Source organism: Dermacentor silvarum, chromosome 3, assembly GCF_013339745.2.
Source record: "Dermacentor silvarum isolate Dsil-2018 chromosome 3, BIME_Dsil_1.4, whole genome shotgun sequence".
In the NCBI taxonomy this organism is placed as follows: Eukaryota; Metazoa; Arthropoda; class Arachnida; order Ixodida; family Ixodidae; genus Dermacentor; species Dermacentor silvarum.
This window is the reverse complement of record NC_051156.1, coordinates 175,725,177-175,869,355: the sequence shown is the minus strand read 5'-3', so window position 1 is coordinate 175,869,355 and position 144,179 is coordinate 175,725,177. Positions and strand designations below refer to the sequence as shown.

Here is a 144,179-nt window from a genome sequence, read left to right as displayed (position 1 = left end):
ACGGCGGCGATGACGACGGGAATGCCCTTCGAAAGTCTGTATAATCGCTATCAAAATAAAACTATATCGCCAAAGTGGAATATCATTCTGCAATGTTGTTGAGAAAAGGAGGCAATTAGGCACTATAAAGGACGTTTATCAAATTAATACAGTGATTTGTAGACGTTGTCAGAGGATAGCAAAAACAAATTAGTATTTCCTGCGAGCTTCTCGGTGTTTAAGCACATGATGACAATGTCGGGAAATTATTGGTGCGTTTGCTGGGAAGCCGTGCGCACTCAGACCTTCTGAAGCGCTCACCTTGAAGCTGGGAAATAATCTGTATTGTTGCCCTAGCGAAATATATTGCGGATATCTACTCATCTCGCAGTCCAGCAGAGACCAAATGCACCTCTTTCGTATTGCCCTAAGGATGCCCTTTCACATTTTGGCAGCTGGAGCCAGCGCAAGCAGCTTGCTATGACAGTGCGATGTTCTACCCATGCCGCGAAGGCAAGAGCTCCTTGCCTTCTTCAATGGCGCATTGATATACCATATTTGTGCAAAGTGTCCTGGGCGTTGCCCGCTTTGAAACATGGGGAATGCCGCTAGTCTAGCCTCGTATCACCGTGTCTCTCTTCACATTTGTCGTGGCGAAGGTAATGAATAATTAGTACACAGCAGATTGAATTCGTTTTCGGAACAGGAAAGGAAGCTCCCAGTGTGCATGGCTGGTTTTAGACAACGGCAATAGGCTCAGACAGTGTATTAGATCCCATACGTCGTAGGCATACGGGTTACCAGCGGCGCTACACTTAGGCACACAGCGCTCTGCGGTTTGCGCACACCTGTTCGACAACCGCAGCACGGTTCTCTTTTGAGGAAACAATGACGACAACTACGCGTACAGTCCGACAGCGTTTACGCTTTCAACTAACACGTCGGGCATGCCAGTTAGCTATAGTTTAAATCACCGAGGTTTCCCTCGAAGACAATACGCTAAGTAAAGAAGCGTTTCCGACTTACCGGCAGTGGTACGGGCGAGCGCAGCGTCTGCCACAGGCAGAAGCGGAGTTGGCTAAAGACGTGCGGGAAAGGAAAAGCGATGGCGAAGCCTTCTGCTCTTGCCTCGTGCTGGGGACCAAAGAGACTTGGCGATCTCGACGGGAACTTACGTGTTGGCGCTAATAGCGCTTGCGCTTCCGTGCGCAGCCCACGTAAGGGAGGTTCCCCCTCTCCCCAACCTGCCGGCGCGCGCCCGCCTGACGTTTGCCACGTGGGCGGCCGCCTTAGAATCACGGATTCCCATAAAGTCCCATTTAACATTATAGATAAAATGGTCTGTCAGCGCTTGTTTCTTTCATCGAATCTAAGGCATACGACTGCGTGCTATACAGATCTCTACATAGTCAATCAAATGGAATCTAAAGGTACTACAGGCAACGTCTTGCATTTTATACGCATCTTCGTCAGTGTCTCGTTTTCCACGTCGTCTTGCAAGCGCCGTTACCAAGGAGAAAGCATGTCTCGCAGTGCTTATCCCACCTGCTGTTCCTGGTATATTTGACTACACTCCCAATGGCAGCTGTTTATGGCCGCGTGCTGCTCTAAATGTCAATATATGCCGACGAAGTCGGCGTTTGGGTCTCAGGATACAGTCACACGCGTCTGGCGTACTGTTGAATGAGCAACTGTATAAATTCAGAAATTCTTGGAGGAAAACATGGGGAACGTCAGTACACGCGATGTTACAACTCTACAGGCCGCTGTTTCTCGGATATCTGAGGTACAGCTTACCTGCACTTAGCAATACCTGCAGAAGCAACAACCGCACAATCGAGAGGGCTCAGGCACAGGCACTCAGGGTTTGTCTTGGATTGCCGCGCTGCACGTCGACAGCGGAAACAATCGCGATAGCTCATGATTACCCAGTCACAACTCATATGGCATTGGAAGTACTCAGAGCACACATCAGGCACATTGACCGCGCCCCTTTCCATCACCTCGCCACGCTGCCGAAAGACCAACCAAATGCCTCCTTTTGCCAGGTGATACCGACGTACCGTGACTGCCACCCTCGAGATTACACGCCTGCCGAGAGGCTGCTATCACCTCCTTGGTGTTTGGCTCGCCCACAAGTTCGACTCTCGGTACCAGGGATTCGAACTAAGCAGGACTCTCGTCACCAGCTCTCTAGCAGCTATCTCTACTCATGCTGCACGAGACATGCAAGGACCACCTTCACATTTACACTGATGGCTCGACAACCCTTGACGGACCTACAGGAGCTGTGATCTTCCCCTAAAAAGCCGTGACCTTTCAGTTTAAAACTTGTCACCGGACAACATCGACTGTTGCGGACTTTGCTGCACTTCGCCGCGCCCTTCACATGCTTCATGAAGATTTACCACGAAAAGGGAGTATATTTCATAATTCAAAGGCAGCCCCACAGTGTCTGCTATCCGCTCTGTGTCGTGGACCACAAGACCAACTTATGCTTGAAATAAGGCAGATATATGACCAACTAGTAGAAAAAGGACATGATATTACTTTTCAGTGGCTCCCAGGCCACTGGGCATCAGGGGCAACGAACAAGCCGATGAAGCTGCTAGGAGGGCTCACGAAAATGTTGTGAAGGAACCCATTTCACTTTCAAGAACCGATGCAGCAACAAAGCTTCGTATAGTCGCGCGTGATGCCACTTGATCCACGTGGAACACGCCAGGTTTCCGGTATACTCGACTGCACCGCTTGGACCCATCCCTCAGACTACATATTCTATCTGGACTTTGGCGAATCGAGACAACTGCTCTCTGCCGACTGTGGCTTGGAGTACTTTTACGAATGCTTTTGCTTGCCGCATCGGAATGGCTGACAGTGCTACCTGTAATAGTTGCGACAGCGAGGAAACAATCGAACATATCTTGTCTCATTGTCCCCACTACAGCTCCCAGAGACCGACGCTCGTGACGACGTTGGCGCGCTCTGACGACCGGCCGCTTTCTGAGCAGACGATCTTGGAGTGCCGGCTGATGCGGTCTTCACACCAGAAGGCGGTGAGCACGCTGCTGAGGTTCCTCCGGACAAGCGACCTGCTTGAACGACTCTGACACTCATGAGTTCCTGTGTGTGTGTGTGTGTGTGTGTGTGTGTGTGTGTGTGTGTGTGTGTGTGTGTGTGCGTGCGTGCGTGCGTGCGTGCGTGTGTGTGTGTGTGTGTGTGTGTGTGTGTGTGTGTGTGTGTGTGTGTGTGTGTGTGTGTGTGTGTGTGTGTGCGTGCGTGCGTGCGTGCGTGCGTGCGTGTGTGTGTGTGTGTGTGTGTGTGTGTGTGCGTTCGTGCGTGCGTGCGTGCATGCGTGCGTGCGTGCGTGCGTGCGTGCGTGTGTGCGTGTGTGTGTGTGTGTGTGTGTGTGTGTGTGTGTGTGTGTGTGTGTGTGTGCGCGCGTGTGTGCGTGCGTGTGTGCGTGCGTGTGTGCGCGTGTGTGTGCGTGTGTGTGCGTGTGTGTGCGTGTGTGTGCGTGTGTGTGCGTGTGTTTCTGTCTCCCCTTACCTCTTCCCCAGTACAGGGTAGCAAACTCGATATATACCTTCCGGTCAACCTCCCTGCCTTTCCCATCCCATTTATCTCTCTCTCTTTATAAATTCAGACCATTTTCCATACATGGTTTGTCAATAGAAGCAGAGTCGTCTGTTGTATTTTTGCCTGGGTTAATACGGAAGGCTACGAAGGTGTTACTGAACGTGGGAAGTCATTCGATCTCCCGTGCTACAAGTCATAACTTCCTGGGTAACATTCTGGGCAGCATACTCTTATGGTGACGAGCTGAGGACTAAGTATAGGCCACAATAATGATATGCGTTCGCGCACTTTAGTACTTTTTTTATTAAATGTACTTAAGGAGAGGTTGGTGCCTATATGTGGCCTTGGCTACTCCTCTTCTCTTGCATGATAGTTGTCCTCGGAATGTTGTCAAAAATCACAAAACTGGACTAATGACCGCATGTACGAACATTCACGTACTAAGTTTTAACTGCAATATAAATAAATGTTCGCGCAGCAGAAGAGTTCACATAACATAAGTACTCGCAAAACTGAAGTGTTCACACACATGAGTTCACAAAGCATAAATGTTCACAAAACCAAGTTCAGAAAGAGCATGTTGGGCACTTGCGAATTTGGTCCCTCTTGAATGCCGCGCTCTAAATACAACAGTCTTGTGCGCAGAAACAAATGCTACATGAACACGAAGACACCATGAACATGTAATCAAGAGTGCCTGTTAATAATAACAATGCCAGCAATAACTAATGTCTCACTTAGTATTCTTGTGATATTTTTTATTCCTCCAAAAATTGTACTAAGGCGAGCGCAGCGATGTTTTGTAGTTTTTCTGTCGGCCATGGACCCAAAAGTTTTCCTATGGATAGTGGTCGTCTATCCAAGCCATGTAGTTTCTCTGAAAGCTTCTTACGGGGAGTATCATGTTTTTTTACAGTGTAGAAGAAAGTGTTCTATGTCTTGCTCAGCCTCTTCATATGAGCATGTAGCACTATATTAGTTTTTCTTATCCTGTACAGGAAGCGTTTAGTATATAGGCACTGCCTAGCCGAAGCCTATGTACTGTTGTTTCAACCAATCGGTTAATTTTAAGCGGAATATTGAATTCTATTCCAGGATCAATGTTATATAATTGAGAGTTTTGCGTATCATTTATGAAGCAAGTTTCCTTGGACAATTTACCGCATAGTCTGTTCCATAAACAACGCGCATCACACGTTGCTAGAGGAACTAGTCATAATTCATTCTTTTGATGAGCTGCACGGGCCATGTGATCAGCCATTACATTTCCTATGATTTCACAGTGACTTGGAATCCACTGGAAAGTTATGTCGTGTTGTAAATCTTTTGCTATGGCGTATGTCTTCTGTATTTCGTATGCCAATGGGCTGGTTGTTTTTCTTAAGCTGATTTCATTTAAGCTCAGCAATGAGGCTTGCGAATCACTCAGAACTACCCAGCGAAGAGGTCCTGAATGCTGACATATGTAACGTAACGCAGAAAGCATTGCGTAAAGTTCTGCCGTTGTGGACGTTGTAAATTGGCAAAGCTTATAAGCCTTTTTCTTTTGGTATGCAGGTATATAAAACGCTGATGTAGAGCTTTGTTTCCCGCATGATCTATCAGTATATATATACGCGAATGCGATCTACGTAGCGTAAGGATGTGATAAAGTTTATTGCGTTATCGCAACTACGGGCATATCACATTTACGACCTACTCCAGGAATTGAAGTGACTATTTCTGGAATTGCAAGTCGCCATGAGGGATGAGTTCTGTATGCAGACCAGTATTCGTAAGCAGGTAGTAGGTTTTGCACCGCCGTATTTCATCATGTATGCGTGCAGTGGTTCTACCTTGAAGGTCTAGGCATAGTGGATTATTAGCGTGTTGTGTTGCCAAACGAAAAAAGTGACGACAAGTTTCCGTAAATCTTAGTGCATGAAAAGTTGGTTGGCGGGACTGAGCAATTACCAAAGCGCTGGCAGATGCACGGGGAACGCCAAGACATATGCGAAGGCTTCTGGCCATTAATCTTCGAATTGTTTCTTCTAGATTACGGGATATTCGATGTAGTACAGGGGCAGAGTATGCTATTCTTTGTCTAATGATCGCCGAGTGAATGCGTAATAAAGAAGTGGTTTGACTACCTCATTTCACTTCAACAAATCCACGAAGAATGTTGATTAGGGTGTTGACTTTCTCCTGTAATGTTTTAATTTGGGGAGCCCATGATTGCCATCTGTCTATAATAATACCCAAGAATTTATGTTGTCGCACAAGTTGCAAACGCTGAGAGTCTAGCACGAGCAGGAATCTTTTGAGGCATTTCCTTGTAAAAGGAAGTACAGCAGTTTTCCCAAGTGAAATAATCATACCTCTACTTTTCAAAAAATCCTTAATCACTGTTAAGCCAGCTTGTAACTTTTGCTGAACGGCTTGAGTACTCGTGTCAGATGCCCATATGCACAAGTCGTCTGCATATAATAAATCATTCAAGGTAGCAGGCAAGATATGGGGTTAACACAGTTAAATAAAAATGGACTGAGTACACTACCTTGTGGAACGCCTTGATTCACTTTATGCTCTCTGATTTTGCCATCAGCAGTTTCAATATAAATTTTCCTGTCTCTTAAGAATTCCGCAATCCATCTCAGTGTTCGGCCAACTATGCCCAACTGAATTACCCATGCAGTACATGAGTGCGGCGGGCTATGTCAAATGCACGCTTTATGTCTAGAAACACTGCAATGGTGGTTCTTCCACAGCTCCTCCCATGATCTACTTATGTAACAAGATCCCAAATAGCATCCATCGTACACCGGCGCCTGCAGAAGCCCGCTAAATTTTCGGGCAGTGCGTTGGTGCATTCTGTCCACCACTGAAGCCTAGCATCAATCATCTTTTCCATAAATTTACATACGAAACTTGTCAGGCTGACAGGGGGGAAAGAATTTAACTATAAAGGAGTTTTACCCGGTTTTAGTATCGGAACCACTCGCGCAATTTTCCAGGAAGGAGGAAGAAATTCTGATATCCACGCATCATTCAGTAATTTTAATAAAGTATTTGTGGCTTCAGAACCCAGGTTTTTCAGGTCAGCATATGTGACCCCGTCAGGTCCAGCTGCTGCCCTCTGGTGGCATAATAAAAGTGCGTTCTTTCATTCTTCTAGTGAAAACCGTTGATCTAGGACATGATGATCGCTTCTGATAGAAAAATTGATCGATGCTTTGACTTCGCCGACAGAACTACTGTATTCAGATGTGTTTACTGCTGCACTTGGGCGTGTAATAAGCTGACAAAACTCGTTTGCAACAGTTTTTTCTGGTACTTTCTGGACTAAAGCTAGAGCTCTGAATGGCTGTTGGTGCGTTGCTGGTCCACTTAAAGAGCGCAGAACATTCCATAATTTTGATTCAGGTGTAAAGGGAGTGAGTGAAGTGCAGAATTCCTGCCAGCGCTCTGTACCTAGTCGCTCCAGCTGCCGACCCATACGATCATACACCTTTTGGCATTCTCGGTAATCTTCAAGAAGGCCTGTGCGTCGATATTTTCTCTCAGCTCTGCGGCGTATAGCTCTGAGCCTCTCGTATTCAGAGTCTACACCAGCGTAACTATCAGAAATCTTAACAAATTTTGAACAAAGGTTTAATTTGTCTTCGATAAGTGGTAATAGACTGTCTGTATCACGGACAGCATCAGCTTGAGTTGTAATGTGATATCGAAATGCCTGTCAATTTGTTATTTTTGTAGAGCGCCGATAAGTCGAAAATCGTAGTCTAGGATGCTGTATTAGGATAGTAAAGTGATCACTACGCCTTGTTTCAATGTCTGTTCACCATGTTGCTCCACATGCAATATCAATTGAGCAGAGCGTGAGGTCGAGGCAGCGGGAGTAATTAAAACCCTGTAGGAAGGTCACTGAGCCGTCATTAAACAAACACAGACCACTCTTCTGAATTGTCTTTCCTAGCTCATTTCCACGACGGTCGCAGTAGGCGCTTCCCCACATGACATGGTGTGCATTGAAATCTCCGCAAAATATTGATACGAGAGAGACATTCTGTCTGGGGCAGGCGACAAAGAAGACGGTTCTGTCGGGTGCTGGTGACTGTCCACCATCTTGGCTACTGTGTCTTCCACGTTGTGTAAATACAGTGTAAATAGTCCCGCCTTGTGTTGTTTTACGTAACATCTTTGTGGTGGAGGATTTACGTAACAATATTACATCTTTTGTGTATTTCTGAAAGAGGCCCGTCAATGTGGAAAATGAAATATTTGTGGAAGGCTGTAGATAAACACTGACAATTTTTAGTGATATTTACTCGGCCAAACCGAACTTCGCAGGCTACGTATTCTGGGATGTCTGACGCTGTAGCACGTAATAGCGCTGACGGCAGGTCTCTTCGAACACAGATCATCGCTCTGCTCAATCCTGAAGATCGAGAGGATGTATAATCAACGTAGTTATCTAGCCGAAAAGCGTTGTCTATACCGGCCTCTGTAATACATAACACTGGAAAGGAGAACTGAGCCACCAGTTTTCTAAAATCCGCACACTTAGAGCGAAGACTATTCGCATTTCACTGGAATATGGCGACATTTTGATAACAATTATTCATGCCCCGTCTGCGCAGAGGCTGACGTAGCGTTTTGTAATGTCACTTGTTCCATCGACAATACGGCCTTGACCTCCGGTAGGTTATTAGCCTGTGTAATCGGGACAAGTATGGCTTTTAAAGCAGAAAACAACATTGGAATGACAAATTCAGCAGTAGACGCTGAGAGGGTCCCCTGTTTCGTTACAATTACTGGTTTCGGTGTGCTTGTATTCTGTCGTATGTTAGTCACGTGGTTGCTCTTCTGACGAGATCCCTCCTGAGGTTCTTGTCGAGCTTGATGTTGGCTTGGTGATGTCCCAAAACTTTGTCCTCGGTTTTGTGGTATCTTGCGACTTTCGCGTATGTCATAGAGGTGTCCTGATGCTTATGCACTTGTGTCCGAGGTGGTTGCACTGGCTTCATCGTATTCTTGTTTGGTTCCGGTGCACCACGCTGTTGGGTGCGATCATAGATAATGTCTTGTTGTTGTTGAAGAGCTGCTGCTTTGTTCTACGGGTAGCCAGAAAACGATGTAGTGTGAGGTCCGTTGCAATTCGCACACTTAGGCTGTCTTATAGACTTGCAGTCTTTGTGATCGTGGTCTTCTGCACATATTTTGCAGCGCCTTGTTCCTCGGCAGTTTTTCGCTAAATGACCAAATCTCTGGCAGTTACAGCAGTGCCTGGCTGGTCCCAGATATTCCTCGACTGGATGACAAGTGAAGCCAAGATACACTCGCTCTGGGATTGCTCAGTCATAGCGGAATTGCAAAATCACACTTCTCACTGGGCGCGATTCCACAGTGCCATCTTCTTGGCATATGTAACGGGTCTGGCGGATGTTACTCCTGCCTCTCTTAAATATTATGTTAATTGTTCTTCCATGCATTCTAGAGGTACATGTCTAATTTTGCCAACATTTCGTATGTATGACTCCGGAATAAATGGCTTCACTAGTAAGCCAGCTACTTGCACACATGACAACAAACTCTTGGTTGAGGCGAGAGAACTCACAGTCACTTAGAAACTTCCGTTTTTGTTCACTCGGGAAGAACTTACTTTCTATTTTGCTAGCGTAACGATTTCTGAGGCGACAACATTTGGGTTTACTTTCCAGAACGTTTTCGTTTCTTCAATTGGTTGAAATACCACATGAATACCCTCGAACCTTCTTTTCTTATATGTCACAAGAGTGAGCGGATCTGCCTCCTCCTCACATTCAATCTCAATATATTCTTCTTCTTCGTCGCGAAGGGAGTACGTCGATGTTTTCTCATTCATGTACTCGCTCTGATCTTCGACTCACCTTTTTCGCACTGCTTACTTCGTCCGACATGCTCTCGTCTTTACTCGTCGCATCCAAGACGAGTGTCGGGGGTCGAATGTAGGAGACCCTGGCGGCTCCAGGCTGGCTCACAGGCTCGTCGGTTCCAAAGCCATGCTGCGGTAATGGCGGCCCTTGCCACGCTTGCACATCTCTGTTGCTGCCTTGCCCCTCCGCCACGGTGGCAGCGATGGAACGTCAGCGCTTGGTGTCGTCGCGCCGCTCACCGGTATCATTGATCGCAGCTGCTGATGTCCTCGAAGCCGTAAGAAGTTTACACGGCTGGCTAATATTGATTTGCAGGAGCACAGAAGGCAGAACAGCGTTCTCCTATCACTATTCTGTCGTATGTTAGTCACGGGGTTGCTCTACTGACGAGATCCCTTCTGAGGTTCTTGTCGAGCTTGATGTTGGCTTCGTGATGTCCCTAAACTTTGTCCTCGGTTTTGTTGTCCCCTTGCGACTTTCGCGTATGTCATAGAGGTGCCCTGATGCTTAGGCACTTGTGGCCGAGTTGGTTGCGCTGGCTTCATCGTATTCTTGTTTGGTTCCAGTGCACCACGCTGTTGGGTGTTGTTGTTGGGTTAGTGCTTTGTTGGCTAACGCTTGGGCAAGCACAAGCGTTCCATGCCAAAGTTGCACAGCGCTCTAGTGACCAGACGCAAAAGTTACCAAATGCCCTTGGCGTGTTCACCAGACAACCAATATGAACACCTAGAGATTCTATATTGGAAATGTCATCGAGTGTTTTTGGGTGTCCCTCAGGTAGCCTCAAACGAGAAAGCCGTGCACGAGGCCCAATGTATACCACTGCGTCTCATGGCCTGCCGAATGCTGTTGACACAGCTTCTTCAGCTGGGTAGTCCTTCAATGGTAAAGCCCTTTTCAATAAGGTAAGCACTGTAGGCCTTGATCCTGCTTCTCTGCAGCACTAAATACATTAGTTATCCTCGGTCTCAAATGTACGAAACGAAGGCACCAAACTGCTCTTGTTGAAGACGTTATTTGTGACCTAACGATTAATGTTTGCAGTCCAACCAACTGACACCATCCTCTGAGACCCCCGGTTGAGCGCTCGAGTACCTGTATACATATTGTCCGTACAAATGGGAGGATTGGTTGGCATTCGAATGTCTCCAGGACAAACCGCCAAAAGTGGGAGGTAGGCCATTCCGTGCGTTAGCCATACATCTAATCGCAAGGACATGAACATATCTGAAGGTTTCTCCCGGAATTTTACAGAATGCACGTCGGTGGCTACAGCACCAAAGCACCGGTGTGTGCTACATAGTGCGGATGATCGCCATGACATGCAGTTTAACCTTGATAAACGTAATGCGGTGACCTATGTCTCCAAGCACTCAAGTTCACCTGCATCTGACGTCATCACTCACACGCCTCTTTCCCATCTTGAACTAAAGAGTTATGCTACGAAGTTTATGCAAATCACACTGGGAATATGCACTGTTGCTGCAGACTGGAGTAGGAGTCACCTTGCGATGTTCAGTCCTATAAGCCTGTGGCACTATAGGGATCTATGTATAGGTAAAGTTATGGCATGATACTGTTTCGTATAGAATGGCTCGCGGCGGCAATGGTATGTCCTTGCAAGGGACGCTCGTCAATATATAGAGTCACTAATCTTGCTTCTACCGGTATATATGAGAAATGACACCTAAGACTCCATACTGCTGCGTTTTTAGGCATTAAAGGGATACGGACACATATTGTGAAAATTTTAAGAAAATGCTGAAAATGAATCCTCAGTGTGTGATTACACCGAAAAGAAGTAGTCACTTAGCTCATTTTTGAGCCGATGGCTTTATTTTTGGCGTTCTTGCGATCGCGCGCCTCGCCGCCCTACCCGCGGAAGTTGGCGTGACGTCACGACACCCTCGTGGGATAGCCAGTCGGCCGGCCGCTGTCATTCGAAGCGCGCCGACGTCGCCATTGCGAGCATGGATTCGAGCTCTGGTGACTCTACCAGCGATGAGTACATGTCTGAAGACGAGGACCATTCCAACTTGGCAAGAAATATTACCGCTTACGGTTGCGAGTCTTACGCTTCAAGCGACGAAGAGGAGTAGGCGGCCGTGGAAGTGCCGGTAAGGTTTTCGCGAACCGTAGCGCGAAGATTTCGCTCTGCACCAGATACTTGTGCAAGAATTATTTGTCATTTCCTAAGTAAACTTGCTTTTTTTCAAGAGCGCACGCAGGCGAGGCAGCTGCGGGGTACTTCAGCACTGCGTGGATGACTGAATAGTAGTTTATGCTGTAGCGTGAGCAGCTACCGTGAGGTTTCAGTACCTCCGACACTCTCACGTCCACTTCGCCAGCCGCCCGACAGATGGCAGCACGCTGTCTGGCGTTCTCCCCAGTTTTTCCTGCTTTTAGCCTGTGGAGAAGCAGAGCTGTGTGTGTGTCTGCCCCGCTGCCATGTAGAATGGATCTGGTGAGTCGCGCTCGCACTCGCTAGCTTTGTATTGTTTTACTATGCTTTGCCAACATTTTTAAAGACATTACTGCCTTCGTGACCAGCCTCCGGCATCTCGCCCCAGCTTCGCCCTCACACTGCTCAAGAAGCCTGCAAGTGAACGAAAACAGTACCGACATATTTTCGCCTCCTCTTTTCAAACGCGCGGCTGATCATCTCTGCCTTGCGTTTTCGTGAGAAGACCGACGGCACAGCGTCAGTCTTTAGGCGTTCCCTTTTGAGCGGCATGCCGAGGCGTTTCAGCACAGCCGGGCTGGTTCACATAATCATCGTCGACGAAGTGGTCCGCGCAAATGAAGTCATTTTTAGAGGTCTCCAGGCTGGGCGTGATGGCTGCAAGGCAGGTATTCAAAGTTTACGCACCTTCTCGTCTCTGGGAAACGTGTGCGACGGCGTGTCACGACCGACGATGCTGTTATAACAGCAATGTCTGGGCATTTCCTTCCGCCGCGACGAACGTGTCAATACCGAGCGACGACTGCGGGAAGGCGCATGTAAGACGCACCACCTGCGTGGAGCGTCGACGCGGATAATGTTTCAGACGGACCATGTGCGAAGATCACCGAAAGGTGTTAAACAAACGCTGCAAGGAACCGACACCCCCGGAAACACTGCGACGGCTGTTGCCGACCTTGGCCGCGCGCGAGCGCGCACGGGGGGGGGGGGGGGGGGGGGGGTTATAACGTCCAATGCAAGTTTCTGCCGGATGCCGCTTGGAGGCAAGGTGCAACAGAAAATCGCAAAAAAAGATGTTTCTCGTTCTTTCTTTCATAGCAGCTTGCACTATTCGTCATTTTCAACAGTTCAACTTTTTGCCGACACAAAAACCGCCCGCCAACTTTTGTGTCCGTATCCCTTTAAAGAATAATTCGACAGTTTCTTACATGAAATTGTTTTGGATACCCGTCAGAAGTACTGGTAGTGGAGGATGGCTTGGTCTCTCAAACCGGTGGATAGCTCCTTACCTGAGGAGCAGGAAAACCTTCCTGGGTACTCTGTGCGAATATATAGTAGACAACTATGTCTCGTAGTGTTCCGCAAGAAGGAGTTCTTAGCCAAACAGTTTTCAATCTCGCCAATATCGGCATGATTCGTGAGCCTCGATATTGATGTACACCAATGATATATGAAACAGTATGTCAGATGTGACGCGAGCACCTAAATGTGACGCTCCAGCGCTCTATGCCTTCCGCATCCCCTTATTTGCGAAGTAAGGACTCCTGCAGGCCGCGACTAAGTAATCACTTTTATAGTTCACTCGTAAAATGATTTCACGGTACCAGACCTGTACACGTTACAGAAAAAAGTAACCAATTACAATTACAATAACTTCATTAAAATGTAATTGATTACAGCGACAAATTACAGCCCCATGAAAGTAACTGAGCAATTTATAAAATGTAAAGGACTACTCTTACTTTACTTTTCTACCAACTTTCATTAGCATAGCACAACTACAACAAATAGGAAGAGCTCGTGTAGTTTTTCAGTGCGCCATCTGCAACGATTCCCACGTCGCTGACCTTCATTAACAATAGTTTTTCAAAATTTTTCTTTTTATTCTGTTTTTCTCCTGAAGACGTCAGCAGCAACGTTGAAAACTGTTGCCCTACGTTTTATAGGTGGGAAATCATGGGGAGTACCTGAAACATCTCGTACAGCTCTGCCGGTCAGCCTTTGTTAGCTATCGTCGGTATATACAGCGCATCGATTGTGTAGCCGGGGAGCAGCAATCAAAGTGTCAGGTACGTGAGCGTTAATGACATTTTCACGTAACCTGGCTATTTCTCCGGGCTCTAACTCACTGCCTGACAGGTACTTGCGCATTGTTGGGTGATGAGCTTCGAATAAATGCGCACATCGCACTTGTACATAGTTCACTGTGCGCTATCAATGTCATCCGCAGTTCCTTTGCAATTCCTTCTCCTTTCTTTCTTCCCCTATATGAAGAGTAGCAGGCCACAGACAAAGTTCCGCTTGCTGACCTGGCCGCTTTTCTCACAATAAAAAGTTTATCCGTCTCTTATATCGTGCTTAGACTACCTTATGCGGACCAAGCGCATCTATATTAGACTTGGACCATCTATCTCACGTAACGACATTTATTTCGAATATGCACTGTTTTACAATGGACGCCACTTTATTATATAGGAAATAGGCCGACTGTGTTGGTTTGTTTGTTTTTCACCTTTCTATTCGAGTACGGGGACTCTTAAATTGAAAGTAACCTAGCAGGTAAAAATAGGATCAAACAAACATTGCGCTTTCAAGCTCGTCACTGCTAACCCACAACGCCATTGCGCAAACATGGAAATATTACTTGTTTTGGTCGCTCAAAAATTACCATGGTTTTCACTTGAGCTCACCTAGAAGGTAAAACGGGCTCCTAGCTAGAAATGATGTCTTGATTACCACATTTACTGCCACCTCCAAGGCATAAACAGCTTGGTCTCTCAAATAAAGTTTATTAATTCACATATGTCACTTTATAGCTTTCACTTGGGGGAGTTGAATGACTTTTAAAGCGACCTGCACCCTTTCCGCACCTGTAACTTCTGCGAATATCTAGTCACCTCTGTCGATTCTGTCGTTGGACTAATAGTTGTGTGCTACCTTATCACTTTGGCAGCAGTGGTTAGCGGCATAGGATTCGTTCCTAACGATTCTCTGCATATTTGTGCAGATTTCGTGTGCATCTGATTCCCGGAGCCATCTGTGTGAACAACGATACTATATCAAGACGCACACGTGTAAAGCCAGCGACCCCAGCACCGTCATCACTGCATCGCGTGCAGCGCCGCCTACAGAGGGATCCTGCCTTTATAAGCGACTGCCCTGGAACGTCGATCATCACTTTTGCAGCAGTGGTTAGCAGCATAGGATTCGTTCCTAACGATTCTCTGCATATTTGTGCAGGTTAGTGCTTCTGAAATTTTCCCTTTATCCCATAAGTTTTCGCCGCCACCACTGCTGCCGTTCTTTGCTTTTTGTATTGATCTGCATATTCTACAAGATGTCCACTAATTCCGAGTTGGCGAAAGAACTTGAGCATCTACGTTCTGAAGTCGCAGAAATGCGTCAAAGTCTTAGTGTGTTTAATGAATTGTACGAATCTGTGAAAGCAAGAAACGACAACCTTCTCCAAGAAGACAAATCCTTGAGAGACGATAATAAGTCTTTGATTGAGAGTAACAAAAGCCTTTCACAACGAGTAGCTGACCTTGAGCAGTATTCCAGGCAAAACAACGTAGAAATTAAAGGTATTCCACAGACTGAAGGAGAAAGCTGCCTAACAATTGTCCAGGCTTTAGGCGACAAGATTGGGTGCCCTGTCACTGCTGGTGACATTGACATTGTTCACCGCGTGCCTGCCAAACAAAGAACTAACATTATCGCACGGTTCTGCTCGCGAACAAAAAAGGCTGACTTTGCTTCCAAAGCGCGAAAAGCAAGACTCACAACAACTGCAATAGGGCTGTCACATAAACCACCCACTTCTATTTATGTTAATCATCACCTCACACCCGATAATAAGCGGCTTTTTGCGCAGGCACTAGAGCTCAAGAAGTCTAAAGGATGGAAATTTCTGTGGACCGATAACTGTGCCATTAAGGCCAGAAAGTCGGAAAACAGCCCTGTTCATCGCATATGCAGTGCGAATGACTTGTCAGTCTTCAAATAATTTCTTCCTTGCTTGCACTAACGTATAATTCATCATGGCTGGACTCAGTTTTTACTCTTGATGAAGCGAAAGCTCTATTTAAGGAAAAACAACCCACTTTATCCTTAATACATTGGAATATCCGCAGTGTTCGTAAGCATCATGATGATTTCATCGCTCTTCTTTGTAGTCTTGATCGTGCCTTCTCTTTCGTATGCCTATCTGAAACGTGGTTATCGTCTCATGACGGGAATCTATACGGTCTTTCTGGCTACACTTCTGAATATTGTGATCGTGAAGGTTATCGTAGTGGCGGTTCGGCCATTTTAGTAAAATCTTCATTATCATATAAGCGTCGCCATGATCTTTTCTTTTCGTCATTGTCTCTGTGAATCAGTGTGGTTAGAAGTAGCGAGTAATACTCTGCAGCTGCCTACCAAACATAACATCATAATTGCATGCATTTATCGTTCACCTTCTTCCTCCTACATCGAGTTTTGTAAAGAATTTGAGCAGTTACTAAACACAGTCACTGAAGAAAACAAGGATATTGTGATATGTGGCGACATTAACATCAACATTATCAACCCTGACAGTCAATGTTGCTCTGAGTACTCACGTACTTATCTTAGCTGTGGACTCTCCTCTCTAATTACAGCTCCAACCAGGTGTGAAATAGGCGGACCTAATACTTTAATTGACCATGTACTGTCTATCATACTTACTGATTTTAGCACAGCTGGAATAGTGGACTATGCCGTAACAGACCATTACCTATATTTTTTTTGCTTAGGTTCCGTAATGCCTTCTCCAGCAGCAAAATATGTCAGGACTTTCTTTTATTCTAATAAATTCACTCGTATGATTCGTGCGATTGACTGGGCTGACGTGCTTGAAGAGAAATGTGGCGAAAGGGCTTTTGAATCTTTTTTTGCAAAAATATCCGAATGCTCTCACTTATGTACAAGTAACACTACTGTGACGCGATGGTTTAGCTCGCCAAGAAAGCCTTGGATTAGTGATTCTTTATTACGGTCCATTAAAAAAAGAGATAATCTTCGTAAGAAACTTAAAGTCCAGCCATTCAATAATGCGTTGCGATTGCGCTTCCACATATATTCAAATGTTCTAACAGCCACTTTAAAAAATGCCAAGCGTAATTACTACGAAAATAAAATAAGGAAAAATGGAAGTGACACCAGACGAAACTGGCAGGTTATTAAAGAATACTTGAACATTCGTACAACCAAAAATCCCATATCGTGTGTGAACCACGGTTCTGCTAATATTACTGACTCTCAAGACATAGTTAATGTTTTCAGTGACCATTTTAGTATTACAGACGGTAGTCAGCCTGATTCAACGTTACTTAGTTTTCCGCGCTGTTCTCATTCCTTTTACCTGTTCCCCACAACATCGCTAGAAGTATGTAATACTATCAATTCTCATAAAACAACCTGCCCAGGCCTCGACTTGATACGCCCCTCTAGCATTAAGCTTGCATCTAACGAAATCTCACCTGCGTTAGCACATATAGCAAACAGATTATTTATAGATGGCATCTTTCCTGATCGCCTGAAGACAGGTAAAGTAATCCCAGTATTTAAAAAAGGTGACCATAAGTGCATGAGTAATTATCGTCCTATCTGCATTTTGTCTTTCTTCAATAAGGTGATCGAAAAACCAATACACAATCGCTTAACTAAATACTTATCTAAATTTATTCTTTTAACTCCTGATTAATTTGGTTTTCTTGAGAATTTTTCAACTGAACTAGCACTTATTACTTTTACTGAGAGGGTTAAGTTAGCCATCGATCAAGGCCTCTTAGTGGGTGCTCTCTTTATTGATTTCACTAAGGCGTTTGATACAATTAACCATCGTATTCTTTTAAGTAAACTTGAATCTTATGGCATTTCTGGGCGGCCTTTACAATTAATTCGCAACTACCGAGTAGACCGACCATATATAGTAGAAGTTAATGGTGTCTTCTCCTCATCAAAAATTGTAAATACAGGCGTGCCTCAGGGATCAATACTTGGGCCACTTTTATTTCTCATATTCAATAATGACTTGCCAGAAATATTAACACATGCACTCTGCCTTCTTTATGTCGATGACACCACTATTTTCGCATCTGATAAAAATTTACTCGCATTGCAGGATAAACTTAACGCTGACCTAGCGAATGTTCATTCATGGTGTGTAAAAAACGAGCTATCCATTAACCCATCTAAGACAACACTTATGGTATTCCATTCATCAAGAACTTTGCACATTGACTCTATTGTAGTGTCTCTAAATAATAACGTACTTGGAAGATCCGCGTCTACTAAATTTCTTGGTGTAGTTCTAGATGAGAACCCAAAGTTCCAGTGCCATATTCAATCACTTATTCAAACATCTCATTTGGTATTCACATCATGATAAAAAGGCGCTCTTTTTTCAGCAAACCATTCTCATGTCTTTATATTACGCATACATACACAGTCATCTCTCATATTGCCTGTCATCTTGCGGTAATACATATGCCATACATCTTCAGCAGCCAGAATTTTTGCAAAAGCAGGCACTACGTTTAATTGCATTCCAATCGCATACATCTCCCTCTGCTCCCATATTCCGTTCCCTAAATGTTTTACCTTTACGCATGTTATTTAATCATAAGCTGTCACTGCTTATGTTTCGTCTTATAAATACCGAGCTTAATATTCCAGGTTTTACTCGCTCTAGCCTAATAAATTATAACAACACAAGATTTTCAGCACAACTAAATCTTCTTCCAAAAGCAAGAACTAATTATGGGAAATTTACCGTCGCGTTTTTAGGCATTTCTGTTTGGAATTCAATACCATCTGATATGAAGTCATCTACATTATTATCATTCAAGCGTAGAACGAAGGAGCATTTCATGAACACTTTATCTGACACATAGTATAATTTAACGAACATAGAAATAATTACATGTTGTTCTGATTTACTATTATGCAATGTACTGTTCAAATTACCGAGTCCCTGAATTTTGCCTATAAATTGATACTTCTCGTTGTTAGTTTTACGTGCCATTTGTCCTCGTTTGAATTTCTGCGAGTTATCTTTAATGATTTATGCAATTTTTTCTGTCTTTTTAATTGTGTGATTATACTTGTGATGTCTTTAAAATATTTTTTCTCTCTTACCGTTCATTTCTGATGATATAGAAATTGTATATATATATATATATATATATATATATATATATATATATATATATACATATGACATGACTCACTGTTTGCCACGATCCTACTAACCCCCTTTTCATGTCTTGTTAGGAGGTTCCCCTGACAGTTGTTACTTCGGGACCTCCGAATGTGTACTTACACCCACCCTGTATTTGATTTTGTCGTTAAAGTAAATATTGATTGATTGATTGATTGATTGATTGATTGATTTATGACGTATGCGCATAGTAGCAAGTGATTTCATCATCATCAGCCTATTTTTATGTTCACTGCAGGACGAAAGCGAATATCGTTTTTGCGATCTCCAATTACCCCTGTCTCAATTGCGCTAGCTGATTCCAACTTGCGCCTGCAACTGTCCTAATTTCATCACCCCACCTAGTTTTCTGCCGTCCTCGACTGCGCTTCTCTTCCCTTGGCGTCCCTTCTGTAACTCTAATGGTCCACCGGTTATTTATTTATTCATTTATTCCATACTGCTAGCCTGGGTACCAGGCCTTAAGCAGGAGTGGGCATACATAATTTTTGATGACAAAAAGTTGCAACATAAAACAACACAAAGACATAGCGAAAAAAAATTTAAGAGTAACTGCACACAGAGAAAAACCTTGCATTTTCTACAATGAAATGCATCATTATACAATTTTTACTACAGGAACAAAAATCAGGATCAGTTCCTCAGTGCATTTATAAATAAATGAACTGTTTCACATCCTACAACGTCAGCTGGTAAACAATTCCATTCACGGGTTGTTCTTGGAAAAAAAGAATTTTTGAACGTATCAGTGCGATTTATAAAATCTATGGCCTTTCTTAGAGTGACAAAAGCGCACTGTACTTTCATATGCGGGTTTTATATATATATCTTGTCAAGTCCAATCTTTCCATGAAAAACCAAATAAAAGAATTTCAACCTTTCCGTATTTCTTCTTTTTTATAGTTGTTCAAGCTCCGTCCTTTGCAAGAGGAGTGAGGGTGACATCTGCCAGCTATAACTATTAAATACATATCGGATAGATTTTCTTTGAACCCTTTCTAGTTTTTTTATGTTGAACGCAGTAAATGGATCCCATACTACTGCTGCGAATTCTAACGATGGTCTAATAAATGTCTTGTATGCTAGAAGTTTTATGTCCGGCGTGGCATTTCCAAGCCCCCTCCTCATACCTTACGCATTACCTTACGCATCATACCTTGTATACGCATTACATTGCCTGCCCAGCTTCATTTTTTTCTCTTAATGTCAATTAGAATACCATGGTTTATTTTAACTGCGCTAACCCACACGGACAAGGACGAGGCAGGCAAGATGTGCGCAGACTCACAAATGAATGTTTAATGGGTGAAAATGGCATATATACCGAGGAAAAATGAATACATCTGATTGGCGATCCAACCACGGATTTGTTGACGTCACACAGTAGCATCTAAAAACCCCATCTCGCAATCAGCTAGTGACACCGAAGGTTCACTTGCACGCCCACGTGTAGTTTTTATCTTAAATGCCTCAAACAGCTCCCTAGTACTGCGGTCCCTATGACGGTACAAAATTCTAGTTTGTTTAAGAAGTGGGAGGCAAGTTTCCTTGTTCAGTTTTTTACAGTCATTACAATGCTTAGCCACGTGGGAATAACCATGTAAAGTGCTATGTCTTTATGTTCTTTCAGCCGAACATTAATACACCTAGCCGTCTGACCAATGTATACACACCCACAAGAAAAAGGTGCATAGATGCAGCACTACAGAAGTCATGCCCCCACGTAGTAACGGAAAGTGTTAGTTTCCAAGTGATTAGGCTGACGAATGCTGGATACCCGAAATCTGTAATTGGAGCAACATGTGATAAACTAGTAAGGAAAGTTAAAGTAGTGGTGTGCACACACCCCGCACTAATAAAGAAAAGAGAGCGTTTGCTGTGATTCCGTACCAGCACAAAGTTGCACACAATTTGAAGAATGTAGCGCAGCGGTATGGGGTCAGCGTAGTATTCTCAGCCGCTCAGAAAATGTCACGTTTGTGTGCTAGAGTAATGAATGTGATTGACAGGGCATCTAACCACAGCCCTTTTGTCTGCAAGATGGAGCATAAGCAAGGGTCAACCATTGTCCCCTGCACCTGCGCAGTAGTGTATGAATTTTCTTTTTCTTGTGGGTGTGTATACATCGGTCAGACGGCTAGGTGTATTAATGTTCGGCTGAAAGAACATAAAAAATAGCACTTCAGATGGTTATTCCCCACGTGGTTAAGTATTGTAATGACTGTAAAAAACTAAACAACGAAACTTGCCTCCCACTTCTTAAACAAACTAGAATTTTGTACCGTCATAGGGACCGTAGTACTAGGGAGCTGTTTGAGGAATTTAAGATAAAAACTTTACGTGGGTGTGTAAGCGAACCTTCGGTGTCACAGCTGATTGCGAGATGGGGTTTTTAGATGCTACTTTGTGACGTCAACAAATCCATGGTTGGATCGCCAATCAGATGTGTTCATTTTTCTTATGTATATATGCCATTTTCACCCATTAAACATTCAGTTGCGAGTCTGCGCACGTCCTGTTTGCCTCGTCCTTGTCCGTGTGGGTTAGCGCAATTAAAATAAACCATGCATGTCAACCAACTAGCCCGACTTGGAACTCTACTTCAATTAGAATACCAGCTTACCCCTTTTGCTCTGTGATCCGCAGGGCTCTATTCCTGTCACTTGACGTCACTCCTAACATTTTTCATCGCTCTATCGTTCCATCGCTGTTTGTGCCCTGCTTAACTTGTTTTCGAGCTTCTTTAGTAACCTCCAAGTTTTTGCCCCATATGCTAGCACCGGTAGAACGCAATGATACTGTAACAAATGACCTAATAAAGAAGCGACTAAGGATGAAAATGATTCAAAAGATCAGATAGAATTCGCTGAACTGTCAAAACTAATAACAACAACAAAGTAAGAGCTTTCCGGAATTATAACGTGGGAATGGTTGAAAAAGCTGTAAAAAATGGCCTCAGCATGAAATCAGCCAAAAGAAAACTTGGCATAGGACATGGCAAGATGTATGTACTAAATATACGCACGGTAATCCCCTCAGCAATTTCGATGATATAGTAAGAGCAGCAGAAGAATTCTATACTGACCTGCACAGTACCCAGAGCAGCAAGTGATTTGGGCACGTGGAAATCTCAGTACGGGGTCTTTTGTCAGAAGCAACAGCAGCTGCCTTTTCAAAAACGCTGCAAAGAATGAATCTGAAACCATTAAGAAAGAGGAGATTGACGTCATAAGAAAAAATGAACTTGCCTGGAAGCGCTATCATCGCATTCCTTGTTAATGTCAAGTACAAATGCCAATTTATACCCGTCCGTTTTATTGCGATAGCAATTATATGGACACTCTAAAGCAGACTTCTGCCGTCGCCGTCGTCGTCACCGTCGCCGTCGCCGTGAGATTCCATGTGATGTCAACGGCGATGAAATCGTCGCCGCGTTCCGGACGCTGTATGTGCGAGTGAAAGGGCGCGAGGGACGCACACTTTCACGGGGAGCGAACGGACGTCGGAGAGCAAACGCGCGTTCTGCGCCGTGCTCCCTGAAGGGCTGCAGAATTAAGGCTCATTCACACCGGCGACTGACAGTGGTCGCGCGACCAAGTTGGTCGCAAAGCGACCAGTCGCAAATGGTCGCAAATGGTCGCTTTTATTGCGATAGCAATTATATGGACACTCTAAAGCAGATTTATGCCGTCGGCGTCGCCGTCGCCGTTGCCGTCGCCGTCGCCGTCGGCGTCGCCGTGAGGTTCCATATGACGTCAATGGAGATGAAATCGTCGCCGCGCGCCGCCGAACGCTGTATGTGCGAGTGAAAGGGCGCGAGGGACGCGCGCTTTCACGGGGAGTGAACGCATGGCGGAGAACAAATGCGCGTTCTGTGCCGTGCTCCCTTAAGGGCTGCAGAAGTAGGCGTCTCTTTCCTCCTTTACAATCACCATATATGTAGAGCAAACGCGCCTTCTTCTGACGCACGAAAGGCCGTGGGGGGGAGGGGGAGGGAAGGGAGGCGACGTTTAGCTGCGGCACCAAGTGCCTATTTATATCAGAGGCTCCGGCAACAGTCACCAACGCCGCACGCATTTTGTGCGAACGCGGGCAAAACGCCGACGGCGTCGACAACAGTTGTGCGTGTTGCCGGTGCTGCTGCATGTCCAAGTTTACACAGCTGATAAAGCTACTATCATTACTCCGTATAGCGCTCTACAAATTTGCTATCGCAATTGATGCTTCGCCTTTCAGGTGAAACTGCGACAACTTTTTCTCGAAAAGCGACCATTTTGGGTCAGTCGCTCACTGCTCAATTTTTCAGTCGCGCGACCGTGGTCGCAAAGCTGCTCAACTAATCAGCGCGGTGCCGAAAGTGATGTGTGTCGTCATCCACGCCAAATGTAAGGTCCGCGTCACGATATGCAGGCTACAGGCCGGTAATTGGTGTCTTGTCTTGTGATTTTGGGACGCAGCAGTTGCAGCAGCGTCTCCGCATCAGAGCGAAATTACTCAATTAGCGAACGTCAGTGCCTCGCTCTTGTGTGGGCTTATGTAAATTTCGCCCTTATCGATTCGTCCGACCGTTCACTATAGTTTCCGACCACCATGCCCTATGTTGGCTCGCCTGCTTGAATAACACATTCCCAAACCTACACAGGTACAGCAAAATATACCCACAGACATATCGCGGCATCTGCCCCTGGTGCGGCGACGCACGCCCTACACTCTTTCACTTCTCGTGGGGGTGCGGGGGCAAACCTGAACATTTAAAGACACCTAACACGTCATTTGAGCGGTGGGAGGTACAGCTGACCGGCGATACCCTGGCGGAACAAGAAGCTCTCGTCCAGCAAGTACGTCGAGCAGCCATGCCCAGTGGAGTCCTGGAATGAGGACACCACCCACTCGTCCTCATGATCAACGTTCTCGATGGTCTAAATAAATGTTTCTCTCTCTCTCTCTCTCTCTCTCTCTACAGGCAGGCACGCACGATGGGCACTGCGCCTGCAAGAGTATACCTACATGGTCGTATACAAGACGATAGCCTGCACAAAGATGAGATTGTTTGTCCTGCTACCCTGAGACCAACTGTGACTGTTCGCGCACTGATTCCCTCGATTACGTTTTTTCCGTAAGCCAGTTGCTTAACATCGCCGGCGAACAGCGTCAAGATGCCTAGTTAGGAGAAATAATCGAGCACCTGGAATCCTCTCTCAGCGACGCCTCTGTGCGCATGTTCACCCTGCAGAATAGTACATTATATCGGCTAACGTGTACCCTGACGGTCCTGACCTTCTCCTAGTTATACCATCACGCCTGCGCTCCACAGTTCTTCGTGAGCTCCACGACGCCCCAACCACTGGCCACCTTGGTATTACTTGCACACATGACCACGTGTGCCGTCGCTTCTATCGGCCTGACCTAGTCAGCTCAGTGCGGCGTTATGTCAGCACGTGTGAGCTCTGTCATCGCCGACCAAAACCCTCTACGCTTCCTGCTGGATATCTTCAACCCATCGACGTTCCACCTGAGCCCTTCTTCCGCGTCGGTTTGGGCCTTCTCGGACCGACAAGTATGAAAGAGGACAGCTTATAGCAAACAAAATCCAATGCAAATTCACACCACACATCCGAGGCTATCATTTCTGCAGCTTGTGCGTAAGTCGCACTTTGCGAACTTTCTGACGTTCAAATAGGTAATAACTAATAATTAACTAAAAAGCGAATTCAATTAGTTAAATAACGTGCTTGGCGGAGGGCCTTGGAGAATGACGATGTGTATACTGCTCTTCCGCACATGTGCGCGCGCTCGTGACTTACGTGTGCGCACAGCTGTCCTTGATGCGTGGGCGCTCTGCCTGTTGCACCTGTCGCACAGTGTGTGCTTCGACGGTAATTGACATTCTGGCAAACACTTTCCGAAAACCGTACCTCCACCTAGCGGCCACAGCCCCTCGGACAGACCTCAAACGGCATGCAGGTGGAAACGGGCATCGTCTTCGAGTTTCCGCGTAACAGAAATGTGTTGTCTCGTATATTCGAGCTACAGTCTGACGCGCTATCCTGTGTGCAGCTTGTGTGTAAGTCGGACTTTACGAATTCTCTGGCGTAATTTACCTTGACAAATTTACTTAGTTCAATAAGGCAATTGCGCTTGGCGGAGGGCCTAAAAGAATGAGCATGCATGCTGCACCTCGACGCACACGCGCGTGCACGCTTGGCGTACGTCGCTGGTGGCGGTGAGGCTTGTCTAACGTCGGCAACAGGTTCGCTGTACATCCACTCTCGCAGGGTGGGATGGAGGCGGATTTTTCACAGCGGAGCTGTTTATGCCGAGCGTAATCTGTCTGTCGTCAACAGGAAATGCGGGCCCATCCTGGTGGCAGTGCAGAAAGGGTCCAAGCGCAATGGCACATACCCCTTTGCTGAGCCTGGCAAAGTCCAGATAAATAGCATGGTTGGGACTACTTAAGCTTAGTCAGTCATCGATAGCCAATCGATAGCCAATCAGCAGCTAATCAATTATCGATCAATAATCTATAAATTCCGAAAAATGCTGGGGATGACTTGGTAGTGCTTAACCTAGCCCAAATGCGTGTCCAATACCTTGCGATAGCCAATGGATAGTCAATCAATAGCTAATCGTTAATCGATAAATAATCAATAAATTTTGGGAAATGCTGAGAATGACTTAGCAGTGCTTAGCCTATCCCAAATACGTGGTGAATACCTTGCGATAGAAAATCGATAGCCTATCAATAGCTAATCGATAATCGATTAATTATCAATAAATTCCGGAAAATGCTGGAGATGACTTGGTAGTGCTTAGCCTATGGCCCAAAAGCCAGGACTAGCTAGGTGCCGATCAGCTCCGCTGTCTCTTTAGCATTGCGCCTCCAGTGTAAGCTACGCCAACTTTTTTTATGATTATTATTACTTCCCGAAAACATGAACATCACACAGAAGAGGAAGCGCTAGAGCTATATTGAACACAAGAACTACAAAAAAGCAAAGAAATAAAACATCAAGTAGAGCTAATTGTAAAAAGTGAACACAGGAAGGACCAAAATGCCGCTTAATTAGCTCATAATATAAGGGACGACGTACACGTCTTTCACCTCGGCGGGTTTTGGCTAAGCCGTATACGCATGCGTCTCAGAGTATGGCTTCTAAAATGCTTTAAATCCGACGAAACTACTCAGCTTGATGGCTTCAAGGAAGCTTACCAGAATTTCTTGGAGCCGTCGGGGAGTCAAATGCGGCATTTCACTCGCGAAACAAACGAAGCATTCGCTTGCCACTCGCTGCAGGAAGTTTAGCAACCTCATGAGCAACGTACGCGCGAATGCAAGTGTGTTTAACGCACAGAAGAATTTCTTTGATGAACGTCATCGGCCGCTGCTGAAGTCTCTCCGCTGTCGCAGCTGTGCACAAAAATTCCATGTATCGTCTGTTAAGTGTGACCTTTAAAGCACTACTGCTACAATACTGACTACGCCTAAAGAATAGGTGCTGAAGTGCCAACAACTGCGTTTGAGCAGGATTTGTTATAGCGAATAGCTTTCATTGGCTCTTTCGCCCCTTTTCGTGGTTGGAAGTGGTAGGTCGGTGGTTGCTTGTCGGTTGTTAGTGACCGCTGGAGGTCGGATGTTCACCGCCAACACGAAGGCACCGATGCAAAAGACGCACGCTATCGTGCAACTGAGTTGCGAGGCGCTTTAGTCGCTGGACACCAACTAATATAGCACTACTATACAGCGTTACTTATAGCACGAGCTGTCTTGTGAGTGCTTTGGGGCGTCTGATTGTTCTCATGCTGGAGCGGAGCGCTAGAAAAGGATAGCCCGCGTCTTCTCCCGCCGCCCTCCGCCCCTGTGGAGGCTGCGAGAGAGGAGGGTGGCAGTGCGAGTCGTCTCTATAGCATAGCTAGAGACAGTACACGTATGAACAATCGACATGTATGTTTAGCCAGCTAAACCAGCTGTATGTGACGCAGCCCACACCATCTTTCAAGCACTTAAAGACCTCCATAGAAAGCTCCCCTGCCAGTTTAACCTCCAGGTGCGGATTCATCGTGCACAATTCCGTGACTCGCAAAAATGACGATCCACATCAATGATTTTTGCACCACCGGCTGACAGGTGGAGTACCTGATCAAACCTAATCCTTTATTTCGGGGACACACTCATGTGTCATTAAAAGTCCACACATGCATGCTTGAAGTCCAGCCGTTGCGTGGCTGCGCATGCTGTCTTGGTCAGCGATCAGCAAGTTTTTGTGGACATTAAATGGGTGTGAACTATGTTTTTCTTTTTTTTTCCTGGACAAGTGGGCGCTGCTATCGCTTGCCACGCAGTGAATACTAGCGTGCCCGGACGTAATAACGTCATTGACGACCGACAACGATCGAAGGGTCTAGTTTTGGTTTACGAAAAGGCGGCTTGTGTGCGATGTCTCCTTTACGGGCCATTCCGCCTCTTGCTGGTGAACAGAAATGTTTTGTTTGCACGACCAACCTCCTAATCGTTTGTGGACGCTTCATCCGAACGAGTCTGTGGTGATTCGGACTGCTCCACATACTGGTGCGCGTGGTTTGTAAGTGTGAAGGAGTCTTTGTTGTGTCGACTCAATTGATCGAGTGCTGATAACAGAATAGTAGCAGAATAGTAGAGTTTTCCGTAGTAGAGTGAAATTTTATTCACCATTTGTCGCTTGTAGCTCCGCTTCGTCCCCGTTGCGCAGCCCACTGTTTCTTAGCGTATAGCTGCGTCCATGACTGTAAGTCATCTTTAAAAAATAATAAAAATAACGTTGCCGCGCATACTCTCTTCTGAATCATCGTGAACTGTCGCAAGCGCACACATTCTTTAGCGCCAGCCGCAAGCTTGTAACGATAACCACAGAGAACAAACAGCCAAGCCAATCGCTGGCGCAATAAAAAAAAAATAATTGTTAGTTCTGTTTAGTGTTATCAGTCCAGTTGGGCCAAGCAAGCAGTGTAGCAAATCACATCGTTATTCATTCCAACCATTACAAGCGTGTCATGCACGCTTAGAACGGCAAATTTTTATCCGAACATCGATACATTGGCTTAACTAGGTGAGCACATTAAAATTCATTTTCACGTGTATTACAGAACAGCCCAAAGCAGTATCGCTATACTACTACTTCGGCAGACACGCTTATTCAACCATTCCTGCACCTCTTCAAGTGTGTTACTGCATTGGTATGTTGATAAATTTAGATATAGTGATTTTGATTATAGGAAAAGGGGAAAAGTCGGCCTGAGCTGTTGGCCTACGGCCTGCTGTAATCTTCAGTTGATAAGAGATAAGGAAAGTGAAAGTATAAGGATGAATGACGATGAGAAGGGAAACAGTGATGGCGTGTAATATAAGTTGCACGGCGGCCCCAGCTGCTAGAGCCGCTCGTCCAGTCCAGTGTCCAGTATATAGATATGACATAATAATATTGCCTATTATTAATACTCCTACGTAAACCTTCCTTCTGGAGTATTACTTGCGTCTCTATAGGTCATGTAAAGTGCATGGTATATTGCAGGGCAGTCGCTTAGCGCAGTCATTGACTCGGGGCTGCCGAGTTTGTGTGAATTTATTTCTTTTTCTTCACCCCGGGCGCAGGAAAGATTTAGCTTTCTAAAGCCCGGGGTAAATTGACTTCTGACAGAGAAGTCACTCGTCCCTCGGTGGTTTTCGTTGAGCCTACTCTCCTGCTTAATGAAGACGCTGTTTCCGAGGACGGTTGATTTCATCACGGGTCTGTAGTTGTTCTCTAGAGCTCTGAACGAGTGGTCCACCTTGGTGTACCACGTTGGCGACTCGTTCAGATGTCGCTTGTCACTGTAGTAGGTGTACAGGCTCGACTTAAATTTCGAGCCCACGCTGGAACGAGGCTGACTGGGGTCGTCGACGTTTTGGTTTAGGCGGTAGGAGGCCGGCTTCTGCTGCGACTATGTGAGTGTCGATAGAAGTTGAGTCAGCAACGGAGGAGAGGTAAAGCTGCGCGACTCCCTTGGTGAGTTCGCAAGCGTCGTTGGCGTCCTCTTGGTGTTGGTGATGCCTATTGCACCAAGTCGCCACATCTCCGTCGATTCAGTTTCGCGTGCGTATTGCCTCTGTTCACACGCAAGGAATAGGGCAGACGTGCTGGTGTTCGAAGCAGGTAAACCAGCGGCGGGCCTTAATAGGTAAACGCCTCGCACCATGATCACGCAAGAGCGTCCTTGTCCGAAGAGAAACAGGTCATTTAAAAATATATTTAAATGTATCACCTGAGGCGTGATGAATGGGCGCATGCTATACTCTCATCCTGCTCTCTCTCTCTCTCTCTCTTAAGCATGAAATGCTTTTAGGTCCCCCTGTCGGCGACCTTCAAGTGACCTTGAGGCGAAAACCAGAGCCGTTATCCGGGCATCGTTACGAAAACAAAACGAGATCATTTGTATAGCCAGTCAACTGTTAAGAAAGTGCGGTCTCTGGCCCCCAACCCTTTGTACAGGACCGCATTACATGCGCTAGTTACTGCCCAACAAGTTACAAAAAATATTGCTTCTGAGTTCTTCCTAATGCTTGTTCACGATGTCACTCAAGCTGTAACTTCTAGTACGCTTAAATTTTATTTGTCATTCCCGAACGCGACGTTCAAAAGGTAGATACAGGGCACCATACACTTGATTGTCATCATTTGGCGCTGAGACAAGGTTGCCTGGGCTCTTTTGAACGCCAGCGCTTCGTAAGTTCCGCAGCGCGGGTTTTGCATCGCCTCGAAAGATGGCGCCACGCTGCATGGCGCCTTAGGGAGCCTACATTCAAGCGCTTTTGTAGGCTCCCTATGGCGCCTCCTTCAGGCGCTTTTCTTCTTCTAGCTGGGCTGTGCGTTCGGTCTCCCTGGCGTCTTTCGCTGCCTGTCATGCCACCTTCAGCCGGTTTCCTTCTTCTAGCTGGGCAGCGTCTATGCACAGTACGCGTGCTGCGTACAGTACGCGTACGCGTGAACCAATGCACAGTATGGCGCGTGCTGCGGTGTGGTGTGGCGTGGAAGGGTGTGCCATTGTGAACGTGCACTACACCCATTTTAAGATTGTGGCTAGTATCATCTCCAACCAATGTGATTTGCCGATAGCCATTTCATGCTTGCATAACTCTGGATTGCGGGAGAGCCAGCAATTTTTTATTTCTTGCTATGTCCGTTCCGTTCGTAAACCATCCGGCGGAGTAAGATTCAGCTACATTGACTCGTTCTTTTGTGCGATCCATCCGCGGGGATGTCGCGCGCTCGTGGCCAGACCATGCACTGGTGGATCGGCCGCGGTGTTCCATCGATTGCGACGCTGCAGTATGGCGTGCCGTCACTACGTTGGCGTGCGCTCAGGAGGAGCTGTCATTCGTCCACTTAGGTGCGGCGTTGACATGCCAGCGTTAAACTAACATGAAGACGATAGTTTTAGTATTTATGTTTCCATTCTCGGTATCTTTCGGTGTATTCTCGTATTCGTTTTAGCTAACCGGTGTGAGCGAAGTACTATACAGGCGTGACACCGATAATGTGAATGCGCCCTGCGCATTCTCAAAGTTATTGTGGGTGTTCCCCCATACCTGATACAATTCTGTTGATGTTCATAGCAATTAAATCGAAAACTATTTTGTTTTTGTCCTTGGCACATGCGGAATCGCTTTCCAAATATAGACTCTCGTTCTCTAGGATGTTAGACTTCGTGTATGTTGCAAAACATGTGGAAACTTATTCCTCGTTCGCGAATATTTATGGCAGTGTTCGAAAGATCAAATGAACATTTCTCCGGCTTTGGAGGATATCGTAACGTTCCTTTTCAGCTGCTGTTTCGTCACCTGTTTGCAAAATGTTTTAGGAAGTCTTGACATGATATGTGACGCAAAGCACGCTCAGGCATGTGACATTTAACAGCGAAGCTGTTTAAGCCAGCCGTAATTTGTGATGCGTAGCCGTGGAAGCCATGGCAGCCCGGAAGAGGAGGAGTAAGAGACCCATGTGCACGCGGTCTCCCCCTCGCCAGCTCTCTGTCTTCCCGACCCCTGCCTCTCTTCTCTCCGCAGCACGCTGAGCCAACAGAAAAAAAAAGGCGAAAGCTTGCTCTATAGGCCGCGCAAAGCTCAAGACACCGCGAAGCTGGCCGATTGATATCGAGCGGCTAGCCTCCAGCGCGTTCGGCGTCGACAAGCAGCAGCGTTTTTGGCACTGTGCCAACCTTGGTTAGCCTGCCTGCGTTTGTGGCATGCTAGGAACGCTGTCGCTCGTAGGAACCGACGCGTCCAGCGCTAGCCACGCGAAATTTCGCGAAAGGGAAGGTGCCTCCGAAAATGATCGCTCGAGAATACCTTCCTACATGCGTAGTTAAGTTAAACCAAGTTAAGACCTAGCAGCAACCAAGTTCATACCTAGCAGTAGCAGCCAGTAAGCTTCGCTGTGCCTAAGCTTTGCGCGACCGAGTGCAAACTTGCCTGATTTTTTTCTTCACGGAGCGTATGCTGGAGACATTGCTGTTGACATCGTATCATCGTAAATATGTATTTTATGTTTCCTGATGCAGCGTATTGAATTTCAATTGAAGCATTTGTAAACGACTGCGCTTGCCCGACCCTTTCCAGAACCCTGTTCTTTGTATTCGTAACTAGGGTAAATGTGGTGTGTATGAAATAATACTGTGTTATACATCATTATATACGAGTATGGAAAAGGCGGCTCTGTATGGGTTTATTGCAGCGGACAAGGAATATGAGAAAGAGAGAGAAGTGATAAGCCGTAATTCCAACCACTGAAGAAATAATTTCACGCTCTCAGAAGCTGTATTCAATGTGACCCCTTAAAACTATTTTGTGAACTCGGAGGGTAAGCCCATAACCCAACTTTTCTTTACCGCGAGGAAAATACCATTCCAGATGCATGACAAAGCATCCGCTTCAGAGCCAAATGGTTCTTGCCTCGATCCCACATAAATTCGTGACCTGTTGTGAATTGCGTTCATCTGAATTTTATTTTGGTTTCTAAGGCTTCCAGCGCGATGTTGGAAGAACACGTAATGGGACAAGGTATCGTGATGTTACAGGAATGCACGAATACCGAGCTCTTAACAGCTCAGTGCCATATGGCCAACAGTCGCCTATTCGAGGCACAACGCTATTAATGCAACTTACGTCCTACATAAAAGCTTTTTTTTTTTTCAATCCTGTGCACATATTCCTGTCGACACGCGGGTAGGTTTGACCTTCATTTTGCACTCGCATCGTAAACAAGCCAGAAGCTTGTGATTTATGATGTCGTATGGCTGAAAACGTAGCGGGGCGGATGTGAAACGATTGCTTTGGCGGTGAACTGACGGCCTGCGTTCATGAGTCTTTCATTGGCCGGTGTTTAGCTGCACACCACACTCTCGTATAAGTAAGTGCAGTGATATGATGGAACAGACTTGCCGTAGTGTATTTTTAGCGCAGTTGCAAAAAATGAGATAGCCCACGAAAAAGCCATTTGCCGAAACAAGCAAAGTGACGCGAAAAAAAAATAAGGAACAGTGACGAGAGTTCCATCTCTTACTGTCGCTTCTATGCATAAAAATTCTGGCGTCCGTCATTTTTTTTCTTTTTTTTATTTCGAAGTAGGCTACTTCGAGGCATAGGGAAAAAATGCTTTAAAAATTAATATAACCCCGCATCGCGCAGGATTGAAGTCCAGTAAGCCTCAGTAGTGACAATTTGCTCCTTTACATAAGCTACCTGCATGGAGATCTCTGACTGTCGCTCGAATGAAATATAGTGTCCATTTCGGTGAACTTTAGCAACTGCCTGTCAAGGCTTTAGTGTTTGGCGGCATGTTGTGTTTTCTCACGACAAGCTCCCAATCAGTGAAGACAGATAATAATTCTAAAAAGAGTTAGGCTCGTCCTCACAAGAAAGTTCTTACGCTAGAGCTGTCCATATGAGCAGATGGCAGCTATACGCATTGTTGGACATATTATAATGGAAGCAGGCTATGCAACGCCAAATAGCGCTCAAACACAGTGTTCTCCCAATTTCTTTTATACACAGTGCCAAAACGAGGCGCTCAGCGTAGCACGGAATAATAATGTGGCGAATTGTTCGCAATATGCAAGTAGACAATGCATGTAGGGCCATGAAGCACAGTTTTTATGGACATGCACATTGCGTGGAGACCGCAGACTTGAAGAAAAACGTGCGTAAAATACTAAGGCGCCGTGCTGCGTGCAGACGTTCATGTGTCGCTCCGACTTTAGGACCGCACTTTCATATTATTGTGCACCTATTCGCACACAAAGAATTAAATTGGTTTGGAAAAACAGCTGATTTGTAACACACGTCGCATACGCCAACTGCGAATGCGTTCTACCAACACCACCTAGAACAAGTGGTTCGACCCGTCAACCTCAATACTCCTTTTCTTTCCTTGTACTCTTGCTCGAAGGTGACGCCACGCCGTCCACGACATGATGCGATCACTGCCGCAGTGCCATCTACTGTCTAGCAGCGCGCCTCCGGCCATGCGGTACAGCTGGAAACGGCTGAGTCCATTGCGTAGAACACGTGCAAAATGATAGAAGGCTGCGAATCAAAACACAGTTCGACTCCGGATATGCATATCAAGGATAAGCATATCCTTCGTTGTTTAGATAAGCTTGTGGATTAGTTTCGTTGTTTAAAGAACGCCGGATGCGTCGTAATAATTTAAATACACTTCGATAACGCTGCCTCCTACCGTTGCTACCGCTTAATGTGCTCGGTTTACCTCATTAGTACTTCTCTCTCTCTCTTTCTTTTTCTATCCCCCTAAGCCTTTCCCCCCTGCAGCGTAGCCAACCAGAACAACCTCTGGTTCTTCCTGTCATACATTCTTTCTATCTCGCTCTTGCCTTTACTGTATTGCGTGAGAAGCGTTATTTGCAAAACGGGTTTGACGGCATAACTATTTTCTTTCTTATAGCCATGCCAAGTTACGGTAAGGCTGCGACGTTGGTTGTGTACTATACGAAACGGGAAGAAAACTTGTTGCAACTAAGAATTTTGGATAAGAAGACATTAGGCTCCGTTTTCTTTTCCTTCGTTCTAAGGCAATATGACGGCGTACCGGCGCCGCATTTCGCAATGTGACGGGATTACAATCATGCTATATATGCGGAATATGGGCGTGCCATAGTGCTTATATCTGGTGCATATATCCGCCTACACTGCGCGTGCATTTCGTTTCGTGTGCCAATTCTACCCTCAAGATAAGAAAACGACAATGACTGTGCAACCGGCTACGGAGTGGTATAGGACACAATAAACCTATTGTCAGAAAATATACGAGCCGTTATGCACGCAGTGTGCGGAACGAAACACCTTCCTATGCACCTGTGGGCGTCGCTTCTTCCAACATTTATGAACGTGTAGCATTGCACGTAAAAAAAAACATGGACAAAAGAAAGAACACGGTTTACACACACGAAGCGCAATCCTTGCTTCTTTTGTCCATGTTTTTTATGCGCAATACTACACGTTCATAATGATAAACCAACAAGCCCAAGCTGAAACCCTACTGAAGCTCCATCATTTGTTTTGTGTGTGTGTTTTTTATCATCGTGGCCGTTTCCGCAATTCTTTTACAGCGAAGCTGTATACCTCCACCAGCCAAGGAAGTTTTCGTGGTGTTGGCGTAAGCAAAAAACACCAAGCTAAAAATTGAATACAAACAGCATATCTCCTTTGAAGTCCGGCATACAGCTTACAGCTCAGCACTCTTTTTCAAAAGAAAAAACACAAATTCAGCATCAAAACCCACATCATGGATGATGAGGCGCGTGTGAACAATGGGAAGGCCCTCCGACGCGTACCGGTAAAGATTAGGTTTGCAGTTGCTTCGAAAGGGGTTGACGTCATTCAAAACCCTCGTGTGAAGTGCAAACCGTATAATGTATGCTAATAACGTCGTGCTTGCAGCACAGGCTGCAGGACAGGGTGTTCAGCTTATGAAGCCGACAGAACGGAATGAGGACCCGGAGCTTCACAGACTAGCCGGCGGTAAACGACAGCGACAGGCAGGAAAAGCCTGCAGTCAGGCGAGTGTTTCGTCTAATGGCTGTCGCCGGTCTGGAACCCGCGAGCACAGTGAGGCGACCCTTGCCTTTAAATACGCCCCGTGTTTCAACTGTGAGAAAAAAGTAGCAGTTTCACCCGAAAGGCGAAGCTTCGATTGCGATAGCAAATTAGTGAACAGCTATACGAAGCAAGGACAGTAGTTTTAGTGGCCGTATAAACTTGTAAACGTAGGCATACTAACTAAATTAACAAGCATGGTGTCACGCGCCCACAAGCAATCATGAACACAACTCACGCAATGACCGTGGAAGCTCGCCGTCAAAACACTGGAGTGAGGAAGCGCGGCCGCAGCAGCAAGCTTATTGACCCTCGTGCTGCATCTCGCATCAATGCGAACTAAGCCGCGAAAACACAGCGCATGGCGGATGGTGTCCTCGTCTCAGATATATATATATATATATATATATATATATATATATATATATATATATATATATATATATATATATATATATATATATATACAGTGGCCCGGAGTAAAACGCTCCCCCCCCCCCTCCGTACCCAGATCCGGAGCTTTGCGCGTGATCGAAACGGCGCGTTTCCTTCCCGCTTTTCCCCCTTGTGTGCGCGAGATTGAGCCACAAGCTGGGGGCCGTATTCTGAAACGTTCCCCTAGGCGAAATTTCTTTTTTCGCTTTCAGGGTGCGCGCTGATTGGCTGGTTGAGCAAAATGGAATGACGTCGGGCTCAACCACCCAATCAGCGCACGCCTGAAAGCGAAAAAAGAAATTTCGCCTAGGGGAACGTTTCTGAATACGGCTCCTGGCCCTGCCTTCCAAAATCCCGCTTGGCGTTGTCATACTATTTGGGTTCGTTGTCTATAGCTGGGAAGCTCACACTCCCAGTTTCATACTGCGACACGACTATCACGATGTCACTGGCCGTAGTTCACGTCTTCGGACCGAGCCTGTGCGGCCGTGATCTCACCGGGCAGTAAAGAACGAAGGTGCTGCAGTTTTGAGTGTGTGCAGCGTTAAGGAACAAGGGCAAAACTAGCAAGCGATCCTGTGTGAGTACGAGGAGGATTTTTGAAACTGGGCTTGCTCTGTTCAAGGTTCCGCCCACTCATCTGTACATAAAGGAGGATGCGGTTCTAATTTTTTTTCAAATGTAGGCCACTTCCGCATACGATGAGAGAAAAGGTTTCTAACGAGCTCGACATGCTTGATAAATCCGGAGTGCTGTCCCCGGTGGCTCACTCTCAGTGGGTGACGCCGATAGTTCCTGTAATGAAGAAAGACGAAGCAGTCCGATTGTGCCGCGATTGCAAGCTAACGGTAAACGCCAGCTGTGTGACGGAGCAGTAGCCACTCCCGGTAATAAACGACCTTTTTGCAGCACTGCACGAGGGTGACGTTTACAGAACATTAGACCTTCGAGACGCCTACAGCTAGGTTCGCCTGGGTGAGCTGTCGAAGCTGACTGTCATAACACAAATCGGTAATTATTCTGCTATAATCGCCTGAATTGGTGTGTCTTCTGCCCCAGCTATTGTTCAGCGAACAATCGACAGCGTGCTAAACGGGTTGCCGGGAGTTCAGGTGTATCTGGACGACGTTCTGATTGCAGAGAAGTGGAATGACGGCGGAAAGAACCTCAAGGCGGTTTTTTGGCGCTTTCGAGAGTACGGCGTCAAGCTAAGGACGGACAAGTACACCAGCAGGATGCCTGAGGATTCGTATACCTTGGACAAAACATCAGTACTGGAGGGCTCTAGCCTCTGGAGAAGAACGTGGACGCTACCATGACGGCGCCAACAGCCAAGAACGTTAGCGAATGGCGTTCCTAGTTGTGTCTTATCACGTATTACAGCAAGTTTCTTTCCGATATGGCCAATCTGCTATCCCCGCTCTACGACTTGCTTATGAATGAACGTCGCTGGAATTGGAACTCTCAACAACAGGAAGCATTTAAAAAGTCAAAAAACGCCATATGCAATGCCAAAATGCTTACCCACTTCAATCCCTCACTGCTACTGCGCTTGGAGTGCGAAGCGTCACCGAACGCAATCGGAGCCATGCTTTCCCATCGCATTGGCAATGTTGACAAGCCTATAGGCTTTCGTTCTCGAAAACTTTCCAAAACGAAAAAGAATTATTCACAACTTGAGCGTGAAGCATTGGCCCTAGTGTTCGGGGTATCATAGTTTAGGGACTACCTACTGGGGAAAACCTTCACCTTGGTCACCGATCCCAAGCCGCTGGTGGGCCTATTTCTTGAAGATCAGCCCTCGCCCATCATGACCGCTGCAAGAATTCAGCGTGGGTCCTTGCTGCTGGGAGCATACCAGTACAAGATAGAGTATGAACCTGGCTCGGACAACCAGATTGCAGACGCACTAAGCCGGCTTCCTCTAGAGACCAACGAGGCCCCATCGGAAGAGCTACACGAGTGCGTGCACTCGCTGGAGCAGGTGGATGATACGCCTCTTTCGTAGCAAGCAATGAGAGAGTTGATCCAGAAAGACCAAGTGCTCAGAAATGCCAAGTCCTACGTGCTTCATGGTTGTCCAAAGGAGCGCGCAATGTACCCGATCCGTCGTTGGAACCATAATACTTCGCGCGAAAACCTGCGCTGAGCGTTTACGAAGGTCTTGTTTACTCGGGTCGCAGAGCTGTGATTCCCGAAGCTGCTAGCGGCGACATGTTGCAACTCCTGGACCAGACGCACCATGGAATGTCTGAAATGAGGGCATTTGCGCGTACGGTCGTGTTGTGGCCCGAAATCTACGAAGCTATCGAACAAATGAGTAGGAATTGCAGTACATGTGTGCAAGAAAGCACAATACCACTGGCGAAAGTACCAGTAAGCTGGCCGCAAACGCACGATAATTGGTCACGTGTACTTTTGGATTATGCTGGTCCACTGAACAACACCATGATCCTAGTGGCCAAAGATTCACATTCCAAATGGATCGAAGCAATTCCAGTGCGTCATGCCACAGCGCAATCGACAGTTACATTGTTGCGGGAAATCTTCTGCAAGCTGGGCATACCAAGAACCATTGTAATGGACAATGAAACTCGGTTCACGTCAGAGACATTGACCAGGTTTCTCAGTAAAAATAACGTCAAGCATTTTCGTACGCCACCATATCACCACCAATCGAACGGGCTTGCTGAACGCGCCGTGCTGAAGCTGAAAGGCGACCTCAAGCAGGTTCGGTCAGGTGACCTGTCTGAGCGATTGGTTAAACTGCTCTTTAGCTACCGTATAACACCCCTGGATGACGGGAGGTAACCGTCGCAACGCCCATTGGAATGTCAGATCCGTTCTCGGTTAGACACATGCCTTCCAATGCCCTCAACCTTTGCGATCTGTCCACAGGCAGATCGAGCAAGCAAGCTGGACCAAGGCACTCCTGTTTGGGCTCGCAACTTCGGAGAAGGAGAAAGATGGCTGCCAGCCACAGGGAAAGAAACGAGGGGTTCCCAAATTATCAGCGTTGAAACGGCAGAGGGGGAGCAGCAGCGTCACATGGATTAAGTTCGTCCTCGATACAGCCCCGTGCCGGTTCAACCTTCGCAACATAGTTTCCTACAATAATCACTAGAGGGAACTCTGGAGCTTCGATCATTCAGACACCGACGGGAATCATGGGTAGTACGTGGATTTGTCCGATCTTCGTGCTTGTGCCTTCAGACGTTCTTGTGGCTTCGTTTATTACGCTTTATCTGGGCCTAAATTGGCCTTAATTTCAAAGAAATTTATACTTTTTTAATGCAGAAGGTAATAAGACGCTGCAAGCGCGCATAATCACTGCTGAATGCAGTGGTTCCGCTTGTCCACGCGTCGGTGGCGTAATGGTTTCCATATCGGACTTCAGTATACTAGAGGTCCGGCGTTCGAATCCTGCCGTCGTACAATTTTAATAATGATTCCGTCATTATTTATAACGCTTTACTTTCTTTAAAATGATCACTTTGCAAAGTCGCGAAGCCGTTTAAAGCCATAATGACGAAGTTTAGGCCGATCCATGTACACTACCCATCATTCACATGCTGGCTACACTGCCCTGCTTGCAGCATCCGAGGAGCCACAGTTCCCTCTAGTAGTTGTATGAAACCCTATGCTTCGCAAGACCAAAATCGAGGTGCTGCATGGTGTGCCGACGCTATCAGATTGGGCTGAACGAGCTGCGCTTCGTCGATCGAATCCGTATAAGGAAGCCCGTACAGCGGTACTCACCTTAAGGAGGGAAGAGTGCTGCAAAGTGAAATTGATAACGAGGGCAGAAAACAGCGTTTGCCGTGACGTCGGGCTCACCTCCTCACACATGCCACAGCTGCTTGATAACGGCTTTGAAAAGGCTATCACTGGATAAACGATGCGTAGTGTTTCCGTTCTTATGTGTGCGTTATTACGCGCCTGGCCGCCCGGCCGAATGCCGCAGAAGTTACATTGTAACGTGTATAGGAGGGAAATATCCTGAAGAACATAAAAACATCACATATCATTAAAAAAAACACGTATAGGAGGGAGAGATACGCAAACACGGATACGTTCGCCTGATTTGCACAGTGACGGCAGAAAGGAAACAAGCGCGCCCACCTTGCGGTATTTCCGCCTTGCGCAGATGTTGGGGCTGCTTGTGCAGGCTGGAAATGACAGCATGCACGGACGAGTTGCACTGGAAGTGGCGATAGTTGAACGCCTGCCTTTTTGTCAGCGCGTGTGCTGACAAACATAAATACAGAACTGCGAGGGAGTAGGAGTCCTAGGATTTTGAGGAAGGAGGTGACCCCGAATGATGGAGGAGGGAAGATACGTAGCAACGACTGAGCGCGCTCGTATGAAACGATCGCCCGCGGTGCCGAGCATGCATCGGTACAGGCTCTTGTGAGAAACGTGGAAGGCGAGCGAACAGGGACCGTATTCACAGAAAGCTTTTACGCTGCTATATTACGCTGCTATAAAAGCTTCATCAAAGTCACTCCCTCACCAGAACAGGAATTGGCCTCCCTGGTGCAGTATTCGGCCACTACCTCCCTCATGACTGCGACAGCTCGACAGCTAGGGGTTATTGGAGATCGCAGGGAGAGGCCTTCGTCCTGCAGTGGACATAAAATAGCGAGGAATTCTTGCGCCGTCTGCTAGCTGTTTCCGGTTCGAGTCAGCGCAGCCGCCGCCACCGCTTCGCCGTTGAAGTCCATTGATGCGCTTGCAGCCAGTTCGTCTTTCTTAGGTTTTACGTGCCAAAACCAGTTCTGATTATAAGGCACGCCGTAGTGGAGGGCTCCGGATTGATTTTGACCACCTGGGGTTCTTTAACATGCACTACAACGCCAGCACATGGGCGTTTTCGCATTTCGCCGCCGTCAAAATGCGGCCGCCGCAGCCGGTATTCGATCCCGCGAGCTCGTGCTCAGCGGCGCAACGCCTTAGCTGACTGAGCCACTTGCGCTTGCAGTCCGGCTTTGTCCCACTCGAAGATTACCCGGTTGCAGGTGCCTAGCGAAACTATCGTCGGCTGTTCAGCCGTTGGCTGCTCAAATTCAAGCGTTATAGGTGAACGCATGTAACTACTGCCTTGCAGCAACCCTTGCTGAGTCAGCTGTGCACAAGCATCAGAGGAATGGCTGCCACTGCCAAAACTGTAACAATGCAGAGACCATCCATGAACAACAAGAAAATGAACGTACAGTGTCACTTATCAGGCGGCGATTAGCTGTGTAAGGGCCGACACGGAATGATTCCCCAAGATATTTCTTTCTCTAACATTGACTCACGTAAGCAGAACTATTTCATTACTCGCATGAACATATAGAGGTTCTATAAAACGAGGCTTTACGGCGCGAATTTAAGCGGGACACGGCGAGATACATATATAATACTCGTAACCAACTAGCCCACCTTAGCTCGTTCAGCACAGATAGCGATAATACGCAGCCGTAATATAACGGCGATACGGCCATTGTTGACAAAAAAGCAAGAACGTCTAACTACGTACCACTTCAAATGAACCTAGAGTTTCGACCGAGAAATGCCGTTGACAGCGCGCAAAGTTATCATTTTCAGCGTTGGCTGCGCCGTTATACCGACGATGTCGGTTTTTAGCTACGATCACAGAGCAGCATGCACCGCTGTAGCCATCGCCTCAGCATCCGATTTTCTAAGTAATGCTTCTATACGCTTGATAAATTATCGGATAACGATAAATTTTTCACCCGTCTGACTGACCCGCAGGCAGAGCAGTCAGTGACGGTGCGTCCAAGCAACGGTAAATGTCGTAGAGCTAAACCTCGAAGAAGCAAAAAAGGCTGCCAAAACAAAAATCATAGTTCGTTTATGAATAAAAGCGTATCCTTGCCTTTCCTGGCTCGTCATCGTCGCGTCCAGAGTGAACTGAAACCTAGAAATCAGCTGCATGAATTGAACGACATTTACGGTCGACAAATCGGACGGAAAGCTTCGCACCACTTACAGGTGGAACCGCGTAGAAAAACATATGCGCCGGGCATGCCGCCGATGCCGCCACGTCGTCCGTGGAACCGGAAGCTGCTAGCAGATGGTGCGCCCCACAATTCCCTGCGATTGCTCGTTTTACGGGTCACCTATTCTTCGTAAGAGCGAATTCCAGCCAACCCGGATTCCGGGCATACTCTAAGCGGAGGCGGCGGGCCAATGCAAAGAGCACTTACGAACGAAATGCTTTGTTAATTCCGCCCCACAAGCACTTAATGCAGCGTGAATTTTTCGTGTTTGTAGGAACCAAAAGAAGAAAGAAAATAATAAATTTTGGGGGTCTGGTTGCAAGATTCAGAAAAGTTGCCAAAAATTTGTGACGTTCTGATCTCAGGCGTAGGAACATGTGCTATTTGGAAACTTGACACTCCTGTACCCGTCCTCATCTTTTTCATAAAGGGCTGGAAATACCCAGCTAAGTGTGTGATGATGTTTAATATATTGAAGTTACCTGGCCGACCGATTCATCTCTTTTACTTTATTCAATCAATAGGTAGAGCGCCCAAGAAGGCATTTTTGACGGTGGGGAAAGGTTGAAAAAAAAACATCCAGGGTTTTACGTGCCAAAGGAGCCATCTGATTATGAAACAGCCGCAGGGGGACTCCGGCTCAATTTTGGCCACTTGTGGTTCTTGAACGTGCATAAGTACAGGAGTGTTTCTGCAATTCAGCTCCATTAAAATATGGCCGCCACGGCCGCGATCGAATCCGCGAACTCGAGCTCGGTATCGCTACGCCATAGCCACTGGGCTACCGCGGCGGATATGGTCGAGAAATGTAAGACTCCTTTATCGAGTTGCAGTGATAACCTTGATTGGCACCTTTAAAACCCATTTTGCATCTAACATACTTATAGCTTTTTTTTAAGGTATCTGTGAAGAAGCTGTGCCGCGAAAGCAGCACAACCACCTACTCCCTGATGAGCAAGAAATTTTATTGCTTATTTTCTACCTCAATGTAGCACAAACTTAATTGGAGAAATAAACATTACCGTTAATATTGTACGGCTTTAAGCAGAATGCGCTGACAGCTCAATAGCTAAGAAATTTGCTGGCACAGGACGGAGTCCACTGACGCAGAACTGCGATAACAAAAGGTCCCTGGGAGATGCCTTCGTCTACTTCACCGGATAATGAGGACCAATACGCAAGGCCGATGTTCATCTGGAACGAAAGGCTTATCCGGAGTTTTACTGCGAAAGCAATTACAGTGACTCTCGAGTCGCGATCGCACCGCCGCCACCGCCGCTCTGCACTGAGATCGACGGGGCATGCAGGATACGCGCGCTGTGGGTTGGGGAAACCTCCAGAGACGCCCACCCCAGTGCGTGCGGCTGCAAGAACGACGACGCGAAGCGGATGCAAGGTCACGTGCCAATGAAAACTGCTCCACCCGTGACACGAGCGTTCGCGCACACACATGAGCGTTCCTGAGCAGCTGTGTGCATCACACAGCTGCTCAGGTATGTGTGCATCCGCACGGATGTGCATCCACACGGATGCACACATCGCACGGGCAGCAAACATAAAGTTAAATCTGTCTAATCCTCTCAATAGGAGCTGCCAATTGCCGACAATTTCAATGCGAAGCATCATTTGCTTCAGTCTTAGCTCTTTGCGTAGGTAGGTATAGGTTCCTGTCCCGCCTTGCTTTAATACAAAGAAAATAATGGATGGCCGATGCTGGAATCAAACCGCTGCCTGTGGAGCACAGCAGCCCGGTGCTCTAAACTCGAGGGCAACAATTGCACGCCTGCTGCTCTGGTTCCAAGGGCAGCCAGCTCTGTGAAACAGTCCACCCGCCGTGACTGCGTAGTGGCATGGCGTAGTGACTTTGGCGTTGAGCTGCTAAGCCCGAGGTTGCGGGATCGAATCCCGGCCACGGCGGCCACATTTCGATGGGGGCTGTAAGCCTGCTGCGGAAAATCGCGAATTGTTTGTTTAATTATTGCTCGGAAAGCTTGGGATCGGCGTTTCCCTTCATCCTGTTCTCGCCGAACGAAACGGATGCGATGAAAGGGCATAGAGAAACGGCTAGCGGTTTGTAGCCGATGGTCCTTGCTTGACGAGCGAAGCACTATGGGATAATTGATGGTCAGCGGCGGACGCCTGTTACGGCGACGGCGCAGAGATGAGGCAGGTTCGCGGCTCAGGACACTTCCCGATTATACCCGGCAAGTGGAGGGGCGATTAGAGCCGGCTGGCACTGAGCAAACGTAGGGGACGCATGACGACGCCATTAGAACCCGATAGTACACAAAGCTGACCTCAAGAGGAGTGATATCGGTGCTTCGTCGCGTACATCTTGTGCGGTCATCCTGACAGCAAAAGCTAAGAGGTACGTGACTGCCGCTGGCTCCTGAGGTGCGCGTGCCAGGCGTGTCATCGGCACAGAGCGCGTGAACGCAGTAGCCATTATTCGCCGCGTGCACCTTTGCATAGTGACCGTTTTAATGCGATAGCGTTAAGGGCCCGTGTCGCAGAAAACCCTGCGTCGGCGTTACGCATCGGCGTCTGGCGGAAATAATCATGCCGAACCACATCATCCGAAACCACCCCGACCGGGCGGACCCATCGCGTGGCGCAAGGCTTTAGCGAACAAAAATTGAATTTCTCAAAGTAAAATCCGTCAAAAAAAATCGTGAAGTACGACTTAACCAGAACGTACAGACGGGATAGAGTCGGATTGTCATTTGAATATACAAGAAAAAAACCTGGTAAGCAGCCAGGAATCTTTGGATGATAAAGCGTTCCACTCTTAAAGGCGAAGCTTAAGCGTCCTCCAATTCTGATGGTGGTTCGCTGTACCTTGGTTCTAGGCAACAGAGGAATGTTTAAAATCGATCCTTTCTAAATTTTGACCCCGCGCCCCATGTCACCGAAAATACAATGTCGGCGTCAACGGCGTCCAATTACTCTATCGGGCTCCAGTATTAAAGACGAAGCTTAACCGCACTCGAAGTTTTTCCAACGCTTCTCGGAGACCGTTGCCAATTGACCGTCGTGAAAAGCTTCTCTGAGCACGCATTTACTGAATAAGGCTACGCGAGCCTAAAGTGTCGGTTTACAGCTTTCATTGACGTATGGCCCGCAGCTGCTACGCTATCGCTTTTTTCAAAGGGTACGAGTGGGCAAGGGGTCAAAGCATAGCTTAATCGCTTTAGTTTGCAGGTGCTGCCCGTTTATTAGCATTTTATTGTGCCCATTGTGTTGCGTGCTGTGGCTTTTAGCGGGAGTTCACGTGCTATGCATTTGTCACCTTCTCCCCTTGATGCGTTGTTTTTTTTTTTTCTTGCATGTTGTTTTGAGGATGAAGAGAAAAACACCGTAAACGGTGGTAAAGGAAAGGGCGCTTGGACGAAGCACAATGCTGGAAATACCGGCGACTCACTCACACAAGGATCCCAGTACAGGATTAGTGGATTAGTGATCGATTGGTGCGCCGGTGGGCCACTCTGATAGCCACTCGGTGGTGATTGGGCTGTAAATGTTTGGGGCGGGGTACCGCAGGGTAGAAGACGTGGCCCCGTGGTCCCGACCAAGCGTTCTGGATACAACTTGCGGGGCTATCCACCATCGGCTCTGCCGACATAGGGTTGCCCTATGTGTGCCAATTCCACCTTGCATCTCAATTTGTACTTTCTGTAAATAGTTCTTGCAAATACAAAGTGTCTTCAAGTTTTATCTGCGTCGGCTTAAATCCATCCGAAGCCTTCAGCGAACGTATCGCCGCTATCCTTAGTGGCAGTACTTCTCGCTTGCGTAAACCGTTCCTGGCGGTGCGTCTCGGACGCTCAAGGGGAGGAGTGGTACAAGAAGAACCTTTCTGACATTACTGGGGCGAAATGCAAAAAACCCCGTGTACCGTGCATTGGGTGCAGGTTAATGTACCCCAGGTGGTCTAAGTTAATCCGGAGTCCTCCACTATGGCGTGCCTCACAATGCTATCTTGGTTTTGGCACATAAACCCCCGGAATAATTTTTTTTCTTTGGAACACTCCTCGCGTGCGCCACCGGCCACTTTCTCGTCTTCTTTCCTTGTGACAGCTCACGCTTTGTGGCTCCGAGACCGGTGCGCGTCCTGCAGGACCTAAATAAAGTTTTTCCAGTCCAGTCCAGTCCCGTGCACTTTCCCCAGCACTTTCCTCTAAGGAGTTTACGTAATGTAGAAACTCTGTGACGCTTTACCAACTTCATGGTCGCCCAAGTTAATTATGTTTTGACATTTTTTCGCTTGCGTGCAAATGCCATGTTCATCTTAACATACACCACCTGACATAGCTATAGGTACTTACTATTGTATAACACGTAGTCGCTGATGACGTCACAATCCGTGTTTTTCTCGCTCGTTCACTACCCATGTGGAACCCAACAATCGTCATGTCGTAAGCTCGCGTCCAACGCGGGCGAGGATATGCCTTTTCTGCCACGCGATCGTCTTCGACGTGGTCGTCGTCGGGCCGCTGTCGTCGCACACACGTACGCTCGCTACCCACAAACACAACTACTCAATTTACGCAAACATATGGTTCATCCGGTAAGGGTTTGCGGAAGCCCCAGTAAAGCTGGATAGCCAGGTACCTGCAAAATGCTTCGCATAACATCGATTCCCACAGTGCGTGGGATTTGCTCAATTTTTACGCGCAAGCGTAGATAGCCCGTCTGAGAAATCGGCGAGATTATGTTTGAAGCCGCAAGGGAACCGACCGCCGGAGAAGGAAGGCACGTGGAGGTAAAGCAGAGAATCGCCGCGTTCGCGCTCTTCATGTTTTTGCTTGGACGCCGCGGCGCTAGCTGTGCATGTTCGCAGCGTCTCTTCTTTGCATGTGTAGCACATGCGCTTTCCCTGTGCACAGCATGCGTCGCAGAGAGAGAGAGAGAGAGATTGTGGTTGCGAAGAGTCGAGATGCATGCACCACGAACATGCGCAGCGAGCACCACGCCGTCCATACGCTTGCGTGTAACCCGCACTCACGAAGTGAAACGTCACTGCAACTTTTTATCAGTCGTGCATAGTGGCGTCTCGTACTCCTCCGAGGTGTGACGCCTGCAACGACGCTGCCGGCGTTCGTCATCACGCTAGCGTTGTGACAAGTTTGTGTCTGCCCGGGCGCTATTGCAGCGTCATGCCATGTCACCTCCGAAGTACTGTGCGAGGAGCGTGAGTGCTATGCTAAAGCTTGCTATCGCTTTTACATGCCATATATTGCCTTCGGGTGAAAGTGCCAGTTTTTCATAAAACATTCGTATTAGAAATACTTCTGACGACAATAATCAAAAAAGAACTATCGGAGCCATGGGTTTGTTTATTTTTTCTCTGCAGCAAGGGAGATAGAATACCGTCGAGAAACGGCGGATCCTGCTGATGGCAAATGCGCCGATCATAACAGCTGTGCTCTCCGATGAAAATGCAGTGGAAATTCACTCAATCGCTCCGTAATGACGACAGTCTCACGATACAGACGCGCACAACACGAATCGAGATCATTAAATTTCATGCTGCTAGGGAGCCTCGTATGTTTGACGCATATGCTTGACGGAACACCGAGATTGGATTGGATTGGAACACACTTTATTTGTGCCTGCAGGTGGGCACTCGCACGCCCCAACGAGGGCCTACGTCGTCTACGAGGTTGCCGTTACTCGACGCTGATCTCCGCTCGCCTTTGCCGGCCCACTGGGTCCCTGCCTTTCGAGCACCCCGAGGACCTGCTGGACGGCCCAGAGATGTTGTTCTTGGTCGCAGCTCTTCGCGGCTGCCTTGAGCCGCGGCGGGATTATTCTTAATCTTGCTTCCTCTGGGTGTTTGATGGAGTCCCACAAGATGTGCGTGAGATTTGCCGTCTTCCTCCGGCAGACCTTACATTTATCGGTCGGGTATGTCTCGGGGTACATGCGTTGCATCAGTCCCGGGCTCGGTAGCGATCCGGTCTGGAGCTGTCTCAGTAGTACCGCCTCTGCTCTACTCAGCCTCGGTGCGAGGGGTGGGAGAGTCCTGCCAGCCAGGCGGTAGGCCTTCGTGATGTGGTTATAGTACAGTGGCTAGCCACTGTAGTTATAGTCCATCATGCGGTCCTTGGCTCCGAACCACGTCGGAGGGTCTGTTGCCAGGGTGCGGTTGGTTAGCGCTCACGCCGCTGTGCGTGCCGTCTCGTTGTGGTTGTCATTGCATTCCGACGAGTCGCCCGCGTGCGCCGGGAACCACTTGATTTTCCCTTTTCTGTCTTGCAGTTTGGCCGAACACCGAGAGAATATATAGTCACCTAAAGAACAATTTGGCAAAAGGGCCTGAGGCCCTGTGATTCAAGTGTAAAGCCCACACAATGCGTATGACGGTGGAGTCGCCTGCCTCACCTCAAAGAGCGTACCTCGGGCTCAACTCAAACAGATACGTGCATGCATTTCATTACTAAGTGTGCAAATGCAACACCGCTAACTTGTAGCATACTCACTTGTAGCCTAGTTATGGTCGATTAATTTTAGAGCCCAGCTCTAAGACGACCGTTCCTGCGCTGAGCGTCGGCGTGCCTCATCGTACCTCGAACCGAGCGAACGAGCACACGAACCGAGCGAACGAGCATTAAAGCGAACGCGGAGCGCAGCGGGCGATGAAAGAAAGCATGAGGTGGAAAGCGCGGGGTGAGCGGAGGGGAGACCGCCTGCGCATGCGCTGAGTTGCCGGCAACCACGGCATCCGTCACCCGTACGTGGGCGATCTCATCTGCGCTTCCGAAGGGGGGCAGGGTGACGTGAGGCGGGGAGGGCTACGCTCATCTGCGGCGTCAGCAGTGTTGCCAATTTAGCTATTTTGTAGCTAGATCTAGCGACTTTTGGACTCAACTAGCTACCAAAAATTTTTTTAGCTACGAGTAGCTGTTTTAGCAACTTTTTTTTCAAAATCTAGCTCCTGATCTAGCTATTTTAGTTAAGTCTAGCTTTAGTTAACGGCATTTCGGAATCACTATCCTGGTGTAAAAAAAATACTTGCTACACATATGCTACACATGATGAAACTGATGATGATTATTTAATGGCATCCCCTTTTAAACGGGGCGGTGACAAATAGTCACCTAGCCTATTTCATTTAATCAGGTATGCTATACATGTGTTTTTTTTTATCTGGCATTTTTGTACACATGTCATTAATCTTTTTTTTTCCTCAAAATCTACCTTGTACCGCTACCTATGACTGTAAGAGATCCGGTGGTATCAATCTCTTCTCTGTTTTTTTTTTTCTTTTTTTTTTTACCAATACTCTAAATGTCTCTTGCTTATCTCGACTGCTGACCGGTCGATGCTTCCGTCCACTTTAAACCCAAGTGCTACTGGAAGGTGCAAGTTACTTACGGTTCTCACTGGGTGAATTCCTTCGCATTCTATTTGGATGTGCTGAGTGGTCTCCGGACCTTTGCTGCAGCATAGTTCCAAATATTTGCCCCATTATGTTTTGGTCCTTAGGCAACCGGCTTGAGCCTCAAATAGCAAGGCTATTGAGGCCTTTTGTGTTATCGTACCGATTTTCCCTTGTGGTTTCTTCTCATTCTTGTAAATCTCCACGGTCCTCTTTATTTCAATTCTTTGCATCCAATTCACTGTCTCTATTTCTCTCAATTTCTTTCTGATGACTCCTGGTTTTATCCTGTTCTTGGTTGCCAACTTTATTGACCTCTTCCTTCATTCTGTGTCCACGCTTCTCTGGTAGAGATACTTGTGCACTTTAGCTGCCCATTTTTTTCCATCCATGTTCCCGAGTCTTTCTTCAAAACAAATTTCGCTCTGTGCTACTCTGACTTTTAAAGAGGCCCAACCCATGTCACCCTGCGCTGCCTCGTTTGTGGTTTCCCCGTGGGCTCCCAAAGCCAACGGGCCTACTGATCTTTGGCTAGGCATACAGTGCCATCCAGTGACTTTTCAAGAAGATGAACACCAGACCAAGATATATCGCGTCTCGAGAGAAAAAAAAAGGAAACCGCTGAAGATAGGAAGAGGCAATACAAAGGAAACGGCGTTCATTGCTTTCGCATGTCTGCATGTGTATAGTTTCATCAAAAGTATTTTATTAATCAAATCAACTATCCAAAAAGTTTTCAAGTGTTTTCTGATAACAGAATAGGCACCATAAACCCTACACTTTGTTAAACAAGTCCTCAGTGTCAACGAGGCAATTTTTTGTTTCTTTTAATTTTTTACAGTTGTACATTTTGCTAAGAATTTCATTTTCGATTTCATAGGCCTTTGGGTACTCTCATAAATTATATGCATAGTTCATTTTTTACATGTTTACAGAACAGTCTCTCCTACACTTCGCTCCGTTTGCTATGTGCCGCACGAGACAGACTGCCCCCGCCAGCTACGCTACTCACAGCGTTCTCTCCCTGATATAAACCATGTACCTTTATAATCATAATACAAGATATTGACACACGAAATGAAAACACGTACAGATCTGTGCTCAAATTTCGGATTAATGAGTATCATAATCGTCGGTAATTTCTTTATTCACTGAACGATTAATTATTCATAATTTTAGCCTTTAATCGATAATTGCTTTCGATGCAGGGTGTTTCATCAATTAATTGAGTAATCGAGATTTTTGCCGCGTACTTTTAAAAGGTTTAAACAAAGTTATCTACTTTTGTAGGACCCTATTTTAATGTTTGGGAGATGCAACCAAGCTTGAAGCACAAGTGTATAAACGCTTGATAAAGAATAATCTTTAACTTGTTAAGAATTAAATATAGTTTGCATCACTGGCTTTTCCAAAGATAACAATATATATTACAAAATGGCATTTAGTACAGAATTAAATAAGGTACAGGGCTAATGAATCCCGGTTAAGTACAGTTAAACAAGAAGTAAGAAAAATGGCAAACGTGAAAGGTGAAGTCTAACTAAAATACGCAAGAAATTTCAATATGCGCAAGGGTAAAAGTAAATTACTGGTTTAAGATTTTAACCACATGCTCTTCTCTACAGATCGAAGGAATGTCAATTGGCTGGGATGGTTGGGTGTTACGACACCTTTTTTGTGTGGCCACACAACAAGCATGCTCGGACGCTATAGATTTGCTGGAATCGACTTGAACTGCATTGTTATGTCAAATGCATGCTCCAAACCGGCGCGCATGCTGTGCCATGTCTTTCGTGGACTGGGAGTGGGACGACGATTAAAGACTGGGTTGCTATAGTATGTCTAGAATTGCGAGGGCATTTCAAGCCTCCGGCTTCGGGCGGTGTGGTGGCGTGAGCGGTGTGGGGAAAGAGAGGGGAAGCGCTCGGCCCATCACTCGGAACTCGGAAAAACAGTCGACAGTCGCTCTACCACAGCCGCACAGTCACTGCTCGTGCTCCGCCACTCCAGTACGACTTCAAAATTTTCGCGCCACTCCTGTCAAACTCTCGAAAACAATCAATCGAAATGGTCTAATCGATGAAGTCGATTAAACGAAAGGTGGACATCGATGAAGGTTATTGGTGTTGTGGTATACATTTAATCGATTAATCATTCATCGATATTACCAACCCTATTTTAGCCATAGGTCGGCACACTCACTCATGAGTGTACTGACCGATACTCCCTCCCACCCACATTTCACATTCGTGGCAGAGCGTTAGGGGTGGCGATATGCGTCTGAGTATAGACGCCAGTGTGAACGGAAGTGAATGTCTCTTAGTGTAGTATGAACGGAAGCAAGTGAGGTGAGCTTAAGTAGACGTGAATATCAGCAGATTAAGTGATTGTCGGCAAGGGTGAGTGGATGTGAGTAAGTACGTGGGTGAGTGCCGGTCAGTGTGAATGGAAGTGACTACAAACACGGGTGAATATGAGTGGGCGTGAGTAGGAAGGTCAGTCAGTGTCAACAGGTGTGAGTGGGCGTGTCTACGAGCGAGTATCCGCTTATGCTGCCGACGTGTGTTTGTGGCTGCCACCGAGTCCTTCCACTTTGGGAACTCGCTGGCGTAGCGATCATTAAAATCCAAATTTTAGCGCGGTCACTTTCCACAGCGTCCACGCAGCAGTAGATAGATGCACTATAGGAGCTGTCTAAAGGAAGCTGAGAAAAGGTCACCACAAAGTTTTCCTTATAAAGCCCCAGAAAGAGCGCGCATACATCAGTGTACCTCGCATAATCTGAAATTTCAGCGCTTGTCATGATGCTAATTAGAGTTTATTGGTGCAAGGGCATCTAAAGCAAAAGAGCGCCAAGAGAAAAGTATCATGTTTCTGCAGATTTATACGTTTAACGCAATCATTTAAATAAAAGCTGCATTATGGCATACGCGTCAACTTGATGTTTTATGGCGCAAGGGCAAAATAAATGTGAACAAAGGAATAATAAATGCCAGGCGTACCAGTGACATTTCTGTCCTTTTTTTCGGAAAAAAATCCGCGGTGGCTCTTGTAATAATTTGTCAAGGTCGTTAGTAAGTCTTGATGGGTACTCTTCTGTTCGAGTATTAAATATGGCTGCAGACTGCAACCGACAGGCACATGCACACACAAAACAAAAGAATTATTCTTCTGCCACCGGTGAAGGCCACTTACCGATATACGGAGGGGGGGGGGGGGGGGGGGTAGGGGGGGGGGGTAGGGGGGGGGGGGGACAAAACCGAAACACAACCGAATTAATGAACTCTGTGGCAGTATTCTCGGTCAATCAATTTAATATTTATAACTTTCAGCGCGCATTGGTTGGATTAGAGCCAGCGTACAAAACGTCTGTAGCTCCGAAGAGCCGTCGCACTGGACGTCCTATCAGGCAATGTTGAGCACATTCGCTTGATTTGTTCGCAATGTCATCATCAGACACTTCACTTGCGCGATAAGTTTAGCCGCTTAGAAAGACGAATTTTCTTTGACAAAACTATTTGGGCGTTATGGTCGTGCCCCGCTATTTGGGGCTTTGATAGCCTTAAGGAAATTCCTTCTGGACACTTATCTAATAAATTCGCTTTGATTTGTATTTTCTCGCGAACTCTATAGTTGCACTTTGTGTTTGCTTTACGAACTACTACAAGAATGTGAAATTCGTATGCGCACGCGTATAATAATGTTTTTATTGCGCAGTGGGCATGGTACTCTAAAAACGCGAGGGCGAATAGGACATTTTCCAGCAGAAAGCCCTGACAAGAACAGAAGCGACGACCCCACATCGTTGTACTAGCAACTGTTGCTTCATTTCAACATTCATCGCCAATCCAGCAGTGTGTTGCCGTTCCTTCTGTCCTTTACAGTTCTTTCTGCTGGAAACCTTGCATACTATGTGCCACGACGAGCTCAGGCAAACACTGTTATTAAATAAGACACTACTAGGAAACTATTTCTTGTTATAGCTCTACAGGGTCGGTACTTTTGTTTCTTTTTCTGTAAACTTTGTTACAGATTTCTCCATGGAATGCCTGGGCTTGTTACATGAGAAATGAAGTGGCACCAGAGCCTTAACTGTATATTGAAATAGCCGGCTTTGATGTAATCTACTTTTGCGCTCCTAAATAGTGATTACACAACAACAAAGTGGGAATATCTCTGAAACAGATCGACTTGTTTGTCACGCTGTACGAATTCTAAACACTTCTATAAAACACTGAAATCGACGCCGTATTTCGGAAGACACTGAGCTAGCATACCTAGATAAGCTTTTACTTATAAGCAATGATACCGCTTCATTCATTGCTCTGTTTTTGCTGCAACAGCATTTACAAATTTCAAAGTGATCTTGCTGTGCTCATTCTTTTTGTCACGTTGTCATCGTCACCAGACCTGTACACGTTACAGAAAAACGCAACCGATTACAAATACAATTACTTCATTCAAAAACTTAATTGATTACAGTTACCTGTTACTACCACACGAAAGTATCAAATCAATTCAATCAAATGAAGTCATTTTTATTTCCCAGAAAGAACAGATTCTGGAGAGGTTCATTGGCTAAAAGCTGTTATGGACAGCGTGACTGTAAGTAATGGAGGAATGACTCAAAAATAGTCCATTACTTTTACGTTTGTTTCCTCTGAGCGTTTAATAACATTGCCCAAATACCGTAAGCAGAACAAGGTGGCATTTTACATTCAATGCATCATCTGCAGACCTTCATACATCGCTTATCTTTACTAACAATTGCCATTAAAAAATTTCTCGGTAATCTTCCCTCGTTTCTGTCGTGAAAACATCAGCAGTGACACCAAAAACGCGCTAGATCTATGCACTGGAGAGTAGGGCGGTATTATATACAGGGTGTCCCAGGTAACTTCAGTCAAACTTTAAAAATATGCAAATGCCACGTAGCTGGACAGAACCCATGTAATGTTGTTTGCCTTCGCTTGGAGATACTTAGATTATTTTTGCAGTCCACTTAATTACATAATTAGACTTAATGAATTGATGAATTTCTCAAATATAATAAGTACATGAAAAGTGACAATGAGAAAATTGTAGAGCAACAGGAAAAAGTCCCGATACAGCTTAATTTATGTTGCTCAATACGTGCTACATAAAAGTGTTTTTCCGAGCGTGAAAGCAGCCCGCAAATACACGCAAAGTACTAACGTTAAAGCAGTAAAATTTTATTCCCCCCCCCCCCCCCCCCCTGCACGGCTTTCAGTTCATGCCAGGGGAAGCACTGAGAAGCAGCATCTTTCGTCACTCCCGTCTTCTGAGGTCGGATGATAAATGATTTATTCTCTTCCTCCTAGTTTGGAAAACGACAGATGTAGTTGTCATGTAACAGTAGCTCATCATTATCGCATCATCATAAGTGCCAGCAAGAAGTAACAAGGAGAAAATCGAAAACAGCCTCCTTGACAGGTGCGCTAGTGGACTCTGCTTGGGTACTCAAGGATGGCTTGGGATAGGACATAGAGCCAGCAGGGAGGCGTAATGATGAAGATGTCTTTCTTGAAAGAAAAAGTAATAGTGAAGTGTGAGTACACAAATATTTATGCCTCGAGTCAGGAGGACATTGCTAGTTATCACATTGTTCGAGAACGAGCTTTCACGCAATTTCAGAAAGCTTGTTTGCGGCGAAACACGCAGGATTCGCTGTGCATTTGAATATGGCATTCCACAACGTATTGATGGTTTATGCGAATTTCGTGCTTCAGAAAAACGTTTGTGAGCAGGCAACATTTTAACCAGATTTTGTTGTGTAGGCGTTTACGCTCCGGCTTTGCACTGATAAATGGTGTCCCCACACAAAATAAACTGGCCATCGCTCTTGTGTTGCCTGTCAACGTAAGAGTTGTGGTTGTTCAGATGTGCGGCACAAACTCGGACCGAAGATTCGTAGATGTGCCTTCAAAAAAAAAAAAAGAAATGGTTGAAGTTATCACATTTTGTGGCACAGAGGAACACATCAGTGCTCGGCATTTCATAAGGTGGTCTCCCCTTCCAAATAAAAATGGTGGAAGTCGAAATAGTATAATGCCTAATGGTGTCTTTCTGTCCCTCAAATTTGCTCTCACTGACATCTCGTTATTGATTTCTCTTGAAAGAACACTGCTGTCAGGTTCTAAAGAGAATGCGCTTGAGCACAATGTCACTCACAAATGATCCCTTCTACACAGAGAACACTCATTCCAAATATAAGGCAATCTTCCTCTCGATCGGTTGCCGGCACATGTGGCAAAGGTCCAGATTCCCAGCGCACACTGAGCACGAGCCATGTCCACAAAGGAAGACCACGTCTCGCGGATTCTCCATGCAGATGCTGCACGTGTGCCGCTCCTCCAGCTCTTGCAGCCGGGCGTCTAATTCTTCCTGCGTCCTCTGGTTTGTTTCCCTGCCTCGGACAGGAGTCCCATCTGTAGGTAAAAAGATATGACTTTTTTTTAGGGTGGGCGAGACAACAGTTATTAACGCGACAGCGTTAAGGGCCCCGTGTCGCAGAAAATCCGGCATCAGTAGCCGGCGTCGGCGTGCGATGTCGGCGGGTGGCGGAGAAAATCATCCCCAACCACGCAGGCCCTCCGAATATATTTAGGTACATGTATATCCCACGCATTCTTATATGACATGCGGTATATGCGGGTTATATTGCCACCATTATTCTGTCATTAATGTTGCTCATACCTTGTCTTGCATTCTTGGCAAAGCTATTCCTTGGAATTTCGAGAATAACAATCCACAAACAAATGTCACGAAACAAAACACCCACAGAGCATGCCTTTTATGTTAAATATTCTCAGACTGAAATATTAAAAGTACGAAACAAAAACGGAAACCTGAAAATTGTGCATTTTTTTTTTTTTTTTTTTTTTTGCACGGCTGCGCAATATCTCCGGGATCGCTCCACGCAAGAGGCCGCGTTTCAACCAGAAATCTCGCCTTCGTGCATGGCATTCGCCGCCAGTCTTTCCCGGTAACCATTACGGTTGCTTAAGCTGCAGTTGTCGGGAAGCGTGAGAAGCAGTCAGGGATCTTTGAATGCTATCGCGTTCCACTCTAAAAAAGCAAAGCTTAAGCGTCCTCCAATTTTTTCTGCCAAGAAGAACGCAAATTTCTTGCTCAAAGTACGCACCTAAACTATTTTGTAGCACAGAGAAAAGCATCAGCGCTCGGCATTTCATAAGGTGGTCTCCCCTTGAGGAGTGACCAGACTCAATGATGCTAAGCTCCGACGTTCGAGCATAAAATGGGAAACGTTCACGGAGATTGGCGAGGACACGGCGGAATCTCGTCATAAGTCATTCATGCTAAATCCGCTCAAGAGGACCGTTCAGCTATTTTTTTTTCGGCACGAAAGGAACGCTAAGCCATGCTTGCCAACGCTCCCAAATTTTTCATAAAGTTTACGAATCGGGCACGTTTGACAATTTTAAGAAAGTTGCATCCCGTGTTGCGAAAAATAAAGTCTGTTTGAAATAGTTTGGCTCGTTGGTCCCCGAACCTCCTGTTAGGAGTCTTCTGATAGTGAAAGGGCGCAAACGCAAGTACCTTCCTTCGAGCAAGGTTGCACAGAGAAGAACCACTAAGCAGGCGAAATCAGCAACAGCAATGTCGTTGAAAAGTCACTGTGATATAAAGACCATGTGTTGTTTGTAAAGGTTTCGCGGTTCCCAAGTTTGCTGCCTCTTATAGGCTGCGTCTAAAGGTAAATCATCGTTAATATGGTGCGTAATTGCCCCGTAAAACGCGTGTGCAAGTGGGCGAAATTAAAAAAAAAAAAAAGGTGCGTGCTCTTCATCCTTTGACCCCACCTCCGTCCCCCTTTGCGGTGTCGCGTCCACTGAAATTTTACGAAACTTAAAGTTCCCAAGCTGGCAGGTATGGCTAAGCGCTTCTAAATTTCGTATGTCACACGCTCGTATGAAGGAGCTGTCGCTTGCCCGAACCATGGTGTCATTGCGCCAATAATGGCCGCACTCCTGGCGATCAGCTGCTCTTCTTAGCTTGTATGCATAATAGGTAGAGCTCGAGACTCACTCTCTGCAAACCTAGTGTATTCATGCAAAGTTCACAAAGGTACCCAGACCAACACCACATGCTGTAAAATATGAATCCAGTAGACAGGTGGTGAAGGGCGGCATTTCGGCCCCTAACACATTTCACCTTGATGAACTTGGTGGAACGCTTCGATGATTCTGAGACTGTCAGAAACTATCAGAAAAATTGTCATTCTCTCCAATTAAGAAACTTGGTTAAACAAAGAAATCACCTAAAGTCGCTATATGTGAAAAGACGGTCGAGAGGAAGGTATTAATATTACTCCACAATCTCTCTCTCTCTCACACACACACACACACACACACACATGAACACACGGACAACTGCTACCAATAATGCTCTGACGAGGTGCTATCCAGGACACAAATTTCGACAGGCACATGGTATTAGACATACACCACGCTCCCAGACATATCCAGCCTGACCCAATACAATAATGTTTCTGCTTTAAACAAAGCAAAGGAACTTGGTAAAAAAGGTTTTGCGCACGGAGCACGAGTAACAGAAAACGGGCAAATATACAAGGAACGAGTTAGTACTAAAGGCTTCCACCTCTCTCCGTGGGGAAAAAAAATGTCGCAGTTTCGCCCGCAAGGTGAAGCATCAATTGCGATAGCAAATTAGTAGAGAGCTATAAGGAGTAGGGATAATAGTTTTATCGGCTGCATAAACTTGACACATTCGCTTACTACCTGAATTAGCGAGCGTGGTGTCAGCGCGCACTAGCAAACATGAATAGATCACAATCGATGACCGCAGATAACCACTGTCAAAACACTGGCGTGAACAAGCGCGGCCGCCGCAGCGAGCGAAGGTTCGTACGGTCTATCGCTTCAACGGAAACTGAGCGGCCGAATGCACAGCGCATACAAAGGTCAGAGCCGTGTGGAGATCGCTTGCAAGATACGATGCGTGCGATAACACCGACAGCCCGCACCGGCGCAAAGTGCAAGAAGGCATTTGTTGGCAGAGTACAACCTGCCCCCCCCCCCTTCCTCCCTCCCGCGCTGCCTTCCCACTTTGCTCCTTTCGCGTGTGAGATTGCGTCGCCAGTTACCCTTGCGCCCGGTTGCAAGATACGCATTTGGTGCCGCAGCACAGCGTCGCCCCCCCTCCCTCCCTCCCATACCCCCACGGCCTTTCGCGCGACGGAAGTCGCGTTTGTTCTCCGCCGTGCGTTCGCTCTCTGTGAAGGCGCGCGTCCCCCGCGCGCTTTCACTCGCACATACGGCGCGCGGCGACGATTTTATCACCATTGGACTTTATACGGAACCTCACGGTGACGGCAACGGCGACGATGACGACGGCGACGCCGAGGGCATAAATCCGCTCAAAGTGTCCATGTAATTGTTATCGCAATAAAAGGCAAATTGGAACGCACCCCTGAAACAGCCGTAAGAAAACTCTCGCTTATTTCTTGGTTCCTAACTTTGGTAACCACGTGGCAGCGGCCAACGTAGGTGCGTTACAGCGCCCAACTGCAAATTGGAAGCTCACTACGCAAAATAAAGCATTTACACCTCAAAATGCAGTCACTTGAAGCACAGGGCACTTAGGCAGATGGCAACATCCTGATAATGTGGGAGGCCGTGTAAGTTACCAGCCCTTGCAAGTGCTGCAAAGTTCATAGCACGAAGATGAGCAAGGAAACCAGTGAGAGACCAGGTACTGAGCTGTCAAAAAAAAATAAAATACACGTAGTCTTTTTATATGCTTGCGCATTGTTTTGTGCTTGGTTACTTCGCAAGTGCCAACCTTCACATGGAGTAACCTTACCGAGATTAACCTTCGCCTGAACAGGCACGGCGCATGTCAGGCAGACTTTGCACCGCACGCTGCACTCGCGACATGTCGTCCGGTGGCCGCATGGCTTGAAGACAACGTTGGCCTCAGATTCTATGCAGATCGTGCACTGCCCGCCAGCCTGAGGACTCGCTGAACGTGTCCGCAATGCCCTCGAAGACTCCGGGGCCACAAATCGGCTGCAATCAAATGTCACTAGCTTTACATATCTGCCCATCAGAGCTCGTTGTGCTTTAACATATTCAGACGAGGTGTTGCGGTTCGAGCTGTACATTTTATAGGAAATAACATCCATACCACAATTCGTGACCAGCCTTGTGAAGCATCTTGAGCCGCCCATGAAAAGTGAGCTCAAACATTTTCAGTGATAATTAACATGAGCGCTTTCTTCTAGCATAAACATCATACGCGACGTAAATTTTCGGTCTTGCTTGCCATGCGAATTGAAGTAACAACTCTAATTTACGCATTCTAACTGCACCCATTCTTTTGCAGTGTCCTGTTTACTCATAAATATTTTATCCAAAAAACAATGCACACAAGGAAGGCAAAACAAGAGTTAGCACGATACTGCGCGCTGAATTACTTGCTCTAAACGTTCGCAATACGCTATACGCACGATTTACTTGCTATACGTACGAGGGATGTAGTCGAGAGTTCGACGTAGTATCATCTGGTCAGGTAAATTCAAAGGAGGAGGCCACTGTCCATAGTCAAATCAAAACGTCGTTTTGAGATCCATACGGATCCATGATTTTGTTTTGACTATCACTGGTGACCTGAGGCCGAATTCACAAAGATTTTGATTCGTTAGCGCTTTTCGCCATTGGTGGCCTTCGCTAATATTATTACCAGCATCAGGATTGGCTGAACATTTACCTTGCAAACATTCAAGCGTAAGAGGTTTTTGTGAATAAAGGCCCTGCTTTGTTCCTAGCATTTTTAATGTCTACCTTGTGGCGCCTTAGGCAGAGAACGTACACGAGTCTACCGACCTTCTTGAAGCTCAGGCAACTAGACGTTTCGAGATGCCAAAGAGATCAGTATGGGTCCTTACGTACGAATACGTATAGATTCCTACAAACCACGAAACTTTATTTTGCGTTGACTATGGTCAGTGACCCGCTTCTTTCCTAACATTGCTGAGGTTACACCCGTGCTTCGTCTTATGCAGAAAACATACACCATTTTACTAACCTTCTTGAAGCCCAGGCAACGATATGTTCGGAGATGTCAGCGGCAGCAGCCATCATCAAGGGCGTAATGCCTTTGTTGTTCATCATATACACGTCCGCTCCCCTGTTGGCTAGGTAGCAAAGAGGAGCCAAGTGACCATTCGGCACTTCTCGCTCAACCTGCACAGAAAGTGTTTAAATTATTACAGTAACCCCCCCATTCACATTCATACAAACCGCCACAAAGCTTATTCGGGCACCCCTTATTATTCGTAAGCGGCAATTTTAAGCACTCACACTGCAATGTGAAGGCGCATATAGCTTCATTTCTTCTTCCGGGATTTTTTTTAACTAGCCCTCAATTAAGCAACAACATTGAGGCTGTAAATTACGAAACCTATGTAAAATGCGTTCATCCAACTGCTCGTACTGCCCTGCATACAAAACTGCGGTGTAAGCAAGACATAGCAGAGACACTAAAAAACTTCGGGCTTCTTGGACACACGTTCCAAGTGAACAGAAATGGGTTCATATTTGTACACGAACTTAAGTGAAGAAGCCTAGCGCTGGATAGCAACCTTTGGGTTGCTTTGACATCCAAACGCGCGTGCGTGCGTGCGTGTGCGTGTGCGCGTGTGCGCGTGCGTGTGTCTGCGTGTGTGTGCGTGCGTGTGTGCGTGCGCGTGTGTGTGCGTGTGCGTGTGTCCTTATCAAACTTGGGGGCGCTTCGGGGAGCTCGAAAGAGAACCGACAGAATTGTGGTCACGTGGCCCCGCTAGTTTCCCTCGGAGCAACTGAATGTTCCGCTCGGGCACGCTTGCATTGTCTAAAATTTTAGTGGGGTCCTCAATGTTGCCTTTTTCGCTAGCTTTATAAGTGACCGTGCACATAAACTTCACACATAAACCACCTTCATGTGCACCTGTGTGCACCTAAAGTACATTGGAATTTTTGCATGGAGCCCCATCGAAATGCGGCCGCCACAGCCAAGATCGAACACGCGACCTAGCGCTCAGCCGCGCAACACCACAGTCTCTCAGCGACCGCGGCGGTTAGAAATATCTGCGCTTTATTAAAGAGCTTACTTCGTCTCTTAAATGTAAGCAACTTTCACTCTAGCCATCATGAGCAATGAAATTAGGCCACCTTTGACAATAAGCTTTTTAAAACACCACCCATAAGAGCCACCAGAGCGGACGCCAAACATCTAAAATGCGTGTTTGCAGGCCGTACTAGATAGAAGTAAAGAAAATTTAGGAAAATAACATATTTGTCTCAACTTGTATCGAGAGGGCTGTGTGCAACCGCCAGTTTTCTTTTTTCGTTTTTTTTTTTTTTTTTTTTACAATGGACAACTGTCGTAAATCACTTAAACATGTCTAGCGATATTTCAAATAGTTACTCAGTTACCTTGGTGTCAGTTTTGTGTTCAGTCAACTCGTGGTAACATAACATTAACGCAGCAACCACGCGGAACAGACGAGTGAGAACGCAAGTGTGGTTGTTCGCCTTCACCGCACTGTTAGTGTTACCATGAATTTGTGACAAAATTAGCCCACTTTTGTGTTGAGCAGGCTCCTATTAAATGAGACAAGTTCAACATGGCCATCCACGATGAAAAGTCGTGCTCTAGAACGTCATGACTGCACGAACCGCCGCCACGTTAGGAGCATTCGATGTCCCCGAAGACTGGAGCACCCGCATTTGGTGCCTCCCAATGGCAAAGTGAAGCAAGGTGTCTCCGTCCTGATCTTGTCTATTGACGTCAGCGCCAGCCTCCACGAGAAGCTCGATGATATCCCAATGGCCAAAGATCGCTGCCAACATCAGTGGCGTCTCCCCTTTAGAAGCGTGGACATTAATGTCGCACTGCCCCTGAAAAATAGGAAATTTTGGGCGCGTATTGATAATGGCAATAATGTTGCGCAGCACGCAGTAATTCGGGTGCGTTAATTTCTACTGCCATTAACGTCAGTCCAGTCTCCTGAAGAATATTAGTACATTTTGTGCGAGCAATAATTGAACGGCGCCTGCTTAATGGGGGCAGGGTTACCTCCGTCATCCCCATACCCACGCCTAAAATCATCAACCCGTTGCTATCGGTAGTATCTTGTTAAGCACTGATGCGCCGTACCAAGATGCTTCTGATTGACACACAGGTGGGCGCGTCGCATAGCTATACGTACACAGTGCACAAATGTAAATGACACGGCCCCAGCATAGGGCGATAAAATACATCACTCTCAATCTTATACTCATTTTCTTTTTCTTTCGCTTACGTGCCACTGAAACTCAGGCCCGCCAATTTTACACTCAGCCGAAATTACTCGGGCTCAGATTCACCAACGTCAGGCACAGACATGCTAACTCAGCTTCGCGAGTTTGCTGGCTCGCACTGACTCGAGCTCAGTTGGGTTCACAAAATCCCTTCGAACGGACTCTCTTTATCAAGTCTTCCCACCTAATGAGTTTCGTGGAATCCCGCAATCAAACATATCCACAATATAACAGGTTCAGTATCATTTAGATTCGCAGAGTCATACGTTAATGTGACTGGAACTCACTAGCTCGCGCTGCAGGTATTTGCTTGATTCACAATGGGCGTCACAATCGGAGGTTGAAAGCTCGTGCTCCCGCTACTCTTTTTCACTTATATAAAGAGTGGCCCAAGATAAACCGAAACCAAAGCAAGTGAACAAATTTCACATGCACTGTAAGACGACATTATACAGGTGGTACGCACAGTGAACTGAGCGCGTTACAGTGCCGACATCGTCCGGTCCATATAGTAGAGCAAGTGACGCCAGACGAACGATTTTTCGCACATTTATATCGCCTTAGAGTTCTTCCCTTGATTTAGGTTCAGTTTATCTTGGGTCACCCTATACTCGTATACCGGTGGTTCACTTTTAGGTTTTACGGAATTTTTAAAATCGCCTACGGCAGATAGCATAATTCTTATTATTGAGCTGGCTTATTTTGATAAGGCGGAAATTAGTATCACGAGAAATCGAAACACATATTCAACTAACTTCCAAAAATTTGACTAATGACCTTCTTAGTTAATTACAGTACGGCACATATCCTAATTTACGAATTGTATGTAGCCGGTGAGCTTGTCAGGCGTATTCACTTGGAATCAATTTCCAGAATGACACCAGTTTGGAGATATGCGCCATCAAACTAGCCGTAAAAATTCACTGTTGTTCCACTTACATTTTTACCAAAATGCTGTTATATACATTGAAACGCAAAAGTAACTGGAAAGCCCATGTATTTCGTCCCGCACTTTGGGAAATAATATCCCGAAACTGGTGTCATCCTGGAAATAAATTTCAAGTGGATGCGCCTTGAAAACTCACCTGATACAATTCGTAAATTGCATTATGTGTCGTAAAGTAATTAACGAAGAAGTTTATTTATAAATTTTTGTTATTTAGTTGAATATGTGCTTTGATTTCAAATAATCAAATAGTAGAAATATGTAATAGATTTTCTTCTGTAGAGGAAATTGCACAATTGAGCAGATCTGTATCCCATTTTAAAAAGAAAGTAATATAACTTTTCGAGGAGTTTTCTGTGTGTGTGCTTTTTTTTTTCTTTTTTCTTTTTCTTTTTCCCAGTCTTTTCCGTACATGCGCTCGCATCCTACCACTAGCGATCTCTACTTCTGTTTGCTTAAGTGTACTTCATTACACTCCGATGTAACGTTATGCATATTGTTTAGTCTTCCTTGAAATATTGCTTGAAGTATTTACCTTTGATTTGCTTGTTTACTGATCATATTGTTAACATATCAGTATGAAATTGTTTATATTTTTACATTTATTGCGTAAGTTTGTATGTAATTGGTAAATGTTTTTGATGAAATCTATATGTGATGTATTTGACCTAAGCTGTTCTTGAACGTTTCTTTGCCGGTACCACTGCTGTACCGTTTTCTCTTTTTTTTTTACGAAACGGGATGAAGGCCTAGTCAGGAAACATGCTTTGTCTGTTTCCTTTTGCCTCATCTAGTTGGCATGATACATTGATGTATGTGCACACATGTCAGAATAAAAAGCCTTCTATTCTAAATTACTCGTGCTACTAATATTTCCCTCTTCGAATAACCCAGCTCAACGATAAGAATTGTGCTACCTGCCACAGGCGAATTTTAAAAATTCCGTAAAACCTAGAAATGACCACCCTATTTTCTAAGGCGCTACGAGTGATTAAAATCAATCCTAGCGTATCGAAGAGCCAGATGGTAGATGATGTGATGTCGCACTGAAGCATGAGGTAGGAATTTAAAGTTTCAACGCATGCTATCCAGTACAAAGTAAAAACAAATAATAAGGTAAGAATAATAAAGTCAAGACACATATACACTATCATTACATTGGCGCAAGGTTGCGAAAAACAAAGCAAAATCCGAAAACCACGTAAGGCCCTCTCTGCAATACCTGGAGAAGGCCATTTTCCCAGAACAGTCCCTGAAGTAAGCGCAGGTGTCCGAATTTTTCTAAACTTGAGACTTGGTTCTCCTGTTTCCTGGGTATAAAGTGAGCTAGCTAACAGCAAATGTGAGATGTCCTCACGTGGTTCCCCACAAGCTGATTCAGCGCCCCCTATTTTATGTAGGAAGCGGTTGGTGTCTTAGCAATCATCATATACGCAGACCTCCTTTCAAAGCAGATATACGCTGCTGGTATATAAACGTATGCTGCGGGTCGCTGTTTGGTACCGCGGTGTTCGTTACGCAAGCTGCCGTGATGGCGCGGGTCATGTCTGTGGGTGGTTGTCGCCGAATATGCGCCTGATTTCGGTGATTGTTCTTTCAGCAAATCTGCGAAGGCCACCAAGACCAAGAAGCCGACTCGGCGTGAATATAGGCGCACTGGCGCACTTCAGCGTAAAAGCGCGCCATTGCAATCTCGAAGGCGACTGCCACCACGGTTCGACGCTGCATGTTGCGCCGACGGCGAAACAGTGGGGTTAGTGCAGTATGGTTACCGCAACGGCGACTACTGAGTGGCCGCGCTCAACAGCGGCTGTCGCCACCTAATATGTTCTTACACCGTGCTCTCAACGTTGTTTTGGGAGCGCAATAATTCATGTAGCTCGGATATCTCTTGGCTCTCTCCGCAACAACTTAAATAACACTGCAATGTAGGTGATCATGTTTCATGATCGTGTCATGCTTCATAGCACTTTAAAACAGCGCACACTAAGATACAGTGAATACCCGTCTAACGTCCATAACATAAAATAGCGTTACCTTCGCCAACAGGGCTTTTGCAATCCGAAAGTGTCCATTGTTGGCCGCCAAGTGCAAAGCAGTGAAGCCATCGTTCTTTGCGATGTTCACCAAGTTCGGCCGCTTCGACAGGATTCTCTCTACAATGCTGGAGTGTACAGACAAACTTAGTTAGAAGTCTGCTTCAAATTGGTCCATACAATCTTGGTTCCAAATGCATCTAACAAAATGGTACATTCGTGGTGCCTGCAAGCCAGAGTGTATCGCTTCGTGTTGCAAGTAGACATAATCAGTATATAGCAATATCTCAACTAAAGAACCGTGCAACATCTTTTCCACGTAAACAAAACTAACACATCATCTACTTGTGTCTTGTACATATTCTCTGTACGACTTCCCATACCAAAATGCTCTTTTTTTTCTAATAAGGCAAACGCGTGCTTGTGAAAGACCGGCCTCATTGTGCAGAAAACACCGATGTTTAGGTAAACGGCCCTCTTCTATTTGTTACGAATCAAGTATCCTGCCCTATGATATTCAGTTGGCTCTGTCAGTATGTTTTTACGTAACAGTGGTACCTCTACATCTAACTCCTCCAGGAATGATGATTGGCTATCAAAGACAAAATATGTAATCATGCAGGCGAAGTTGCTGTAAAAAACAAACATCAAAAAGGTTATTACACGCAAGAGAGATCCAACCCAAGTCTTCTTGGTTTCATGACAAATGGTAAACCTATCAGGACACTAAGGGATTGGCAGCAGCTAGCATGAGATGGGAAGGACTAATGTGTCACGTTGAACAAGTGGAGATGCTGCTTGATGATGGCATGAGCTTCTAGTTGTCTCGCTACTCTACATTGTGGGTTGAGAATTTCGCAAGCGCCTCAAGTAAGCTGTAAAACGTTTTAGGGCAGCTTTCTTTAACAGGAAATAGAACTAGCCAATATAAAAGAGCCCGAGCGCCCTAAAATTAAAAAATAAATTTTAAAGAATTTTTTAACGAATTTTTAACCATTTTTCTTTTTCTGACTCTTCTACACTTCGCAATAACTTTCCACACTTTGTCGCTCTCTCCACAGTTTGTCATTAACTCATAGGCTTACTCATACAGTTTCTCACTTTATTAGCTCGAGGAAAATCTGGCACTTTTGCGTTGTTGTATACATGGGAATGCCATGATATGGTGGCTTCGGATTGGCGGCGTTCTCGGACAGCCAGGACACCTTGAAGACGCGCCTGGCTAGCACCATTACGTCTGTCACAATGTTCTTTTCTTACTAAAACAGAGATCGATCTTTAACAGTTTGGATTCTGCGTGCTTCCATGTCATGACCACGTGACAATATAAAGAAAACAAATGAGCAAACAAAACAGCAAGTGCTGTCTGCTTGACACTGGCTTTGACACTTCCATTTCTGAAACACTATTACATTGCATGTGCAAAAACAATATTGTCAGCCTAGAACTTATTAATGACACCCAAGGCACACATAAGTACAAATTATCTGCTCAGGCAAATAGAGTTTGGACATCATTCTGATGTAGGAAAACTTTGCCTAGAGAGCTTTAGGTACCGCGTAGGCTAGCGGCGAAGAAACTCGGAGAACAGCTGTTCTTCTAGATGGCCCGATACTATCAACTGTAGTTTGCGCAGTCTGGGGTACATTGCCTTTATTTAAGTGCCAAGATCGTTCTGCAATGTTGCCGAAGCTCACAAAACGTAGCTAGCGCTGTAGTAGACGATATTTGCAAACAGACCTTGCCGCCGTGGAAGCCGCCCGATGGATCTTCCAAACATTCTTGCAGCCAGCTTGCAGAAGGTGCGTGCTACAACACATTCCTTTACTACATGCGTGTTGGTCTCTTTTAAATGCGAAGCATTTCTTGGCGAACATTTGCTACTTTGACAGTATCTATCTAGCCGCCTACGTCTTCGTGCTCTCATGGTCAGTTTCGTTAACTTGGTATGTACCAAAATTGGCATACTATGACAAGAGTATATGACGAACATGAATAACATGTCACTGACATGATTGTCATGACATGCGTGTCATGTAGGCCATGAAACAGCCGCCTACGTCTTGGTGCTCTGATGGTCGTTTCGGTAACCTGGTAGGTACCAAAATTGGCATAGTATGACAAGAGTATATGACGAACATAAATAACATGTCATGACATCATATCAAAAGAAGCCAACAAACAACGATACCGAGGACAACATAGGGGAAATTACTTGTACTCACTAATTGAATTAAAGAAATGATAAATTAATGTAAATTAAAATGGATGAAAAAACAACTGTCCGCAGGTGGGGAACGATCCCACGTCTTCACATTACGCGTGCGATGCTCTTACCATTGAGCTACCGCGGAGCCGTTTTCCCATCCATTTTCCGGGGTATTTATGTTTTACAACTAGAACTAACCCTCGGAGTGTTTGCCAGAGCCACCACTCACAAACCTAGACGGCGGTGTGTGCGTTGGTGAGTCGTGTGAGCAATGGCGAGGACGTACTGCAACAGTTACTCCCCATGCACCCTGCTGTTTTCGTCCGTCTCGTGGAGTGATGCGGCGAACGCCGTATTGTCTATATATCATGAATAGTTGGAAGTTCGTGTACTGTCTACTGAACTAGATGTAAAGCAGCACTTTGCATCTTCGTGAGAAAATTGCCTGAAATTTAAAAGGTGTAATCTCAAGAGCCGTGCACTTCGTGTGCGTGCACACCATAAGTGAACGATACACATTAAGTGCGCCAGTCATAGATGGATTGCCAGATTTTCTTGGCCAATAGTACCTCAGGAGTTCCTTTCGTTCCAAGGAGATTATAAACTTAACTGAAGCGATGTGTAGCTCAAAAGGGGCACACTAAGCGATAGAGAAGTTGTCCTTCTCTGTAGTCTTGCGTGCCCCGTTTGCGCTCGCTACCCGAAGATCACGTAATGCTTCAGTTTAAATCACTGTAAGAATAATCAGGCAGCTTTCTTTATGTAGTCGCTTATATTTGTAAGTATGCGCAACGTTAGACTCTCCCGGCATAGCATGCACCAAATGCCGAGTCTCCTCTGTATTGCCGTACCTGTGTTACCGTGGTTAACCTCGTCTCGGTAACCTGCGTTGTCAACCGAGCTGCCAGGGTAAAGTGTACAGGGTACCCGACTTGTGAGCGAGAGGACGTGAGTTCGAATCCTACTTGCCGGCGTATTTTTTTTTTCAGCCCAGTCATTTTTTATCAGCGTATAAATGGCTAATTTAATGAATTCCATCTTCGAGGAGGATCGGAAGAATAACCTGTTACTCCCTTGAGGAGCATCGGAAGAGAGCAACTGTTAGTCCTCCGCATGGAGAGTAACAGTTCATCCCCTCTCACTTACCCCCTAAAGGGAAGGAATGGTTGTGGCAGATCAGTTCCTCCCCTAAAGGAGTAACTTCGATACCCCCTTTCCTCCTTTTCTTCTTAGAGTATAGTCTTCCAAATGAAAAGCAAAGTCAAGCAAATATAAAAATGACAATAAAAGTAAACGAACAATAAAACAAATACTTGCAGGTAACTTCCTTTCAAGCAGGCGTGGTGCAGAGTATTGAAGCCCCGTCGATTCGTGATTGAGAAGTCGGTCGTGCGAAAATTAATCAGCAGGTTTGCAATTTCTGCGCTGTCAATGGTGATGGCGTCGTGAAGGGCCGTGTCTCCTGCAACGTCCTTAGAAATTAATTGAAGATGGGATATTAATATTGTGTTGTATTTTGCATAGGAGCCAACAAGGAAGTTCGATTTAGGAACAAAACTCACAAAGGTTTTCTGTGTAAGTGCTAATTGGCTGGCCACTTTCGCTAATCAAATGTTTAGCACCAGGATTGGCAGGCATTCGCTAGCTCTTACGAATAATACTAGTATAAGAGCTTTTTTTTTTTTTGTGACCAGAACTTGGTATCTACGTAGACGAAGTTTCACTCCACGCCTTTTACGGACAGGCTGAACAATTTTCTAGCAGAAAACGACATAGACGGCCAAAGACAAGACAGCAGGACATTGATTTTACTTTCAACTAGTGTTGTATTTTTCATCACCTCATCGTCAGCCCCACCACCACCACCACCCGGGTGAAGCGAGCGACACGGCGACAAAAGTGATTCTCTTTATCTGGCGAGAATTGCATACACGTTTGCTGTCTCCTCTCTGCTATGAGTTTGCAACGAGTAGAGTAAGCAACCAACTTCAAAGCCTAGCATTGTGTCCTCTCGTCCTTTCTTCAATCACCCGAGTCGATCCTTCCGCTAAAACAATGTCTCCTGAACATAAAAATGTTTGCAATCAACCAAAAATTTATTAGCCCAGCTTCTGGCTCTTCCGGAAGAACTGCGAATAGTTGTGGTTATCTGTTTTTCAATATTCTACACTTTCTGAAAAGGTGAACGCCCTCAAGCACCCTCAACTTGTCCCACTTAGAAGAAAGTTCTGCATTTCTACCCAGCGGAAGATCACACGAATCACGGAATAAATAATACTGAGCAGTTGGAGGCCATGTTGATAAGCTCCAGCCCTGACCTGCAGGTCAAGGTCATCAAGAGAGCTCTAGAAGCCGCCCAGGCCGAGGGGCTCGTGGCGCCCTAACCACTAGGCCACCCATATTAACACCTTGTTTTCCAATACAGCCTTTATTCACTCACTCTACCTTTCTCCAAGCACGTATTTCCTAGAATTGGAACAAGGCTCTTTACTGAAATGTAAAGATTCGACTGATGGCGTGCCACTATATGCACAGTCTACTCAACCTAGAGGTATAGGTTATAAGGGCGGAAGATGCCTACGAAGAGGAATGCGAGGAAGCCAAAAGAACATGTACCTAATAAATTATACCCGCCGTGGTGGCTTAGTGGCTATGGTGTTGGGCTGCTAAGCACGTGGTCGCGGTATCAAATGCCGGCCACGGCGGCCGCGTTTCGATGGGGGCGAAATGCGAAAACACCCGTGAACTTAGATTTAGGTGCACGTTAAAGGACCCCAGGTGGTCCAAATTATTCCGGAGTCCGCTACTACTGCGTGGCTCATAATCAGATGGTGGTTTTGACACGTTAAACCCCAGATGTATTTTTTTAAACATTCTGTGCATAATTACGCCAGACTTGAACGAGAAAGTAAACTACTATGAGCTTTTCTTTCTTTTTTCAGCATAAATGACCATACGTAGAGAAAGAGAGATTTTATTTACACGAAAGAAAGAGGTCGGCTAGAGCTCGGGCACTCTAGTCTGCTATATTCTGCTGGGAAATTGAAAACTTTCCTGCAAAATAAAGACTTTTGGAAAGGTCTGACACTTTATGGAAGGTACCGATGCTTTCTTCAGCAGATTTTAGGGACAGATATGTCGAATTTCGCCCTATTCAGGATTCCGCTAATCTGCAAAAGCTGTCCGTGTCCATTTCTTATCGGCGTTTTTACTTCATCGAGAACGTAAAAGCAGGAAACAAGGTCAAGTATGCTATGTTTAATAGAAATTCCTATAGGATTGTAGTGGGGTACATAAGACAGATTTTCGCCTATACAAACCCGTTCTCGGCTTTTAGATTTGACGTTCTGTGCGAACGATATTTGATCAATATCACACTCTTATCGCTTTAGACACATTGCGATCCGCTCTCCTTTTATGTTCATCAAAGCGTTACAATTTGTCGGTTAATTATGGCCTTTCCAGTTAATTACTAAACGCTTGTTCTCGCCCTCTTCTCACAAAAAAAATTGTGAATGTTTTTTGTGCTACTGAACAGGAAAACCCGAGCTTAGCTTGAGATACAGCCACTTTGTCGGGAATTACAACACTCTGATTTCCAATTTGTACCTGCAAGTTCACGTTAATGCGACGTGCATAGGAGAGTAGAGTTCGAACGCAGTCCGCATGCTCCTTTGAAACAGCGACGTGCAGTGGCGTCCGGTTCTTCTCAGTTCACTGCGTTTAGGTCCGCTCCCGCATTCGCAAGCAGGCGCATGGCGTCGGGCTGGTTACTGCAAAATGAAGGCAACGTTATTTTTTAACACGAACGTGTTTTATGCCAGTTTTCACGACTGATTTCCGGCGGATGTAACTGATGTTATCGGCTCCGGCGCCGCCATCTAGGAGCGGTGAAGCGAAGTACTGCATCGTGACATTAACGAGCGTCGACAGGGAGCGATTCGGTAGTCACAGCGCAGCGGAGGCTGCAACACGGTGTAGCCACAAAATAAAGAACGAAGTGTAGCCTCATGAATAGAGTTTCATACCAATAATTACACCATGAATAATCATACAATAAAAAATCACCAGCCCTTCCCCTGTCGAAAAAAGTTGTCGCAGTTTCACCTGAAAGGCGAAGCATCAATTGCGATAGCAAACTTGTAGAGAGCTATACGGAGTAATGATATTAGCTTTATCAGCTGTATAAACTTGGACATGCAGCAACATCGGCAACACGCAGAACTGTTGAAGACGCCATCGGCGTTTTGCCCGCGTTCGCTCAAAATGCGTGCGGCGTTGGTGACTGTTGCCGGAGCCTCTGATATAAATAGGCACTGCGTGCCGCAGCTAAACGTCGCCTCCCTTCCCTCCCCCTCCCCCACGGCCTCTCGCTCGTCGAAAGAAGGCGCGTTTGCTCTACATACATGGTGATTGTGAAGGAGAACAGAGACGCCTACTTTTGCAGCCCTTAAGCGAGCACGGCGCAGAACGCGCGTTTGTTCTCCGCCGTGCGTTCACTCCCCGTGAAAGACGCGCCCCTCGCGCCCTTTCACTTGCACATACAGCGTTCGGCGTGCGGCGACGATTTCTTCTCCAAATGACGTCATACGGAACCTCACGGCGACGGCGACGGCGACGGCGACGGCGACGCCGACGGCAGAAATCTGCTTTTGAGTGTCCATATAATTGCTATCGCAATAAAAGGGGTAAGCGAAGCGTGTCGTGTGTCTATCTGAGCTTCGTCAGGGTAACGTTCGGAAGCCTTCGCCTCGGCATTCTCTGATCGTCGCTGACGGCGGGCCTCAGCCATCGGAAGCCCTCGCCTCGGCATCGTCGGCTCTTCGCTGACGGCGAGCCTCGGCTACGGAAGCCCTCACGCTATAATCGGCACATTGACGACGAGCCCTTTCCCGAGCGAGTTCACGCCTGCGTTCATCAAACGCAGCTTGCCCCTTTGCAGAACGCACCAGGTGTGAGTGAGTGAGTGAGTCAGTCAGTCAGTGAGTCAGTGAGTGAATAAACCTTTATTGGGTCCAGCAAAACGCGATAAAACGCGCACCCGGCTAATCCCACGACGGGACCGACAGGTCTAGCCTGCCGGCCCGATCACGGGCGCGCTGGACGGCCAGGATTTGGTCTTCAAGGAGGGGACTTTGCAGGAGCGCGTCCCACTCTTGGTGAACTTCGGGCCCAATTAACGACCCGCACTCCCAGAGCATGTGAGCCGAAGTATCAGCCTCACCACAGGCCGCGCAAGAACAATTCGGATAAACATCAGGATATATGCTGTTAAGGGACACCGGATTTGGGTAGGAGTTAGTTTGAAGGATTCTGAGCGTGACCGCCTGCGGCCTGCTTAGCTTAGAATGAGGCGGAGGGAAGACCCTTCTCGCTAAGTAAAAGAATTTAGTGACTTCATTGTGCGTGATAGGCGAGTCCCTGTGGTCGGGGGGAGAGTCATGAGTCATCCGCTCCGAGGGCAGCGCGGTCGAACTTCCCATCTGTTAGCGGAAACTGATCTGAGGCGAGGGAAGCCCGGAGGAGCGCGCGCCAACCCGCTTTTCTTCCATGTCCCTCCTCGCGACAAACCAAACGAACCTGATTGGTCGCGCGCGTGTCACGTGATCCGTGATCAAGCTTGTAGCATATCCAATGCGGGTGTGCAGCGTACGTGATTTCTTTGTTTTCTTTCTTTCTTGTATGTGCCATTGAGCTTGGACCCTTTTCTGGGTCCAGAAAGGATCGGCCCACTTTTCAGCATGACACTATACCACCACCAACACTTGTGAGCCTATAAAGCTTCGCTTAAGGCATAATTAAAATTGGCTGATGGCAGGATTCGAACACAGGAACTCTAGCAGAGAAGCCCGATATTTAAACCATTACGCCACGGACGCATGCATCGGCTAGTGACATAAAACGCCCTTATAAAATTATCGCACGCAAGCCAGTGCATTGAGACGCTTGGCGCGTTTCGATTTGGCTGCCTCGACAAGAGTTGAAATTACTAGCGATTGTGCGTGTTCGCAGCGTCTTCTGCGCTTCGAAAAGTACAAATTGCTCTCAAATTTACGGCAATGAAAGTATATAAAACGCAACAAACAAAGTCACAAGAACGTCTAAATCCTCAAGCACGAAGATCCGACAAATCCATGTACTTCTGTGGCCTTGTGTAGGCAGTTATCGTCGGATTAGTCTGTGGCGCCTCATCGCCTACGGATTGCTGCTTCAAAGTGCACCAGCAGTGCGTCGTCAACTGTTTCGATTGTGATGGCACCACCTAAGACAACTGCTGCGCTAAAAGGCGCAGAAAGGCAACGACGTCACCGGGCGAATCTCGCGTTGCTACGGCAAGAGACACGCCAGCGTGAAGCAGAATGCCTTCGCGCGTTCGCGGCGCGCGATGCGAACTCTGCCACTGGCATTCCTGCAGCTGTGCGCGTCGCATCTCGACTGGCTGCCGTAGCCACTACGGAGCCATACCAGAATACTCGCACCTTCGCCGAAGTCACTCGTCTGCAGGACAGCGCTCGCCAACAGAACGCAGCGCGCCAATAAACGTGCAACATGGTCGCCGGCCCGCAAATAGTGCGCCTTTCGCAGCAGCATAGTCCGTGAGTCCTCGATGCAAACATGCAACAGCTTCTGTGAAGACACGTTTCACTTTCGTGTTCTACCGATTCCTATAAAAGAGAGATCAACCATGTTTTTAAGGCGAAAGCCTTTAATGGCTCATACACGCGGTGTCCGACCATCCGTCCGTCCGTGCCCTGGAACGGTGCCAGCTGTGGCCTCTCACCCTTGCACTCTCTCAGCAATCACGTGATGGCACAGCGTCGCGCGCGGCAACGCTCCTTCGTCAGACGTCTCGTTGCAGCAGTCGAGTTAGTCGGATGCTTCCCAAGCGTCCCGGTGATGATTCCACGGCAAGCGGTTCGGAGAAGTGCCCCAAGAATGTGGGTATACCCCCGATACCAAACGCCAGCAGAAGAATGAGCGAATGCGCATGCGGCGGTAGTCAGCCGAATGGGCACAGGCTTTCGCCGAACACACTTTGGAATTTACAAAGCGTCCTTCAATCCTTTTTCTAAACTCGCCACGCTTGACGACTAGCCTTGTTAAAATGAATGCTAGGCATCCCTGTAATAAAGACAGCAACAGACGTTGAAGCGAAAGTCCTCGCCTTCGACATTAGCGATAGGACCGGAACTCAGTTTATACGACACCGCCTATGGCAAATTGACTAACGAGTGCATGTCGTCATGGGTGCCTAATATACAAATAAGCTTCATAGCAGATTTTAATATTGATAATAATAATGATATATTAATAATAATATTGTATGTAGGCCGTTTATCATATAGGCATATATGATATTTGTGCTTCAGCCAAGATCTTTCTGATCCTAAAGAAACAATTCGATAACGTAAACATGCTACTTTGGTCAACCCTTTATTCGCGACCACGCGTGTAAGGTAGCTATTAGCAGCAGAATTTTTAAGTAACGGAAACTCCCTAAAATAACCTCTCAATGATAACATTAGCCCACGTTCACTAAATGAAACTGAAGCAGTTGAGTCCTGCAGGAATGCCATCAATTAGTAATCGTGGTACTAGTACCATATTCCTGATGTTCGTTCTCCGAATATTTCAAGAAATCGTTTCCAACAGGGTCAACGAAGGTTTTTCTGGAAATATTACATGTGCATCATCAGTTCATTTCCTGTAACATATGTTCATGCTCATTCAATGTAATATTGTTTTCTGTAAGGTATCCTGAACAAAGACAAAAAAGTAGGTTACACATTAAATCCAACAGTAAAGCAGAGTTTTTCGATCATATTCAGTCACGTTCAAAAGCCTCTAACTGATGCACTGACTTTTGATGTGAAAACCTCAAATGGCTCATTGAGCGAAAAGGCCCGCGTCCGGCGTCTGTAGCAGCCTAAATTCCTATTCGCAGCGGCGCCATGGAAGGAGCGCGCTTCGACGGAGCAGAGCGGAAGAAATGAAAGGCGAAACAGTACAGCAGCACACCAGGTGTTGCGTGAGGGGAGAGGGCAGAGGAGAGAGAGTCCCGCTCAATAGTCCCGCCCAGTTCGAAGCACGGGCGACCATGGTCTCCGTCGGCGGCGGGGACCGGCTCATGACGTCAGTCGAAAGTGCGCGCCCATTGGTGGCCGCTCGCGTGCATCCGACTTTGAGGGGCAAATGTCACTGCCTCTTAAAGTTGTGCCCGACTATTGGGTGCGAGCTCCACCACTGGAAAAGCTGGCACCACCGTCGACGGGACGTGGTGACGACGTGGCTTACGTGGACACAGCGGCCGCGTCGTCTGCTTCGGAAGCGCCGAAGCGAGCTGAAAACGAAAGTTTTAAGTCCCACCTGCGTCCCGGTTCTGATTAAGTGCGGATGTTTTCCCGCCTCATGTGTCTGCTTGACAACACTTGAAAGCACCATAAAAGGTAGTGGCTGCCTTTGAAAGCGTCCAAAATTGTCGGCTACTGCTCGGTGCCGAAGCGCCTGACGTACGCAACGCAGCCTGGTGCCAGCCTTCACACGTACCCGCAGGCCAAGCAGCTGCATGTACCTTGGATTGCGAAACTTAGAACCGACAAGCAGCCATCGGCTACAACTTGGGTGTGTAGCAAGCACTTCCGCGAGGCAGATTTCTGCTGCAGCGTTGGGGCTGCGATGTTCGGTGAGTAGCCGAACGCGCACTGAGAAGCTCGCACGCGCGTGCTGCCCGGCTACTGTCGTAAAAAATTTGGTCTGCGAACTTCTTGATGCTAGATAACGGCAAGTTCACCAGAATGGATAGGGAAAGGCAACACGCACATTCAAAAAAAGTATGTCATATGTTCATGTTTGTGTTAGCACCAAACGATGAATGTATTGGATTAACATAAAGAGGCAGCGGGAAATTCCTCACTAAGAAGACCGATAAACATACAGTGCGACGCAGCTTGAGAAATAACGATATTGAAACGTCCAACAACTTAGAAGAAAAGAAAAAAAAATAATTGAATCGTCGCGATGGCACATCACGAGTCGCCGTATAGCGTCGAAGTCCCTAGTTATAACGAAATTATTTTTGAATAGCTCTGATAGCATCCACGCAACAATGGTTGCTTGTGTATTGTCAAATATTCATATGCTGCGGCCTAAAGCTCACGGCACGGTGCAAAAACTCGCTCGCAGCGAAAGCGAAGCATTGTGCGCGGACAGACATGCAGACGCGCAGTCGGTCAATGCGAACGCGTGCGATCGCTGCATTGAGGTTTCATTCTGCTATGCTCCATTTGGTTATACAGACAGCACACTATAAGAACACATTTCACATAGCCTGCTCTCAGCGATTGCCTACCTTTCACGCAAGAAGCTGATTTGGGGGACTCCATCGCATCGACCGCGCGCAATGGGCGTTCACTGTACTATCGCGCTCAATATGAGTTACACCGCGGGAGCGCGTGGCCAAGCGCACTGTAAGGTTGTACAGTGGCGCCGATCGGGACATGCTTCCGAGTTATCAGAGACGGTTTTAGCTGTTCCTGCGAGACCACATCGCCTTCACTTGCTTGCTTTCACGCTCGCTTCGCTTCGCCCTGTGGTGATACCAGCTTCGAAAATGATAACTGCCGCCGTGGCTTGACGCCCAAACTTCGTGCTTGACAAGCCGAGCTTCACAAGACAGGTGATATCTAGCCTGGCTCTCCAAATAAAAGAAGGTGAGGGTGAAAGCAAGCAAATGGAGGGGATGCGCACTCGCAGGAACACCCAAACCCTCCCCTGATAACTCGAAAGCACGTCCCGATCGGCGCCACTGTACAACCTTGCAGTGCGCTTGGCCACGCGCTCTCGCGGTGTAACTCATACTGAGCGCGATAGTACATATTCGGTAAAGAGAAAGCGCCTGTAAACTATGCTGTGCTTTGTGTTTGTCCAAGCTTGTTATTATTGCGATAGCAATTATATTGACACACCAAAGCGGATTTCTGCCGTCGGCGTCGCCGTCGCCGTGAGGTTCCGTATAGGCTATTTCACATGGCGCGATTCGGGCGAAAAAAAATGGTTCTGCCGCACACATCGCAGAGCGATTTTCACTGAGAGCTTTCACATGCGTCTGCAACAGCGCGATTTCCGTCGCAGCGACGCCGAAGGTCACCCCCCGCTCACGACGCATCCAAGCCTGCATAGCTAAATAAAAAAAACAACGTGGAAACTAGCCATATATTAAAATTTTCTTGTTATTGTTTGAAAATAGAATGCGTACATTATTTTTTTTAATGTTTAAACGCGTTGAGACTTTACGATCGCTTAGTCTGCAACCGCGGCGAGGGAAAAGCTGCATAGCACCGCAAGTATGAGCCTGCGGCTAGTGCAGCGTCGGTGGAGTGGTTTCGCTGAGTACCCCGTCGTTGCGGTAATATATCGAAGCCACACCTCTTCTCCTGGAGAAGAAGCAACCATTGAGTGTGCAAGCACCTGGCACAATTTGTAGCGATAGAGGTTCACGACGGTGACGATCAAGTGGGTACGTGCCGTATGTTGAAGGTGGCGTCTGCTCCTGACCTGGATAGCGTGCAGCTTCTTATTTTAATCGAATTGTGTGAGCTCGAGAAAACAAAAATTGTTCATGAAGCTTCTGAGCCACAGGCGCTGGTGGGTACGCTCTGTTAAAACATCATTGAAACTGGTGCGCGACATTGCTCCGCTGAGCTTCCAACACGCGGTCAAACAGGAAAGCACCTATTTCGACGGCGCTCGCTGTTACATCACGTTGCTCCGCCCACAGCACGCCGATCGCTGCGACTCAGCGACGGAGCGACCAACATGTTGGAATCTCGTCGCGGAAAGCCCGCGACGTCGCGGCGGTCGCTGAGCTACGGAATTCGCCGTGTCGCTGTGTGAAAATCGCGCCATGTGAAACGGCCTTATAACGTCAACGGCGATGAAATCGTCGCCGCGCTCCGGACGCTGTATGTGCTAGTGAAATGGTGCGAGATACGCGCGCTTTCACGGGGAGCGAACGCACGTCGGAGAGCAAACGCGCGTTCTGCGCCGTGCTCCCTGAAGGGCTGCAGAATTAAGAGTCTGTTTCCTCCTTTACAATCACCATATATAGAGAGCAAACGCGACTTTTTCCGTCGCGCGAAAGGCCGTGGGGGGAAGGGAGTAAGTGAGGGGAGGCGACGTTTAGCGGCGGCACCAAATGCGTATTTATGTAAAAACGTTGCGAGGCGAGTAGGTGGGTAAGATCATAGAGAAAGAAACTTTTTTTTTCTTTCTCTATGGTAAGATTTCCGACGCAGCTCGACGAGTGTCCCATTCTGATCTCGTCAAAAACCTCCGAGCCTCTGTTGCCGATGCCCCAGAGGCACCGGCAACAGTCACCAACGCCGCGCGCGTTCGGTGCGAACGCGGGAAAAACGCCGACAGCGTCGACTACAGTTCTGCGCGTTGCTGGTGCTGCTGCATGTCCAAGTTTATACAGCTGATAAAACTACTACCCTTACTCCGTATAGCTCTCTACTAATTTGCTATCGCAATCGATGCTTCGCCTTTCGGGTGAAACTGCGACATTTTTTTTTTTTGACAGTAAGAAACTTCCTTCGCTTGCAGAGTACTAACAGGAATGTCCTGGAGGGCTCCCACGTGGTTTTTATTGAGCGCCGACAGCCAAATCTACGAGGAGCGCGCCGCGTTATCCCTTATACTACGCAAGCAAGACGCTTCCAACAGATGGGCGACTCCGTAACTCCTCGCCTTCAATAGAATAATTTTAAAGCCAACTGATGATCAATAGTAACTTGAACCTGAAACCAGAATTCACGTGGATGCTCTGCGCTCGAGAATTGTTTCATGCTGACGAAACCGTTACATTTCAAGGAACTATGACAATCATTCAAGTGTGACTCAACTTAAACTTGATCATTCCCTTCAACCATTGGCCATCCGCCGTCAAATATCTCTCCTATGCCTGTTTCACAAGTGCGTCTACAGCAATAAAATAGCCTCGTTACACCTTGAACGCCCCCTTTTCACGTCACGCAGGCTACATAATCACCTCAGCTTCATGCGCATCTTTGGCAATACGAACGCTTTTAACAAATCCGCACTTCCACAAGCCATCCGCATGTGGAATGATCTTCGCGATCATATCGTATGCCTCTGATAATAACCTTAACACATTTCGCCAGAAGCTTGAGGTACATATTTTCTGTTAAATAGTGCTGTATGTAACATGGTCTCGTCGTTTAAGTTCTTTTGTTTATTTTGCGATGTGTTGCGTTTTTGTTAGTTTTTTTTCTTCACTTGCACTCAAATGCTCTTTTAGTGCTTATTTCGGAAACGTATTCTGTTGTGCAGCATATATATTTTTTTCTTCACTTGCGTTGGAAACTTCTTTTACATTTTGCAATTTACTCTGTTGCGTTGCGTTTTGATGTTCACTTGCATTGTAACCCTGTTCTATACTAGTTTGCGTGTGCTTTCATTGTATTAAGTAAACCCCCCCCCCCTTACTCAATGCCCTTTGGGCCTGTAAGGTATTTTTAAATAAATAAATAAATAAATAAATAAATAAATAAATAAATAAATAAATAAATAAATAAATAAATAAATGACGAAGAGAGCGACTAGGACACTACACACGCTTTATTCAAGGGCTGATGCTGCAAGAAAAAAATGGACAGCAGGCCATTTTGTAGGTTTTTACGTAACTGTGTAATTTAGTACTAGTGCTGCATGCATATTTCGCTGCAGCTCTTCTAATCGCAAAGAAGGGCGCGTGTTACTACACAGAATATTAGTAAAGAATTATTAAAAGTAAACTTATGTGAAACAATAAAGCAAGTTTAGTAAAATTGCCGTGTCGTGCCCACTTCCTTGGCAGCTCCCGGCATCCGGAGGACTGACATGCTCAAGGCCCCCTGGGGAAGAGACGCCAGCCCGCCTCCTGGAAGTACAGACGGCGAGAGAGAATCTTCACCGCATCCTCTACCGATACGGTCGCTTCGTCCAGGGCCGACTTCGTTTCGAGCTGCAGGCGTCCCGAGGACTGGCGAGCTCCAGGACGTCTGCGGGCAGGATATCGGCACACCGGCTGTGCGCACATGCCATGAGGGAAAACCTTTGCCACATTCTTTAAAGAACAATGTGCTCGCCTTGTCCCTGGCCGACTTTCAGCGCCATTCCCGGAGTCCGGAGGACTGGCAAGCCCCACGCCGATGCCGTGATGGACGCCGGCCCACCTCCTCCGTGTACAGGCGGCCGATGACTTCTGCCGCGTCCTCTTCTGGTATACTTGTCTTCTCCCGCGCCGACTTCATTGGCAGTTCCCGGCGTCCGGAGGACTGACACGCTAAAGGCCCTCTGGGGGAAAGACGCCAGCCCGCCTTCTGGAAGTACAGACGGCGAGGGAGAACCTTCGCTGCATCCTCTAGCGATATGGTCGCTTTGTCCAGGGCTGACTTCGTTTGGATCTGCAGGCATCCCGATGACTGGCGAGCTCGAGGACGTCTGCGGGCGGGATGTTGGCTCGCCTGCTGTGCGCACACGCTGCGAGGGAAGATCTCTGCCGCATTCTTTAGCGATGTGTTCTCCTTGTCCCTGGCCGAATTTCAGGGCCATTCCCGGCGTTCGGAGGACATACGACGCACTGGCTGTCTTGTAGGAAGGACGCCAGTCCGCTTCCTGGCATAACTGGCGATGACGAAGAACCCTCGCCCCATCCTCTCGAGATGTGCCTTGCCCCAGGCTGACTTTTCCGGCCGACCCAGACGTCATTAGGTATGGCCGAGGCTCATGGTGTAACGCCTTAAGCTCGCTGCCGGCTGCAGGTGCAACCCCAGTCGTTTTCGGCGCAGCGGTACAGGTAAGGCAGCCCACCGACTCCGTGCTGCGCACTTTGCCTTGAACCCAAACCGTCCAGAGGCTACGCGACGCACTGCTGCTCTTCGTCGAGCCGACACACTGACACGTATTCGATATGCAGGCGGTCGATGATGATGATGATGATCCTCAGTACAAATGTTGTTGTTGTTGTTGCCTCAAAATGGTCGACGTGGTTGTTGCCTTTTCTTCTTCTTTCAAAGCCTAGACTCGCGCGGTGTCTCGCGGCGCGTGCTTGCGTGTCATAGCTTGTCCCTTCCACGATGGCGCTTAACCTTTACGGCGATTGGCCAAAAACCCGGCTTTTAAGGGAAGATCTGGGGATAAATCACGATTTTCACGTAAAAAAGCACATTTTTTTTATTTGTCTCGTTTTGGATTCCTCAACTAATAAAGAAGCTTTCAGCCAAGTTTCGTTGTTAGCTGCGCTGTATAAAAGAAGAAGATGCTTTTCACGTGGTGGCGCGTGCTTGCCGTTGAAGATAGGGAGCCTACATGCAAGCGCTGTTTAAAACAGCGCTTGCATGTAGGCTCCCTAGTTGAAGACGTCGGTGAATGTGCTCTGCGGCCAAAGCGTGGCCGCAGAGCACGACAACAACTGCACGCAGAATAAATTCTCTCTTTCAATCCGCCGCGGTGGCTTAGCGGCTATGGTGTTGCGTTGCTAAGAACAAAGTCGCGGGATCGAATCCCGATCGCGGCGACCGCTTTTCGATGGGGGCGAAGCGCAAAGACGCCCATCTCCCGTGAATTTGGGGCACGTTAGAGATTCTCTGGTGGCCAAAATTCATCCGGAGTCCCCCACTGCAGCATGCCTCATAGCCAAATCGTGGTTTTGGCCCGCAAAACGCCATAATTCATTCATGCTCTCGTTCGAAAAATTGATCTCCCCAGCTCTGGCGAGCAGAGATTAAGTGGGAAGGAATTGACTATATTGACACCGGGCAAAAAAAAATTCGCCGAGAGCTAGTGGGGCTAAACTAGTCCAGGTGCAACAAAATTAGGAAGGCCCACTAAGCTTCTACAAAGTCACTCCTTCACTAGAACAGGAATTGGCCTCCCTGGTGCAGTATTCGGCCACTACCTCCCTCATGACTCCTACAGTTAACCCATGGCTCTCAGTCTCCAGCGGCTGCGGAGCACCTGACCAAGGCAGCGGTCAGACCTGCGACGCGGCAGAGGGTGCTAAGAATCTCAGGGTCCGGACAGGCTGCCACTAGAAACCGAACCTGGCAACATACAGCACGCGCACCCTATCGAGTGAGGCTGGCTTAGCAGGGCTATTTGAAGAGTTATCAGGTATTGCCTGGGATGTTAAGGCCTTAGTGAGGTTAGAATAACTGCTGACGCTTATACAGTACTGACTAACGGCCACGTCCTCTGCTACAGAGGTCTTCCAGGTAAGAGAGAATTCGAAGTAGGATTTCTAGTCCACAAGGACATAGCGGGCAACATTGATGAATTCTACAGCATTAATAAGAGGGTAGCAGTCGTCATAATAAAGCTGAATAGGAGTTATTGAATGAAGGTAGTACAAGCCTACGCCTCTACCTCCAGTCATGAGGATGAAGAATAGAACAGTTTTATGAAGATCTTGAATTAGCAATGAGAAAGGTGCAAACGCAATATACTGTAGTCATGGGAGAATTCAATGCAAAAGTGGGGGAAAAGCAGGCTGGTGAGCAAGCAATTGGCAACTACGGCATCGCATCTAGGAATGCAAGAGGAGAGATGTTGGTAGAATTCGCGGAAAGGAATAGGCTCCGAATAATGAATACCTTCTTCAGGAAGCGCAGCAACAGCAAGTAGACCTGGAAAAGCCCTAATGGAGAAACAAGGAGTGAAATAGATTTCATACTCTCTGCCGATCCCAGCATAGTGCAGGATGTAGAAGCGTCAGCTAGGGTACAGTGCAGTGAACATAGATTAGTAAGGTCTAGGATTTCTCTCAATTTGAAGAGAGAAAGAAAAAAATTAGTCAGGAATATACGGGTCAACCTAGATATAGTAAGGGTAAAAGCAGGCCAATTCAGGTTGGTGCCCGCAAACAAATATGCAGCTTTAGAACAGGAAGATAAATATAACATAGAGGTAATGAATGAAACCGTAACTAGGCTGATCTCAGAAGCAGCAATTGAAGTGGGAGGTAAGGTACCATGGCAACCAGTAGGTAAGCTCTCCTAAGTAACAAAGGACCTAATAAAGAAACGGCAATACATGAAAGTGTCAAACTCGAGAGATCAGATAGAATGCGCTGAACTGTCGAAGCTCATCAATAAGTAGAAATTAAGGGATATCCGGAATTATAACGTGGAAATGATTGAGGAAGCAGTAAAATATGGACGCAACATGAAATAAGTGAGAAAAAAACTTGGCATATGATAAGGCAAAATATATGCACTGAAAGATAACCAGGGTAATATCATCAGCAATTTCGATGACATAGTAAAAGCAGCGGAAGAATTCTATATTGACCTGCACAGTGCCCAGAGCAGCCAAGCTACTCTCATTCGAAGTAGTGATCAACAGGATACAGAGGCTTTTTTTATAACTAGCGATGAAGTTAGAAGGACCTTGAAAGACATGACCAGGGGAAGAGCTGCTGGAGAAGATGGAGTAATAGTCGATTTAATCAAATATGGATGAGATATGCTTGAAAAGCTTGCGACCCTTCATACGCAATGCCTCACGACTTCAAGTGTACCAGAAAGCTGGAAGAATGCCAATATTTTACTCATTCATAAAAAGGGAGACGTTAAACAATTGAAGAATTATATATCCATTAGCTTGCTTTCAGTATTGTAGAAAATATTCGCCAAGATCATTTCCAATAGAATCAGGGCAACGATTCACTTCAGCCAACCAAGAGAACAGGCCGGCTTCAATGAGGAATATTCTGCGACGGATCATATCCATGTCATAAATCAGGTAATAGAGAAATCTGCAGAGTACAATCAACCTCTCTATATGGCTTTTATAGATTATGAAAAATCATTTGATTCAGTAGAAATACCAGCAGTCATAGAGGCATTGCGTAATCAAGGAGTACAGAAGGCATACTAAATATCTTGGCAAATATCCACAAGGATTGCACAGCAACTTTGGTTCTTCACAAGAAAATTAGAAAGATACCTATCAAGAAAGGGGTCAGGCAAGGAGACACAATCTCTCCAATACTATTCACTGCATGTTTAGAAGAAGTATTCAAGCTCTTAGACTGGGAAGGCTTAGAAGTGAGGATCAAAGGTGAATACTTCAGCAAACTTCGGTTTGCAGAATACATTGTCCTATTCAGCAACAATGGGGACGAATTACAGCAAATGATTGAGGACCTTAACCGAGAAAGTGTAAGAGTGGGGTTGAAGATTATTATGCAGAAGACAAACAGAATGTTCAATAGCTTGGCAAAGGAACAAGAATTCAGGCTCGCCAGACAGCCTCTAGACTCTGTAAAAGAGTACGTTTATCAAGGTCAATTGCTCACAGGGGACCCTGATCATGAGAAAGAAATTTACAGAAGAATAAAATTGGGTTGGAGTGCATACGGCATGCATTGCCAAATCCTGACTGGGAGCTTGCCACTGTCGTTAAAAAGAAAAGTGTACAATCATTGCATTCTACCGGTGCTAACATATGGGGCAGAAACCTGGATATTAACAAAGAAGCTCGAGAACAAGTTAAGGAACGCACAAAGAGCGATGGAACGAAAAATCGTAGGCCTAACGTTAAGAGACAGGAAGAGAGCGGTGTGGATCAGAGAACAAACGGGGATAGCCGATTTACTAGTTGACATTAAGTGGAAGAAATGGATATGGGCAGGCCATGTAATGCGTAGAATGGATAACCGATGGCCCATTAGCGTTACAGAATGGATACCAAGAAAAGAGAAGTGCAGTCGAGAACGGCAGAAAACTATATGAGGTGATGAAGTTAGGAAATTTGCAGGCGCAAGATGGAATCAGCTCGTGTAAGACAGGGGTAATTCAGATCACAGGGAGAGGCCTTCGTCCTGCAGTGGACATAAATAGGCTGATGATGATGATGCCCAATATGGTATTGCTTCAGAACTCTCTGTTCCCTCATATGACAGGAAAAGATTGGCTACAATTTGCTAAAGGAAAGCTAGACTTCCCTTTCTCTAATATCGCATGCACATACGATCGAGCACTGGCACTACGTCAGTGTGATGTATCAAATTTCAAAGCAATTTCTCGCATTTGGGCCGTTTTATGCAGGTAGCGTTCTCGAAACTTGCGAGATATATTCCTTGCTTTCTTTAGAATGCAATACATTGCTTCTTTACACATTAACCTCAGACGCTGTCAAAATTCATTACGTCATCTCAAGCTGGTACGTGAACAGTATAAGACCGGTGCCACCCGCCTTTGTTTTACTGCGACAGCAGCTAAGTGCTCCAACCCAGGGTTTGCCTTGTCGATCGGTCCCGTCCGTTAGTCCATTCTGTTACGCTAACAACGACCGTTGTCGTCATCGACGACATACAACAATGATATTTATTTGTCGTCTGGCCACTTTTGTCATCTCCAGTTCGTCCTCCCCACATCATGAAGAAAAATAAAACTTCTCCACAACCACCTCCACTGTGATTTTGAACCCATGCCAGTGAACCAATGTCCGTTTGGGAGTCGAAAGCGCTATCGACTGAGTTATCGCGCAAAGACACTGCTGAACGCTTAGAGCAAGGTTGTGAGCCGCACGCAGACTCTGAGAGCAGCGAAATCTGTGCGTGCATATCGAAGGCGAGAACGACCGATACTGTAGTGTGCTTCTTTGGTTAGCAGCGCGGCGATCTGCATGGGAAGTGATAAGTAACAGGAAAGGACTTTACAACAATTTTTATGGAGCACATAAATCAAACTTAAGTACCACGCTACGGCCAACAGAAAGTACAGGTGGATCACACGTGTTCCGAACTTTGCTTCCAATTAGCGGCATGCAGATCATGTGTCTATCTTTATCTTTATCGCACAGTGACAATGAACGGGCACTTACAGTCCACGACTGTGCTATAAAGAAGTAAAATACTTAGACACATGATCCGTATGTCATTTGTTGGAAGCAAAGTTCGGAACAGGTGTCACCAACCTTTACTTTCTGTTGTCGCATAGCGTTGTTTTTCACCCTGGTTTAGGTGCGCAATAAAAATTGTTGTAAGTCAGCGCTCTTCTCTGTCACGTCTCCAACTTCTCATGTAGATCGTCGTGCTGCTAACCAAAGATGCAACATTACCAACATGCCCATTCAGTCACGTACCCATACATTATGTGGGCATCGCATAGAAATTGTCCCTGACGAGCTGGCGGTGTGTTTGCGCACTAATCTTTGCTTTCGTGCTCATGTAGACAGCATTAGCAGCACAAAGGAGGCGTACATAAGAATCACGATAGTAACACCTAAACACGGCACATAGCCACAATACAGGATGCGCCGAGAATAAAGTAGTTGGTGGAAAACAATGTCAGAAGCATCGACAACGTCAAAGCCTAAAGTGACGTCGCATCGACATGCCACGTAGTTTACAGAGTAGTTCACAGTGTTCAAAGCAACAAACTAGAGCAATTTCATTTCCTCTGCACTGCAAATGTGCAGAGCAAATAAATTTGCTCAAAATTCATAGGTGATACTGCGTCATTTCTCTCGGGACATCAGTTGTAGTAGTTTCGACCTCACAGTCTACTTTAAGGTCCCATGTTGGTCCTTTAAAACTAGCCATTGATCCCTAAAAGCATAAAGCCTTTAGCACAGTAACTGCCTTCTTACTTGTGGTTTAAATATAGATTTACACGAAAACCTAATTTTAAAGATAGTTAAAGGAAACTTCGAATTTAAAAGTCATCTCAAACTTCCATGCCACAGTCACGTCGGGCAGATAGGTGTTTCGACGTTGTTTTACTGAACAATGGAAATAAAGAAATGTGGCTGTTTGAAACGAAGCACACAAGAATAAGCATGATGCAACAAGATTATCTGAATCCAATATATTCCAACAGTAAAACATTGAACCACCTCGAACAAAAAAAGTCACAGGCCTGCGCGGCACACGCAGCACAGTCGCAGCGTAAGCTGGTGGAGCGGCTCAAGAATAGCTTCAATTTGGGCACAACGCACAACAGGGGCTTCGTGGCAGTCCGTTCGCCTCGTTTTGACGAGAACGATCTGAACTGACCGCCCGGCGTCGACGGCAAGCTGCGGCTTGTAATGCTCTCTGCACAGCAGTCTGTTGAGCCCGACCAAGCCTTACAACGGCAACTTACCTGTCGGGCACGCTGTGTTTGCAGGCACCTTAACTAGATGGCACCACCATACTCGGCAGCTCGGGATCGCGTTGGTTGCGTGCCTCGTCTGTATCGCATCTCGTCGTCTGCGCCTGCGCACGCTGCGTTTGCAGGCACCTTACCTAGATGGCGCCACCATACTGGCGGAGGCTCGGGTCGTCGGCCCCTGCGCGCTTGCCTTATAGGGCATTTTCAGCTGTCCGGTCGCAAGCGCTTGCGTGGCTCAGTGGTAGATTATCTGGCTCCCACGCAGCGGGCGCGGGTACGATGCCAGCGGGAATCGGGTACTTTTTTCGCATTTCCGGAGATAGCGGTTACGGCGGCGTACGCCGTCGGTGGCAGCATCATCGCGACCCGAAACGGCTATTGGAATGAGCCCATAACAGCTTACGCTATAAAAAAATTAACGTCAGTCTATGGACAAAGAAGTTCCAGTAGAAGATTGCAGGAAGTCAGTCCGTCATAAATTGTTATTGTCGGTATTGGGAGTGACAGGTTCTGCGACCCTACCAGATGGCCCTCAGTAGGTGCTGAAGGCGACCTCTTGGGCTCGTGCTGTGACCCGGACTTGTACTATTCAATTTAACTGAAATAAATATAGCCAAGTCGGACAGCGCGAGTCTGAGATTTCTAAAGTCTATCAAAGTATGTAGTTTGAATTCCTCAATATTCATTACTACGTCATACAGAAAGAAGTTGCGCACATCACAAAGAAGAAAATGTAAGAACTTATCTAGTCTCCACTACTCTTTCCGTACTATCACTCAGTTGTAGTTACCTTTCAGATAATACAATAAACACTTTTTTTATTCTTAATCAAAATTATAAGTTTTTCTACGACTGCAACCGTCCCTCTGACGAAACCGCCCTATAACTACTGGGTTCTTACCCAGTTCCCCGTAGTGGGTAAACAAAATTTATTTAAGGAAGAAGCGGGCAACCAGTACCGAATCCCCCTTGTGATTACGAGCCATATGTGGAGGCAACAACAACAACCAGAGCCAGTGACAGAGTGCAAACTAACACAGAAATAAGACAGTTTCACCAATCCCCCTCGTAGGGACGAGCCATGTTTTGAGGCAACGACAACAAGAGCAACTCTGGTCTTCACTGTGGGAGAATGCTGCTGTGGCAGCAAATGAGTTCAGAAGCAAAAGATATCGCTGAAGCCTGCTGTCTTTTTTTTTTTTTAGTATCAGTTCTGATTTACCAAGCCTTCTCTCCCAGCAAGATTGGTCGTTTTGTTAGTGCATTAGCTTACATGAATATTGTTCTATGGTGTCCCATTAAAACGCACGGACTGGCCGCAAACTATTGCACGCTTGCCACTTACCCGTATGCGCAGTAGTGCAGAGGTGTGGCGCCATCTTTGTCTCTCGCATTAACGTCATTACCTGCACATATCAATGCCCTTGCCACTTCTTCGTTTCCATGGAAACACGCTGTGTGCAAGGGCGATTCTTGGAGGCTACGTCTCCGTGCCCTCTGTAATGTGCAAGTTTGTTAATATGTAACACTTCTTGCCAGTTGTTTCTCAAGTAGATGTGAAAAGTTGACATAATGGCAGTGACTGCAGGGTAATGTTCAAATAAGGAAAATGCACACGCTGACACACATTTAGATGGCACAAAAAGTGGACACATGGCGAAGCCATTGTAGAGCCAATACAACAGACAACGAACACAAGAACGAACGTCCCCTGTGGTGTCCCGTCTTGCGTTCGTTGTGGCTGATTTATTTGCCCTACCATGGCTTCAGTAAGTATCATCCAACTAACCCAAAAACAAGTTATTTTGAAGACGACCCAGCCAAACGCTTGTCTTGTGCCTACTTTATTTGCCCCGTCTAAGGATTCAACTTGTTAAACTTGCAATTATGACGTCAGCTTGCCGTATTGTATGTAGATTTATATGAGCAAACATCTTCGCGACCGAGACCAGAATGCTACAACTGCAAGACGTGCCGAGGTTAGATTTACATGCGCACAATATTGATGATATGTCAATGCAGACAATTACCGTTAAAGTTTCTTACAGACACACCAGAAGATCTGCCAAGACGATGCCAACAAGAAAGCTGGGCTGATTGACTAGAGGTACACTAGGATATAATTTACCCGGACAACACTTAGGAGGCACTGAGCTAGCTACACGCCGGACGATTGCCCAAGTTTTACAAGTATTTACTTTGCAAGCGATACTCATAACACAAATCAATACCAGTCACTGCGTGGTGAGCACACAAGGATACTATCACATACGACCACCGTGGTCAACAGCAATTGCAGCATTTGCCCGAGCAAGCGGTTTTGGCCGAGCATTTTTCAGTTTCGGTAGAAAAACGTCTACGTTTGGTAACTTCGCGTGATGCATCCACTCATACTTTAAGCGTGAAAGCTTTTCACAGAAGCTGCTATATATATACGCCATCTGAAACTTGGATTTTATGACGCCCAATATTTATTGAAGTTGGCCTTTAAGACACATGCACAAAATTATTTGTTCGAGGTTTATTTTCTACAGACAGGTACCTGCGTCTCAAAGCCCCTAATAATGCACGTTCGGATTGTTCTTGCAGTTCAGTTCCTGATAAGAGGGAAATGAAACAATGCCTTGATTTGGTCTAGCTGGTTCATCTTGATAGATGAACCAACTGTTATATGATTAACACTGTCAAAATAAATGCAAAGTAAATGCAGCTCCTTCGGATAACTGAAGCGCTATCATTCCTAACTCTTACTGTTACAGATCGGTCCATGTTTTCTGAGGACACGAGTGACTTACCTGCACAAGATCGGCGATACTCTCTTCGAGTGCGAGCCTCAGCAAACCTCCAATGCCGCCACTCAGAACATCATTGCTATCACCAGAAGACTCATGTACTTTCCGTAGAACTGGAGCTGTCTGGGTAACAAAGGCACAAGAAAAGAACATGCCTTGGTAAGACTATGCTGTATTGGCACATTGTATGCTATTCGAAATGACGGTAAACAACGCGACGTACAGGATACAGCGCTGCGTATACACAGATCATTGATTTACGAGCCCACTTGTCGAGATCGAACTGTGGAACTGCACGCTGGTATGAGTAAGAAAATGGTAAAGCACACATAGCATTCAGCTCACGCAGCTAACTGATCCAGCTAATTACCGATTGATCAAAACGTTTTCGGCAATATTTGGAAGGTGTTGTCAGTTTACGCAGAAAAGCCGCGCAGAACTTGTCCTGTTCAACAACATCAAATTCGATGCCCTGTTTTATTTCACCGATAATAAATGAACAGGTAATCTACATCTCAATGGCTGTAGGGAACCGACATTAACTTGGTCTGTTGTTCTACGCTACACATAATTTCTTATTTGCATTCTGTAATGGCAGTTGTGTGGCAAAAAAATACAGGTGTGTTGTTCTCGTTGCACCCCACACCGAGAAAAAAGTGCTGGGAAGCCCTTTATGTGGGGGTAAGTGCTTGTCTCTTTAGCAAAGGAACAGAAAGTGCAGAACAGCGCGAATGAACATATTTACGAAAGGACGGCACGGTGGAACAGCGCCTGTCTACTCTTTCGTCCCTTCGTGTATCTATTTCTCCCGGAGTTCTGTCACCATGAACATTTTGCCTATGCGTAAATCCTTCTTCGAGAGCTCTCGCGCACCACTATTCTGCGCGTTTATGGTTACATGTGCCCAGTCAGAGTGAATGTGTTCCATAGTAGCGTACGAGAACTATAGAATATGGAGTTAGACTGGTGGACAAACAGTTAGATAAGCTGTTATAGTAATGAGAGCAGGGACACGGACACAAGAGGATACAAAAAAGACAGACATAGCGCTTAGACTGTGTGCTCCTTTTTGTACGTACGGTGTTACCAGCGCTTACGTTACGACTGTCAAAGCAAAAAGCGCGCATTTACCTTAAGATGGCATACCAGCAAACCTACATTGCAACACTAGGTTGACAAACAATTACCGCAGCAAAATAAACTGCTAGGGCTCACTTTTTTTTTTCGTGGGCAAAATCTCTGCCTGCAAGCCAACGTTACCTGAGCTGTCTATAGATGAGTTGGGAGCGGCTTCCAGGCAAAGAGGGATTATAGGTCCACAATTCGCCACAGATGCGTACAAACACATCAAAGTCGGGCTTGGATCTGACGACCATACCTACTTTTCCAATGGACTGTAAAGAGAGAAATCTGAAGTTTGAACGCTAGTGTCTCATGAAAAGTTCAAGTACAACAATTTTGCCCTGCATATATCTATACTTAGGGTTCAGCTATCCGTATCTTCATTTTTAGTTTGTAAGGCGTTGTTCTTTCATGTTCAAGGTTCTTTTATTCTGAAAAACAAGGTTGTTATTGTTGTTGCTGTGGTTGTTGTTGTGTTCGGCAACTTCCTTCCTAATACGAATGAGAGTATGCCTTGCTTGTTTTGACGATCTTTCTTTTCCACATAAATGTACCTTTGTTTGTCCATCATATACAGGGAATCTGCGTTATTTCTATTTCCCCTTTACCTTATCCCTTGTGTAGGATAATACCAATGAAGCTCGTCTAGTTGGCCTGCCTACTTCTTGCTTTCTCTCTCTTCGCGTGACCTCTATCTTGCACAATATTTGATCTGCGATGGTCGTATCTTCAACAACATAAAATTCATGTATTGGTGAACAATACCTTATGTACAATGTCATTAAGGTGATGCCGGCATGAATACATGATGTTATTATACACGCAGAGACCATGCAACTCAATGAATGTACCATTGTCAGTCAAGCCACGTGATAAATATACAGTAAGCAATAAATAGATCTTGCGCAATACGTTTATTGAGGGAGAACTGCAACGAAATTTCACTTTGTCTACATTTGTTATAAATGAGTGGCATATGTCACCAAAGCCCATTGGCAATGCTGCTGGTCTGGTAATTGCATAGCTTTCTTGCTAGTAGCCGTTAAACAGCTCCTAAGCGGACGACGCGTGTACCTGTGATTGTTGCTATGACGTAAGTCCCAGCACGCCACCACCGAAATTTTATTGCGATAGCAATTATATGGACACTCGAAAGCAGATTTCTGCCGTCGGCGTCGCCGTCGTCGTCACCGTCGCCGTGAGGTTCCGTATGAATTCAACGGCGATGAAATCGTCGCCGCGCTCCGGACGCTGTATGTGCGAGTGAAAGGGCGCGAGGGACGCGCGCTTTCACGGGGAGCGAACGCATGTCCTCCCTGAAGGGCTGCAGAATTAAGCGCCTCTTTCCTCCTTTACAATCACCTTATATAGACAGCAAATGCGACTTTTTCCGTCGCGCGAAAGGCCGTGGGGGGAAGGGGGGGAGGGAGGGGAGGCGACGTTTAGCTGCGGCATCAAATGCGTATTTATATGAAAACGTTGCGAGGCGAGAAGGTGGGCAAGGTTACCGACGCAGCTTGACGAGTGTCCCATTCTGATCTCGTCGAAAACCTACGAGCCGCCCCCAGAGGCACAGGCAACAGTCACCAACGCCGCGCGCTTTCGGTGCTATATATATAGAGATAGAGAGAGAGCAAACGCAACTTTTTCCGTCGCGCGAAAGGCTGTGGGGGGACGGGAGGGAGGGAGGGGAGGCGACGTTTAGCTGCGGCACCAAATACGTATTTATATAAAAACGCCGCGGGGTTCGCTGCGAACGCGGGCAAAATAGGGAGCCTACATGCAAGCGCTGTTTTAAAACAGAACTTGCATGTAGGCTCCTTAGGGCAAAATGCCGACGGCGTCGACAACAGTTCTGCGCGTTGCTGCTGCATGTCCAAGTTTATACAGCTGATAAAACTACTATCCTTCCTCCGTATAGCTCTCTACTAATTTGCTATCGCAACTTGTGCTTCGCCTTTCGGGTGAAACTGCGACAACTTTTTTCTGCACAAAATAGTAGTGGCTTTTAATTTCCGTGGTAAATGTCAGAGTAAGCGATAAAATAGCTATGTGGGGACGAGAAACTAGTCCCGTGTATCAGCGTCACTATTGCGTTCATGGTGACGCGTGTGTACACTGCATACTTTCCGAATGTGCATTGTAGACAGCGTCAAGACCCGTACTTTCACATGTTTTCTCGCTACTATTGTACTATTGACGTCATAAACTGCTGCGCTAATTTAGCTGCACAACCGCAGGCCATATTGCTTCGGGAGCTTCTGATGGTATAACCAGAGAGCTCGGGGTGCTGTAACAGTAACTTTCGGCATTGGGCGTGGCTGTATGTGTTGCTGTTTTGCGGACTATGGATTTATGTTTTTGTTTTTCTTAAAAAGAAACGTTTGAGGTGTGTATTGTGGGCTTTTAGTTTAAAGATTTGTATACATAAGAGAAGAACTCGACTACGCTTGCGCACACAAATTCACAAAAAGCGTATCTAAGAGATACAGGCTTTGGGGAACGTTTGCTGTGCCGTAGTTAACCCTTTCTGACGGTGTATACAGAAATGTGTACACCAAGATAGTGCGTCAACAGCGAAAGCATCGATTAAAGTGAGGATATTTAAAATGTGTCCCGCACATCTTGACACGCTTCTGATTGAAACTAATGCTGCAAGTTTGAATTACACATGCAAATTCTTTTACTAAAGCGAGTATCAAGGTTAGGTATTTTGCTTGGTGTTAGTATGTCATTGAATGTAGCAGTTTCACTTCTTTCATTGTTTTTCACAATGTGTTACGCCAGTCATAATTTTCGAGTGGCTGGATAGGCGGTTTTCGAGCCTGGTAGGCATGAAATAGTTGATGTTCGCATATCTGATGTTCCTGCAGTGAGTTTTCGCATGGAGTCCACATTCTGTAAACTTGACAAAATTCACTAGTGAACTGAAAACTCTTAATCTATTCTGCAGCTGTAAGCTTTTTATGATTCTGAAGATGTAAGGAATGCGATGAAAGTAAGTTTTCAATCAACACAATTAATTAGCGTCTGAAAGGGTTATGCGCAGAAAGCATGGTGATCTTATTGACTATAGGCCTGTACTCACCATCTGCATGCGATCATTGTATCCTCCGTGTCCTTTCTGCAATTCCTTCAACGTTTCGAGCTTCACGCAGACCCTCACTTTATCACCCGTCTTGTAGGCGATGAGCTGAGGAAGGAAGTAGATGCGAAATGTTCTAAATGAAAGCTGGGCAAAAAAGCAAAGGAAATGCTATAATGGAAGTGAGAAAAACACTCACTTCAAATTTTCACAGTATTTTGGTATCGGCGCTAGACTTCTTGCGCGAGAAGTATCTGTTATGCTTGGATAAACAGAGAAAGCAATCTCGAGCCTTTATTAGCCTTATCGTGTTGGGAAATTCCACTATTTAGTACCCACCGTGTTTGCTTAGTGGCTATGGTGTTTGGCTGCTAAGCGCGAGGTCGCGGGAACCCATCCCGGGCACGGCGGCCGCATTTCGATGACGGCGAAACGCGAACACATCCTATACTTAGAATTAGGTGCATGTTAAAGAACCCCGGGTGGTCCAAATTATTCCGGGGTCCCCCACTACGGCGTGCCTCATAATCAGATCCTGGTTTTGGCACGTAACACCCCATAATTATTTTTTTTAATTTTCCACTATTTAGTGCCTCGTGCGATCTGAGCAGTTGCTGAGAAAACTTCTGTATTGAATTGAATGTAGAGCCTTATCGCTCTCTCTTCCATTAGGGCGATCCGTCTACGAATAATTATTGTCTGAGAAGATATCAGGGGCAACGATCTCTCAACTCGCCAGCTCAGATGACATCGGCGTTGCTGATATCTCCCCATCATATTAGGTTACACGGGCAATGCGAATATACGCACACAGGTGCATTGTCTTCTTCTTAAGCTCCTATTGGCCCCAACTCTTATCCTTCCCTTAACCTTCCGACTATCTCTTTTCATTCGCCTATTGCGGCGTAGGCAAGCTGACTCTGCTTATACCCTCCCTACCTTCCAACATTTCAACGTCTTTCTTTGGTTTCTGACCAAGAACGGGTGATCAAGGCCCAGCCTGAAGACAACATTTCGACAACGGGACTTATCTACGCCGGCGCAAGTGCCCTTGTCGAATTGTTGGCTTGAGGCTGATGATTTCATTGTTCGCCCATTGTTGATAACCTTTTTAGCACAAAGAATTCATTCCAAGGTGCTCGAAGGCTCTCCCCTTGCGTTTGGCGTGCGCCCCCTTTTCTTTGCCGAATATATTTGTGGATATACAACTTTGACGACCGGGCATGCGCCCGAATAGACAGCTTTCTGCCGGCTGCTGCCGTCTGCTGCCTGGCCTAGCCGACAATTTGGGTCACTTAGTACGTGTCACATGGTATGTGTCTGAACAGACAACTTCAGCCCTGAATATGTGCAACTGGGCACAAACCCATTCTCGGCCAATACCTCAGACCTAAGATGTCACATTGACAAAACAGCTAAATATGAAGCCTTACCTGTATTTAGGTAAGTATCGTGCTTCTCTGTGCGTATATATTTTATCAACATTCTCCCGTCGGCAAACATCATACATCGCCTTCGCTTAGTGACGCAGACACCTGAGGACCTGCAGGCGACAAGGCTGTGCTCTTGTCATCCACTACAGCTGCTACCTTGCTAACTCTAACAAGCTACGCGTGATTTACATTCCAACATTGAGTTGGATATCCATGCTTTTCAATTGTATCATACACAGCAAAAATATCTTCATCTCGCTGCAGCCCTTTTGTCTTGGGTGGCTCTCTAATGTTTAGTGCAGCATATAAAGCTCGCTCTCAAGGTGAAATTAATCAATCTTTGACGCCATTCACCACGGTTAAATAAACCGTGGGCGTCAATTTCGACATTCCAATACTATGGCTCACCTTCTCCACCGCTGCAGGGTTCAGCTGCCACGTGGCGTTGGCAACCTTGTAATGAACCATGAGGCCACCACTCGGCAACAGTCTCTGGACGATGCCGACATTCCCAAAGACCTGGACATGCAAAGGTTTGTGCGTTATTAGTCTAGCCGTAAAGTTATGCTGAAATGCTCGCGAAATTACATGCGCAGAACTTACGAGAGACATCTGGGCTTCCCATCCGCCATGGTCGTTCTGAAGAAGCCTGAAGTTTTCCACGTCCATGGTGACGGCCACGCGGTCACCGACCTTGAACCTGGCCGGCTCTGTATACGCACAATGACAAGGTGAAAGGAAACGAGGGGATTGCATCCAGGAAACAACAAAAGCGGGAAGACTTTCTCAGCCTCTCATGTCTCACTTTGAATTAATACAGCAAGTTCTAGACATGCGATGGAGTTGTAGCTAAGCGTTCACGGTTCACAACGTTCAGGCAAACTGTTTGAAGCACTTCTATTTTGCTGTCGTTTAGTTACCCGAATTCTGTACTCCGAAAATTCCACGATACCTAGGACCATGGGAATACTTTTGGAGAGTACACTTGGAAAACTATACTATCATAAAAAGCATCTTCCTCTTCAAAGTTCCGAGAGTAATTCGTATTGCTAAAATATACGTCTATGCGAACTATTTGTACATCAAATCCCAGGCTGCATTCGCACTACGCCTTTGAAAACGCGGCATGAGAATTCGCCTAATGCAATATTTCAGGTCCAAAAGTGTGCAGTATAGCTTGACCGATGGCGCAGTCGAAGCCACGCAGCCATCTTGTGTGTCCTCATTTATGCTCTAGCCGTATTTGGGCACTGCTGCCTTCATATCTTTTCACCGTTTTAGAAATTAAATTGAAATATTGTAACATAGCACGGCTCAATAGTTGAGCTTGAAATCCCCAGCAAGAAAGGACGCGAAATTTATTAGCTTCGAATAACAATAATTTGACTATTTTAGTAACAATCTGAACCTCTGAATCGCACAGTATTGCTGGAGTTTTCCAACAACACCAGTCGGTAAACATCTAACAGCCGTTTTTTTTTTTTTTTTTTTTTTTTTTTTTTGCAATCTAGACGTGCTGCCTGGCCGAAAGCATAAATGCCGGCTGACTGTCGCGTCACCCTTAAGCGAGGGTGGAGGTGGTTATTTAACCATAAATTACCATGCCCCCAAGCTTGCACCAATTCATTGAGCATCGCAACAGCAAAAAATTAAAAATATATAATTTCTATCAACTCTGCGCAATAGACCCGGTATCAAATGCCGAAGCAGGGTGGCTTTCTTTTTCTTAGTTTTTTTGGCGTGTGTGCGCGTATAACTGATTTAAGCGACGACCTTCGCCCTACCACTACGTTATTTCAAGCAAAGAAATTGTAGTAACACCTACGGCTATGAAATATTAAGTTTAAAGATGAGCAGTAAGCAATAATACTGAATAAAATGTATTCTCAATCAGCACCCTTTTCTCTATTCTCTTGCTTTCTTTTTAGCCAGGCCTGCTGCTCCAACCGCTTTTTTAGAGCTCAGCTCTTAGGTGCCCGTTTCTTCCACCCTTTCAGCCAACCAGAAAGTACGAGCTCGAGTCATTCGACAATATGGCAGAATTCGAGATGAATGAAACATTCCCAGCGGTCCAATTTCGGTGGCGCAGCGATAAAGTCTTCTCGAAAATACCGGACCTAAAGCAATTACCTTCTCTGTCTCAGTATGGGAAAGGTGATCGAATCGGGCCATAATAGACGCTAAACCAAATTAAACTGTCCAGAAAGCTATAAAATGGTAGCAGTGACTGCACTACCAATTCAAGATATCTGCACTTACCATAAGATGAACACGTCACAAGGAAATTAACAAGAAAAATTGGCAATAGAGGTGGGATATTTCGCGAGTTAAGTGTTCAGAAGATTACTGTAGGTAGGCGTACATACATGCAAATATATTATCAGCATAAATATAAACAATAACAACAAAAAGACTATTCAAACACATGCTTTGCAGTGCGATGTCACATCACCCAAAAACCGGTTTCTGGGCAAGGTACGTGTAGTTCCTGACGTATGTTCTTGAGCACAAATTTAGCCACAATTTCTGACGTGGTTAAGCCTGAAAAGGCAACACGAAACTCTAGTTGTTTTCCACTTGATTCCGTATGATAACATGCTGATAACATGCACTCATTACATGTACACTTATACCTTTTGAAGGCGCCGCACTCTTGGACTGACTGCCTCCCATTCTTCAGAACCCTACACGAAAGAACAAAACAAAAAATGTGAAATTATTTTCTATGTATTGAACTGTTTGCCTTGATAAGAATGTACTGTGCGACCCATGTTGTCGTTACCAAGGCCATTCAACGCACAGCAGTTCCATAGGTTTATGCAATTAACACGGTTTGTAAACGGAGGCAGTGCACCTGTAAGAATTTCATAACAAATAGTGTTTGTAGTGCACAATTTCGCCCCTAGTAATACTCACAGAAACCACAAAGTTCGCCTGTTTGGCCAGCGTCAACCAGTTTGAAAACGTAAAGGTCCATCTGGGAATTTTAGATTGAGGGGGCGGCTGTCCAAACACGGTGATGGGCCACACTTCGTGTGGATTTCGTATACCTCTTAAAGCAGCTAACAATCTATTCAGTCATCTTTACGGATATGCGCACAATAATTCTACCTTTGAATTCACAGCCTGACCCCTCACTTCAAATGAACACTTCGTCGGGGACGAAGTGTTTGTCCCCGCACAATTAAAATATCGTCCCCAACGATTTCAAGGCGCTTTGCTGCGTGCACACACTGTGTTCACTCTCTCCCGCATTCGTCTTTCTATTCCCCCTTTCCCTTCCCCCAGTGTAGGGTAGCAAACCCGACGCTCGTCTGGTTGACCTCCCTGCCTTTCCTCTCCTTGCTTTCTCTCTCTCTCTCGTCCCTGACATCAACTGTTTGCGCTACTAAGTGGTTGGTTTGAGAAAGGAAAGGTTCGCTCTATCTTCTGCAGCCCTTGAGGGAGCACGGATGTTATACAGCGTGGTACTGCAGTAGCTACCTGCTTAGTTCGGCATGTATACACGCTTCCTAAGTTGCCAGCTTAGCATACAATATAACTTTCAAAGCAACACCCCCTATCTTTCTCGATTTACGTGTCGGCTCCAGTTTCCTTTGCCGCCTGGCACTGACAACGTGCTACCTCGACCAACTAGGAGTATGTAACTTCGCGCACATATAACCCAAAGCGCTAGATAAGCGTGTCCTGCGGTCTTGACAGCCTCGATCATGCATGTCGACACCGCAGTCGTCAGCATCTTGAAAAAAGAACCCCCAAAGTTAAAAATTTCAAATTCACAGCTCAAGATCCTCATCATGTCCTTGTGTACAACATTCTGCAGCCCGTCATTCGCCTAATCTACTTTTGCAGCCATGTTAAGTTCTACAGCCCCGCGCTAATGATACTTCGTTGACCACGCCTTGGGCTGCAAGACGTATGCTTAAAGGGGCCCTGAACCACCTCTCGGGCTTGGTGAAAAAATACAGTCCGCGGATAGCATACGCTGCTGCTAACATCTCAGCCAAATATTGCCGTTTTACGCGGCGCCTGGAGCTCGCAAGCAGAAGGCGAAGTCACTTTTCTCTCAAACGCTGTCTTTTAAACAGAAGGCTACACCTCACTCTTTCCTGGACGCTTTATTTTTTCTTTATTTATACAATACTGCAGACCTTGCACAGGTCCAAGCAGGGTGTGTACATAAGCATTTGAATAAACACAAGAAAAATAAAAAGAGCACATGTCAATCAGTAGTAGGTACAATTGGGGACGGCATCAAGTTCCAGTCATTATTAGTTCGTGGAAAAAAGGAATATTTGAACACCTCAGTTCGTGCAAAATATGGATTTAAAGTGTGGGGTTGGTGGTGCCGGGTGTGTCTAGTTGTTAAAGGTTTAATATATATTGATGGCTCAATAATTAATTTATTGCTAATAAGTGCCGCAAGAAAGTAAAGGCGCAATTTTTTTCTTCGTAACGCTAGTAACTGTATATCATTTGTTAGCATAAGTTCCGTGGGAGAATCAAACTGCGAAAATTTGGAAAAAATAAATCGAACTGCTTTTCTCTGTATTCTTTCTAATTTGTTAATGTTTACTTCAGTATAGGGATCCCAGACGACACATGCATACTCAAGTATGGGCCTAATAAAGGATATGTAGCACAAAAGTTTTACACTAGCCGGGGCGTTTCTTAATTTGTGTCGGAGTAGACATAGTTTACGAAAGGCTGATGCACATACGTTGTCAGTATGAATGTTCCATAACAAATTGTTAGTAATGGTGACTCCCAAGTATTTGTAGTTAGTAACCACTTGTAGGACTGACGAACCTAGTTTATAAGTGTGCTTTAGTGGGTTCTTTCTGCGTGTAATTCGTAAGACGGCACTTTTTTCCGTATTCAGGAGCATTCCCCACATGTTGCACCAATCTTAAATGTTCTTTAAGTTGTTGTTAAGTTGAAGTTGATCGTTATGGGAAGTTATTTCTCTGAACAAAACACAATCGTCAGCAAATAGTCTGATGTTAATGCTGGAGTCAACTGCATTTACAAGATCATTAATGTACAAAAGGAAAAGTAACGGTCCCAGTACACTACCTTGCGGTACTCCCGATGTCACCGGTAGACCATCTGACTGTTGCCCATCGATCACAACATACTGTTTACGATTTCTCAAGTAATCGATAATCCAATGTATAAAGATCTTTCGTAATATAGCAGATTACCATACGTCGTTGCTATTGGCCAATATCTGACATAGATCAAGAAGGATGTTTGGATCAGTACACAGTTTAATAAAACAGGCTCAAGTAAGCCAAACTCTGCTTTCGAATTTGTATAATAATGATGCACGTCAAGAAAAGGTCGACTATCGTCTGCTCACGCTCGGCCGCGGCCACCCGCGTAGGAACTAAATTTTGGCAACCCAGCTTATCGCTGTCGTAGTCATCGGGTCTCAATAATTTCAACTAGTTTTGAACCCTCTAACTATCGTCGCACAATGCGAACTTAGTCAGGCAACACGCACGCTTGCCAGGGCGCGCTCACTCCTGGGCGCTCCTGGTTAGACGCCTTGGCAGACATGGCTTCGTAATGAGCTATCGATAGCGCTTCAAGATGCGCTAGGTTGGATGTGGCTGCTATCCGTCGGTCAAGCTGGTGCAGGACAAAGCCGGTCCGCACAACGTAGCGTGGCCAGACAGAAGCATAAGAGCGCGAGCGCGCACTCTAGACCTATCGTGCACAAAGCAAACGCTGCAGTTGGATTTAGCTGCAGTCTGCTACGTATATAGCGTAGATACTGCGGCCGCCGCGGGGTGCCACAACGAGTCCACTGGCTGAGCGCACTGCGACTCGCTGAGGACAACCGCGTTTGGCTTACGTTAAGCGCGTCGCAGGCACCAAAATCAGATGTCGTGGGGTCTATGTGAACATCCAAAATCAAATTTGAATTGCGCGCCACTATGACGCTCAGTGGGCGGAATGTCGTGCGCATGCCCCGCTCCGTCGTAGCCTGTGCAGTGCAAAGCATTGAAGATGGAGTGGAAGCACCACGAAAGGGGTGTTTGATTGCCAATAACTCCAATTCTGCTGGACGCATTGAAGAACTTGTTGCGGCAAAGTATTGCTGGGATAGTCTGATTAACCTTCAAATGTATTTCTCGACTTCGATAAAAAGTGGTTCAGGGCCGTTTTAAACCACGACGCAGCGCCTAAGGTGCACACCGCGTGACGGAAATGCTTTTAACCTTACAAACACCCATAAATTTCGCCGTGTGGCCAGCTCTGTGCGTTGCGTATGTGCAGTATGTCGTGTCCCTATTATATCATCGTTCATCGAGGTAATTAGGAGTCTGCTAGGCCCACCCCCAGGCAGAACTCTCCATCTTTCAATAAAGAGCCCCTATATATATATATATATATATATATATATATATATATATATATATATATATATCTGTTTCTCTCTCTCTGTTGCCATCACAGCAGCCCCTTTGAAATCAAAGTTTCACACTATATTTACTAAAGGTAAATATGGCATTGCAGTCGTTTAAGCAAAATGAGAATGACGGGTAGTGCATTATTTTTCTACAATTTTGCGAAACTTCGTTGTGGCGTTGGTGCCACATTGTCACGTTTTTGAAGAGAATAGCTTTCTATCACTCATTCAACCTGTTTTCGTGTTTGGAGGTTGGCAGTCGGAAGTTGCTGGTCGGAAGTTGCAACAAAAGCGCCAATAAGGGCGCGAGCACCCACCTCGCGTGGCACGTCGCTTTCCGAACGCGGACTGTCGTCGCTCATTGAGACGCACGTGCTGTCCACCATACAACCACTAGACTTCTGCTGGTTAATGGCTCTGTTGTATTCATAATTACACATGAAACAACAAACGCTGCCTAAAGGTCCTCATTGCTTCAAATATGTTTCCTCAAGAGACCACTCTTTTAATGAAGCGAATAGCTTTCTTAAAGCGTTCGGCTATTCGCTTACCATGACATTCATTGTCGGTGGTTCCTGCCCAATTTGTTTTAGTGCTTGATTTTCAAGTTCGGCGGCGTTGTAGCCTTGGCACGTTCTTGCCATGCAGCGAAGGTGTTTTACGTTCACGAGTAATTGTTTTTTATCAAATGATTTCCACTGTATGCATTGTTCTCGGAGCATAAGAAGAGAGAGGGAGACGAAAGAGTGGAGAACGACAGAAATGTTAACCAAATCAAAAATGCAGTTCGCTGCCCTCCAATGGGAGATTGAGGATGGACATGTATAACGATTGGAAGGAAAGTGAGGGAGAGACGTAGAGCCGATACACACGATCACAGTCGTTGATCGCAAACGATCACCGCATAAAGTGTGTGTGTCGCCAAATCTTGATCGGTAACAGGGCAGCAGCATTTAACAAAAGAAACATTTTTTAAATAATGCGGGCAGCTGATTTCTGTTCTTATATTTTGAAAACATTATAATACTATAGAAATCAAACGTTATGTAAAGAATTTGCCATCATAAAGAAATAGTATCAAGAAGTATAATATAAGCAGCCAAACTGCAGCATTGTGCATCGAAGAGTCAGGCACGGTAACTAATGCGCTGTATCCAGCAATATGAGCTCAGCACAATTACTGCAGTGTTTTGCGTTCTACGCAGACTCTGACAGCAGTGGCGTCTGTGTGTGTATTTATTTTGAAAGCCAGGAAAGCGCGTATGCAACAGAAGCGGGCGACAGTATGTTAATCGCTTGAAACATTTTCTCGACATTATGACATTGTGTTGGCGTGCAATTCTTCATTGTCATACTCGTGAAAACATCATCTATGGCACAAAAGAGGCGTACTTAATAACGATGATGATCAGCCACACATGACACAATAGAGGGTGCTTACGGAGTTGGGCGGTTGGCGTGAAACAACGCAGAAAGCATCTACGGCGTCACTGCCAACATCGACATCGCAACATCACATAGTTATACTATAGTAAGCTCACAGGAATCACGGATGCCAAGTGCTCGATATGACTGTACTGCAAATGTACAGGTCAAAACTTTGGCAGATCGCGTGTCCTGTGAGAATCGGTTTAAGCGATGCTTTCATTAGGTTTGTGAAGAACTCTTTCCCCCTTTTTAACGACAAGTAGAGACCACACCAAACAAATGCACACATTTTCCTTTTGAACCGCTTCGCTCGACATAAACTTGCTGCGCTCGATCATGAGCATGCCAAGTATGACGACGAAGGACTGGCGACAATAGCATTTCGACACTGGAATCACTGCGACAAAGTGAAGACGATGGACTGCATGACTATGACGCAATGAGGACAATGGCATGGCAACTACGGGATGACTAACCATGGGATGATAACGCTGGAGTGACGACGATAGAATCTTTATATCTAAAGGTCAAATGAAATGCCACGCATCTGACAACTTCGGGCGAGTACGTGTTTCGACGTTGTCCTACTGAATGAATGGAAACAAATTACGACTGTTTTACGCAACTTCACGAGGTTTATTACACTGTGCGCAAGGCAGCCTCAACATGATAACGCACAATATCAACGAAAATAAACCTATCGCAGCAAGGTTATCTGAATCAGATATGTTGGACTATGCCAACTTATGGACTTATGCTAAAAAAACGTTAGCATAAACATTTGGCCGAACAGCTGCGAACGTTTCATAAAGCGCGAGAACATCCTCTCTGGGCTAAAGTGCGGGAGTATATACAGGAACGGGCAGCAGCTTCTGCAATGCTCTTGCGCAGGAGTTCACGCGCAATTAACACAGTCCAGAGCGAATTACTGCGACGCCCAGGCTGCTATAGTTGAAAAGGTCAATATAGGTTTTATATCGGTCAATATAGGTCAGAAGGCTTTGAACAAATATATCCTTCCTATAGACATGGGGGGTTTGGGAGTGCTGAAGTCCCTCCATGCATTTCAAACTCCGCAAGCTGCTTTATTATTCCTCACAAAATAGAATTCGCGTATACCTCAAAGATGAAAATGTCATAGCCAATTTTTCTAAACACTCTTTTTTTTCTATAATCTTACAAACTTTAGATATTATATTTATTTTTTATAAATATAAAATCTTATTTATTTTATTTTGCATATCTTACTTTCAAATATTCTATTATTCAAGGACCGCACCTTTTCCCTACACCAACCAAGAACCCTGAAACAGCTGGATTCTTGTCCATTTCCCAGTAGCAGACGTGCACGTTACGCATTACATGTAATCAATTACATGTGTTAATTACATTTTTGTAATTTTGCAATTCATCGATCATTTTTTACTCCAAAACGCTGGCTGTAATTCAATTACATTTTTCTGTAACCGATTACATGTAACCAGTGACTTTATTCCCGAGAGAAGTCCTAACCGGCGACGCAGCTTCGAGCACTTGAACGTAGAGACTACATTAGAACGCTGTCAGTCGTGCCACGCAACAGCCAAGCGGATGCGGACGTTTAGGCCAGCTCGATTCGAACCAGCTCGATACCAGTGGGCACTTTAGACTCTGGTGCCAGGAAATCACCTAGGGAGAATTTTTACGCGATTAGCATTCTTGGGCATTCCACGCAGTTTCCGCTGGCGCCTTAACGTTCCCTAACCGTTTTCCCGCAAGCGTGCGTCACTTGGTAGTCCATGGTCGAATGGGCAGCGCATCGGGTTGCCGTGCTGACAGAACAAGCTTTGAAACCAACCATCGGATCAACTTGGGTCACTGGGTGTGTGGCAATGGGTGTGTGCCGCTGTTCAATGAACATCTTTAATGACGGCTTGGCAACTGGCAACAGTATGCAACTGCTTATGTGCCGAACTTGAATAAACTTCCCTGACGTGAACTTGTGTCAGTAGATTTGGGCCGCTATTCAATGAACTTTTCGACGCCAACTTGGTTCACTCGGCATCTGCATTTCTTATGTGAACCTCTTGGTTGCCAACTTGGGTCGCTGGCTATGTGCTTCTTCAATGACAAGAAAAAGCCTTTAAAACGTCCCCGATGTTGGGTGGAACCGAAGTCGCGTCGTATACATTCCGATAATCTTCTTTGAATATGTATTCACGCCCGCGCCACGCATGCACTTCCTGGCGATACCGCTAGATGGCACGGCATGTCGAAAGAAGAAGCGCGAAAGGAGCTGCAGGCTGCAATCACGCCTCAAACGTGATGCATTTCGGTGGTGGTTCTACCAGCGAGTTTTTAGTTTCGCTACTTCTGCCTTCACAAGAACATGAGTGAAGACAACTAACGAAAATTTTCGAAAGGTTTTGTTAGTGAAGCTGGACAACGTCTGAAGGACTGCAGAGGGCGCACTGAAAGGGCCAGGGCAGTTCATTCTATTTGCTACATTTAAGCAACGTTAATAAAGGTTGGGAGGAAAGTAATGTAAAAGTAAGAGATAACATTTTAGTAATTATGAAATTACTTTCGTGGTACAGTAATTTGTCAGAATAATCAATTACTTTATTCACTTTATTGAAAGAAGTAATTTTAATAGCTTACTTTTATTCTCTAACGTATTCTCTAATGTGTGCCAAGCTGTGCATGAGCGCAATTATTTGGGAAAAGACAAGCAAGCAAAAATAAACTGTTGGTCTTCATTGTGCGAGAATGCTGCTGTTACAGTAAACGAGTTCAGAGCCGAATGAATCGTCAAAGTCTGCAGTCTTTATCATTCAGTGTTCATGCCTAATGATATAAATGGCTTTTTCAGGTGATTCGACTAACGATCCGCTATATAGTACATAACTACGAAATCAAGCAACCGACTTATCCTTTGAGGACTTGTGATCAACTCTTGCTCCTGCCAGCGCTTCAGAAACGTTCGCGAAAAGTCGCTTGATCACAGAACAGCAGAAAAAGTGTGTGTACGGGTTTCTTATTGTAGGCACTATTGATGCGCCATTCACACCCGCGTCGAATGAAGCAAATGTGCGATATATTTCTCGATTAACTTTGCACTTGGGCGAGGCAACGGACATACGCAACGTCGTAGGCATGGTTCGCGGTTTAAGCCTGTTGCTATAATAGAACACATGTAATGAGAGATCTAATTACGAAGACACACAGAGAGAAAGCGGAAAAGAAATGTGATTCCTGACCTCTTTTGATCACGCCAAGACGGATCCGTTAAGCGGTGTTGCTGAAAGCCACCGCCAAAACTGCTGACTTCATCCGGCGTCGCTGTGTGCCAGGCACCTCCCTTTTCCTCAAGCGTTATCGTAGAATTGCACGCACAAACGCGATCAATCTCGTACGAGGCATTATTCCGTCTGGATCTCGGCACAAGTACAGCGCATCAACCTTTGTCAGCGTAAGTACACCGTCTTCTTAGCGAGACAAAAACAACGCCTAGGAACACCAACAAACGCGCCTGTTGTGTGGATGGCGTGCAGGCAGGACACGTTCGCGTCAGCCGTCTGCAATCAGTTCCGCTTTTTTCCAGTCGGGCGCCTTAGATAAGCCGTGAAAGGCTGTGCAGCGCCGCCGAAGAGATATCGACGCTAGCAAGAGCGAAGTGTCAACCGCAGCCGTATCTCGTGCGCAAAAGACGCGTTTGTGTAACAATATATAGCTGCAATTAAGTATAGGAGCTGTACAGGCATCCGAAACCGATACGTGACGGAAGATTTCTTATATGAAGGAGAATTCAGCGCTTTTGAGCACTGAGATGCAATGTATAGTGAGCTCAACACAAACGACTTTACCTGCATCGGGCTTTAGAAGCCACAAATTTCATTAATTGTGAATAATAGCGTAAACTTCATTGTAGCCGTGTGCGCTCTGGCGGATCGCGTCCGAGGACAAAACGACGCGTAGACCAACAATAAGAAAAAGTGAGCCGATCCTGGTGACAGTGCAGAAACTGTTCAAGCGCAATGGCGCATACTCCTGCGGGCTCGGGGACCTGTAACGCGCCCTTGAACTATCCGTGTCACACGTGGGACCCAAAAAAACAAAAAAATGTCACAGTTTCGCCCTAAGGGCGAAGCAATGAATGCGATAGCAACACAGCAATGTCATACGAAGTAAGGTGAGCGGCTTTGGTAGCAATATGAATTGTAGTAAACATGAGCTGATTAAGTAAGCAGGTATGCTGCGGCGTAAGTAGACCGACATGAAGAGAGACTCGATGACCGCGAGAAGGCGCGTGTGAAACGGTGGTGTTGATGAGAAGCGCTGCCCGTGGGCAGCGCGTGCGAAGGGACACACCTGTAGCGCTGCACTGCCGATCCGGGCAGCATTGCATGTGTAGCGTGCGTTGGAAAATGTGGCCCGACTATTACTAACTGTGGTGTGAGCGCGCACAAACAAACAAGAATGGAATGACTGCAGACAACGACTGTCAAAACGCTGGCAGCAAGCTGCGGCGGCGAAGGTACGTGCGGTCTATCGCTTCAACGAAAACTGAGCGGCGAATGCACAGCGCATAAAGGTGAGAGCCGTGTGGAGATAAGAGACGGTGCGAGCGAGCGACGAGCGCGGTTGTTGGCAGAGTAGAAATGCGCCCCCCCCCCCCCCCCCCCGCTCCCTCCGGCGCTCGCTTCCCGCTTCCTTGCTTGCGCGTGGAAGATTGAGTGCGTTCGCTCTCCGTGACAGCGTGCGTCCCCGCACGCTTCCGCTCGGGCATACGGCGCGCGGCGAAGATTTTATCTTCTTCGGCGACGGCGACGACGACGGCGACGACGACGACGACGACGGTGACGGCAGAAATCCGGTGGAAGTGTCCATATAATTGCTATCGCAATAAAACAATGCGCCGGAGCGATGAATGCCGTTGCCCTAACGCTAATCTATGACTATGCGTGTCGAAACGTCAGTGAGAAAACGTAATCGCCTACCAACCAATAGCTGTGTCTCATTCTCTCTTGACATAGCCATCTCCCTAGTGACGTTAAAAAAAGAATTATGGGGTTGTACGTGCCATAACTACGATCTGATTATGAGGCATGCCGTTGTGTGGGACTCTGGAATAATTTGGACCACCTGGGGTTCTTTAACATGCAAATAAATCTAAGTACACGGGTGCTTTCACATTTCGCCCCCATCGAAATGCGGCCGCCGTGGCAGGGACTTGATCCCGCCACCTCGTGCTTCGCAGCCCCCTAGCGACGTCATCAGTGGCCCCTTGGACTCGGTATAGGTAAGACTCGTGTCTCTTGCTCCGAAGAGGAAGAGCGCGCCTTCAAGGAGCGCCGGCGCGCTCAACAGCGCGAATGGATGCGAAAGCGATGAGAAGCCGAACACGCAGCAGCCCAACGTGCAGCGGCCAATGGTGCAGGGTGGCGTGAATATAGTCGCCTAAACTCGCTTTCACTGGCACATAAAGCATACGGCGCGCGGTGACGCAACGAAGTTATGTGTTGCGTCTTCTCAACCATTTAACAAAACCACCAACATGAAAAAGGTGTCAATATAATCAAACAAGACCAACAGCTTCTCTGGTCTTCCATCTTCACATAGAGGTGGAAGTATTCCGAACTTTTTTTTTTTTAGTGTAGGACTGCTTCCATAGGAGGGCGCTTAGTTCGTTCCTCATTTATATAAAAAAAGGTGCGTGTGCGTGTGTGTGTGCGTGTGCGTGTGTGTGTGTGTGTGTGTGTGTGTGTGTGTGTGTGTGTGTGTGTGTGTGTGTGTGTGTGTGTGTGTGTGTGTGTGTGTGTGTGTGTGTGTGTGTGTGTGTGTGTGTGTGTGTGTGTGTGTGTGTGTGTGTGTGTGTGTGTGTGTGTGTGTGTGTGTGTGTGTGTGTGTGTGTGTGTGTGTGTGTGTGTGTGTGTGTGTGTGTGTGTGGAACTGCACAGAATGTTGATCGATCACCAGGCATGCGGGCACTATAATTATGATACGTGAAAGCGGTTCACATCCCTATTGCCAGGCCTTCGTAGCAGCACGCGGCAACGGCAAGATTAAGTAGCACGCCGAATTGACAGGGCACAAGGAATGCGACGTCTCCTATATTCCCGGTGATTTCCCTTCCGTTTAACGAGGCGCTCTTAACAACTTCCCCAACAAACCACTGTGGCGTAAGCTATGGGTGAAAGCAGGCCTTGAAAGAACCCTGTCAATGACAAAACCTGCCAGAACCATAGAGGTTAGTAGAGGGAATTGTGGTGCTAGTAGTGCAAGTATTAATTGCAAGTATGGCCGTTCCGTCAGTATGGAAATGGTGGGCTGCACATGGATTGGGCAGAACCTCGTTCTTACGGCTTCAAATTATTTGTGAATTTGCAAATTGATCAGTATCAACGAATTGAATATTGCTTTATAAATGCAGCAATTCACAACGCTCACGTACATGAGTGGGAATACAAATATAACTATAGAACCTATTAATGCTAAAAACTTTGGAAATATAAAGTATAATAAAAAAGTAGACAGTCACTTTAGCACACGCTGAAGAGGCTGAAGGTGAAAGCCCGCGCGATCACGAGACATTCATAAAATTACTTGACATTCTCGTTCGCGTGCGTTGTTACGTCCTATTACTTGTTTTCTCCCACCAAACTTTGTGGGTTTGAGTGCTTTCATTAACTATACCTTAATTAACTTCGCCCTAATTAACCACAAATGTCGTGGTTTCGACTTCTACGAAATTTCGAGGGTTCGACTCCGGCCAAATTCGTGGGTTCGAGTGCCTTAATTAACGCTATCTTAATTGACTGTGCTATAATTAACTTTGCCTTAATTAACACCAAAGGTCGTGGGTTCGACATCAATGGTGGCACCATCAATTTTGGTGCCATCAATATTGGTGCCATTAAATTTTCAAGACGGTCTAATTTTTGACCCATGAGCCAGCTGAGGCCTTCGCTTTAATAATGTCCCAAGAACGTTTTAAGCCACAAGCGCGAAGTTTAAATTAGTCTGTTCGTGTAATTTAACATTATTGACATGGCGGCGAAACTATAGTATCTAGCCGCCGTAGCGAAACGATTGTAATGCCTGAGTTCCCGGCTTATATTATTTTCTAGGGAACTCTAAGGCAAAGCAACCCTTCAACTAGAGAAAGAGCGTTGCATGTAGGCTCCCTACCGTCAACTAAAGTCCCTATATAAGAAAAGTACCGCCATCTACTCTTTCCTCCGCCGCCTCCTCTCCTAAAGCGCTTGCTTTTTTCTTTACTTTTTGCTTGCGAAAGCCAAGTCGACGGGACAGAGGAAGAGAAAGAAGTGCTCAGGGCTCACCGGTGCTCTGGGCCTCTCGCTATTATGGAGTCTTTTACGGTTCTGCCAGTTTCGTCAACGTATTCTCATCAAGAATGAGCAGGAAGACGCTCGCACGACCACCTGAACAAGGTCAGCCGTCTACTTCATCGCTCATGTTTAGGCAACGTGACTTTGGCAGCTCGGACCAGCTCCATTCCCGGGAGAGCTCAACGCCCGAAGCCATGGACTCCGACAACGAATACACCGTAGTCATGGGCCGTCGTATGAAGAAGAGGATGCGCCAGATGTCAAGTGAGCAGACATCATCTAACGAGAGGGAGCAGCAGTCTTTCATGGTCTCTTACGTGCCGCTTACGGCGTCGCACAACCTGAACTCCTTAAGTAGGCAGTTTTTATATGAATATTTTGAAAGTGTGGCCCCTGGTCAAGTCAACGAAATCCGGATCAACTCTCGAAAAAACATCCTGACGGTAGATGCCAAGAGTTCAACTATAATAGAGAAGTTAATGACTATACCAACATTAGGCGGAATTCCCGTCCGTTCCTTTTTTACTTACGGGAAGGAGTCAACGACTGGTGTAATTTCTGATATCGACCTTGACATCAAGAATGTTGACCTCAGGAAATTACTGAGTTCATCGGTGCAGATTCTTGAGATTCACCGCTTGGGGAACTCCCGGTGCATCAAACTAGTATTTGCTTCGTCAACTTTGCCAATGACTGTCAAAGTGGGGTACGTGATACACCACGTCCGACCATTCGTCCCGAGGCCACTGCAGTGTCGGAAATGTCTCAAGATTGGTCACGTAAGCGCTGTGTGCAGAAATCAAGTGACCTGCCAGCGTTGCGGTGGGCAACATAATACCGCCGACTGTGATGCACCTTCATTGAAATGTCCCAACTGTCCTGGCTCTCACGAAGCAACGTCGAAGGATTGCCCGAAAATGCAGCAGGAAGTTCGTATTCTCCGGAAAATGGCAAAAAACAAGTCTTCCCATAGACAGGCTGCTCAATCTGTTCGCCGAGACAGACAACGCTCGCATAAGAAGCGCCATCCAATGACTTCAGGAGAACTGGATTGTGGGCCGCAGGGGCCTCGACAACCCCTGCCTTTGCCGGCATCGAGGAAGGTAACCGCGCCTACAGCAAATTCAGGATCTCCGAGAGCACAGGGCGCACATTCGTCGCCCCTGGGTGGCACAGACACGGAGTGGCCTTCACTACCCAGTAGATCCACGCCCACGATACCATGCCGTAGTGTTCTTCTAAGTCAAGAAGTGGATTATAGGGCTAGTAAAGCCGCTAACCCTATAGGCAAGCAAGGAGCTGAAAAGACTGACCAAGAAAGTGTTGAAAAAATGCTGAAACGCCTGCTAGAATCAATGCGCGTGATTCTCTGTGGTCTCCAGACTCCGGCCGCTAAAAGCGCCGTGCATGTCCTCGCCGTACTGGAGCAGCTGATCGCTGCTCTTTACATAATTTAATTACCTTGCTTGGCACCTGTGGTGCTCACGCATGAGAAGCCCATACACAAGCTTCTTCGCGGCGAGTTTTTGTGAACTTTCAATTGTATTCGTGACTCCGTCCATGCTCTGGAAGGTAGATGACACTTTTGAAGGACCTTTTTGGACTTTGTTGATAGCCATTAGGATGCTGAACTTGCCTTTACCGTTGTACATCCTTCTTCTATGTCATCATCACCCCTCATCCAGCCTTTATGTCCCCGTTCCCCCCTCCCCCTGTGCAGAGTAGCAGGCTAGAGCATGCTAGCTCAGGCCGACCTCTCTGCCTTCCTTCAAATAAATTATCTCTCTCTCTCTCCCCAAGTCGACGGTGGCGCACCTAGAAAGTCCACGTTGAAGCTTTCAGGCCGGGCGCACGCCGCCGCCGCCGCCGGCGACTGCGGCTGCGCAGAGGACTTTCAACATGGCTCTGAGGCGGAAAAAAAAAAATATAAAGAAGTGAAAAGCGCGCGCTATCATCGTCCAATCGGAGATACAGGAGAGAGAGAAGTGGCGTTTGTCAAAGGGTGGCGGTACTTTTCTATAGGGATTTTACCGTCAACAAGTACGTCCTGCCATCTGTAGTGCTCTTTCCGCAGCTTAACTCTTCCCTGCATGTCCTCCGAAATTGTCGTCACGCGAAGGGGACTCCATAGATGGGGGACTTCAAACTCGGGTTCTGTTTTTAGTCCTCATGTAATTACAAAGAAACTTTCCTAGCGGGAAAGTAGCGCTGCAATCTTTCATGCAAAATGTCATTCAACTGCTGCATAAATCTTAAATTCCTATTATAAAAATCGTGTAGGGATAATTAGCTCATAAAATTCGATCTGGGAGCACTCGCACTGTTCACTTCGGCTAAGTTTCGTTCTATTGGCATCGCGCTACTTAACATCAATGTACAGTAAGTGCATGTAAATGAGGTGACTATAGAATTTTTCGTTGTGCAAGGGAACAGTACTTAACAAAACATTGTGATTCCTTCACATTTTAGAGAGTTTTAGATTTGGCGCACCCACAGCACCACGCCCTGCTTGCGTTCTTTTTGTACCCATATTGCTTTCTCTTGCATACATGTTTTAATTCTTTTGTAAACCCAGTGGTTTGCGTCGCCAAACTTTGGGAGCGCAAAATCTAAAACTCGCTTTCAACTACGCGCTGTTAAAAAAAAAGAGAACTTGAACAATTCGTCGAAGCTAGGGAGGATTCCCACTAAATACCTACACAAAAGTATTGGAGCCGCAGATCCACCGAAGAAAACTAGTATGACCCCTACAGCACACAGTTCCACCGATAGTGCTACCAGCGAGAATCCAGAGCACTGCAGCAACGTAGTAGACATATCACAAAGTTTAAATCCCGATGAAATTGATCTCCTCAAACTTCGTCTAACGTTTCGTCCCACGAACAACGCAGTAAATGAGTATGAACTCCACAAAGATATAACAGAGTTTTCAAGACGCATCCCCATCAAGGAATGCTTTTTCGATAGGCTCGACGTAGGAACACATGATAAAGACTCTCTGAAACCTACGGACACCGGAAGCCGAACAGTGCCCAGACCTCGATCTCTACATAAAATTGTATTCCGGCTTGACGATGTCTTTTACCATGAAGTATTAGCGAAACTATCATTGTTTACGTTAACTCCCTCAGCAATTTGGCCAGTATGGACGCCTTTCTTACTGTTTTAGTTTTTATTAGTTATTACAGTTAGCACGAATCAAGTCGTAGGCTCGGTTACAGCGGTGAAACAAATTTTATGCGTAAGCGTAATTTGACCCATTGAGCCGAATTCAGCTCCACTAAAGTGAAACCTGGGTAGGTGCGAAGCATGCAATGATGCACCGCTAATGGGCTCATACTGCCTTAAGCAATGGCTCATAACCCGTAAACACGGCCTCCCCATTACGACGACAGAAGAGAAGTGAAATTCTACGCTAGAATGATGAGCAGCAACGCAGCCAGCTGTGGAAGACGACGACAAACGCGGGAGCAGTGGCACGGGCGCGTGCCGAGCGCGAGCACGAGCCGCTTGCTTTGCCGTGGCGACGACGACTGGAGACGCCGACATTACTGTGACGACGACGACAGGAGACGCCGACAGCCCGAGTGCATAAGGTGCTTCGCTAAAGAAAAAAGTGTGAACGGCATCTATTTTTTTTTTTTTTTTTTTTTGCGCAAGAACGGACTGCCGCAGCGCTGCATCGACAAGCTCCAAACGTATACTCTCGGTTTCAGCTAGTTGGTGGGTCATATATTCAAAATAAGTTTTCGGCACCCGTCCTACACACACAATATGATAGGCTTCAGGGCAAGACAGTCAACGCAGAATGCCATGAAGCTGATCAAATATCAAGTCATTGACCGTAACACGAGGGACACGAGAGCTATACTTGGATTAGACCTGGAGAAGGCCTTTGATAGCGTCTTGCACTCCTTTGTCTTGAGCCAGATATCTAGCCGCGGGTTGGGCAAGTACTTCTACGACTACACACGATCATTCCTTGCGGACAGAGAAGCCACTCTCAGGGCGGGAGACGTCGTTTCGGACTCGGTTAGGCTGGGTTTCAGAGAGACGTCACAGGAGTGTGTCATTTCCTCGACGCTATTTAACCTGACCATGATCGGTCTGTCGAGGAGACTCTCCGAAGTCAATGGTATTAATCACACAATATATGCAGACGACGTCACCATTTGGTGTACCAGAGGCAGTGACGGACGGGTGGAGGCTGCGTTGCAGGAAGCCATGGAGATCACGGAGTAATATCTTAAGCTGACCGGCCTTCGGTGTTCCCCTCGGAAATCAGAACTGCTTATTTACAGGCCAAGGCGAAGAGGGCCCAAACCAAAGGGTTGGAAGCCTGTAGAGGACGTCGACATCACTCTACGGACAAGTGAGGACGGTGTCATCCCCAGGGAGGATTCCCTCCGGGTCCTAGGTATGGCGATCTAATCGAACGGCTCCAATAACCTGATGTTGTCTAAACTAGCCAAGAAAACGGACAATGCCATCAGACTCATACGGAGAGTTGCCAACCGGCAGCAGGGTCTTGGAGAGGACAATCTTGTGAGACTGGCGCACGCCTTTGTGATGTGTCATTTTACCTACGTGGCGCCCATGCACAATTGGCAAAGGTCGGAGAGGGACAAGCTCAACACGTTGATCAGGAAGACTATCAAGAGGGCCCTTGGACTCCCCATTTACACAAACTCGGAGACACTGATGTGTCTCGGCATGCACAACACGTTGGAAGAGATCGCGTAACCGCAGGAGAGGGCGCAGTACACCAGGCTGTCCACCACCCAAGCGGGTAGGAGCATCCTGCAGGAGCTGGGGGTTCCTCCGGCGGAAATCAAGTCCCGCTTCTGCGGTCTCCCTCGGGAACAGCGGGAACGCATTGTCGTTGCTCCAATTCCACGCAACGTTGATCCTGAACACAAAGTGGGACGGAGACGAGCTAGGGCCAAGGCTCTCCTGGACAAGGCTCTGGACCAGGCTCGGGATTGCTCTTTTGTTGATGCTGCCCGATACCCCGACGGGCGGCGTTCGTAGCGGTGGGCATCGATCACGATGGGAAAATCACGAAGTCTGCGACTATTCGAATGAAGTCGGCCGAGGTAGTGCAGCAGGTGGCCATAGCCCTGACCCTACTGAACGACAGAAGGACCACGATCTACTGCGACTCGCGGACGGCTGTCCGAGCTTTCGCCAAGGGCACGGTTTCGGAGCAGGTCCTGCGCATTCTGCGGGACAAGGACATCAAGTCGCACACGATCATCTGGTTCCCCGCACACAGGGGGCAGATCGAGGGCGCTCCGCCCAACCTCAACGAGTCGGCCCCCAGGGCTGCGCGAGGAGTCGTTCACTGCGTAGCTACCGAGTGGCGCGGCGCTGAGGTTATGGACAATCGGGACCCTCCCTCCTCATATAACGAACTTACCAAACATTTTTACATGGTACGGAGACGATATCCTCCGCCACATAGGAAACTAGGCTGACCACAAGCGTTGACACTCAGATTACTCCAGGTCGGGTCATACCCTAACCCCGCACTGTTACACTGAATCTATCCAGAGATACAATCGACCAATGTTTGCGAGCTATGCTCAGACCTAGCTGACTTGGAACATATGCTCTGGCGGTGCCCCATGTTACGCGACGGCGACGATGTCACGTCGTCCAAATGGGAAGCTGCCCTAAGCAGCCCCGACCTTGAAGCACAGCTATGGGCTGTCCATCGGGCCCGCGACGCAGCAGAGAGGTTCGGCCTTTCTGTACCGACGTGGGAGCGGCCTGCTACGTGCTGACGCGCGTTCCGAGGGACCGTAATAAAATTTTATCATACCATACCCGTCCTTTCGTTGTTTTCTATGTGCTCGCCTAGCTTGCGCCGTAAATTTCTTTGAGTTGGATGGATTGTCCTGCGATCTTGAATCCGGAAAAATGTGACTACATTTGGCAATGGCTTTTCAGGCGCTTGGATGACTAAACCAAGATAGGCTATATGGTTTATATGCACTACTTTCATTGTCACGATTAGGCAGACTTTGTCGTAAAAACAAGGTAAAAATAAAAAGAACGCGACCGCGGCATTTTCCACATTCTTTGCACCATCAACTAATACCCGCCGCGGTAGCACTTTGGCTATGGAGTTGCGCTGCTTAGAACGAGCTGACATGTTCGATCCCAGCCGCCGCGGCCACATTACATTGTGGGCGGAATGCAGCAGACTGGTGCACCGCGCAATGGGCCCACGTTAAACAGCCGCAGGTGGTCAAAATTCGGAGCCCTCCATAACGGCGTTCCCCATAACTGGCGGCCGGAAGTTTAGGCACTAAAAATGCAGTTTTAGCTGCTTATAACAGGCACTAAAGCTGTCATTGAAGGCGCCAAATACTGTCTTTTAGGCATACATAGGCTCAATGAACAAGACCTTTCACTGTGCAATTAAGGATAAATAATCAAAGATACATTGACCACAAAACACCTGTTTTGTGAAATGTGTCTTATTTTTCTCAATAAAACGAAAATCAAGCAATTTGCGCAGGTTACAAGATTTATCTGAAACTCAGTGCGACTATAAACACCACGAGAAAAGTTGTGAAAGCAGTAAAAAACAAACATCACCTCAAGAGTTCCGGCTTTCATGCGGCGCCTTTTATCACCGAATATTACTTTGCATGCACAAAAGGAACACTCAATGTTCAGCGAAGCTAGCGGCACATATTTACACTTCAGGACATTCTATGATCCAACGCCCTGTTGAATTACCGGATGATTGCCTGTCAGTACACTTTGACCGTTCTTTAAGTACAGAAAACCCCGATTTTTTGTGCGAGACAGATTGAAGTCGCTCTATCAGCGACTGGTCCATTGTGGATCCCTGGTGATCATTTCCAGAACATTCGAAATTATCTCCACATTCCGGCTCCGTGTAATGCAGAAACCAAGTAATGCTCATGCCGGACATGTTGTTAGCGAATTCGATTGAACAATTAAAGGCAAGCAGCACTTAAAGAGGCCCCAAACCACCCATCGGGCTTGGTGAAATAGCATAGTCCGCGGGTGGCATACGCTGCTGTGAACATCTCAGCCAAGTTTTGTTGTCGTACCCGGTGCGTGGAGCTCGCAAACGGAGCGCGAAGTCACCTTTCTCTCACACGATCTCGTTTCAACAGAAGCCATGATCCTCGCTCTGTTCTGTGTGCTTTATTACGTAATAAAGCACATTTTCTATACGTGGCTGCTATTGGTCGCTGCGGTCGTCTACACCGCGGCCGCCGCGGGGTGCCGCCACGATTCTACTGGCTAAGCGCACTGCGGCTCGCTGAGGACAACCGTATTTGGCTTACGTTTAGCGCGTCGCAGGCACCAAAATCCGAAGCCGTGGTAGCATCTAGGTTAACATCCAAAATGAAATTTGAACTGCGCGCCGCGGTGCACATTTCGAAAGCGGAACGTTGTGGCTACGCCCCACCTCGCCGTAGCCTTCGCAGTGCAAGGCATTGAAGAAGGAATGGGAGCACTGCGGAGGCCATGTTTGATTGTCAATAACTCTGCTTCTGCTGAACGCATTGAAGTACTTTTGCGGCAAAGTATTTTTTGAAATAGCCTATTTGTCTATCTCCACTTCAATAAAAAGTGGTCCAGGGCCTCTTAAAAGGAAACGAAAACTGTTTTGAACCATTCGGCCCCAGAACCTCGTGCGTGCAAACAGAACCTCGTGCGTGCAAGAAATTAAGTCCACACGCCCACGCATATACGCACACGCACAAAGCACTCGCAGCCTCTGCACTCCGCAATTTAGCTCTGTGCAAAAATCACTCTGCAAATTTAGCGTGATCACTCGTGATTTTGTTATTTTCGGCACGGCTTCGCGCTTAGCCTATACGCCAAGTATAGACCAGCTTAGTTAATTTTTTGTGGTTTATTCCTCGTCATTATTACATATAGTCGCACTACGTAAGCGCTTCTGTTGTCATCTTCGACGCCGTCAATCACAGGGATGCTTTTCTTGCAGTTTACAATTTCATTAGAGATACAAAAAGAGTACCTTGCTGAATTTTTAGAATTATGAATTATTCCTATTATTTCACTTTTTTATGACAAAATTACTTTATCACAAAATTCTTAATAGTTTTTTTTTTCTAACGACTACTATGCAGATTAAGTTTTTGTTAAATTTCTCATAAAGATAGTTCAAACCGCCTGCTTCTTGGCCACTCCCCCGTAGTGGGTATTAGCCAAAGTTTAGGAAACAAGACAAGACAAGAATTCGCCAGATGAGAGCCCGCCAGGGTCACAAAGAGAAAGACGATGACGACTATGTAGGCGCGCGCCAGAGAACAGGCGAACGGCGGTGACTGGCCCTATGGGCGGCTTTATTTCGACGCCATTGGTGCAGCTAGGCTTCATGTCGGCAGAGAACGATCGTCCGGACTCCCCTCCGCGACCTGTCACCATGTCGAGGGTCGTGCGGATGAGTAGTGTAAGTGTTCGCTTTCAGCATTGTAACATCGCGAACGAACGGAAAACATCGAATGCTTCTCTTTAGGCTTACCAAACTCTTTGCTCAGGAAGCCCGTTGTGAAGAATCGACGCTCGTGTTAAACACGAATCCATGCAAACGCACGGGTAAGCGCGTAAAATGGCTTGGTAAGCCTCAGCATGGCTGCACGGGAACGTAGCTCGGTCCCTTGAAAGTGTCGTAGTGGCATATAACTGCAACAAAAAACCTAACGGGCCACTACGCTGCGGGGCTTGGTGTACCCTTTCTCTGTCCCCTCGAGTTAACACTCATTCAAACGCCTTTATAAATGCGTAGCTTATGAGGAAAGTACGATCGCGCTAGGGAGCCGACAGTGGCTTTCATGTAGGCTCCCTAGATATTGCCAGATTACGTTTTTAGGGAGTCGTCAATGTAATTGGCTGTTGTAATGTAGAATGTCCTACGCAGTACGGGGGCATGCATGGACCCAGTGCACGCTGATGATCTCAGAGGCTATGCCTGCAGAGCGCGAGGTGGTGAACCCTTGAAACGGCAGCCACGGAACGCATTTCTGACGTATGTTAGGCGTGACGTAGCCTCGTCTCATTTATGCTGTGCGATACTTCACGCGTAATGAAGGGATGTATGGCGCTGCAAGTGCTTCCAACATAAAGGTGGTGTCTCAAACGACAGCGAAGGTCGATGAAAATGGGTCGCGAAGCTTCGGGTGAAAAGTGGTCCAGAACCAATTGGCCATCGGCATAAGCAAGGAGGGTCATGCGACCAGCGACTGGAGCACGACTATGTGAGGAGGGAACAGACATTAAGATACAAACACCTTTTTTTTTAGGTAAAACAAGACAGTTTGATTTCATTCAATGAAAAGAAAATTCCTAAACAATGTTACATACGTGTGGCGTGGTACGAAAGGCAACTCTTTTACTTTATCGTTATAAATGAATACGTCTCTTTCAGCGGCCGCTATCAACTGCAATACAATGCAGCTCTTGAAGTGTGCAGAAAGGCGCGCTCGTTAAGTTCACCTACTACTATATACGCACGCCTCACGCGTTATGTTGTATCGCTCGTCAACGTTTGTCTGAATTCTCGTGACGCGGTGTATTTCGACCTGTGTTTCATTGTTGTTCTACGTGTTTAGTCAAAAGTAGGAAGTTTATTTTCGCTGCCTTCGCGCGACTGCATCGGCCGACGGGCTTGACGTCTCACGCTGCGACAAGCGTTCAACACCAATAGCTTTCTTAGGCCTTCAAAGAAGCGGTGTTCTGTGCCACGGGTGCAGTTTCGACATTCAAACAGCTCCCGTCTTAATTTTCTGCATCGCTTTGCGCGCTAGAAGCTCGAAACGCCCATCGAGTCGAATTGTGCTGCACTTGAAAATACAGCTCTATTAAAGAAAAGCTACGAAAACAAATTTCGCGCCTTTGGCTTCAAAAATGGCGTCACTTTTGTTTTAAATTAACATGGCGTCAGATTAATTTTTGTTTCGCCGGAAGCGTGCCCTTTGAACACAGAGATGGCGCTGAGCCCCATGAATCGCCTATGCACCGCCATGTTTTGAACGTATGGGCTTCTATGGAATCTTCGCTACCAGGTATATTTACCTTGCGACAGCCGTGATCAAATCTTCGGCATGGCATCTAATAGGATGGAGGCGGCGTTGAAACCACATTCAAATAACGTCTCATGTCTGCGCTGCCTTATGCTCAGTGCTTAACCTATAAAGCTCCGCGTGACCTGTCTACGTTCATTTGCATCTATGAACCACAAGCTTGGCATTTAAATTTAAAGAGGTTATCGCCGCTTGCTACGGGCCCAATGAACTAGTCATGCTAACAGGCTTATTTGCAAGAGTACGGACTACCTAGTACGAACACTCAAGATGCGTTCATGCTGTTGGCGCCGTCGTGCTGTCCTGGTATTACCGGCGCATGTGCGGCCAGCGCGCGGAAAGTTACAAGGCCTCCAAAGACGAGCAATGCGTTTGGCTGCAAAAACCAGAAGAACGCACCGTCACACTACGCTCAATCGGATCTGCCGGAGCCTGGGCAGTATTTTGGCTTCCACAGCTGACGTGAGCGCTGTGCGTACACATATTTGCGTTCCTGCTCAGCAGCTGGTAGTACGGGTAGTAAACGTCAAGCTGAATCTATCTTATCCTATCATTGGGCGCTGGCAAACGCCATGTGATTTCCGTTGGTATGATCTCGTGCACCGCAGGGCTGCGACGTCTGCAATGCCGCTGCCGGTGTTCCTTATTGCTGGAGCACTGTTACAAGCCGGGTATCTGGTACTGATACCATATTGCAGTATCTAATACTGCAATATTAGCTCTTTGTTTGTATGGTGGAACTCTGCGCCACTAGGTGGCTGCACCGCGCAGGCCATTCGCGTTTGCACCTCCGCTCATTCGGTAAAACGCACAGTCCGCTGGCGTTTGCTCGAATACCAGGCACGCTAAGACTCTGTAATGACTCGCGTGAGCGCGTGGTCTCTGCCAACCATCCCGGGTGGCCGGCTCCTTCCACTGTCTTTGGCACCTCTGGTGGCCCCTTCAGTCCCTAACAAAACTTCGGGGAAAGTTTCCTCACGAGAAGATAAGCAAGGAAGGACTCTGGATAAACCTTGCTATCGGTTTCAATGCTTCGCATATCCGTAAAACTCCAATTTTTAGTGAACTACCGAAGCAAACCAATATTCACCAGACAGAAAGTGATGAAATGAGAAATTCGAGTGCTATATTGTATATAAAAAGTAACTTGGTATGTTGTTATTTTCTTTTTCATGCTCATTACGAAGTCAAAGAAGGCATTGGAATTATAGTGGGGAACTAAAAGGGCTGCATGCGGTAGTCGAACCCACCACAACCGAATGGCACTTTACGACGCTCTCAGTTCCTCATTTGAGGCTCGAGCCGGTTGTCTAAGGACCGAAACATACCGCAGCAAATATTCGGAACTAGATGAAACAAGATGAGGCATGTGCATTCTGCAGAAAATATCCGGAGACCTCTCGATACAACTAATGTAATGTCGAAGGATTCACCCAGTGGGAGCAGTAGGTAACGTACACCTTCCAGAAGCGCTTAGGTTTAAAGTGGGCGAAAGCATCAACCCGTCAGCAGTTGAGATAAGCAAGAGACGTTTAGAGTATTGGTGGGGAAAAAAAGCGGGGAAGAGATTGATACGACCTGATTTTATCTCTTACAGTCATAGGTAACGGTACAAGGTAGATATTGAGCAAAACATATATTAGTGAAATGTATACAAAATGCTAGATAAAAACAAGTATAGCATGCCTGATAAAATCCAGCAGGCTAGGTGACTATTTGTCACTGCCCCGTTTCAAAGGGGATGCCATTCAATCATCATAATCATCATCATCATCGACAGCATCTGCTACTGCGAGACTCAAGAAGATGATGCAGAACACCCTTCAAGCGGTTTTAATCGTTTAACAGAGGCGTGTTGCAGCAAATAAGCATTGGTGAATTGGGGAGCACGACGGACCAAGCAATCGCATGCTTACCGTCTTCAAAATATAAAAACCCACTTAAGACTACACATCCTTAGTTTGCTTCCGAAATTTATTCCTGTTTACTTAAAGCACGCTCAAGTTGTGCTAAGTGCTCTTTTTTTTTTTTTCCAGGAGACACGTGGTAACTGGAAGCGCACCAGAATACAAGTCGTCCTTCGTTCGACCAGTTCGTCCTCGTCCTGTAAGTTTTCAATTTTAATTTTTCTGGCCTACAATCTGTGAGCCATCTTCAAAGCAAACTGCGACAAACAAAGTTTTCTTTCTGCCTGTTATTGCTCGCCGAGTCTACATTACAAGCAATCTAGCTCTGGTTCAGTTCCTACACACATGCGTGTATTACTTCCTGAGCCATACGATATGCCTTTTCGTGAACCTAACCTTTATGTAGAAATTAAGGGAGTTCTCCGACGAAACGGAAAACAAGCTAATTAATCAAAGTGTCGGGTGCCTCGATCCCAACAAAAATCAGTGTGCGACGTGAGCCTGTACAATTCGAGAATTTCTGAAATCATGGTTCCTGCTAAATTTACTAGAATGAACACTGACGTTAGTGTGTGTGGAAGCTGTAAGCATGGAGATTCAACCAACATGGATATGATGGCTAGTACATGTCTAAAACTTGCCGTTATGTCTTCAAACGGCTTTGTGTCATTTCAAGCGGGATCATTTTCAAGAAAACACTGCGTTATAAATGCAACGGTTCGCAGTGATAATGCATGCGTGCAGGGTCTAACTGCCTTGCAGTATTTAGAAAGTTATGACTGCTTGATATTCAGAAAAATAGAGCGCAATCACTAACTTAACGAGAACGCTTAAAGCCGCAAGCATGAAGATTAGACAGATCCATGTACTAACCGCCATATTCATTGCGGCTAAACAATCGCAGCGCCTGGGTTCCTTCTGCTAATTTTGAGAGACGCAGTGTGAACAAACCAAACAGGTGGTGACGAAACTCGCTGAGCAGTTTCTGGCTCCCTCCAATAGAGTGGGGTCAGAAGTTTTAATGTGAAAGCATTGTATCCCCCATTGCGCGAAAATACTTCGTAGTTGGTGTGACCGAAAGATGGTACCAAAAATGGCCGACGGCGCAAAGAGTAAAAAAAAAAATGCTCGGATTGACATCATATTTCGTAGGGAGATTACTGTAAACGAAGTAAATTATAGTTGAAACTCGATTTAACGAAGTGATGACCACGCTCGAATTATTTCGTTAAATCGGGAAGTTCGTAAAATCTAAAACTGTAATCTAAGTCTTCGAAATCTAAAATTGTATCGTAGCGACACCCAAAAGCTACCGCGGCATTGTATTTGCAGCTAACCCACGCCTGCGCGTGTGAAAAATCCGTCAGGGCTATTCGTGCCATGTTCCGCGGCCACGTCGAATTTCTTGCATCCACTTGGGGCAACGTGAATTACGTCCGCCTTTTCTTCGAGGTTGAGCACTTTTGGTAGCTTCATATCAGGGCGATGCAGGCCAGGTAGACGATCACGTGAAGCTATGACAGGCTGCCGATATGCAATGACACGGAGAACAAATGCAGTGCAGCAGTGATTGTGCGAACAGCCCATGCAAGAAAGTTGCGAGGAGACGATCAGTGCCATCTGTCGCATATACCATGAAATAGAGAAACCAACAACTGCCGCCCCGAGCGCCATCTGGTACGTCAGAGAGCTACCGACTGCTGAGTCCGTTGTTCCGTGCATGGGCGCAGCGCGCAGCCTGGTCAAAAAAAAAAAAAAAAAAGTTAGGGCCATGACTAGGGCCGCCTAGATGTTTGAAGGCGACAGTGCTGGAGCGCACGCTCGAAGAAAAACCTGTCTGTGTCAAAATTCGCAACACGTCATCGTTTCTTATTTTTACTCATTTATTTCAGGGAAACCTTCGTTAAATCGGGTTTGGTGGCCAAGTTAGTTTAGTTAATTCGGGTTGATGACAACATTGAACACTATGGGTACCTGCGGGGAATGGAAATTTCTGCGTTAGATAGGGCACTTTGTAAAATCGGGTTGCGTTAGATCGACTTTAAGTGTAATAGATTTGAAAAGAAAACTTGGTACATTTTGGTGTGGGTTGCGAGACAAGCACGCCTCCCCAACGCCACGGCGGCACATCGGTTCTGCTTGACTAAAAGTGTGCCTCGTGTGTGCGTCCCGTCGCAGCCATCTCGCTGGACTAAAGATGGCCTAGTGCGTGCGTCATTTGGCACGTGACGGCGCAGCCAATGGCGGAGAGGTGGCGCCACGTGTTGAGTGTATAAAATGAGCGAGTTCATGATATTCCTTCCGAGGTCTACAAACAGTATAATGTTTTCCCATTCCCACACGTAAGCAGTCTTAAGTCTATCTGCCAAATTTTTTTTGTTGTATGTATTGTGCCACATTACTATACTCTTTCGCAGTACTGCGTCTATAATTGTAAGCGCTAGGTTAGCATCTTATTTATTTATTTATTTATTTATTTATTTATTTATTTATTTATTTATTTATTTATTTATTTATTTATTTGTTTGTTTATTTATTTTTATCTACATATACTGCAGCCCAATATAGGGCTATAGCAGGAGTGGGGACATGATACATTACTACACATTACACATAAAAATGAAAAAAAGGAAGCACTTTACATGTTAGCGAGGTGCTTACCGGTGGTAGCTATCCAATCTTTTAGTGATAGTGAACGAACGCTGCCCGGTAGAGAATTCCATAGCTCTATTGTACGTGGAAAAAACTGTATTTGAATGTATTAGTACGAGCAAAGATAGGTGTTATGCTCAAGGCGTGGGAGCTACGGGTACAACTTGCGTTTGTAAATGTGATGTAGTTGCAATCAGAAAGACCAGAGGTGGAGTTATTAATTATGTAAAGGTTTTAAGGCTTCGATGCGATAACGTGATAATGGTTCGATGTTCAGAAATTTCGCAGTGTTTGTAGAGAAATCAGTATTATAGTCACAATAACTAGCAAAAATAATGGCATTTAAATATTTATCCACATTTTAAGGCCATTGCTTATCACACCTGTTAAAGATAACCGTGCACGAAGTCTCTTGCGCTAACTCAAACAATGTTTGCAGTTTACACGTGGATTTCATATTTGCGAAGTCAATAAAATTCAAACTGTTGTGCCAGTTTTCGGGCTGGGTGTAAGTTTTTTTAAGCCCAAGATGACAAAATGATGAAAACATAACTAAACTTTCTGCTTACAGAAACAAGTTCAATCTGAAAGTAATAAGGATAACATGCAGACTCGAAGATGACAAAATGATGAAAACATAACTAAACTTTCTGCTTACAGAAACAAGTTCAATCTGAAAGTAATAAGGATAACATGCAGACTCGAAGATGATAGGTCCACCTACCTCAATGCTGGCTTGCGCTCTAAAGACACCACATGATCTTGATTAAAAAATTAAACGTCCTTTATGTCGGTTCTGCCATATTTTGTTTGGCTCAGCCATGCACTTTGACTCTCTTACCTACTCCTACAAGTGAACTTGGCTCAGCATAGTCAACCAAGGAGGAATCGGAAAACTTCAGCTTCCTCTTTGAAACTCTTTTTTTTTTCATTGCCGATAATTACATTGGTCTCAGGCATTCCATACAACGCAACGCAAGGTCATGGCTGCTGTGCAGGTATTCGATGCTTGTCATTGTTATTTGTGCGTTCCACCCTACTGCTCCTTTCTTCCAGTGGACAGCACCACGTCAAGCGAAAGCTCCCAGTCATCTGAATCCTGTCCGGTGAGACTTATTGTATCCTCTATTTTGCAGAGTAGCGTCAAAATATCTTTTCGCACTTCAGCGCAAAATTTTATCAATTTCTACCTAAAACTCCTTATACGAAGCACTCGTATCAGCTGTTGTTGCGCCGAGGGTGCAGTAGTTCTGGGGAGACCGGACGCATTATAACGTTACTTACTGCGTCTGGCATATTCATTGCAAGCTGGGCGAAGCTGATACGACCTGCGGTCTTGCCATCGGCTGGCGAAAGAAGCAACGGTTGACTAAGATTCTTTTCCTCAAGTTGGACGTTCTCTCACAGTTTCCCGCTGTGTCTAGGTCCACGGCCTTGAAAGCGAAATTAGGTGACTGAGGGTGTGACATTCCATTATGAATATTTCGCAACGCAAGCCCTCCGGGAGAATCAAACAAAGTGAGGTTATATTAAAATACGACTGTCTTTACAGTTTAAATATAAACATTAGCACATTCTTTATAGAAAAAACATTAATTAACAAGTTTTTGTTACTTATGCGTTTGATTACTCTAATTATTCGCAAAAATAGTGTCCGCCAAAGCGCATAATTACCGCCTGTGCAAGCAGATTTCGCGTAGCTAGCATCGCGTTTTTATAAAAATTGCTAATAGTTTAACTCTGAAGTCCCTGTATACGCCGCGAGGTGGCTCTATGACGTGTCGCTGCTCATAGGCAACGGTACAAGGTAAATTTTTGGAAAAAGGAAAATAATAATCAGAGGTATACAAAAAATGCTAGATAAAGAACATGTATAGTATACCTGATTAAATCAAGCAGGCTAGGTGACTGTCACCGCCCCGTTTCAAAGGGGATGCCAATAAATCATCATCATCATCATCATCATCATCATCATCATCATCAGCTAAGAACGAGGTCACGTGTTCAATTCCCGACCGCGGTGGCCACATTTCCATTGAAGCGAAATACGAAAAGACGCTCGCGTATACTTGGATTGGGTGCTCGTTAACAAACCGCCAATTAATCCAGATGCTCACGCTACGGTGTTCATCATATTCCGGTCGTTGTTTTGGCATGTAAAACTTAACTTATTTTACATAACGTATATCGTACCTACGTTTACTACACTTATACCAGTGCATCTACGTACAAGCATTCTCCTTAACGTTTCATTCTTGGCGACATTTACATGTGACATCCGCCATGTCTTTGTACATTATGTTTATGGCGGATGTCATTTGTACTAATTATGTAATTAGGCAGAATGCAAAAAATAATATCAGTATCTCGAAGCGATGGCAAGCAACAGTACCTTAGTTCTATCCAGCTACCTGGCATCTGCATATTTTTAAATCTTGGTGCATGACAGTTGGGACGCCCTGAATAACGAACGCGACAACGGAAGTTTGCGTAGCACTCGTCCAGAGGAAGAATATTCCGGACGGAGGGTCACGCGGTGCGCGTAATGGTTGATAACCAATCAGTTAATATACACCACCTGGTTTTCGTCGACGCAAAGAACGGTTCACGATCATTTTTGCATTCCGTCTATACGGTACTGCGGCCGCCGAGAATTAATCTCGCGACCTCGCGCTCAGCTCATAGCCATTGAGCCACAGTGGCGGTTCCGAGATGGTGTTGCAACTGAGGCATCGAGTTGAGACGTGCATAAGATATTTTTGCCAACGACCAACTTATTGCTCGCCCCAATTCCTGAACAAGTGACAAAGTAGCCTGAAAATTCAATTTCTCGCGAATTCCGTGCTCCGAAAAAAATGTTGTGGTTTGCTTGAAGTGCAGTTAAACACATTATAAGCAGCTGCTCCCTCAGAAAATTCCAACAGCTCACGCTTTGTATTTAGTGTATGGTTTGTGCACTAGTGTAAAAAGTAGTGTTAGTACACTACTTCGTACTAAGTAGTGTACTAACACTACTTAGTGTTAGTGTAAAGCTCTTAGAATTAATAATAATCATAATGACTTTATTTTCATCCAGCCAATGATGGAGGCGAGAGTGAAGAAGCTCGCCAATGGCTTTCTCCGGGGTAAAATCTTTTTTGTAGTTGCGAGCAGTGGTTATAGCGTACTTCACATTCGGTGTTGAAGAGAGCAATAGTAGTTAACAACAAATATAGGCAGTATGATACAAAAGCGAGACACCATGTATAGTCGTCATCATGAAGAATTCTCAGAGTAACTAGAGCTGTTCGTCAAATCACTCCCGATTGATGTCGTTGTCGCTGTTGATGCGTTTCAGTCTGATGTCGCCAGTGAGAGTGGAAGCAGCAATAGTAGCCGCAGCACCCTGGGAAATTCGTCCTTCGTTTCGTCCTCGTCCGAGTCATCGTTTGGGCGGAACATGATCTCCAGCGCCAGTAAGTGACTTGCAAGACTCAAGTGCGTGCTAAACCGGAGAGTGGAACGCGAACGCCTTAACTAAAGCTCCCTATACTCCGGCCGTATCATACTTACCAGGTAAAGTCGTAGAAGTTACAAAAGTTGTTCGGTCGTACAAGTCTCACACCGCGCGTGTTGGTGTGCAGGCTTTTCTTTTTTTCTTAATTCGGCAACGCTTCCTACAGAACTACTACTTAATGTATTAGAATTACGAATTGTGAACGTAAGGAAACATCAAACCTGTCCAGTATGCGACGCACTAGGCTTTGGTCGCGAGCGAAAGCAGTGCGCTGTGATCGCTGCTCCTAAACATGTGTCACTCTGATTGTACGGTGGTAAATTTGTTCAGGTCCTCGACGGAATCCTTGTAATAATTACGTCATTATTAGCGACATAAACGTATAAGAATTAATGGTACGTTGAATTACACGACACATACCTATATCATTCGTTAAAGTATGACCTCTTAAGTTGCCTTTTTTTTTAATGCGATAGTTAAGCGCCCCATGTCGCAAAAAAATCCGGCGTTGGCGTGGGTCTCGGCGTCGGCGTCCGCGGCCAAGAAAATCCTTCCGAACCACCCTGACCACGCAGGCCCTCTGCGTGGCGCAGAGGCGCTGGTGAACTAATTCAATTTCTCAAAGTAAAATGCGGCAGAAATATCGCAAAGTACGACTTAACCAAACCTACAGGTATGATGGCGTCGGATTGTAATTTGAGTATACGAGAAAACGTAATTCTGTTACGCGGAAATCCAAACACAAACCCCCTTTTCCATAATTTTTACCATTCATACAGTGGCGTGGCCCGGTCGGTGTTCCTTGCAATAACACCATCTAGATGGCGCTTGCCTCCTCGGCAGCGGCGCGCCGAGGCGAAGGTGGAGAAAAAAGAAAGCTGCATTTGCCGGGAAGCCTAACAAACAGTCAGGGATATTTGAATGCTATCGCGTTCCCCTGTTAAAGGCGAAGCTTAAGCGTCCTCCTTATTGGTTTATTATTATTATTATTATTATTATTATTATTATTATTATTATTATTATTATTATTATTATTATTATTATTATTATTATTATTATTATTATTTCTTTAGTCTTCAATGCTGGTGTGACTAAAGTCTTCTAGCCTTCATAACGTTTCTTCTATGTACGAACTGGATTTTAATGCGGCACATATCTACGGCTTCACAATATGCGTACAAAATGAAACAAGGGTCGAATAAATAAAAAAAAATTGAACAACAAATGTATCTGGAGTCATCGTTTCTACAAAGGGACTTGTCTTTTTCAGGCCCATGAAGAGCAGCGCTCTTGTCGAAACGTTGACTTTAGGCCTAGGCGTCTTTTATTCTGCCACTATTGATCATATTTAGACATAAGTACTTAAAAAGAACCACATGAAACACTCGGTCCAGTGCGACGCTTTACCAGAGGATTAGTCTTTAACGCGTGTCAGCGCACGTCTCTCTTTTCCAACTACTGTTTTCTCTGTTGACACGCGTCAAATTTGCCGGCTTACCGTTTTTGACCGGATTGTTATTGGCAGCGTTGTTTACATGAACGCGAAAAGATGCTATCGCATTTATAGCGCATTCGCATCGAAGTTAACGGCGGTAGAGAGCTAGACAGGCGAATCGTATTAATGTGACAGGACAGGGTAGTTGGAGTCAGAGCAAGACGTCTCACACAATGCATGTAAATGCTGGAGTATTGCATTTAGGGGGAGAGACGGCTGCCACCATGTACTCTTCTCCTCTCATCGGCGGAACGCAAATCGCCAGAAACTTGTGGCAGCTTTTTTTTTTCTTTTTTTTTTTACAAAACTGAATGTGTCACATGTAAAGTTAAAGTGAATTTTGACATCGCAAGAAAGACGAGGAAAAGAAACAGTGTGCAGTTTTGCTAAGCAAGATGTAAGCGCTGTCACGTAGCGTTACCGTGATGCACTAAGAAATTGCGGTACGCTATATACTGTCCCACTAACGTAAACGGGATATGCTGTTATTCAACCTTCTGCATCAGAAATTTTGTGAATGTAGTCGCCGATTTTATAGCGTGAGAGGCTTGTTTCGTAAGATTATACGCACACGTTGCGAATTGGGTTGCAGCGGTTACTCTATATAGAATGTGGGATGACGCATTCATAAATAGCGAACCGAGTTGGCCCGCGGCATCAGAATCGGCGAAAGACGACTGTGTTCATCGCGGTCGTTGTGGTTCTGGGCATAAATTCGTCAAGTAATGAGTTCTGTTCTAAACACACCATTCTAGCACTGTCCAACGCTTCATCGCCATTACAACGGGACACTATTATGTGCCAGTCCACTTATTACCTCGCACTAATTACAGGTATTTGAGTTAATGATGAACGCCGTTGAATAGGAGCGGAAATACGTGAGAATGCTGACTCTGTGAATCCAAATGGGAATGAATGTCGATAGTGTGTGAGTGCTTCAGGGTAATTGGGATTGTAAGGGTCGTGTATCGGCACAATCGTAACAAATAATTTAACTCATGCGAGCCGAGGAAGAGCGAGAATAAAGGGTTTTTTTCTTTATCTGACGATGCTGTTTTTCCTGTGAAACTTGACTTGTACACAGTACAGTAAAAGTTAACCGATTACAATTATAATTACTTCCGTAATTCAGTGCGTCCTCCGCAGCCCGTCGCACGTTGTTTATCCTTACTAACAATTGGTTTTCGAAATTTTCGTCGGTGACATTTCCTAGTTTTTTCGCGCGAGCATCAATAGCGACGCTGAAAACTCGCTCAATGCGCACGCTGGAGGGAAAGGTAGCGTTGTAATATATACGAACACCCGACATGGAAATTAGCGAACAAATGCCGAAAACTATCCTATGACAACGGGAAAAAGCGAAGTCTAAACTCACTGTATACGAGCGTTCTGACGTGGTGGTGCCGCCTATAAATGCTAGATCGTCACGGGTTGCAGAACAGGATGCTGATAATACAGGCAGCGCGCCCTACCGCTAGGATGAGGAACCAAATACTGCGCGCCCTCCTTTGCCCGTCTGAACATGTGCATCCGCTAAGCTGCTGTGTGGCACGAGCGCTGACGTTCTACTGTAGTCCTCCCCAAATTCAACCAACCAGAGCTTCGTCACCTGTCATAGCTTGCGTCGTCAATAAAGTAACTGCTTACATGTAATTCGTTGCTCAAAAATGAAATTAAATTTCATTGAGCGTTACCGAGTAAAACAAAAGTAATTGATCAGATAAAAAACTACCAATAAATGTAATCGATTACAAGTAATTTTCTGCATATTGCTTGTTACGAGCAAGTCTGTATGAAACCCCCGTGGTATACCTTTGTACGTTTATGCTACTTTCGGATGCATGGCATTTTTTTTCTTTCATAAATCTTGCTTCTATTTGTGAATTTCCACAGAACTGATTTTCTTATTGATTGGAGGTGAACTTGAACGTCAATTTATATAGCTGAACACAATATGGGTGGTTGAGTTTCGCCGAGTTTTGCGCCAAAGGTCACTTGTGACAGGCACCAAGATTGTTCACGTTCATTTCTTTTCGCGTTCTCCGCCATCTTCTTCATAGATTGAAATTGGGTAGAGAATGAGCACAGATCCAACTATTCATTTATTTCACTGTCGAGCTTGTAAAACGCGCATCATCACCCCCGATCTGCCGCGTGGTCTGTGTAAATAACACCTTACGTAATTAAGGCATGGTAAACGCATAGTCCAGTAGCTTTGGTTCCTCACTTTTAAAGTTATCACCATGCTATCATATTTAATTGGGTTCCCACACTGCTCGTCAACGAGTGACCTACAGCACATGTGCTCTATCACATTTTCCCCACAGGCAGCGGCAGCAGCAGCTCGAGCAGCCTGTCTTCGGATGAGTGGGCCACAAGATCTCCTGCGCGCAAGGTCCGTCTTCAACAGCAAATTTTTTGCGTACCTTCACGATTCATGTCTCTAATCTAGCGTTAGGTATTCGAGATATTATTTTTCTTGGCACCACGAAGCATGTGCGAATTGACAGTCAGCTTGAACTTCCTAATCCACGCATAGCGGTGCTGGCACACATATATGTAGCACACGTTATGTAGCCTAGGGTCTGACGAAAACTTGTATGGCGAGGAAAGGTCAAAATATAACTCTGCCCAGCTAATCAGAGTTCTAATATGAGACCGCACTGAAAAAGAAAATTACCCTGGCGGTGTCTACAGAATCCCGAGTCAAGAGTGTCAGACAAGTTACGTTGATGAAACCGGAAACCTAAAGAGAACGCTAAAAGAGTACCAGAATGATGCGGCCATGGAAACACTGTTCCTCGAATGCGTTGACCACCACTACCACAGATTAATTGGAACTCTGTCTCTATCACCTAGAATCGGGACACACAACAATCCACTGCGCATGCCATAACCACACCGAGAGGCTCTCTCTCTGATATCTATTCAAAAACGATATTTCATATGCATGTATCAAGCTTTTCTGGGACAAGTAATTTTTTAAAATCACCTGTGGCAGAAAGCGCATTTCAAGTCCTTGAGCCGGTCTAGTGAATAAGGCGGGCATTAGTTGCACGAGAAATCAAAATACACATTATACTAATTGAGAAAAAGTAACTAATTAAGCTTTAACTAATTACCTGATTGTGCATATTGCAATTTACAAATTGTATCTGGTGAGCCTGCAAGGAATATTTCCTTGAAATAAATTCTGTGGATGGCATCATTTTCGAGATGTACGCCATCAAACTTGCAGTAAAAATTCATTGTCGGGAATCAATATCTCAAAACTGGTGTCATCCTGAGAATAGATTCCGATGGAATCCACCTTGCGAGCTCGGTGGCTACAATTTGTAGATTGCAACATGTGCCGCAAAGTCGTTGATATCAGATGCTTGGACGAAACTTTGGTGTAGCCGAGTTTTCGGTACCAGTATAAGCCTGGACGTCTTTTCGTTTTGAGGAAACTGCCACAGTCAATAAGCTCGCGATGGACTGCCTATAGGGTATGCCATTCTATAAAACAGACGCGTGCTTTAACTTGCAATTGCGCAACTCTAGTGCAAAGAAGACTACGACTATCACCTGACGCGCCGCGCGATTTCTATATGTTGGAATGAATATTAGTTACATTTCCTGTTTTCTGGTATGTATATCGACAATTCCAAGAAATTAAGGCCCTACCAAAGTCGTATTAATGCATTTAAGTTTTAATTCTTTCCGCAAACAATTGCAGAATGGAATTTGCTCCCGGACTGAACAGGGCCCGCCACTTTAGGCTGAACACCTCATTAGTATTCAAGAGCCTACAGCAGTTGATGTTCAGCACAAAAAAAGGAAAACAACTATTTTCTTCATCGGTATCATCATTAGGCGTCGTATTCGGCACATTTCCCCCATGAAGTAGAAGGCATGTTGAAGTTATACCAGCCTGACTACTAATGAGGTGCTCACCCCAAAAGTGGCGGGCCCTGTACGTGCTCACACATATACGCAGATCGTGCGTGTTGCACGAGATTTACAAATGTGCATGCATGTCTCTTGCTCTTCTTCTAGATCCCGCGTTGTAGGTGGCCGTTCACGTCTCGCCGCCGGACGAACTCTCGTCACGTGGGCACTGAAGATCCCGCAGGTGAGAAACTGCATCCGGGTTATTCCCGAGACGTTTCAGGGTTTCACGAATGGATTTTCAGACGTTGGCTTACCATCTTCCAACTACACTTAATAAGTATAAACTAACTCATCAAGAATGGTGCCATACACCAAAAAAAAAGCCTAACTCATGATGCTCTCATGGGTGGGCGGTCTTTCTCGTGTTCGACTATTTTCTGAACTTTTGAAGTTGGAACTTATTACGATTAAGTTCTGCAATTCTATATCTTGTATTGTATATGTATGTTGTCATGTTATTACTCGGTTTCTAGGGGAGGTGGGGCTAACGAAGCTGCAGTTACGCAGCATTTACCGTCCCTACCACTTATGTAATCTACATAGGAGACAGCTTTAGCTCAGTGCCAGCTCCTCTTTCCCCATTCAAACACACGTAAAACGCAGAAATTCTTTTATCGAACAACCGCCGGGCCGATCTAAAGGAATTTTATTGCATTTGAGAGAGAAAGATAAATTTTAGTGCATCTAGTGAAGCAGAATTTTGACTTCAGACATAGAAGTTTTTAGAAAAAGTTTCGAAAATTGGGAAGCTTCGAATGAAGCACGAAACTTATAAATTCGAAACTCTGCACCAAAAACAGATATCGCTGTTCCGTAAAGTGCTTCTGTTAGAACATCGTGGTTCAACAAATTTCATGCATGAATATACAGCTTACCTGAAGTTGTCACAGTATCCGCGAGGGGCAGAAATCCTACTCACAAATTAGTGGCCTATGTGTAAGAGTTGTGTCTAATACATCCATTTTGTCAGCTTTTTATGTATTTGGCGCTGTTTAAAGAATCTGAAATCATTTTTTTTTATTGCCGAGTTACTGTGTTGTAAACTACATACTTGAGTTCTTCTTTTTTCGTTTTGCAATCTTCTACCATGGTTGTAAAAAAATTCCAGGCCTTGATAATAAATCCCCTTCTTATAGTCACTAGGTTTAACCTTTCCTTTTAGGTAGAACAAACTTTATCACTCTGATTGTGGTGAAAACACATTCTCTGTTTCAATATGTATTTAGATTTGCGCCCCGGAGCGAACACTTTCTCTAACATGTACTGCACTCCACTCTACCTGCATGCATCTCTTCTACACCTAAACCCCCGTGACTCGATGGATATAGGGTTCTGATTCTGACCGCGAGTTCGCAGGCCGCTTTTCATCGCGGCCGCGTCTTTCGCATTCAGACGGAGTCAAAATGCAAAGAAATAAACAAAATCAGTGGTCGTTTAGCGGTAAACGCGAGAGAAATGCTTTAGCATCACGTCACACCTCCCGGATCCATGACGTCAACCACGTTCACCAGATTGCAAAGTGTTGATTAGGAGTGGACCACCGTCTCGAATCTGGTAGCCTTGGTGTCATTAGGAAGCATACGAGGGTTTCTTTGGCCACGTGACTGCTCTCCTAAGTTCAAGTTTTGTGTGAGGCCATCGGGCAAAATGCACGGCGCATAAAGGTCAGAGCCGTGTGGAGATAAGAGACGGTGCGGGCGAGCGAGCGACGAGCGCGGTTGTTGGCAGAGTAGAAGTGCGCCCCCCCCCCCCCCGCTCCCTCCGGCGCTGGCTTCCCGCTTCCTTGCTTGCGCGTGGGAGAGATAAGAGACTGTGCGGGCGACCGACGAGCGCGGTTGTTGGCAGAGTAGAAGTCCCCCCCCCCTCCCCCCCGCTCCCTCCGGCGCTGGCTTTCCGCTTCCTTGCTTGCGCGTGGGAGATTGAGTGCGTTCGCTCTCCGTGATAGCGCGCGTTCCCGCACGCTTCCGCTCGGGCATACGGCGAGCGGCGAAGATTTTATCTATACGGAACCTCACGGCGAGGGCGACGGCAACGGCGACGGCGACGCCGACGGCAGAAATCCGGTTGAAGTGTCCATATAATTGCTATCGCAATAAAAACGCCGGAAGCGGTCTCCGGAAGCCGGAAGCGGAACCGGAAGTGGAAACGGAAAAAAGGATGTTCCACATCCGCCCACAATGGCTCTGAGTGGCGCAGGCTAACACTCCCATGGCTACACATAGTAAACATAAATACCCAAGTTAATGAACGAATTGATAGCCGTCGCCCTAGTACAATTTGTAGTGTAACGCACGAGTAATGCGGAGGTTGGGGGTTCGGCTCCCACAGGCGGCAAGTTATCTTTTCGTCCACTTTCATTTCCCTTCTCTTTATTATTTGCTACATTTCAATTTCAACCACAGCCCATTTCCCCGATGCTTTCCTTGGCTTCATTGTCGGTCGGCTTTATATGGTCGCAATATATATATTGTGAGACAAGGTTTAGGCAGTCAGATTCTTCTTTATTCTTCCGAGCGAGAGCCCCACCACCAAGCCCCAAAACGGTGATGATTGATGAGTATGTACAGATGAGAATATGAAGCGTATGCTCACACTAAGTTCCCCACGCGCGCAGGCGGCCAGCCAGGCCGCGACTTCGCCAGGAGGGAAACTCCAAACGAATCGTTTCAGACGCGAAACGTTAACGATCTCCGAACCACGATAACGATGGTGCAAAGAAACCTCGACGGGAATAACGCGATAGTTCATGCGGGATGTTTGTTCATTAATAATGTAGGGTCCAAGGAAGCGTGATTCAAACTCACACAAACCACACAAATGGGCGTCCAAAGGAGCACTTCCTCTCCAAGACGACAGGAGACGTCTCGACGAGAGATGTCGTAACGTTTCTTGCGATCTAGCTGACTGACTTATGTGTTGAAGTGAGCACGTTGATGACATTCGTCGAGTCTCGAGACGAACTGTTCGGGTATACTGGCCGAGGTGTTAGTTGTGGCATTGAAGAAAGCGGCGTCGATGGTGTGAATGTCGGCGAACGGCCGTAAACTAGATAGAAAGGTGAGTACCCCGTAGTTAGTTGGATTGCAGTGTTATGAGCAAACACCACAAAATGTAAAAGTTTGTCCCAGTTGTCGTGGTTTGGCCCGATATACATTGATATCATATCTGTTAGTGTGCGATAAAATTGCTCTGTTAAGCCATTTGTTTGAGGGTGGTATACGGATGTCGCCTTATGAACGGTGCCACAAGCTCTCAGTACTTCTTCGATCATTGTTGACATGAAAGTCATCCCGCGATCACTCAACAGTACAGGAGATGCACCATGATGCAGCACAATGGCATCCAGAAAGAAGTCGGCAACGTCTGAGGCCGAACTAGAGCGTAGAGGAGCGGTCTCTGCGTAACGTGTGAGATGGTCAACAGCTGTTACGATCCATCGATGACCTGCAAGCGTTATGGGCAGAGGGCCGACTAGGTCTATCCCAACGATGGCAAAAGGTGTCTTGGGACATGGGATGGCCTGTAAAAGGCCAGCAGGAGGCGAAGTCGGTCGTTTCCGCCGTTGACACTGGACGCAAGAAGCGACGTACTTGGTGTGATGAATGAAAGAAAACGACGCCGACGACGACGAAGTGTGCACGCGCTCTTTCGCGGGTGAACCACGCATGTGAGTGATCTCGCCAAATCAGCGATGGCCCAGTGGTATTCTGAAGATGCGTCGTGCCACAATTGGGCCACGTATGGCGAGCACGTGATGAAATGCTTCGTGGCGAGACACGCCTAGTCAACGGGAGACGCAAGACAGCAGGCCGACGTGTCGGACGCCGACAATCAAGGCTCCAAGGAACGCGGCCGTCCCTGGAGCTGCCGCCCGACCGTTGCCCTTGGCCAAGGCGTTCGCCAGCACGAGTAATGCAGCTCGGAGCATGGCGTGGCCTGCTGTGATACCACTTGCCGCGAGCATTGCGGATCGCGGGCAAGGCGTCTCCTTGGCCAGCTGTTCGGCGGAGCATCGTTCGTGGCCTGGCTAATGGCCACATTTGCGCCGAGCACTGCGGCTCGAGCGCAAGCTGTCCGCTGGGCAGGCTGACCGTTCCTGCAGCGTGCATTGCGGCTCGGATGCAGGCTGGCTGCTGAGCGGTCGTCTCCAGTTCGTCAAGAGCCATCTTCTCCTCACCGTCCTACAGCGACGTGTGTCCGACGTCGTGACGTCATCGCCCCTCACTCCCGCAACCTGTCCACATACTGTGGGCTGTTACATCTTTCGAACTGTGTGTTTTTTGGACTCCCACCAGCTTTAGCTCTTTTAGCGTGCTATGTGTGTCTTGTGCCGTAACGTCCTGACCCGGTGTAGTTTGGCTTTGGTTATAAATGTTGTTTGCATTTTCCATCCCGAGTCAGACTGGCTTTTCCTGCGTCCTTTTTCCTCATCGCGCGGCACGACAGACGAGTGTGACGAACGTCCCTTTCGTAAATTATCTTTTACACTTGGCCACAAAGGTAGACATGCCTGGCCAAAAGAAACGGCTCCGAACGCGGTGGTATATTTTGTGGAAACCCAAATGGCCAGCAGATGTGTCGTCGTGAAAGGCTTCGAGGACTTGTGCCCGCAGCGAACGGGGAAGAACAGGTACCCAGCGGTGGCCGTCGGAGTTGTAAATGTAGCGGTGCAGCACATCGTTGTCGAGCTTGAATAGTCGCAGTTGTCGACGTAATCTGGCATCTGGCGCAGTATAGGTCCGTACAGGCATTAAATAATGCTGTTGCAGTAGGGGTCAGAACGTTGACACGAGGCGAACTGAGAGACGCGATTGGAAGATAACGTGCCAGTAACCGCTAGCGGTAACAACGTAAGTGGAGACTTACGTTGTTACCGTCTCATAATCAAGTGGCGCGGAATGGAGAGACGTGCTCGAAGAGAACAGTGGCAGGGGGCAGCGAGACAGAGCATAGGCATCTTGATGTTTTTTACCAGACTTGTACACAACGTCATTTATATATATATATATATATATATATATATATATATATACTTTTTCCACTTTGGCACTTCTAATTCTAAGCATTAAAACAAAAAGGAAGCAAGACAGAACGTAATAAAACAAAGCAAAAACTGCTTACTCAAGGTTCTCGTGCACGTTGAAGAACTCCAGGTGATTACAATTTTTTATCAAGTCCTCTACCATCTCTGTACCTCTGGAACGTTAATCGTCATTCCACTCGGCGAGTGCGTCGCGAACGGTTATGGCCGCGACGTGTTCGCCAGCGGGGCCAGGATACTTAACGGCACCGTTGTTATAATTTATGCATGCGTCCCGTAACTGCACGTCTCGTCGTTCACAGGCTAAGCTATTTACCCGGCGTGGCGAAGCGCGACCAGGTCATGCTTGATCTGAGCGATATTAGACAGTTGTAGCTTTGCGCATTGCATGATACGTTGGATCCTCCACGCATACACCGCCTTACCGCGAAACCTCGGTAGATATGCGGATAAGTCAACGCTTTAGCCACAGCGGTAGCTTTAGCATTCCGTCATCACGTACGCTGCCAGAGCAAATTAATGATGCCGTGAGAAGTCAAGCTTTTGGACCGTATACCGTATCGCCAGGGCATCGCCGACGCAAATGCTGCAGCGCCATCTGCTAGGACCAAATCAATCAAAAAACACCTTCCCTGCATGGTGCTGTCTGTAGGCCTAAGAACGCCAAGACAAACGACTGATCTCCATAACGACGGCAAACTACCGCTAATACGTTGCCCTAAGCATTAGATCGAACAAAGTGGCTGTTCTTGCCGTTTATTTGTTACTGTAGCGACGGAGAGCAAGTAGCAAGGGTGTATTCGGATTGAAGCGGGTGGTCTGGACGGGTCTGGGTGCTGCTATGCTGCTATATGCAATCATGGTCCCCTGGGGTGCTATTCTGGGCACCATCACCTTCCGTCATTTTGTCAAATTCTGCTATGGCGGCATTTTGAGCTAATCACAGATGCCGTAGCAAATCTCTGGGCCAATGAGAGTTGGTAAGGTGGCAAAATCAGAGCGACAATATGGCGGAATTTGAAAGTGTACAAAATAGCACTCCTGCCGTGATAACCTTTGGTATAAGACGCGCATGTGCAATGGGCATAACGTATCAAGTATCACGGCAACGTATCGCGCAAAGCTAGAACTTTCTATCCCCATACTTTGTCAGAAACGGAATGGCAGCAGCAACAAGAACCAGTAACAAAACATACCCTTCACGGATAATGTCGGCCACAAAAAACACGTGACACGTGTTCGGCAACAGACGAGCCCATCAATACGCAGGTCGTTCAAAAAAAAAGATATTACTGTACAATTCCTGGCACGCTCGCACAAATGTGCGCCTTTCTACTAAGTAGTTACTTGGTAGTTAGCTCTCTCTCCAGAGTACTGAACTGCAGGGGTGCGAACACAGACTCTAGAAGGAACCAAGAGGACCACACAAACACCTCTGTCAAATGAAAGATCGCACAATGGCGGAAAAGCAAGACAGACAACTTATTTCCAACAACGAAGGCAAAGTTTTATGCCTTCGTTTTCACAACTATGCGACCTTTCAGTTGAGCGTCGGCGTGTTTTCCGCTTCGTTGCTTCTAGTGTCCATGTTCGCACGCCTGCCTTGCAGCAGTGTGAATTCTTACCAACATTCTTAACTAATAAAGTTGTTTTTAGCTATCTCTTATTAACCTTTTCTTGTCACCGCTTTGATAAATCTGTTGAAGAATAGCGCTGGGCCCAAACGTCTCAGTGACGCTGATGTGCTAGCACTGCGATTAAGTCAGATCCATGGAACACCTTCTCTCCTTTTCAAGTATTAACCGCGGATGGGAGGGGACCAGTGCCCGCTACCGGCAGGACAAATCACCTCACTGACCTGCGTGGTCATCTGGACTACTATAGAGAACAGACGCACTTTTCCCGGAACAACTTTACAGTCGCATTCCCTAGGTCCTACTTCAAGGTGTCCCTGCAGACTTTTCGGACTCTGCATTTGTGTTCTCGTGTGGTATTATTTAGACATCGTGCGCTTCTCCTATAAGGATGTGCTTCCCCACGACAGAGTGAAGTCCTAAATGACGCCTTATACCCCTGTCACACGGGCACAACAAAGATCCTTCGAAGTAAAGGAGCATAGGGCTTCCAAGGGAGCGTTAGTTCAAGGGAGTAGTATCAGTGCTACATAGTCTCTGCTGAAGCTTTCAACAGAAACCGCAAGGTGCCCTTGGTACATCAGTGGTCTCGTCAGCGAATAAAGAAATTTGTGCACCAATATGCGCATTAAATTCCTTTATACCATAATTTATTTGCTAAAGTTTATATTTTCTAACGCTTTTAAGGTTACAAAACGAAATAGGCGCGTAATATAGTCGTTACTTCGCCAAACACGGTTACTGTGGTTGTGATGCTGGTCACACTGTGCGCCGCTGCGTATCTAGCTGGCGTCGGCCGTTTGTTCTTTTGTTCTCGCTTGCTTTTTACCCGCTAAAAGCTAGATCGCTTGACTTATAAAGAATAATATTCTATTATGAAACTGGAAACAATATTCCCTTGAGGTTCCAGGGGGCGAACGCGGCCTCCCTTGGCTCTAAGCTGCTAGGTTTCCTTTGACGCGCACATGTGACAACGCGCGTTCTCCTTTGAAGTAAAAGACCTTTGGTTCAAAGGGCTTTGAAAGTACTCGTGTGATGTGGGTATTAGGTCGATTGAGCCCCCAGTTCAATCGACCTGGAAAATTACCTTTTTTTATGAAAGCAGTACAAGTATTTCTAAGCGCTTTCAAAACGGTTCATGACGTTCATGACACCCACACGAAGGCCTTAATACTTGTTTTTAACATATCTCGACGCTCTTTATGTCCCTTGGTGCTCGGTTACAGATTATAATCATAAGTTCCAAAGTAAAACGTTGTTGACAGTTGAACGCTGTTATATGTTAATGTCTTCCAGTATGTATCATATTTCTTCATTGTGTGCTAAAAGAGCAAGTGCCCGACGCTGTATTTGTCTGCCAGCTACTCTTCCCTAACAAGTGATTACAAAACGATGCCTCATTTCTGTCCCTTCAGACGGTAACGAGGCCGGCGCGAGCAACGGAGCAGATGCTGCCGGCACGAGCGACGATCTGGTATCGAAGCTTCGCGAGATGGAAGAGGCTTTGACCTGCGCCATCTGCATGAATCGGCGCCGTAACATTGCATTCATGTGCGGCCACGGAACTTGCAGCAAGTGTGCAGCCCAGATCGACATCTGTCACATCTGCCGACGGCCCATCGAAAAAAAGATCAGGCTTCATTAGGCTCGCCTTCATGCCGGAGAGGCATTATTAAATTTTCGTTTGCTCAGACTTGCTGGTTTCTCTTTATATGCTATGATTACTGCTTTTTGCGACAGTGAACGTATGCTTAATTCGCGCGGCGTCTGTCGGGGAACAGTTCGCATTGAGAACTTTAGTTGAGCATAACGCCGAGCCTAAGATATGAGGTTATTGAAGACTGGCAAGAGAAAAAGAAAAATTTGGAGGACGCTTAAGCGTCGCCTTTAAGAGTGGAACGCAATAGCATTCAAAGATCCCTGAGTGCTTGTCAGGCTTCCCGGCAACTGCAGCTTTCTTTTTTCTACACCTTCGCCTCGGCACGCCGCTGCCGACGAGACGAGCGCCATCTGGATGGTGTTTTTGCAAGGCATAAAAAACAAAACACAAAAGAACGAGGCACAAAAAACAAAACTTATAGAAAAGATTCCAACTCTGCATCGTGCAAGAACTGCAGCAGTGTATTTGCAAACTTGTCCCTCACCCAAGAGTCGTAGTTTTCAGGTAGGTATGGCTTAAGTCCAGCTTTTCTTAAATCATTCAGTCTGATCGCCCGCGTTTCAGGACACACCCAAAGCAAGTGTCGAGCACCTGACGACGTCGCAGAAGCCGTGTACTTGGGGCACTTTCTTTGTTCTTTTGTCGATCCCCGAGCACTGGTGACCAATGGTGTAAGGGCCACTCCAGCCCGAAACCTCCGAAGTAGTACTTCCTCCGCACGGCTAAGCTTACGCAGAAAACACACACACGGGGGAACAACTAGGCGCTCGTTCGTGCTTTCAATCTTGTCCTTATCCTTTTGCGCCATTCTTCCTTGAGGGGGAATCATGGCGCGTGTGTACTGTCGGAGCCTATACTTCGCTCCTTTTTTTCGCACCTTGACAGACCAGAATGGCTATTTTCCCCTTATGGCATACGGAGGTGCAAGGAAATGACTGGACGATCCTTCATATAGAGGAATAATGTGCGGTATCGAATATGATATTTTATATTGTTTCTTGTAGGTTATTGCACAAGGATCATAGTCTACAAATTTTCTACAACTGTAACGTTGAATATGCTTGCACTCACCGCTGATTTCATTGGCGGCGTTCGGTACCCCACATATCAAAATGCAGGGAGGAGGAGGGAAAGC

General features: G+C 46.3%; 4 protein-coding genes across 7 annotated transcripts in view; 1 reads left to right on the top strand and 3 right to left on the bottom strand.

Annotated features, from left to right (window-relative positions):
- The window catches only part of LOC119446131 (beta-1,4-N-acetylgalactosaminyltransferase bre-4), a 57,201-nt gene extending 30,508 nt beyond the window's left edge, over positions 1-26,693 (bottom strand). The window contains exons 1-2 of one of the 3 annotated variants that reach the window (XM_049663934.1): positions 26,091-26,693; positions 21,966-22,076 (exon numbers count right to left, since the gene is read on the bottom strand). The gene's annotated coding sequence lies outside the window, so the exon portion shown is untranslated. Of the gene's footprint in view, positions 1-1,005; positions 1,140-21,965; positions 22,077-24,487; positions 24,772-26,090 lie in introns of those variants that run through there. The other 2 variants (XM_049663935.1, XM_049663936.1) reach the window with 2 other exon arrangements.
- Positions 26,694-53,341: 26,648 nt separating this feature from the next.
- On the bottom strand, positions 53,342-68,833 carry LOC119446129 (E3 ubiquitin-protein ligase MIB2-like). Its single transcript, XM_049663933.1, has 6 exons — positions 68,679-68,833; positions 65,154-65,280; positions 61,547-61,768; positions 59,916-60,073; positions 58,692-58,897; positions 53,342-55,273 (listed from the first exon to the last, which is right to left on the bottom strand). The coding sequence occupies exons 3-6, from the start codon at positions 61,718-61,720 to the stop codon at positions 55,044-55,046; spliced, it is 768 nt and encodes a 255-aa protein (XP_049519890.1). The 5' UTR covers positions 61,721-61,768; positions 65,154-65,280; positions 68,679-68,833; the 3' UTR covers positions 53,342-55,043.
- LOC119446130 (E3 ubiquitin-protein ligase mind-bomb-like) lies at positions 68,699-107,346 on the bottom strand. 2 transcript variants are annotated; one of them, XM_049663930.1, is made up of 9 exons: positions 107,038-107,346; positions 98,586-98,636; positions 96,556-96,662; positions 96,361-96,471; positions 94,523-94,627; positions 90,316-90,435; positions 88,866-89,017; positions 70,971-71,134; positions 68,699-68,833 (listed from the first exon to the last, which is right to left on the bottom strand). In XM_049663930.1, the coding sequence occupies exons 2-8, from the start codon at positions 98,623-98,625 to the stop codon at positions 71,071-71,073; spliced, it is 699 nt and encodes a 232-aa protein (XP_049519887.1). In that variant the 5' UTR covers positions 98,626-98,636; positions 107,038-107,346; the 3' UTR covers positions 68,699-68,833; positions 70,971-71,070. The 2 variants fall into 2 exon arrangements, with proteins under 2 accessions (XP_049519887.1, XP_049519888.1); XM_049663931.1 differs by lacking the exons at positions 68,699-68,833; positions 70,971-71,134 and adding an exon at positions 91,573-91,706 and having other exon boundaries at positions 88,903-89,017.
- Positions 107,347-119,436: 12,090 nt separating this feature from the next.
- On the top strand, positions 119,437-143,071 carry LOC125944571 (osteocalcin 2-like). The gene is made up of 7 exons (XM_049665067.1): positions 119,437-119,596; positions 123,263-123,332; positions 126,842-126,891; positions 129,123-129,240; positions 133,104-133,171; positions 134,815-134,890; positions 142,800-143,071. The coding sequence occupies exons 1-7, from the start codon at positions 119,480-119,482 to the stop codon at positions 143,027-143,029; spliced, it is 729 nt and encodes a 242-aa protein (XP_049521024.1). The 5' UTR covers positions 119,437-119,479; the 3' UTR covers positions 143,030-143,071.
- The last annotated feature ends 1,108 nt before the right edge of the window (positions 143,072-144,179 follow it).

Bases quoted from the DNA above. Each gene is read 5' to 3' on its own strand.
- LOC119446129 (XM_049663933.1), bottom strand. From the start codon at position 61,720: ATGTTGGCAGCGATCTTTGGCCATTGGGATATCATCGAGCTTCTCGTG. The intron at 58,898-59,915 runs GTTAGTAAAATG...ATTTGATTGCAG, and splicing joins GTTGCCTGGGCTTCAAGAAG to CCGATTTGTGGCCCCGGAGT. The intron at 55,274-58,691 runs GTAAGGTTACTC...TTTTACCTACAG, and splicing joins TCAGGCGAAGGTTAATCTCG to ATGGGACTCCTGTCCGAGGC.
- LOC119446130 (XM_049663930.1), bottom strand. From the start codon at position 98,625: ATGGGAGGCAGTCAGTCCAAGAGTGCGGCGCCTTCAAAAG. The intron at 94,628-96,360 runs GTGAGCCATAGT...TTCCTTCCTCAG, and splicing joins ACCCTGCAGCGGTGGAGAAG to CTCATCGCCTACAAGACGGG. The intron at 71,135-88,865 runs GTAAGTGGCAAG...TTCATTTTGCAG, and splicing joins CTGCACTACTGCGCATACGG to TAACCAGCCCGACGCCATGC.
- LOC125944571 (XM_049665067.1), top strand. From the start codon at position 119,480: ATGGGCGGCTTTATTTCGACGCCATTGGTGCAGCTAGGCTTCATGTCG. The intron at 123,333-126,841 runs GTAAGTTTTCAA...CCTTTCTTCCAG, and splicing joins GACCAGTTCGTCCTCGTCCT to TGGACAGCACCACGTCAAGC. The intron at 133,172-134,814 runs GTCCGTCTTCAA...CTCTTCTTCTAG, and splicing joins CAAGATCTCCTGCGCGCAAG to ATCCCGCGTTGTAGGTGGCC.